This window comes from Hibiscus syriacus, unplaced genomic scaffold (assembly GCF_006381635.1).
Source record: "Hibiscus syriacus cultivar Baekdansim isolate YM2019G1 unplaced genomic scaffold, ASM638163v2 tig00116968_pilon, whole genome shotgun sequence".
Lineage (NCBI taxonomy): Eukaryota > Viridiplantae > Streptophyta > Magnoliopsida > Malvales > Malvaceae > Hibiscus > Hibiscus syriacus.
This window is the reverse complement of record NW_024063492.1, coordinates 216735-360913: the sequence shown is the minus strand read 5'-3', so window position 1 is coordinate 360913 and position 144179 is coordinate 216735. Positions and strand designations below refer to the sequence as shown.

Below are 144179 nucleotides of genomic sequence, written 5' to 3'. Positions count from 1 at the left end.
GTTTTCTCCTTAATAAAGATCACATCCATTAGTTGGCATCACAGACTTGGTCATCCATCAATGTCGACATTCAAGAAAATGATCTCCTCTTTTAAGCTGGATGTCATTAATTCTTTTCATTTTAATTTTCATTGTAATTCATGTCATTGCAATAAGAGTCATAAATTACCATTTTCTATATCTACTTTATCCACCTCCTCATATTGAAATTGTTTTACATATGTTTGGAATTCACCAGTTTATTCAGTTGACAATTTTAAATACTATATTATCTTTGTTGACCACTTCACCAAATATACATGGTTATATCCCCTAAAATGCAAATATGATGTTGTGATGTATTTACTAGTTTAAGGCCCTAGTGGAAATTTCTTCAACTGCACCATCAAAACACTTCACTCTAATAATGGAGGAGAATATCAAGATCTTTCTTCCCTCCTAACGATAAATGTCATTTCCCACTTCACTCCTCCTCATACCCTGAACATAATGGATTTTTCGAACGTCGACATTGTCATATTGTTGAAACTGCTCTTTTGCTTCTTTTTTTTCATGCCTCTATGTCTCTTTCTTATTGGTCTTTTGTAGTTAAAACAAATGTTTACCTCATAAATATTCTTTCTACACCTACATTCAACAATGAATCTCCATTCCTCAAACTATTTGGAACTATCCCTAATTACAATAAACTTCATTGTTTTGGTTGTTTATACTATCCTTGGCTTCATCCTTACACATCTCACAAACTTGAACCCCATTCAATGCCTTATCTCTTCTTTAGGTATTTCTCCACTCAAAGTGCTTATCTATGTCTAGACACGTCCATCAACCGCTTGTACACATCCCGTCATGTCCATTTATGGAATCCGTGTATCCCTTTGCTGCTTTTCATCACAATCTCCCTCGTGTCACCTTCTCCACCAACTTAAAATGGTGTATATGGCTTTACCTGTTACTTTAACTGTGTCTCCATCTCCATCACATTCTCAATCCCCCTCACCTACTATACCTCCTACGTCTACCCATCCATATGAGCAAGCCAACATACCAATTCTACAACCCAACACTGTCCCTTTCACATCTGCCTTTCCAAATAAACAAACCATCATTCTAACATTACAAGCTGCCACTGTACCTCCCACATCTACACCTACACCTGAACAAGTCATCATACCAGTCTAGAAACTCAACCTCAATACCAAACTTCACCATCCCACTTTTGAACCTACCACTATTACTCAAGCTTTAAAAGATCCCAAGTGGAGAAAGGCTATGTCTAAAGAATTTGATGTTCTCATTCATAATGGCACATGGGAACTTTTTCCATTTCTTCTTACTCAAAATCTAGTTGGATGTAAATGGATTTTTCGCACCAAATATTTACCAGATTGATCTGTTGAAAGGTGCAAAGTGCATCTAGTAGCTCAAAGGTTTTCATCAGTGTCCTGGGGTGGATTACAATGAAACATTTAGTCTAGTCGTCAAACCAACCATTATATGTCTGATTCTCAGTCTTGCGGTAAATCAAGGATGGTCCCTTCGCTAATTGGATATTAACAATGCATTCCTTCAGGGTACACTTATTGAAGACGTGTATATGGCTCAACCTCTAGGATTCGTTGACCATGATCATCCTTATCATGTATGCAAGATTCTCAAAGCCATCTACATACTCAAACAAGCTCCTCATGCATGGTATCATGAATTACGTCAATTTCTCCTCGTCTCTGGCTTTCATAACTCTACAACTGACACTTTACTATTCATACTCAACACTCATAGAATTATTATTATTTTCTTGTCTTTGTTGATGACATTATTGTCACTGGTAACACAAATCATGTTGTACATAATTTTCTTCAACAACTCTCTATACATTTCTCTCTAAAGGACCTTTGTGACTTACACTACTTTCTGGGTGTTGAAGTTTTGTCTCATGCTGACGGCTTGTTTCTCAGTCAGCGAAAATATATTGTTGATCTCCTTCAGAAGACTAATATGCTAAATGCCAAACCAATTTCCACCCCTCTTGCAACAACTCCACCTCTCACCTTGCATTCTGTTACTCTGTTGTCTGATCCCACAGAGTATAATACCACTATTGGGAGTCTTCAGTATATTTCCTTCACTCGCCCAGACATCGCTTACACAGTCCACAAACTGTCTCAGTTCATGCATAAACCAACGACGGAACATTGGACTGCCACCAAACATTTACTTCGCTATCTCTGTGGCAACTTGGATCATGACATCACACTTCCTCGTTCCTCATCTCTTACCCTTTATGCGTTCTCGAATTCTGATTGGGCTAGCAACAAGGATAATTTCACTTCCACAAGTGCTTATATTGTATATCTCGGTCACAATCTTATTTCCTGAAGTTTCAAGAAATAAAGAACTGTTGCTCGTTCCTCTACTGAAGCTGAGTATCGCTCTGTTGCAGCCACTACCGCCGAATTATGATGGATTTGTTCACCCCTCAATGAACTTGGCGTTCATATTCCAACTCAGCCAGTGGTCTAATGTGATAATGTTGGTGCAACAACTCTTTGTATTAATCACGTCTTTCACTCTCGCATGAATCATGTTGCCTTGGACTATCATTTTATCAAGGAATAAGTGCAAAATGGTATTTTTTTTCGCGTCTCCCATGTCTCATCGTCTGATCAACTTGCTGATTTTCTTCGTAAGTCGCTATCTCATCACCAAGTTACCAACAAGATTAGACTGACTCTACCTCTGTCCATCTTGCGGGGGCTTGATAAGAATACATTAGTGTTTATGTTTTATAAGGATTCTTTTGTTTAAAATTTTATATTTGTTGTAATATGTTTTCATGTACAAGGTTGTTACTTTTTGGTTGTAACATATCAATTTTCCAGCAGATTTGTTAAGCTGAACTTTGTATATAAATCCATGTAAATCAATGAAAATGCATCACTGAAAATATTCCAAAACTCAATCTCTTTATCTCCCTCCATACATTTGGTCCTCAATATTTATACATTCTATTAATTTAGTCATAATTTATTTCAATTTAATCTATTTAATTTCTTAATTAGATAGTGACATGTGTCAGTATGTGATTGAGTAGAAAATAGTTAGAGGAGAGAAAAGGAGACTAAACAGTTTGACGCTCTTAGGGGAATTTGAACCCAAACTAAAGGAAGCATTACAAGCGTCTAAGATCACTGGCCAAGCACCTTACTTTGTAATATTTTAAAACACTTTCTACAAAAATGAATTAAATTATACTTAAATTATCCACCAAGTAAATCAAACATTTGATTAAAGTTCAAACATTATATAATTATTGTTATCAATTTGATTTTTTTTTAATAAAAATAAGATTTTTTTTATTTTTAAACTAGATTTATTCTTTTATTTTTATAGTTTAATATATATACATATAATTAGTAAACCAAATAATTTCAATTTTTATTAAAATGAAGTGTTTGAACCCGATAATTCATTAATTTAAAAATATTTTATTTAATTTTCATTAAAAATAATTAAGTGGTCATGAATATTTAAAATGAATTTTAAAAAAATCTTTTTAAAGTAATTAATTATTAAGTTTAGTAAAAAATGTTTCAAAATTATATTAAGTAGAGTGTTTAGCCCAGTGGTCATGGGCGTTGATTTTGCTTCTCACAACCTGGGTTCAAATTCACTTAGGAGTCCTTTACTCTTTTAACTTATTTTCTACTCACTCATGTTGTGACAGGTGCCACCATAATTAGAAAATTAATTAATTAGTTAAAAATAATCCTAAGCACGTGGTGACATATGTCATATCCAATTGAGAGATTAAATATATTAAATTGAATTAAAATTATGACTAAATTAATAGAATGTATAAATATTGATGATCAAATAAATAATTATATTAATTTTTTTAATTGTCGCGTCATTTCATCAATTAAAAGTTAAGGGAGACTTAATTGAAATATTTAAATATTTAAATAATCTAATTAATTAAATTAAAACATCGGTGATCAAAATAAAAATAAATAATAGTTTAGTGGTCATCCGTGTAGATTATTTTTTTTGGTTATCTAAACCAATATTTGGGTTGTACGTACCTGTCCACTTTTTATTAGAAGGCCTTGATAATAATTAGGGTAACACCGATTTGAGAAAGCTTGAAACTCCCTAAAAAGGTACGAATGGTACCTTTCTTCCACAAGAGTTTACGTTATGGTGTTGGCGTACTCTATATTCATTTCCATCAGTTATAATAAGTTTGTTTCAAAAGAAATTATAATGATTTTAATGTAATCGGTTCTTTAAATAATTTCGGAAATGGTGTCATCCTGTGAAAAAAAAATCCCCTATTTTTTGCCCATATTACATCCCTTTTTTCTTGCATTCACGTGATTCTGAGCTTGCAGTCGACAGCTGCTCCCCTAGCTACTCCATACTTTTGTCACGTACCGCTTGCTCCTATTGCCATCTAGAGTACTCTTCTCTATCTCTCCCAAACAATTTGCCCTATCCGGTTCAGGAGAATGGGACGGAGTACTCAACCAAGCCTATTACATATGGAAAAGACATTGTGAAAAAAAGGTCAGAGAGTGGCGATAGAGAGCTAAAAAGAAATGCTGAAGAAGAAAAGACAAGCCCTTGTTCAAGGGTTGTTGTTAGTATTATGTAGTGTAGTTGTTTATGCAGAAGCTGCAAAGCTAAGGTCATCACCTGAGGCTGCTGCTCTTTTGGGTTTTCAGTCTAAAGCAGATATGAGAAACCATCTCGGGTTCTCTGAAAATGCAAGCTTTGGGTTTTGTGATTGGCAAGGAGTCACATGTTACCAGCAGAAAGTGGTACGTCTCATTTTAGAAGATCTAGATCTTGGTGGCGTTTTTGCTCCCAACACATTGTCCCAACTCGCCCAGCTCCGGGTTTTGAGTCTCCAAAACAACTCCCTCACAGGTCCCATTCCTGATCTTTCAGGCCTCCTCAACCTCAAAACCCTCTTCCTTGATCATAACTCCTTCAATGGCTCTTTCCCTCTTTCTCTTCTTTCCCTTCACAGAATAAGAACCCTTGATTTGTCCTACAATAATCTCACTGGCCCCATACCAACCTCGTTAGCTTCTCTAGACCCATTGTACTACCTAAGGTTGGACCTGAACCGGCTTAACGGAACAATTCCTCCATTGAACCAGTCTTCCCTTAAAACCTTTAACATTTCAGGGAACAATCTTACTGGTCCGATTCCTGTGACCCCAACGTTGTTACGGTTCCAGTTCTCTTGTTTTTCGTGGAATCCTGGTCTTTGTGGAAAGATTGTTCACAAAGAATGTCATCCAAGGCCCCACTTTTTTGGTCCCACATATGCAGTTGAGCCGCCGCCGCCTATGGTGGCTCTTGGTCAAAGTGCAGAAGAGCATGGAGTGGAGTTGGCTCAGCCTCAGTCAAGTTCAAAGGAGCGGAAAACCGCGGTTATTATAGGGTTCTCTACTGGGGTCTTTGTTCTTATTGGTTCCCTTGTTTGCTTTGTAATGGCAGTATGGAAGCCGACGGATAAAAAGCAATCAACGGTTACGGTTGAATCAGATGACGAGGCGGCTGCAGCACAAGCTGCGGCCGTGATTCAAATGGAGCAAGAAAATGAGCTAGAGGAGAAAGTGAAGAGAGTGCAAGGAATGCAAGTAGCCAAGAGTGGGAACTTGATATTCTGTGCGGGTGAGGCGCAGTTGTATTCGTTGGACCAACTGATGAGAGCGTCAGCTGAGTTACTGGGGAAGGGCACCATGGGGTCGACGTACAAGGCAGTGCTTGATAATCGTCTGGTGGTGACGGTTAAGAGGCTGGATGCTGGTAAATTAGCAGCCACAACCAAGGAAACGTTCGAGCAACACTTGGAATCAGTTGGCGGCTTAAGGCATCCCAATTTGGTTCCTCTCAGGGCGTATTTCCAGGCCAAACAAGAGAGGCTTCTTATATATGATTTTCAGCCCAATGGCAGTCTCTTCTCCCTCATTCATGGTAATAACTTCATGCTTTCTTTTTTTCTTCAATTGTTTGAATGATTTGCATGTTTCGGAGATAAGCATCGCTTCCACTCGGGCGGCAACCCAATCAGGGAATGGCACACGTGTTTTAATCTCAATTACCAATTCTCCTAATCACATGCCTTGGCCTTGTAGTAGCATAGGGACAATACTTTGGTCAGTTTAATTTGAGAGGTATCTATATTTTTTTATGAACGAGAATCTTGCTGCTGCGCATTCATGGGTAATTGATGTAATTTTGGTATCAAAATAATTTAATAATTAAACACATCCCCACCCCAATGGACTGACCTAAACTGAAGCACTGTAACATGTGCAGGATCGAAATCAACAAGGGCAAAGCCACTCCACTGGACGTCGTGCTTGAAAATAGCTGAGGACGTTGCACAAGGCCTCTCCTACATCCACCAAGCATGGAGGCTTGTCCATGGCAATCTCAAGTCCTCTAACGTCCTTCTTGGTCCCGACTTTGAGGCCTGTCTTTCCGACTACTGCCTGGCAGCCCTGGTCACTTCCTCACCGGACGAAGATCCTGATTCCACTGCATGTAAACCTCCGGAAACTCGCAATTCAAATCAGCAGGCAACATCAAAATCTGATGTTTTTGCATACGGGGTTCTGTTGTTAGAGCTTCTGACAGGGAAACCTCCTTCCCAGCATCCGTTTCTGTTTCCGGATGAGATGATGCCTTGGCTTAGGTCCTGCAGGGAAGACGACGTAGGGGATGATGAAAGGCTGGGGATGCTTCTAGAAGTGGCCATTGCTTGTAGTTTGAGCTCTCCCGAACAAAGGCCCACGATGTGGCAAGTTCTGAAGATGTTACAGGAGATTAAAGAAGCTGTATTAATGGAGGATGGTGATTTGGACCCACTTTCTGGATGTGTTAATTAAGTTATGATGTTACTAGCATGTAATTGTAGGACTATAGTATGCAATAAATGAAAGTAAACCAACATATTTTATACCGCGTGATAACAAAATGCAATTGCTGCTCTTTCCTACCTTTGGCCCTTCATTTCAGACGTTTATTAGAAATTTAGTAGATACAAGCCTTCCGAGGCATCATATCAAACCGGTTTCCAGGGAGAGACTTATAAAACTTTGCTAATATAACAATTGAAAATGCTACAGACTTTCATTCTTTTAACAAAACTAATAGTAAGTTTGCACACATGCTGAAGTTTATGAACCAAGAAATTACAAATTTAGGTTAAAAAAATGAAAATCTGAAAAAGGAAAAGACTATTAGACTGCAGCTTTCATACAAATTTCTACCATTATACTTATTTTTATTGCCATTGAAACCATCTCATGCTAATGTCTTCAACGTATTTGGCACGCTATTGGAAGCATAAACACTTCTTTACAAGATGCCGCGGATGTAGTAATCACAGAAAAAATTGGAAGATTATACAAACCTACACTATTGATATTCTAAAAAAATCAACTAAACCAACACGGCTCATGCAGGTTCCAACAGCCAGTTCCAATACACTGCACCAAGAAAAAAGATAAGGCTCAGGCACATTGGTACATGGAAAGTAAGGTTTTTCTAAGTGAATTATGTTCAATCAAGCAGACCATGGTTCTCTTAAGCTATTAGTCTCCCTAGGACATTTTGTTTGAGTTGGCTACCCTAGCAGATAAATTTGAGTTCATGTACTTAGTTCATCAATTTATTTTGTAAATTGTTCTTTTAGTACAGTCAAAACTCATTTTCTCAAGTTGAGATTTGCAAATCAGAAATGCTGCCATGTTTTTAGTCAAGAAGAAGTAATATGTCCTCAATGGCATAGAAATCACGATAACTAGAAGAAATTGTGACATGGGCATGAATAGCATATGATTGGAGGTTATACCAACATGAAAAATTCAAGATAGAAAATTTTACCTACTCTTTTCTAGGCTTCACCCTGCACCTCAGTTAGGAATATGCATAAAACCTAAGATTACTTTGGCCAAAGTAATATGGTGACCATCGAATATCAGACTCTATGTGTCAGAGCTTGAGAACGAGGCCTTGCCCTTATTAGTGTTTCATCACTGTGTCTGATCCATTCTGAAAGTCGCCATGGCTTCTGCCATTTCCATTTGAATTGTAGGAGCCATTGGTGATGGCTTCTTTTCCACCTCCACAGTTTGGCGTTGCCAGCATGTCCTATAGCTACCAACTTTTTTATTGGTAACTGCCCAAGCGTTACTGTCTGCATGAGCAGCAAATCCAACTTTCCTTAGCTAAGCATGAAAGCAGATTGCCGCACTATGATTCAAGTTGGAGAATGAAGTTACCTTTCGGATTTCGTGTTAGATTCCGGAATGCTGCTGATTCTCTGGCTGGACCATTAACAATACCTGGGCTATATTTCATCTGTTTCTGAGCTGGCACAGACATTGGAGATAATGAACCGTTCAAGTCATCAGCAACGTGCATGTTTCAATGAATTTGGAGAGTTACCCTGCTCATGGACACTTTTCTGTCAAAAAACCATGTGAAGCTTTACATAACATGCTCCCACCTCCTTTACATCACTAAACACCCATCTTTTTGTCCCCTTTCATTCTATGATTCTCACAAGCAAACTCTTTCAATCTCTCCCCTTTATAAATAAGAATCATTAACAAAGTCATTAACCTAATGACTCGGTTTCGCTAATCAGTACACTCGGTTTCTTTTAATATATTAATTTCAAGTACAGTTTTAACATGATCTAAGGTTTCATAGGAAAGTTATGATTCTTGAGAGCATAATTATTACAGTGAATACACTAAAGTCAACCTGAAAGCCAATAACCAAATCTAATTTTGTGTGTTTCCATTTTTTTTTCTTGTCCACCCCATCATAATTTCGTCTTGTACAATGAAACGCCAAAACTAATGTTAAAATGTTTGTGCTCTCTTGCTGTAAAACCCTTTGATGATGAAATTAAAAGCTTTTTTCCCCAAATGGGACAGAAACATGTGCAGGGTCCTAGGCCTTCATCATGCGCATGCCTTCCTTCAATTTCTGAAATTAGATTGTGGGGTAAGTTCAAAGTCTCCATTTGTCATAAATCACAATCAAATGCATTCATGGTTGCCTCTGCCAAAGTCATAACAAAGCAGACAGGGTGATGGCCATTCAATTTTCTTTCTTGTCTTTTCTACGGGTCCGTTTATGAAATTCGTCATTTTTATTTTGCGAAAATTTTATCTTTCTACTTTAATTTGTTAAAATTTAGTTGTCGTATTTTATAAAAATTAAAAAAATTAATTTTTTTTTGGATAAGTAGAGTTTTTATTTATCCAAAAGGAAGCAGCAAGCTGCTACAAAAAACAAGGCAAACAGCCTAAATCAATCCCTAATTTAAACATAACCTCCTATTTACATCATCTACCCTATTCATGGAACATCTATACAATTTAATTCTAACAGCCTCTCGAATCCTATTTACAACCACCTCAGTCGAACGAATCACGCCTCTAAAATGCCTGTGATTATGTTCCTCCCAAAGAAAGTAAACAAAACCAGTCCACGCCAGCTTAAGGATGTGAACAAGAAGGGACTTACCCTTCAGAGTCGAAGTCAACCAGCACAGGACCTCATCCCAGCTATTAAGCGCCAGAGGCTGGAGGTCACATTCTTGCAAAATAGCATTCCAAATCGCACTTGCGAACGAGCATTCGAAGAACAGATGGTTACGAGATTCCAAGTTACCAGAACACAATCCACAAACATTATCGTTTCATATGCCAAAACGGGTTAATCTATCCTTAGTTGACAATCTATCAAGAATCACCATCCATGCAATAATAGAGAATTTAGGGATATGAGATGGAAACCATATGAGCTTATGCCACTCAACTTTGTCTCTTCTAGCACGAATGCTATTCCAAATCCAGCAGCCTTTGATCTGTGGCCAGATAGCAACCGGGCTGAACAACCTCCTAGCCTCATCCCTCAACTTAAGCAGCTTATTCAGAATCCAGCTGAAATGAGGTTTTGAATCAACATTCCAATAATCCAAAGATTTAAAACAACAAACTTTTATCCATGCTATCCACAGAGAACCCTCATCTACCAAAATATTTTTGACCAGCATAAGACAGCAAGCTTTACTCCAATCTGATAGCTTCCTTAAACCCAATCCACCCTCAGATTTTAAGGCACAAATCTGGTTCCAGCTCACTCGAGCACCACGAGCTGGGATATCACATCCCTTCCAGAAAAACCGCATGCATAGTTTTTCAATATCACTAATAACACCCTTGGGCAAAACAATATGCCTACTCCAGTAACCAAAAATGTTGAACATAACTGATTTTACAAGCTGTAGTCTACCCCCAAAACTGAGCTTCCTACTAGCCCATTGATCAATCCTGTTTTTGATTCTAACAAGAAGAGCTGAGCAATATTTACTAGTAAGTTTATGAGTGACCAAAGGCACTCCCAAATATCTAACTGGAATCTGACCAATTTTAAAATTAGTAGCATATTGAATCTGCTCCAAAATATTCATAGGCAGGCCACAAGAAAAATGTTCAGATTTCATAGCATTAGTCTAAGGCCAGAAAGTTAATAAAATTTCTCTAAAATGCTAACAACCCCCAACACAGAATCCAATGACCCATGGAAAAATAAGAGCAAATCATCAGCGAAGCATAGATGGGTTCGGGAGGTTCTCTTGCACTTAGGGTGATATTTAAAAATGCCATTCTTAGCAGCCATATTCAATAAAGAAGAAAGGACATTCATCACAATCAAAAATAGGTATGGAGATAGAGGGTCTCTTTGCCTGACCCCCTAACACCCTCAAAGTACCCAACCAAGGTACCATTTAGAGCAATAGAGTACCTAGGGGTAGTAACACATGCTTTAATCCAACTACAAAAAATAGTAGGCAACCCCAAAACTTCAAGAACAACCAACAAAAAATCCCAGCAGATTGAGTCAAAAGCCTTTTGCAAATCTATTTTAATGGAGCACCTAGGAGAAAGGTTTTTCCTAGAGTACCCCCTAACAATTTCCTGGGCAAGCAAAGTATTATCAACAATATTTCTGCTTTTAACAAACGTTGATTGATTAAGTGAAATCATACTAGGAAAGTAGACGGCTAACCTAGTAACCAAAATCCTAGTGATAGTTTTATAGATCACTGAGTAACAGGAGATGGGCCTGAAGTCCTTAGCCATACAAGCATTTAAAGTTTTAGGTACCGAAACAATAGTGGTGGCATTAAAGGTAGGCAAAAGAGAGGCTGACTGGAAAAAATACCTTATAGCTGCAAGAAAGTCCTTGCTGACAATCTCCCAAGATACTTTGAAAAACCAAGAAGTAAAACCATCAGGACCAGGGCTTTTGTCCTTACCTTGCCTAAAGAGAGCTTCCTTAATCTCTTTATTAGTAACTCCACCAACAAGGGAATCAGCAGCTCCATCAGGTAAGGAAAATTCAGCAAATGTTTTAAACTCTCAACAGGACAGCCCTTGACTAATGGATCAGCAGTGCCAATAAGGTTCTTATAGAACTTAACAAGTTCAGCAGCCATATCATCAAAAGATTCATAAAACACCTCATTCTCATCTTTGATAATTCTAATAGTATTCCTCTTCTTATTTGCTTCAACTCGCTGGTGAAAAAAATATGGTGTTCAGGTCACCTTCTTGAAGCCAATGAACTTTAGCCTTTTGCTTGTAGAAATCAAATTCAGCAGCTTCTAAAACAATTAAATCTGCCTGGATTCTCTCCTCCTCCTCAAGTCTCCTTTGATCAACACTAGCAAGATTATGAAGCTGGATAGAATCAAGTTCTACTCTCTTTCCAGCCACCCTACCAGAAATATCAGAAAAGTGACTCCTATTAAACTCCCTCAACAAAGGCTTAAGCCTTTTCATTTTGTTGAATAGAACCTGCATAGCATTGCCAACGCTCTGTTCTTGCCATGAATCCTTTACAACTCTTAGAAATCCCTCATGAGCAGTCCAACAATTGAAAAACTTAAAAGGCTTAGGCCTATGGACTTAAGCACTTTTCTGAGTCCAAATGATCCCAGGGCAATGATCAGAGACTCCCTGTGCTTGAAATTCCATAGCAGAATCAGGAAATTCCAGCAGCCATTGAGAATTAATTAAAATTCTATCTAGCTTACGAGCCAGAAATGAGTCCCCATGTTTATTAGATCAAGTGTACAATGGACCAGAAAAAGGGTGGTCCAGTAATTCTAAATCCACCAAGCAGCTCTTAAAATCTTCCATATCAGGGGTACTATGCAATCCCAAATTTCCAAAGTCAGAACTCTCCTGGTCATTGGCAATGATATTGAAGTCCCCCCAATTATCCAAGAAGAATGACCAATGTCAGCTTCTAAAGTCTTCAGATGTTCCCATAGATCCCTTCTATCAAGACCACTATTACTGCCATAGACAGCAGTAATAACCAAACTATGACCAGCCACATCCCCTACAATTGATAGAGCTTGATCAGAACTCTTTAAAACAGTGAAGGGTAAGTCTTTTTTCCATAACACCCAGAGTCTACCCCGATCAGAAAAATCATAGTTAGTAGCACAATTCCATTCAACAGCCAAAGGAGCAATAATCTTAGAAAAAATAGCATTTCTAACCCTGGTTTCCATAAAGCATATCACATCAACTCTTAGCATCTCCAACCTCCTCATCACCTTACCTAACTTGAGACAATTATTTATCCCCTTAACATTCCAAAAACTAAATATCATTAATTAGAAATAGAAGGGCCACCTCTATTGACATCAACCTTATCCATATGATCATTCTTCTTAGCTTTGATTTCATTGAGGAGCATTGCAACCCCCAAAGAAGCAACCCGAGCCTTCCTAGGTCCATCAATAGCATCACCTCCAGCAATTACCTCCATTTTACTAGATGAACCAGTGTTATCTTTTTTCTTTCCCCTGGTCTTCTTTTTATGAATCAGGGAGTCTTACAGTGATGGAAACTCTCCACCACCACAGTTAGAACTTATCTCAGACCCTTTGGAAAAGGTTTTACCAGCATCCTCCAATAATTCCTCACTACCAGTGGTAATATTCTGATTTGAAGTCTCCACTACCATAACAACTGTATCACCCATCTTCGAGGTCTGAACATTTGGCATTGAATCTTGTAGATGGCCTTTAATACTATCCTGAGGGGCATGAACAGGTAGCTGCTCAGGAGTATCACCTTGAACTTCTTTACCAGGACAAAGAGATCGGTCAATAGCACATCCATTTCCCTCATGCAGTGAGTTAGAGCTATTTTCCTGGAGAGCATGAACAATTAAAATCTCAGCATTACCCACCAACAACTTAGCATCCTTTGATACCTCTTCACTAGGTATAATCTTCTGCATAACAGAGCCAGATGATCCAATAACCCCTCCTTAACAGAAGAACCAGAGATAATAGAAGCCTTCTTTTTCCTCCAAACAGTTTCCTTATTCTTCGAGGGGCCTTTCTTGACTTCAACACAATTACTAACAAGATGCCCAAAAGATCTACACTGCAAACAAAATTTAGGAAGCCATGGAACATAAACTCTGACTTTGACTATAGAATTATCCCTTAGAGCTACATGAATAACCTCAAGAATAACTTTCCCAGCTTCAACCTCAACACAAACTTTGGCGAATACGAGCCTCTCCTTAGAAGCAGTAATTGAATCCATGTAAAATGGAATCCCCACAGCACTGGCAATATAACTGAGGCCCAACCTAGAAAACAGTTCTAAAGGAACGTTGTAGAAATGCATCCAGGCAGGCATACGCTTAAGATCAAAATCAAGCTTCTTCAAATTCGGTTCCCACCTCCGAAGCACGAGGGGCTTATTTTGAATGTGCCAAGGGCCATTCTCAAGCACCCAATCTCTAAAATCCGAATTTGAAAATGAAAATACATAGAGATTATGCCCAGCCAAACTAACCTTAACTTTCGATGACTTCCCCCATAAAATCTCTATAATTCTCTACATGGATCCAAAGTTTGGAGCATCACCAATAAACTGCCCCACCACCGCGCGGTCCCATTCAGCAATACCCTCATTAGTTACGCCAGGAGGAGGTTTAACAGTAGGGATCCCCTCAAGAATTTCAGGAGCAAAAAAGTCTAGGGATTGTTCATTAGATCCGCAAAAGAGCTTTCGCCAATCCAACTCAAAGGACAAAGATTCCATGAAAATGAGAAACAAAGAAACAAAACCAGAAGAAATAAGAAGGAAACAACCGACGATCAGCACCGAGAAAGCAAATCTAAGAACCCATTAGACCTGCTATCGAGCACCCAGAGCAGTTCCATCTCCCCCAAAACTAAATGCTAAAATATAAAACATCAATTTAATACATACGAATATGAACAGAGTTTTTCACCACCGCTCACCCTTTTGGCAGCCGTTAAAAAAATTAATTATTGATAAACACATAAACTTAAACAGTTGATTTTTATTAATTTTTTATTTGTAGATAATAAAATTGATTCAGATGGGTTGATTTATTTTTTGCACTACCAATAATAATTTGTCCGAGTCATGATTTTTTTTCATTTTAAATTTATGTTTTTTATTTTTAAAATTTTCAAACCGCGACTCTAATTTACAAATTCTTGCTTTTTTTTTCTTCAACATTAATTTCGAGTTTTGATTTTTTTCTAATTTATTTTAATCATATGTGTTTGTAGTATCTCATAAACAAAATGAGATAATTATGATATTTGTCATCTTAATTTATCAGCTTTGTGATCTAATTAATTGATTAGACACAGAATTTAGTTTTGCATTCTGCATGGAATCTGCTGACCCCTCAGTTCACCTCTACATCATTCCTCTTCCAAAATCACCAGCCGCTGATAATCCCAACAGGCTCCATCTTGTTGAAAGAGACATGATGTATTTCGTGAAGCCGAATCGAGGCCATCCATTTCGTTGCATATCGTATGGGCTTTGATTTCCAGTGTAATGGGCTTGGGTATGAAAATCATACATGAGTATCTTTTCTGGATTTTGAACATAGATAATTTTCATGATAAAAATAAGAAAAAAAGGGTAGAGAAAGAGTCACGTTTATAAGAGACAAACGTTCGCAGTCGGCTTTAAAAAGACCAAACTCAACTCAAATCTCTGCATTCGACAGAGAAAGCTTGCTAGGCAAGACAGAGAGATCTTAAAATCTCAAGAACACCCCTAAAAAAACCTTCTTTCTTATAAACTCTTTAGGAAACGCTATGTCGGGTGGCATTGCACGTAGTCGTCTTGCGGAAGAACGTAAAACCTGGCGCAAAAATCATCCCCATGTAACAACATTCTTCTCCCCTTATAGTGTTTATATATATTTTTATTATATATTATTTACTTTTCGTTGCTGATTTGAAGGGTTTTGTGGCTAAGCCTGAGATAAAGCCAGACGGGTATGTTAATTTGATGATTTGGCATTGCATTATCCCCGGCAAAATAGGGGTCAGTCTTTACTTCTTTACACTGCCAAAGTATCCTTTTTTTTTAATCAAAGCTTGGACCTTTGAAAATTTTCTTTTGTTGGGTTTTGACGTTTTGTTCTATGTTTGCAAATCTGGGATCTATTTGTACTGGAATATGGCTGTTTATTAGTTAATCACTATGTTGAGATATTTAATTTGAGTAGAAGCTGTAAAGTCGTGTCTAAATAGTTTCTGCCTTGTTTCGTCTTAATTACAAACAAATTTGGCCTTTCTATTTTTGCTCTAATACTATTCACTTTGTTCATTTAATGTACATCTAGCACTGGAAGGCTTGACAATGCTTAGTTTCAGATACTGACGGCTTCATCTTAACTAAGAAAATATTTTATTCAATGAGAATTTACGTAGTCGCCTAAAAGTATTAAAATGTTATGCACTTATATGCTATATCATTATGTGCTATAGTTTCTTTAATATGCTTATATACGAGAAGATAGCATAACTGGGAAGATACAAGATAGCATAAGTTTATTAATGTTTTTCCATCTGTAATGTTCTTTTCCGATTTTCAGACTGACTGGGAAGGTGGCTACTATCCTCTTACTCTTATCTTCTGCGAGGACTACCCTAGCAGACCACCTACATGCAAGTTTCCAAATGGTTTCTTCCACCCTAATGTTTATGCTTCAGGAAATGTGTGTCTGTCTATCCTGAACGCGGTAAGTACTTTTTAGACCAACCTTTGATGTAAATTCATATTATTTTGCCAAAGTAAACCCTGTTTCTCTCCAAGGGGTGGAGACCATCCATTACGGTAAAGCAAATCCTAGTGGGCATTCAAGATTTTCTTGATCAACCCAATCCAAGCTCCCCTGCAAATCAAGATGTATGTCGGCTTTATGTACAGGTAAATAGCATTACCCTTTAATAATTTCTATTGATGTTAATAGTCTGTTATATGGTTTTATTTTCCTTGTACCGATATGCAATCTTGGCCAATACAGAACTCAAATGAATACCAGAAAAGAGTTCAACAGCAAGCCCGGAAATATCCGCAGACTCTCTAGTCATATGCTTGGTCAACAGAAATGGTGGAACTATTACATGTCATTTAGCTACTTGACCACATTTTGTTTAAAGCTCCTACAAGGACATGTGAAATTATAGTTGAGTAGCTGAGGTCGGTTGTCAAAGATGCTTTCGTTACCTATGATTTTCTCTACTTGCTATGCCATGATGGAACCAGAACACTAAATGTCATCTCTTTTTTCTCCCATGTTTAAAATGTATGCATTGCATGATTGAATTTGAATCAGGGCTTAAAATTTGATTACACTGTGAGGAGGATAAGGGTTTAAATGAAACTGATAAACAGAAGAAAGTCTCTGTCTTTGTTATGTTGATAATATATTTTCACCCTAAAATTTTATAAGATCATCCCTTAACATAAAATCCTACATTGATGTCTTTAACAAACCACTGCATCGAAACTAAAGTTCGGACAAGTGATTAACATGTCTATTATATGACTAGAGGGATTGATTAGTTGGTTTTGGTTTCGGATGATAAGTCCTTTGTGGATATGATGAGGAGAGCAAGGGAGGTGGATTTGGGGACTGTTGTTGTAGGGATTTGATGGCAAATGCTGATTTGTGGGTGCCTTGGATTGTGATGCAAAATTGGGAGGTTATGGATAAAATCTTGGTGGTGCCTAATAGGAGACTAGGAGTGAGGATGGTGGGTTGTTTTCGGTCTCGGTATTTGCAACTTTGCTGCTTGTTTGAATAAGAGAATTGTGGAATTTGCTCGATGTGGTTGCAAAGTGGGAATAGCCTCACATTTTCTCCGAATAATTTGATCTGGGATTAGTTTAAATATTTTGCACCCCTAACATGAAATCCTGCCTTCCTACACACTGTCATGGGTTTAAAATAATTGCCTGTTTCATAAACAACTCGGTACGTGTTTCCTGAACTTTGATCTGTGGATGGTTGCTGAGTAATTTTTTTATTTTATTTTAATTTATTTGTTTTGTTTATAGAAAGCTTCAAATTATCTAATGGCTTGTACAAGCAAAGCACATATCTGTTGTCACTTCATTGGAGATTCTCTAGGTTATTTAGATCAAATTTCTGTTGCCTTGCTATGTTGAAATACTATACCCGTTGTTTTTTACCCAGAACGAAGTAGTTTAATTACTTTTTTTTTTCTGGCTGATGGAAATGTTGGTGCAGTAACCTTAAGTTAAACTAGAAATATCAAGAATCCTTTAGTTTAGCCTCAAGTTTGGTTGGACAGGAGAAGATGAATAAGGAATACAACTATTTGAGGGTGATAATATGGCAATAATTAGGCGAATAATATGGCGAATAATATATAGAATACCGGGACATGCCTAAACATACTATTAGTTTGTCATTTCGAGTACACACTACCCATTATCTTCTTGTTTACGCCCATTAATATTCAGGTCATTGTGACTTGTTCTCTCTTTAACAAGGTGGACCAACCTTCCACCACAAGTCCAAAAAAAGAAAAGAACTCGACAAGATAAGGGGGAAAAGGAAGTATATCAGATATGTTTCTGTTGAACTGCAGCTGAAAAAGTTCGGTATTTAAATAGTCGACGGCTAAACATATATGAAAAGCATTCTGTTTAAGGGTGAAAGAATAAACAAAAACGAGTGAGGTGAAGCACATGATACTAACTTAACTATACAAGTTCTTTCCACGTATTTTATTAATTAAATAGTTGGCCAGTTTTGCTTGCATCTATACACGTACTTTAGATATTGAATTTTTTTAGTTATTCTGCCGTTAACTATCTAACAACGTTATGATGTGGATAAATTAAATTATTTTTTAATGATTAAATTTTAAATTAAAAAATGATTTAAAAATAAGATATAACTTTTTTCTTAAAGCCCTAATAGTTGATAAGGGAGAAGATGAGTGGGATGTTGAAGTGGATGATGATTATAGCGTAAATGGAGCGAGGATAACGACAATTGCAGCATCAATGGAGTGAGGAGGACGACTATTGAAGCATCCATGGAGTGAGGACGAAGACGACAGTTAATATTCATCAATGAGCTATTTGTTAATGCTTTTAGAGATTGTTTGGTTTTAAAAAATGCAATCAACGATTTTACTATCATTTCGTTTTATTTTACCTAGAAATAATAAGTTTCACAATATAGTTTTATATATTAAATTTCACATTTTTTTATCTATTTATTCAAATGTATAAATCTAAACACGAACTAAGTGACCTCAATGGTTGAAGAATTTGTTGTTATCTTTTTGAGGTCTCAAATTTAGTTTAAACATCGCATATGTTAGTGGTATAAACGATCATTATTAAATGTTTAAGAGTTATCATTGAACATACACTGCCTAATATTTATCCTAAATTTATGAAAAAATATATATAAATCTGAAAAGTTTTATATTAATTTTAAATAGCGATATTTATCTTTTAATTACAATAATTAAAAGGACAATTATAATATAGTAATTCTTCATGGTACAAAAGCATTTTATCTTTTGTTTTAATTATTTCAATTATCATTATTAAAGTTCAGTTTTCAGCCGTCAGTACGTGTTTTTAGCGGTTTTTTTAAAACGCCACTATATATTAAGATATCGCGGTGTTTATCTAAAATCACCGTTATATATATATAAAATAACGACGTTTTTTCTTAAACGACGCTAACCAATATATATTAAGATATAGCAGTGTTTGTCTAAAACACAGCTATATGTAAAAAAATAGCTAAATCCACCACTACAAATCTTTTTACTGTAGTGATTGAAACTTAAAGAACCAATGAAGAGGTTCCACTTCCACATGATGGATTAAGCACTCAGAAGTCAGAAAATATGGAAAATAATTACAGCGACACCAACTTTTTAAAATAAATGATAAATTAACAAAAATGCAATAATCGGATGATTAAGATTGAGATTTGACACCCAAAAAGGACATGGTTTGAAGCGTAGTAATTAAACCAGTTTGGTAATTCCACTACAAAAAGATTCCCAAACCGAAACCATCGATGATCTTTATTGCGTGGACGGAAAGTCACACTCACACTCATATCCCCATCCCCTTCTCTTTCTCAACTTAGATCCCACTTGGCTTGCCGAATTACTAACCCAATATTATATCCTGTCAACAAAACAAACCAAAATTATCCAGTTATTTCTGTTAAAAATATCACTGAAAACTGTTGGCACATATTCATATAGTAGTGTTGAGAGTAATGATAATTTAGATAGATTTTAGAACTCTAAGAGAGTTGGAACAGAGTGGTGACTTATGTATAAAGGTGTGGCTTTCTCTATGAGTACAAAATGCTTTATGAATACCATATGAAATTAACCATTAAGTAGGGTTTTTTCGGGCGAAGAATTTGTAAGTAGGTCAAATTAATTTATATGATATGCCGACCTGTTATGGATGATTGTTAAATAAAGAATTAAAAGCATGGTTGAAGTTGGAAAAAAAAAAAGGACAAATAAATAAAGGGTAAACATAGAAATAAGCAAGGAGGTTAGTTTGCTAGGAGTATAATCACGTCGGCTGCTCACATGCCTACGATTACAAGCCGATAACCGCGAGAAATCATACATAAAATTTGTAGGCTTTTTAGAAAGAGAAAAGGAATATTGGAGGTGATGGATTATATCGGCCCAATTTGGATTTATGTAAAGGTAGATAGATCCATTAACGTGGCGGCCGTGCCCAGTCGACAGACTAGCAGCCAAGCGGAAAACTTCTCTCTCTCTCTCTCTCTCTCTCTCTCTCTCTCTCTCTCTCCTATCATATATATATTTATTATACATCATACTTGTATATATTCAATATAGAATAGCTTTTGAAGTAAAGGGTATTCTTTGATTAAACGTAGCTAGAATCTGTTCCCTTCTTCTTCTTCTTCTTCTTATGGCTTACAAGTTTTAGTCTCCAGAACAAGTGGAAAAAAATAATTCCATTTAGTTTTAGGAATCTTTTGTGTGATGGAGTTGGGTGATTGTTGTTTAACTTCGAGTTCAACAAAGGGAGAGAAGCGAAAGCTGCGTAGGCAACAGCAGCAAGAGAAACCATTCAGAGGGATAAGGATGAGGAAGTGGGGGAAGTGGGTTGCTGAAATCAGAGAACCCAACAAGAGGTCTAGGATTTGGCTCGGTTCTTATACCTCCCCTATAGCCGCTGCTCGTGCTTACGACACCGCCGTTTTCTACTTGCGTGGCCCTTCCGCTAGGCTCAACTTCCCTGACCTCGTTTTACAAGAAGACGACCTCCGGGATATCTCCGCCGCTTCCATACGCAAGAAAGCAACCGAGGTGGGGGCTAAAGTCGACGCTTTGGAAACTTCGCTTCATCATGCTTCTGCTTCATCTTCGGAATCATCCATCCTTTCTCGAGTTTTCCGGAAACCTGATTTGAACAAGTACCCCGAAACTTCTGATGAGGATTGAACATTATAATATTTACCATAACCACTAAGCCTACAACTGTTTATAGTCGCCACTTGTTTTTCTTTCACTTTTGTCTTTTGATTCTCTCATGAAATAGAAAGTGCCCGAGGAATAGAATCAATAAGGAAAATGGATTGATTCTCTGTTTGATAAGGTTATGAATGTTTTGCTTTGGGAATACAAGTTTAGTTTATGACATGTTGAGTTCTTGATCAGCTGTGCTTTTTGTTTAGGTTATATATTACAGTCTAGTATTTAAATCAATTTATTTGCAGGGAAAATCAGAAAGAGATGATGGATCCGTGGTACACGAGATTGTTAGAGGATAGGTACGGAAAATAAAAACAAGGGCAATAGCCTACCAGTTTGTGTGTCCATATATTTTGTTTAGCTGCTAAAACCAAACAAAGTAGATAAGAAGATAAGGGTGAGACGTGAGATACAGTCATACAGAGGCATGAGAGAACCAAGTATAGTTAGTTACTTATGGCCTTGCTTGTGGTCACCAAAAAAAACACAGCCAAATAGATGAGCAGAGGAGGGAGGGTCATGTCACCGTCATCGATGGTGGTGGCTTTTACAAAAGGGTTTGTTTGTTGGAAGTTGAAAGGTGATGAAAGATAGGCGGTGAGTGGGGTTTTCTTTTTATATACTACTTGATTAGCTTTAGTTGATGCTTGCTTATTTAGGGTTTGATTAGTTTTTTAATCTTACTTTTGTTTGTTTGTTAAAAGCGTGTTAAAGGAAGGCAGTAATGGGACCTGGATTTTGATTTGTATTAATGAGGACCAAACATGTAACATGCTAAGCTGTTGGTTTGGACCACACCCTTCCATTTTTCTTTTCTTTAGATGGACGGTTGATTTTCTATATGTTCTGTAGCTATGAAAATCTGCCGCTGCCGCTCTTGTTTGTTCTAACTGTCATCTAATCATGATTTTTGACTTTGCAACGAGATAAGAAAGGATCCCGAACCCGACCCGAATAGGCCAGTCAAAGGAGGTCCTTGGTGGACTGAAATTTCAGGTTTTATATTTAATGATGCGTTGTTTTGATTGAGAGACGGTTGAATGCAAGTTATTCAAGGAGCCTCGAAATGTACCAATAGGAACAATAAATAAACAGGTTGTCTGACTGACCTCTCCTGCATATATTAATTTGTAGCATGTTGCTCTTGCGAATGGGAAGATGTCCTTCTTAAACTAAAAGGCAGGCAGTGCAAGAAGTAAACACGTGAAAGTAGCTAATCAGATTGTCATCCTCTTTCGCGCTGCCCATGAGTTAGCACAGTGGGTTGTCTCCTGTATCCACAATGTATTTCCAAAGCAATAGTGCACCACCAATCAAAAGTATTTCACACCTGTATCATATAATGCAATACTTTATCGTGCATACGGTGGTTTTCGCTTCAAAATTCAACCATATCTTTGCCCTTGGCATCAGAAAATAGTTTATTCAGCAAGTAAAATGCTATCCACGGAAAGAGATTTACATGTCATAACAATGACATTGCACGTTATAATATTGAAACTATTATCGATAAACAATATCGAAAAATAAATAATACTAAAATTTATGTAATAAATCTAACATGAAAAAATCACAGGTAGAGAAGAAAAAATTCACTAATACGAAGGAAGAAAGTACAAGAAGATTTTGGGGAAATAAAAACATGATATTTAATCCTTTACCTTTAGTATATAAAGTTATCTACTTTTAATCAAACTAAATTTTTATTTTCTCAATTAAATATTAATTAATTTATGTCTCTTTGAATTCGAGTCAAACTCTAATAAATCTCTACCGTGACGTGAATTCTGAAAGTGAAAATGTTTCAAGATAAAAACTCAAATTCGATGTGGCATCCAAAGTCAATAAAAAATAATTCTTCACTTCAACGAACAAGTTCTTCACTTTTTCCACAATACCCCTCCAAGGGGTAATCTTTAGTAATGAACATCGACCGAATCCAAATTTTTCCTAAGCTTGGATTTAGTCTTCGCATCGACATGGTTATCATAAGTGCCAACTTTGCTCAGAAATGTATTACCACGAGCAATATCATGCACAACTGAATGAGGATTTCATGCACAATCCCGATCATCAATGATAATTTTATCTTTGTAATACTTCAAATTCAGGGCTAGTAGTTTCAGGTTTACCCGAGAGGTATGTGGGCTTCGAGGATTTTATAATTGAAGTTGTTGGGATGAGTATTAGCTTAATTGAATGAGGATTGAGCCCAATTAACCATAAAAAGGGATTTTTGAATTGTAGAAAAATGAGAATGACCAAAATTGTAATTAACCCATTTTAAAAAAAATGAGAGATATTATATCTCATTTCGTCTTCTTCTCTTCACTTTCTTCATTCTCACTTCTTTTCTCCCTTCTCTTCTTCCTTCTCTTCCTCTCCAAGTGCATAGCTAAGGGTAAGTCCTTTGAGCCATTTCCTACTTCTTTTAAGCTTCATTTTCGTCCATAATTCTCCCAACAACATTGTTTTAAGGATTCAAGCTTTGGGTTTCTTATTTTTCTAGAGAAAGTGGAGTTTTATCATCCAACTTAGAGGAGAGTGTTGGGTGGTTAAAGGAGCTTCATTTCGGGATTCTAACACCAAGGTAGTGTATTTCTAATTTTTTGGAGTGTTAAGACTTTCATAAGCATGTAAAATTGCTAAGATTTGTGTATTTTTTCTTTTTAGGGTTTGTGCTTGATTTCACAATTAAATGACGTTTTAGATGTAAAACATGTGTTTTTATGCCACTTTATGACCCTAAGTAACCTTCAAAAGCTTTAGCACATGATTAGAAACCAAACTAAGACATTTGGGATGATTTTTGGGTGTTTTTCTAGCCTAAATAAGATATTTCTAGGTTCAAGTAAAGATACTAGATGAACAATATCAATAGTAATACTTCAAATTCAGGGCTAGTAGTTTCAGGTTTACCCGAGAGGTATGTGGGCTTCGAGGATTTCATAATTGAAGTTGTTGGGATGAGTATTAGCTTAACTAAATGAGGATTGAGCCCAATTAACCATAAAAAGGGATTTTTGAATTATAAAAAGATGAGAATGACCAAAATTGTAATTAAACCATTTTTAAAAAGATGAGAGATATTATATCTCATTTCGTCTTCTTCTCTTCACTTTCTCCCTTCTCCCTTCTTTTCTCCCTTCTCCCTTCTCCCTTCTCCCTTCTCCCTTCTCCCTTCTCTTCCTCTCCAAGTGCATAGCTAAGGGTAAGTCCTTTGAGCCATTTCATACTTCTTTTAAGCTTCATTTTCGTCCATAATTCTCCCAACAACATTGTTTTAAGGATTCAAGCTTTGGATTTCTTATTTTTCTAGAGAAAGTGGAGTTTTATCATCCAACTTAGAGGAGAGTGTTGGGTGGTTAAAGGAGCTTCATTTCGGGATTCTAACACCAAGGTAGTGTATTTCTAATCCTTTGGAGAGTTAAGACTTTCATAAGCATGTAAAATTGCTAAGATTTGTGTATTTATGCCTTTTAGGGTTTATGATTGATTTCACAATTAAATGACATTTTAGATGTAAAACATGTGTTTTTATGCCACTTTATGGCCCTAAGTAACCTTCAAAAGCTTTAGCACATGATTAGGAACCAAACTAAGACATTTGGGATGATTTTTGGGTGTTTTTCTAGCCTAAATAAGATATTTCTAGGTTCAAGTAGAGATACTAGATGAACAATATCAATATTGGATGAATTGGGACAAAATTTGGGGATTTCCAGTTGATAGTATCAATATTGCCCCTACAGTATCGATACTTAGGGTACATGGTATCGATTTTTATCTTGCCTATGACTTCAGTCATAACTGGCCACATTTTCAGCAACAGAAGTCATTTTGGTACCGATACTTATACGGTATCGATACTTGACCATAGGGTATCAATACTTTAAGTAGAGTATCGATACTACCCACTTTGGATGGTTAAATTTGTTTCTTTAAAGTTCATAAGAGCTAAGGATGATCTGTAATGGTGGAACTTAGTCTATAGGGACATAAATGACCAAAGATGTTTAAAAACACTCATAGGAGTGGGTTACAACCGAAGTAACCATACTAAGCGTGATATGTCCAAGTATCTTTAGTCGAGTACATATCAAATAGTTAAGAATGAGGATTGTTGTAGAGAATGTATTGACAAGCGGTACAATAAGTAATTTATATTCAGTAATAGCGGAAATCGTGTGCTTCAAGAATGTCAGTGAATTGAGAACATATGTTATCATTCCAATTTAAGGGGTTTTGAAGAAAAATACGATAAGAGCGATTAGAGTGTCGCTGCCCAGTAATAAACCCGAGTCAGTTATCAAGCTAATTAGTGTTTTAGACAACAAACACAATAATCATTGTAAAATCATGAAACACATAGAGACTTCTCTAGTGATAGAGGATGACTAAAACACCTTTAAGTATCGAATAACTGGAATAGAGTCGCTTAATAAACTAACATAAGTAAGAGACTAATAAACCCTTGCATAACATTTTAGGTAAGAGAATGAGCGAGAAAGCAGCTAGTGAAAGGGTGATCTCACTTTAGTGTGTCTAGCTATGCTAGAGTGTAGTCATGCTACCTTAGTTGCCCTAGTAGGACATTGTCAGTGTTATGCAGCTTTAGGCCCTTAATTATGCATGTATAGTTGCACTAATCCAGTAAAATATAATCCTTAAAGCTTAGCTTGATAGCTATGTGAGATCGAGCAAATACTTCAGTTGAATGGGAATTGTACCGATGTTATGTGACACTGGGTTCCCTCAGTTGAATAGTGTCTGATAGCTATGTGAGACCAGATAATAGCAGTGTTGCATTTAGATAATTCACAACAGAGTCAGTGTCACATTTAGATAATGAAAAATAGTTACAGTCAATGTGGGTAGAGCCCTAATAGAGGTATACTCACGGTGAGGACCTTAGAAGAGGATTAAGGGAAGCACGAGGCTCCTACTTCAGTGATAGAATATTTAAACATTGAGTAGGTGGTACTTGATTAAGATCATGCATGTACCTACTGCTTAGTACCATGTTTTTGACATGCTTATGTTTATTAGACTCATAATGATGCTTTAGATTAGCGATTATACTACTGGGCTTTGTAAGCTCATCGTTCAAATGTTTTTTGTTCGCATGTTATTAGCTTGAGCAATTCATGGAGCATCATCGCAACAGGACTTACAATATCTCCTTCAGAGTATTGTACTATAACTTTAGTGGGCATGTGTATTCATAGGACCCTTATTATTGTATTTGGATTTATAACTCAGTTTGTATTATTTTGGTTTTAAATTATTATTACTTTATTTTGGAAAAAAAGTTTGATTAATTTGAATCTTTGAGGAAAATTGAGATTTTGATGAAATTTAGATTTAATTTAAATTCATTTGAATTTGGAGTCGTCATCGACCTTTGGGTTAGATAGGTCGAATACCTAAAAAACATATTTTAAAACAATTTTAAGAAAAAAATATTTTTAAGACAAAAATTGGTCTGCTTTTACCAAAGATTCATTTTAAAAGGTTCGGGAGTATATTACGCATGGGGAAGGGTAAACAATCCCACATCGTCCAAAATTGGTACATAATCATTTATATGTTGTCGTTGTAGTGAAATTTGTAATTCAAGTCAAAAATTAAAGTATGATCATTTTTATTTAACTTTAATTGATTATTTCGAATCACAAAATTGCACAAAATGAACTTAATTTATTTCAAGTTCATTTTTCGTTCAAATATCGTTGAATTGCACTACTTCTTCAAGTCGTGTTTTTCACGTCCATTCTACGATAGAGTGTTCTTGAAAAATATGTGAGTAAAAATATTGAAATTGACTATTAAATGTAAGGATGTTTTATAACATAAAAAGGTTTTAACAAAAAATATATATAATAATAATAATATAAATATCAAAATATTTAGTATTAGTAAATGAAATAATACACACGGATATTTATTGTCTAAATTATTTAACAGGCAAATAGATATAATATGTGTATATATATTCGTAAAGGAATAAATAAAAAAGGTATAAAAACTATATTTATATATATACATAAAGAAATATATAAGGACTAAAATAAAACGGTAGGAAGGTATAGAGATTAAATGTGCAAATCAATGTTCTATACTATGAATTAAATCTGAAGTGCACATGGAAAACAGGGGTTAATCATGCAAATAAACCAATAAAGCCTAGACAATGACTAAAATAAATACATAATATAACGAAAGAGACCTAAAGAGAAAATAAATATTTTCTAACATGTAATAACACGGAGACCAAAATGGAATAAATCCATAGCATACAATATTAATTAGAGTAGTGACTAAAATATAATATAAACCAAGTAAAATTAGAAGCAAAAAATGTGAAAAGAAAAATTTATAATTAGTGACCAAAATGAAATCATACAAAACTTAAATGATCACAAAGGCTATTAACCCACGTGCTGAAATCTGTAAGACCTAACTTTCTAAACTAAGTCATTTTGCGCAAGGTATATAAATCTCTTTATGGATTATAAAACCCTAAAAATTCATTTGTCATTCGAATGCTTAAAAAATGGGGGTAAACTACTCCAATGGTCATTAATTTTTGGGTAAGTTTTTATTTTCACCATTGATGTTTCAAAAGTTACAAATCGATCATTAACGTTATCGTTTGTTTCAAATTGATCATTCGCCGTTAACAGGCGCGACGAAAAACACACATGGACTGTTAATAGCTGTTAACAGGCTTACCTGGATGGTATAATTACACAAACAATCTATTTTATTTATATATTATTTCAATTTGATCATAATTTTAATAAATTAAAATATATTTATTTTTAATTCTTATAAATAATGATATATTTTTATACAAAATAATTAAATCTTTAAGTCCAACGGGAAAATCAAAAATTTAAAATTAGTTATAAAAACAAATTATAACAAATAGGGTATTTTTAAACACCTTACTCTTTGCTATATCTTACCCTTTTGCTTTCAATAGTAAAATAAAAACAGATGGCAAGTAGCCAATCCTTTCCGAAGAACCAGCTTCAGTTCACCAACTCAGATACCCATCTAACATCAGGACCCGACCCTGTTGGTTGAAGACGGCCAAGAGAAATTTCCTTGCTCAGCTTTGCATACATACTTGCCCTTAAGTCTCTCACAGACTCCAATTTCTCCATCGCAAGTTCCTCTTTGAAAGCGTTGCATTCCCAGAAGTCACATTTTCCGAGGCTAAACTGAGTCAGTGTACGGGTCGGAGTTGAAGGAGAGCTGAAAAAGTCGGTGGAAGTGTGAAACCACAAGGAGAATCGATTTCAGATTCCATTTGCAGTCCCTGGGAATAGGTACAACTCATTTTGGCCTTACCAAGCTGCAGACTTCGCATAGAAGCACCAAGTTCATTCACCGAATTAAATGAGCCACTGGGTGACGTAGCAGGTGATTCAAAAGATGGGGATAAAGGAGGCAAAGTCAAAATAGAAGTTGGTGAAGAACCAAACTCCTGACGGTGGCGCATGAGAGAACCAACATGATCCAAAACACTTGAACCAGATCCATTTCCTATCGGGTTCTGCTGTGGCAACACCCGAAGTTGTTCCGGAGTGTGAGCAAAAAAGCAAACCATTCTTTTACAACTGGTTCCGCCCTTGTAAGGCTGAGTACGATAAAGAGCAGGGTGGAGCCAACACTCGAAAACACCGTGAGCGAACTCACAAGAATCACCTCTTTTACAGTTTCCTTTGCGAAAGTCGGGGCAAGTAGTTTCGGAGTAATGGAACTTCCTCGGGTCCCTTCTTCGGGCTTTCACCAGGGTGGGCGTATGGACACACGGTCCAGTCATGTGACCTTCCACGCGCGCACCTCCTCACCTTGAACTGGTACATCCGAAAATGTTGGCATGAAAATGCATCGACGGGTAAGTCTAAATCCTCACTCGTTGACTCCGACTTGTTGTCGTTTGACGGTAGATAATGGTGGATAGACGCGAGGTAATCGACGGGACAAGGACTATTAAGTGCATTGCTGCAGTAAAGTTGACTGATGGAAAGTTAGCCGAAGGTATTTCGATCGTACGATTTTAATTTATTAAAATTAGAATCAAATTGAAAGAATATATAAATAATATGAATTATTTGTGTAATTATATCATCTAGGTAAGCTTGTTAACAGTCCACGAGTGTTTTCTGTCACGTCTGTTAATGATGAGTAATTAATTTGTAACAAACGATAATGTTAGTGATTGATTTGTGACTTTCGAAACATTAGTGGTGAAAATAAAAACTTACCTAAACATTAGTGACCATTGGAGTACCAAAAAATGGGAGGGAATTTCCCAAAGTCTCGTTGGTTCCCTTCTCTTTTAAGAAATCAACGAGCTTCCGTCGTAAAAATCACTGTGAATTGGCACCGACCGTCATTTGACGGCTACGAAGAAGTGAAGGATGACCACTTATCAAAGTCAGTTCACGCCTTAATACGAATTTGGGCTCCATTTGGACTAAAACACTCCAAAAAATCGTAGATCTACGAAAGAGTTTCTCTTATTCTTCAACTCTGGTGACCTTTGAGCTTCTCGATGATCAACGTTGAAGATAAGTTCTCCACTTCTATTTCTTCTTTCTTTCTTTTTTGGCTTCTTGTTCCGACTTTTGTTCGGTTTTAGTTGTTTTTTTTTCTCCCTTATCAAAAATGGTTGCCCTATATTATAAAATGATGGTGGTTGCTCGTTTGGTGAGACTAGGGTGATAGAAGAGGGTAGATGGGGTTGTAATGATGGCTCCTCAGATTTTTCGGGGAGTGGGTTTGATTTGATTTTTTCTTTGAAACAGGGATATTTATGACGGTGGAACAGTGAAAGTGGTAGGTTTCATCGGCAATGAACAGTGGTAGCGGGAGCTTAAGGTTAGGGTTAGATTAAGTTAGGGTTTAGTTTAGGTTTGGGCTATTGGGCCGGTTTAGGTAGGTTTGTATTTGGGCTAGTTTGGTTTGATTGGATTTGGGTCAGGATTTGTAATTGGGCCTGAAAAAAGAAATTAATTATTAATATTTAATATAAAAAAATTAAAAAAAACGCCTAAAAACTCGAGACAAAAACCGGTGTCTCCAAAGAGCTCAGGATGAAAATGAACTGTTTAGCAAAAGCAACCATTTTCAAAGAGTGTATTGGCAAGTTTGTCAATGTCTGGATTCTATTGGCAGTGCATGGCTAGGTCCAAGGTCGGGAGGGAAAGGCCAGATCTGCGCCCGGCAACAAAATCCCAAAAGTTGAATCCTATATTTATTTGACTATAGACAGGATAGCTAAGGCAGTAGATAAGCTTACAAATGCAATACAGCAAATTTTGTTAGAGTTTTGGGATTACATTTTACATTTTGGAAGTTTCAGCTCTTCTCTATTTCAGGAATATGACGTTTCAAATCCATTTGGCTTTTTTCTTTCTTTCTTTCTTTCCCACTGAAGTTAACCTTATTTTTTCCCTCTAATATATGTTCAGACATATATATTTTAAGTGTATATTTATTCAAATATATAATGTCCAACAATGGTTTGATATTTATTTTGTAATATTATATACAAAAATATGCATGGTTTAATAACGTCTAGCAAGTTTGTTTCATAAAATTATGCTCAAACAAGCAAACAAAATTGGTTTAAAAAAAGCAAAAATTATTGTAGAAAGGGAGAGACTGACCAATGGCTCCGTGTCCTTTTATTACAACGGGTATCGAACCCTTGGATTGGATATATAATTGAAGCACGCATGTGTAGTTGGCGTCACACATGTTGAACCCTATCGATTGCACTCCAAACTTTCCTTTGTGACTGGTCAAAAAAAAAACCCAGTTCTTTTTCCAAACCTCATCATACAAAGTGGAACATGCATTTATTATTTACCACTATCTGTTTTATACGTGCAAGACATGATCCATAATTACTGCCAAAAGTTATCATTTCTCAATGATATTGGTCGATTATATATATATATAAGGTTTATTTTATCATTTATGTTTTAAATTTATAGTTACAAGCTAAAAGGGTGTTTATTAGAAACAATATATTTAATATTGCAATTAAAATAATTAATTATTTGAACGATTATTAATATTATAAAAATAGAGAGATTAAATTATATCATTAAAATATAATAAATAATATTAAATATTTAAAAATTATCTTAAAACATATATTATTTTATACTTACTCTATATTAATAAAAATTAATATGAAAAATGTATAAAACATTATTATCATGATATTTTAATATGAAATAAAATACATATGCAGTTGGATTTCTTTAACGTACTAGGAATTGCATGGTGCATGGCAGGTGCTAGACTCGAGAGATTTTGCCCAAGAATATATATTAAATGGGGTTTGAAGATTAGGGCATTGAATCTGGGAAAATGAGAGCAACAGTTCCCAAAGTAGGGTTGTTTTCGTGGAACACAAAATAGATGAGTAGGATTAATTTAGTTGGTTTGGTATATTCAACATTCTATGCCTGTGAAAGAGGACGGCCTTCACCCCTTTCTCTTTCTTTGTGTCTCCGTATCTTGCAAAGTGAAAGAAGAGAGTTACACTTTCAAGTTTTGGGGTTGGAGCAATCTTTTGATAAGAAAAAGTAGAGTTTGAGGAGGGGAGAAAAATCACAAAGGCCACCGAAAAGCAAGAGTGGCCAGGCCAACCCACACGTTCATACTCTATACCCTTCTCTTTTGTTTATTCCCCTATTTCAACACTTCCCCTGTCCTCTTTGTTTCTTTTAGTTTTTTTTTAACATGAGGTTAATCATAAGTCAACCTCACTTCATCATTTGGTCTTTGCTCTTCAAAGCACCACCTCATTTCCCACTCTTTTTTTTTGGGATTCCTTCCGATCTTCTATATAATTCACCATTCTCTCCATCATTCACTCCTTTACCATGGGAAACATGAAGGTGCACCAGCTGGCACGTGGATTCGGGGAGCACGAACCATCTCTCTCCCTTGGCTGTAAGCGCTTACGCCCTCTCGCTCCCAAGCTCCACCACCAGGCCTCCTCCCCTGATACAGTCTCCTCTTTCCACCTCAAGAGCTTCATTAGACCAGAAAGAGGCCCCAGAAAGCTTGTCCCCTGTGACCAGAAGCGCCATTCTCCTCAGGTACCCTCCTTTGTTAATTAATTGCCTCTACCTTCAGTCTCATCCTATCTTGTCTTACTTCACTATTGTCAACTTGGCTGTATGTGGCACTAACATCCCTTCCGTAGTTCGGTTTCCGTCTTACAGCCTTATTTGTCTTAGCCAATCTATAACTAAACCACCTTGTCAGTGACCTACGTCTGAGTAGGTAAAAATATATGTACAATTATGAAAATGGTACGATGATTCCTTTTTTTTTCAATTGCCAATGAGAGGAGAAGGATTTTTTTCTTTTAAGATGTGACATTATTTATGAGTTTAAGTTGTTAATGGAACTTAATCAAGCAAAGAATACTGGGATTTGGAAAGAAGTTTTATGAACCACAAACTTTGTCATGTAGGTGGAAACACATGCTGGAGGTACGCGGTGGAATCCAACGCAAGAACAGATAGGGATTCTGGAGATGCTGTATAGAGGTGGGATACGAACTCCAAATGCACAACAAATAGAGCAAATCACAGCGCAATTAGGAAAGTATGGGAAGATCGAAGGCAAAAACGTTTTCTACTGGTTTCAAAACCACAAAGAACGCGAGAGGCAAAAGCTGAAGCGCAGCAGCCTTGGCTTTACCCATTCTACCAGGAACTCAGCTCCCATAACTTTGGACACTAGGGTACTCCCCTTGGTTTAATTATAGAATGAGTATCTGGTTTAGTTTCCCCTGTAAACATTAGGTTTACCAAATAATCATGCTTTATCTTACAGGTGGAAATAATGGAAAGATCCGATGAGGATAGTCCATATAAGAGGATGTGCAAGAGTTGGTCATTTGAGTACTTGGAAGAAAACAGCGGAACGCCATGTAAAGAGGAGGAAAGCAGAGCCCTGGAGCTATTCCCATTGCACCCTGAAGGCAGATGAAAAGGCGTTTGAAAATAGGAAAAAGTTGGGAAAAAACTGCTAGAAAATCAAAACTCCGTTCCCATTATGACATTCTTTGAAAAAGATGATTAAATGTGGTAGCTTTTTCTTTCTTTTGTTTCGGGAAAGAAGAAAGACAAAGTTGTCTCTCCTTAACTCTTCTGCTTATTTATTCCCGACTTAAAAGCAAATCAGATTTATGTCACTCTTTATTCGATCTTTCTTCCAGCTGGTGAATTGGTTTTTGTTTCCTTTCTTTTTGGGCGTCACTTCGACTACTTGGGGAGAAACCGGTACTTTGCATCATTCATCCCCTTAAGCTAGCTCATACCTTCCCCCTTGAATATTTGGTTTTATTATTATAAAAAAAATGAGAAAGACAGAAGTAGATTGATGGTGTGTGTCCTTGAAAAATAAATCAAGATGCAGGATCAATAATCTTTATGATACTATTGCCTGGGCCTGGAAGGCTTCTGTAAAGTTGCTACTATATATCCATATCTATCTACTTCGCCACCGGCCAGTTAACTGATGTGTGTATTTGACTATTTATATAGGCATTTAAAATCAAAAGTTAATAATATTCGGTGGGAGTGGGACAGATATGAAATTCATGGCAGAAGAATATATTTTCAAATGGAGAGATGGGGGTTTCTCTCGGTAACCGAGAGTGAATCACTGATTACCATTCAAAAAAAGGCTGTGAACTCTGAAAGAAAAGTGGAATTCCTTTTCCAGCTTTGTCGCAAACAACTTGGTTTATAGGAAGAAGAGATGCTATATTATGCAAGTCAAATTCACTTTGAAGAAAATACCTCCGTATGCAAGCTGCTATCTCATGGACACGCCAAAATAATAGTATTTATACCCTCCGTTCATTTTAATGCAGAAAACATACTTATAGACTAATGTTTCTGGAAGACTTTTAATTTGGAGGCATGCATGACCATAGGATACACTTTGGAGTTATAAGACACTTCTATCTGTCACATGATATTTCAAAACAGGACATATTTGAGATATATAAAATCTGACATTGATAAAGAAAAGAAAATCATTTGTACTACTTTTACTAAACAGAGTAAGCATCTCCGCTACATTCTCCTCCGAGTATCAACAGCGTTCAAGATCTACAAGCCTACTTGTAATCAGCCTATCTCTTACTATAACTCTCTGAATAGTGAGGACAGGAAATAGCTCAGCTCTATCTTTCCAGAGAAATTGCTCATTCATGCTGAAAGGTAGTAGCTATTGGTCCTTGTGGTCTTATCGAAACAAAAAACTACATGAAAATTTTACTCAGAGTCCTAAAGACCTAACCAGGTACATTCATAATTTTATAGAAGAGTTTGATGCAAGCAACACTTCTACAGGTACCTCTACTAGCGGTGCCAATGAATGTTGGTCTCCACCCCCAGATGCAGGGCCGGCCCAGGACCTGTGCCACATGGGCCTGGGCACAGGGCATCATATTTAAGGGGGCATCATTCTAATATTTTGCCTTCCCAATTATTACCTCTTTTGCTTTTACCAGGACGACGACCATTTTGCTTGTAAAACTGAATCCGAGATTGAGTTGTTTTCAGTTTTCGATTGTTCGAGATCCTTCACACTATTCTCTGATTTACTTCGTGTTTGGATGCATTTCTGCTTTTCCGGTTCTCGCAGGTCAGCTTTCTATAATTTATGTAGTGAGACAAATTTCTTGAATCTACCTGGTTGATCTATCCAGTACTCTTCGAAATTCCCTCCTTTGTCTATTATATAATTCCCATTATTTATGGATTTTAAAGATATTATGGGTTTTTGTTGAATTGATTAGATAACTTATTGTATGACCGGGATTTTTTTTATCTGAGTTTTGTTTAAATCAAGGGTTTATTTTTAAATGTTCAATATGAATTTCCTGTTTGGTCTTACCGTCTTAGCATTGAATCGAAATTCCCTCCTTTGTCTATTTTTAAATGTTCAAGGAATCTGGAATGTGCCTCAATGTTTTTTTTACTTTGGGGCATGTTTGTCCAAAGAATCATGTTCACTTTGAAGATTTTGGAAATGGTATTAGTTTGTTCTTGCCTAATGGTTTTAAGTTAGCCATTTGGTTCGATCGGGTGGGGCTTAAACCGGTTCCTGTTTTTGGAAAACGAAATGCAGTAGTCTGTATGCCACTTGATTTTATTTTTTGAAATGAGTCTTGACTAGTGAGTGCAGAATTTTAACATGCAGCAAATTATAGTTGTAGAACCCAATTATTTTTCAACCAGCCGGTCCCAAAGATTAAAAGCAAATATAAAAGCGACGGGTTCATAAATAATTCAGACAAGTGTGAGGCCTGTGGGGAAGAATGTTTGCAAATGTTTGCAAGTGCTGGCTAATGTTTGAAAGTGCTTTCTGGATCTTGAATCATGAGATTGCATTTTCTGTTTTGCTAGCAGCCTAGCAGTAGATAGCTTTCCTGTTTAACTTATCTTCTTTTATTTTCGTACAATTCATTTTTTAGAGTGATTCATTTTGATTATTTTGATTTCATCATTAATTTTTCAGATCAGTTGATTGTGAGAAAGAACAAGTGAGAAAGAACAAGTCAACAACATAAATTTCGATCATCGGTCAGGTTGTATCTTTCCTTGGTAATATACATGTTTTATTGTTTACTTGCTACTATATTTGTTTTATTGATTACTTTTAAATATGTTACCTCGAAAACAACCATCGGGTGCTCAAAATAGAAAACGAAAAAAAATAAGAACAAGAAATAGATAATTCTTTACATGTGTCTTTAGATAGATTTATTGTTAGACCAGTTAAACCTTCTAATAATCCGATCTTCGAAGCACGATGACTCAAGATAGATTGAACGGATTAGCAATTCTAACAATCGAAAGTCAATTTTTACAAAGTCTTGATTATCGTAAAATAATAGAGGTTTTTGCTTCAAAAAATGCACGAATGCATCATTTTAGGTGATATTTGTAACATTGTAGGTTTTGGTTTGTATTAGCATTGATATTGTTTGACGATAATTTTTATTACATTTTTGTTTTAAAAAAAATTATATTTTGTCTATTATACGTTACAAGCATAGGGGCATAAAATTATTATTTCGCCCAGGACATTAAAATTCATTGGACCGGCTCTGCCCAGATGACAAGTTCAAAACAAATTTTGGTGCAAGTTTTGATTTGGCTACTAAATCCTCCACAACAGGAATTTTTGTCAGAAATTCAGAAGGGCTAATAATGGTTGCATGTTCTTATCCTAACTTTTATGTTGCGAATCCAGAAACTGCCTGTAACACCCCAATTTAGGGGCTAAATTTAAGAAATTATAAAGTGGTGGATTTAATTGGTATTTTTGGAAGGAATCGGGGATTAAATTGTAAGATTTCAAAGTTAGCAGACCGTTTAAGAAGTGTAAAGTTCAGTGACTAAACTTTTGGTTTAGCCAATTTCCTTTATGAGAGAATTTATAACCCCCCCCGTGCTGCAGAATGTATAATTTTCCAGTTTTTCTCTTCCGTTGACCCAAGTTCCAACTCCGATCTACTCGCCGTCCGACCTCCAAACGACGAGCCGAAACCACCATCGTGTTCGTTGTCAATCGAGGAACAAAACCCCTCAAACCTTTCGTCGTGAATCATCGCCGTTCGTCGTGAATTTCAGTCGGAAGTATCGTCGGTAATAACTCGGTTTTAGTTGGTTTTTCATCGATTCACGACAATCGGGTCATCCGTTTACGACACCTCCCGCACCATCGTGTTCGTTGCATCATTCCGAGTTTGTCGGTGTCATCCTTGGTCTCCGTCGACGGCGGCGCGTGAGGAGGTGAAGCGGTCAAAGTTTCCGATTCGTTGAAATCGAGCTCTCCGCCGTTCAAAATTGTGAACCGAGCTTTGTAAGTATCTCGAAATCGCTCAAAATAATTTTTAGAAATTTTTTCCGAGATTTTTTTGCACTGTTCACGCGCCCCCACGCCCCCACTGCGCGTGGGGAAGACAAAAGTGACCGGTTTGACCGGTTTTAGTGGATAGTTGACCGGTTTGACCGGTCACAACCTGACCCGACCCGTTTACCCGAACCGACCCATTTACCCGACCCGACCAGTTGACCCGACCCGACCTGTTGACCCGACCCGTTGACCCGTTGACCGTTGACCGGCGTTGACCAATGTTGACCAAAACTTTGACCGGCTTTGATCAGGCATTAAACGACCTTTGACTTCGACCGAGTATACCTATCCTGACATTTTCGACGTTCCAAATCTGATTCCGCTGTCCGTTTTTCGAAATTCGAACCCGAAGGCCTCGAAATTTCTGGTCAAACCCGTTGACTTTGATTTTGACCGAAAATTCCAAATTTTCGAAAAGTCATATTTTATGCTTTCGACGTCCTGAATCCGAATCCGAAGTCCGTTTCGCCAAATTCGAACCCGGTAAGCCGTCTTTCTGATTTATCCCCCGATCGATCCGCTTATCGTAATTAAGCTCCTTTTCTGATATAATTTCTGTTTATATGGATCCGAGGAAACATTGGAAGTTGAATTGAAGATCAAAGGTGTTCGAATGGAATTTTTATGGTCGATCAGTATTGCACGGAAATCGAGGTAATACTTTACTACCTCTTTATGCTTTATGGAACATGTTGATATTGGTAAATGCATGAATAAGATAATGTTGTCACTTTGTGGAGTTGAATAATTTATTCACTCGATATGAATGTGGTAGAAATTCTGTAACTGAATACGGATCGAATGACTAAGATAAGAGATTGATAATTGTTAGAATTAAATTACAAGTTTGTGATTGGTGATAAAGAAATCAGCTCTGGATTTGTAACTTATTTTATATCATCAAGGGTTAAATGTTAAAGATACTTGGATGAAAAATTATGAGAATACTCCGATATGGTAAATTACGAAATTACCCTTATATTGGAAAATGATAAGAATTGCCCTGGAAGTTGGTTAATAACTCTGAAAAGACATATTGAAATTATCTGGTTAAGAAATTACGAAAATGCCTTGAGAGATAAAATAGTCTGATTTGACCCTGAATGAGAAAGTACTTTGAGGATTTGTACTTAACTCGATTAAGTACGAATTTAATTGTTAAGATCCTGTCTTTGTACAGAAAAATTATAATATTCCTTTGTAAAATCTGAGAAGACACTTGACTCGAAAATATTCGAATTAGGAGTAAATACTTGAAGAGTAATTTATCGGAGGTATTCTGCTGACAGAATTGTTCGAAAGGACTGAAGTAAATGATAAGATTGAATTAAATAATAAGACCGGATGGAAGGAAATGATTGAAATATTCTAGAATTATAAAATGACCAAATTACCCCTGGAATGGAATGACTCAAGAATGTCACCAAGCTCAGGAATGAATGGATATACTCAAGCTTTGAAATGAATAGAAAAAAAATGTTAAGCACCAAAATGACCAAAATGCCCTTATGACCTAGAATAAGTAAATGTCTTGGATTAATTAAGAAATCCAAATAAACATGGATGTTGTGCTACCAGTAAAAGTTGTGGAACGCAACTTAAGTGATTAACCAACGTTAGTACTATATCATTACCTGAATGATAAGTATCACTTGAATGTTTGTTCATCTTCTCAAATTTGGATCGATGATAATTCTGGAAGTACTTGGCGCAGCTCAACTCTAGAGCGCATACAGTATTAATAAGTGGGTAGTCGTTAGTCAAATCAACCACGAATACCAGAATGACTTTATTATATTAATAGTTTGAAATGAATGAAGTACAACGTGTATTTGAAATTCAGAAACGTCTGAATTATTCTGGAAAACTTTAAAGTAATCGGGATAGACTTGCTTACCAAACGAACTAAGTAACATCAATGACTAAGGATTAAATAGGTGATTTTATGAGTTTGGAAACACTGTTGAACTTACATGATGAATTGTCATTATGGGTTATGAGCCATGGATCAAGTACGTCAGTATTTCCTGATATTGTTGAAACGTGGAAATGAAATAAAGACCGTTGGAAGATTTATTCAGTGATGATTATGGGGATGATCTATGGATCTGCACTATGGTATTAAAGAGTGAATACACTGGAAGGATAATGAATTGACTTGTTGACATGCATCAGTTTGAGAGTTGTGTAACTCGAGTTGTTTGATAATATGATCGATAGTCGTAGATTGTAAATGACTTGAATCTTCGATTCTATATTTCATCTAAAATCACTTCGGTCATGTTTGAAAAAAAAAACAAGTAACGCAGATGGAAAAGATTCTGAATATCCCATTTGGTTCAATTGGGCTGAAATCCTATGAATTTAAAGTATATTCATGAATACCCCTGATTGTTTGGGTAATGGAATCACTCGCAGTAAATCTGAATTTAGAATTATTATGTATAAAGGTTCCTGAACGTTTTCCTAAAGCACACGAAATATAGTGGGATTCTAATGTATCAACATTAATGTCTGGCTAGATCGGTTAGTAATCGATTCTCCTCAATAGAACCTTGTTCCAGGAATTCGATCAAATTTCATAAGTTTCATGTTATCCAAAATGATAACTACAATGGCCTCTGGAAATACTGGGATTCTCTAGTGTGTTCCCTACTTATTACTGAACTGTTTTATTGGTTTTAATATGTGGTACACCGAATTCATTGGTTATTGTTTTATTGATGCACCAATTTAATGTGACAATTTATGGAATATGGATGCTATCTAATTTTTGTTTTGAACTGGTATATGATTACCATGTTTTGGATTTATGGAATTTGTGTCACGGTGCAATTGAATTTTGGAATTGAATTACGATGGAATAGCTCTGATCAAGCTAACTGGGCCTAATGTGACTCTTGAGGGCCCCAAGATGTTTCATTAGGTCGGCTTTCCTTTGCTGTGTGCTTAGGGTAAGCTATATGGACTTATTGACTTGGGCTTAAGGATACAAGCTTCATAGCCTATCCTTAAGTCGGCTTTCTTTTTGCTATGTGCATAAAGTAAGCTATATGGAAAATAATTTTGGGAACTACTGATGGTGTACCAGAAAAGGGTTTAAACTATGATTTTCAAAAGTTAAACTCTTTTACGAAATTGTGAGATTTACTGGACTATGATTTGTACCTATTATGATTTATTATACTGTTGGAACACACTAGACATCCTATTCGATCTCCTGAAAATGTCATACTTTGAAAGGTTTCTTATGAACTGAGATTCATGGCTTCTACTCGATGAACTTCTAAGGGAATCCCAAATTATTCTGCAAGCTGGTATACATATGATTCAATAAGGAAATTATATGGCTTTCCATTTATCTACATGTCATGTAGCATCATATGGTAGTTCTGTATTACTGAGCTTTCCAAAGCTCACTCTATTACTCACCTTTTCAGGTTAAAACAATTGTACCAGTGCATCTATCGACTTCAGTAAGGGAGTTCTTCCGGCGTGGTTGCAGAGTATGGTACTTGTGATTAGGGGGCATGAAATTGTATTTTGATTTATATACGAGTTTGGAAATCTGTTTTATTTTTAAATAGTGATAAATGATTTTATAAGTTTACATGTTCTGATAAAAAGTTTTAAAATTTCCGCTATTTTTACGGTGGGTCGCTCCGGTGGCCCTAATGTGACTTCCCGAATCGGATCGGGCTACCCGCATCGGTCTGGGGTGTTACATTTAGTGGTATCAGAGCTATGGTTTGAGTCAAGATTTTTCAAGATAGACCGGCCGGTCGAATGTCAAAATATGTCTGGTCAATACATGCCCCTAGACTGCAATCGTACCTCTCTGAGCCGGAACTCCAGAGCTGAGTCCCTATCTGTAACGAGTAAACCAAAGTTTCTATTTGTTAAGGCTATACTTGTAAAAAAAAAAAAAACATCAGTAACATTTGTCTAAACGTTGTAAAGTACCTTACGATCCATGTGAGAGTTATTTATCTGAAAAAAATTCTGATTTGACTCCGGAAATGAAATTGGGATATGCTACTGCTCTATGAGCCTATTATCATGACAAATACTGAATTGATTACTCAAGGAAATGTTCGTTCGAATTTTTTTTTTTTTTTTTTTTGAAATGAGGGAGAGTTCTGATAAGAATGTATACTCAGCTGGTTAAGGATAAGTGGAGGAATTGTACTTTTGAAAAGCTATTAAGAGATTTGAAAGAACTGTTGGAAGTTTCATTTATGCAATTATGTAACATGGATGAATTTCGAGGACGAAATTCTTTTAAGGAGGGGAGAATTGTAACACCCCAATTTAGGGGCTAAATTTAAGAAATTATAAAGTGGTGGATTTAATTGGTATTTTTGGAAGGAATCGGGGATTAAATTGTAAGATTTCAAAGTTAGCAGACCGTTTTAAGAAGTGTAGGAAGTTCAGTGACTAAACTTTTGGTTTAGCCAATTTCCTTTATGAGAGAATTTATAACCCCCTCCCCGTGCTGCAGAATGTATAATTTTCCAGTTTTTCTCTTCCGTTGACCCAAGTTCCAACTCCGATCTACTCGCCGTCCGACCTCCAAACGACGAGCCGAAACCACCATCGTGTTCGTTGTCAATCGAGGAACAAAACCCCTCAAACCTTTCGTCGTGAATCATCGCCGTTCGTCGTGAATTTCAGTCGGAAGTATCGTCGGTAATAACTCGGTTTTAGTTGGTTTTTCATCGATTCACGACAATCGGGTCATCCGTTTACGACACCTCCCGCACCATCGTGTTCGTTGCATCATTCCGAGTTTGTCGGTGTCATCCTTGGTCTCCGTCGACGGCGGCGCGTGAGGAGGTGAAGCGGTCAAAGTTTCCGATTCGTTGAAATCGAGCTCTCCGCCGTTCAAAATTGTGAACCGAGCTTTGTAAGTATCTCGAAATCGCTCAAAATAATTTTTAGAAATTTTTCCGAGATTTTTGCACTGTTCACGCGCCCCCACGCGCCGCCACTGCGCGTGGGGAAGACAAAAGTGACCGGTTTGACCGGTTTTAGTGGATAGTTGACCGGTTTGACCGGTCACAACCTGACCCGACCCGTTTACCCGAACCGACCCATTTACCCGACCCGACCAGTTGACCCGACCCGACCTGTTGACCCGACCCGTTGACCGTTGACCGGCGTTGACCAATGTTGACCAAAACTTTGACCGGCTTTGATCAGGCATTAAACGACCTTTGACTTCGACCGAGTATACCTATCCTGACATTTTTCGACGTTCCAAATCTGATTCCGCTGTCCGTTTTTCGAAATTCGAACCCGAAGGCCTCGAAATTTCTGGTCAAACCCGTTGACTTTGATTTTGACCGAAAATTCCAAATTTTCGAAAAGTCATATTTTATGCTTTCGACGTCCTGAATCCGAATCCGAAGTCCGTTTCGCCAAATTCGAACCCGGTAAGCCGTCTTTCACTGATTTATCACCCGATCGATCCGCTTATCGTAATTAAGCTCCTTTTCTGATATAATTTCTGTTTATATGGATCCGAGGAAACATTGGAAGTTGAATTGAAGATCAAAGGTGTTCGAATGGAATTTTTATGGTCGATCAGTATTGCACGGAAATCGAGGTAATACTTTACTACCTCTTTATGCTTTATGGAACATGTTGATATTGGTAAATGCATGAATAAGATAATGTTGGTCACTTTTGTGGAGTTGAATAATTTATTCACTCGATATGAATGTGGTAGAAATTCTGTAACTGAATACGGATCGAATGACTAAGATAAGAGATTGATAATTGTTAGAATTAAATTACAAGTTTGTGATTGGTGATAAAGAAATCAGCTCTGGATTTGTAACTTATATTTTATATCATCAAGGGTTAAATGTTAAAGATACTTGGATGAAAAATTATGAGAATACTCCGATATGGTAAAATTACGAAATTACCCTTATATTGGAAAATGATAAGAATTGCCCTGGAAGTTGGTTAATAACTCTGAAAAGACATATTGAAATTATCTGGTTAAGAAATTACGAAAATGCCTTGAGAGATAAAATAGTCTGATTTGACCCTGAATGAGAAAGTACTTTGAGGATTTGTACTTAACTCGATTAAGTACGAATTTAATTGTTAAGATCCTGTCTTTGTACAGAAAAATTTATAATATTCCGTTTGTAAAATCTGAGAAGACACTTGACTCGAAAATATTCGAATTAGGAGTAAATACTTGAAGAGTAATTTATCGGAGGTATTCTGCTGACAGAATTGTTCGAAAGGACTGAAGTAAATGATAAGATTGAATTAAATAATAAGACCGGATGGAAGGAAATGATTGAAATATTCTAGAATTATAAAATGACCAAATTACCCCTGGAATGGAAATGACTCAAGAATGTCACCAAGCTCAGGAATGAATGGATATACTCAAGCTTTGAAATGAATAGAAAAAAAATGTTAAGCACCAAAATGACCAAAATGCCCTTATAACCTAGAATAAGTAAATGTCTTGGATTAATTAAGAAATCCAAATAAACATGGATGTTGTGCTACCAGTAAAAGTTGTGGAACGCAACTTAAGTGATTAACCAACGTTAGTACTATATCATTACCTGAATGATATAAGTATCACTTGAATGTTTGTTCATCTTCTCAAATTTGGATCGATGATAATTCTGGAAGTACTTGGCGCAGCTCAACTCTAGAGCGCATACAGTATTAATAAGTGGGTAGTCGTTAGTCAAATCAACCACGAATACCAGAATGACTTTATTATATTAATAAGTTGAAATGAAATGAAGTACAACGTGTATTTGAAATTCAGAAACGTCTGAATTATTCTGGAAAACTTTAAAGTAATCGGGATAGACTTGCTTACCAAACGAACTAAGTAACATCAATGACTAAGGATTAAATAGGTGATTTTATGAGTTTGGAAACACTGTTGAACTTACATGATGAATTGTCATTATGGGTTATGAGCCATGGATCAAGTACGTCAGTATTTCCTGATATTGTTGAAACGTGGAAATGAAATAAAGACCGTTGGAAGATTTATTCAGTGATGATTATGGGGATGATCTATGGATCTGCACTATGGTATTAAAGAGTGAATACACTGGAAGGATAATGAATTGACTTGTTGACATGCATCAGTTTGAGAGTTGTGTAACTCGAGTTGTTTGATAATATGATCGATAGTCGTAGATTGTAAATGACTTGAATCTTCGATTCTATATTTCATCTAAAATCACTTCGGTCATGTTTGAAAAAAAAACAAGTAACGCAGATGGAAAAGATTCTGAATATCCCATTTGGTTCAATTGGGCTGAAATCCTATGAATTTAAAGTATATTCATGAATACCCCTGATTGTTTGGGTAATGGAATCACTCGCAGTAAATCTGAATTTAGAATTATTATGTATAAAGGTTCCTGAACGTTTTCCTAAAGCACACGAAAATATAGTGGGATTCTAATGTATCAACATTAAATGTCTGGCTAGATCGGTTAGTAATCGATTCTCCTCAATAGAACCTTGTTCCAGGAATTCGATCAAATTTCATAAGTTTCATGTTATCCAAAATGATAACTACAATGGCCTCTGGAATACTGGGATTCTCTAGTGTGTTCCCTACTTATTACTGAACGTTTTATTGGTTTTAATATGTGGTACACCGAATTCATTGGTTATTGTTTTATTGATGCACCAATTTAATGTGACAATTTATGGAATATGGCTGCTATCTAATTTTTGTTTGAACTGGTATATGATTACCATGTTTTTGGATTTATGGAATTTGTGTCACGGTGCAATTGAATTTTGGAATTGAATTACGATGGAATAGCTCTGATCAAGCTAACTGGGCCTAATGTGACTCTTGAGGGCCCCAAGATGTTTCATTAGGTCGGCTTTCCTTTGCTGTGTGCTTAGGGTAAGCTATATGGACTTATTGACTTGGGCTTAAGGATACAAGCTTCATAGCCTATCCTTAAGTCGGCTTTCTTTTTGCTATGTGCATAAAGTAAGCTATATGGAAAATAATTTGGGAACTACTGATGGTGTACCAGAAAAGGGTTTAAACTATGATTTTCAAAAGTTAAACTCTTTACGAAATTGTGAGATTTACTGGACTATGATTTGTACCTATTATGATTTTATTATACTGTTGGAACACACTAGACATCCTATTCGATCTCCTGAAAATGTCATACTTTGAAAGGTTTCTTATGAACTGAGATTCATGGCTTCTACTCGATGAACTTCTAAGGGAATCCCAAATTATTCTGCAAGCTGGTATACATATGATTCAAATAAGGAAATTATATGGCTTTCCATTTATCAACATGTCATGTAGCATCATATGGTAGTTCTGTATTACTGAGCTTTCCAAAGCTCACTCTATTACTCACCTTTTCAGGTTAAAACAATTGTACCAGTGCATCTATCGACTTCAGTAAGGGAGTTCTTCCGGCGTGGTTGCAGAGTATGGTACTTGTGATTAGGGGGCATGAAATTGTATTTTGATTTATATACGAGTTTGGAAATCTGTTTTATTTTTAAATAGTGATAAATGATTTTATAAGTTTACATGTTCTGATAAAAAGTTTTAAAATTTCCGCTATTTTTACGGTGGGTCGCTCCGATGGCCCTAATGTGACTTCCCGAATCGGATCGGGCTACCCGCATCGGTCTGGGGTGTTACACTGCCGAAGCACTAGCCTGCGAGCAAGCTGTTTCCCTTTCAAGAGAACTAAGATTTTTTACAGTTATCATCGAAGGGGATGCCCTGGTGGTGATCAACAAAATATCACAGCCTTCAAATGGTAACTCGGAAATTAGAGCGATAGTTCAAAAATGTGCAAGCTATGGGTAGAGATTTCGAAACGTTGTCTTTTACCCATGTCCGTCGGAGTCAAAATGCTGCTGCCCATGTCCTCGCCAAGATTGGACGTTCTTTTCTAGTTCGTATGGTCTGGTTGGAAGTAGCTCCAGTTGAAGTTGAAGCATCAGTCGCTCGTGACCGTTGGTGGGTGGATCCACCGAACTAATTTTGAAGCTACGATAGTTTGATATCGGAGATTTCTTTGAATCTTTTCTCCGATTTATTTTTGTCTTTTCATCTGCATGCAATGTCTTATTTTGGTTCCAAAATTGGAGAGCTGAACCCAGATGAAGATTGTTGTTCACGCTCCTTGCTATTTTTTTGGGCAATTCATTTATCAAGGGGCAAACTCTAATATTTTAGGAGCCCAAATGAGCCAACAGACCCAATACTGATCAGACAATAAGTTAAGGTATAGAAAGACCTTGTTAAATGGACTGAGATAGAAGGTTGGCCTGTTTCTTAGGTCAGTAGTCCACCCGCTTTTGAGTATTTGACCAACTGTCTATTTTTAACTTTTTCTGCTGACTTAGGCAAACCTATTTTTGCGGCTTTCACCCTAATCCGTTGTATAAACACTTCGGAATGCAGCTAAAGCACAAACACCTCTCTTTTTAATTTTTTCATACAAAAAGAGCCCAACCCATTAAATAATAGGGAAAAAACACATTAAAAGCAATTGAGTTGGGGGATGTAACCGCTGCTTATTGACATTCCACGTGTCATCTAACCGCCCAATTATCACGCGGGGGCCTGATTTTGGCACTACAAGGAGACCGTTGATCTCTATACCATAGAAAGATCCGACGATAGACAGTAGCTTACCGAAACAAAGTAGGGTTTGTTCAAAACCTTCATGCCTATAAAAAAGACACAGTTGCTTCTTTACTGGGTGCGGCGCAGTTCGTTCTGCCCTCCCCGTTTTGTCACTTTTTAGAAAATCCAAAAAAGAGAGAAAATCTTGAACTCCTCTTTTGTTCGCCGTCGTCATCTATCGTTCCGTTCAACTCCGGATCTCTGACCATTTTATCCCCGTTTACGCCTCTCTCTCCTTTTCTATCCGAAATACCAGAAAAAATATTTAGTTTTAGAATATGTTTTAATTTTTTTCTCGATAGTTTTTGATTGAATAACAGGCGTAGAGGGGGGAAACTAAAAGAGAAGAAGAAAAAAGAGCGCGATCTAGAAGAGTTAGCGTTACGGGTTATTTTGATGGCACAGATTCAGGTTCAGTATCAGGCGCCGGTTTCCGGACCAAACGGCGTTGCCCCCGTAACTGGTGGTCCGCAGTTGATGCTGACATCGCTCTATGTCGGGGATCTTGATGTAACTGTTACTGATGAGCAGCTCTACCAAACGTTTAGCCAGGTGGCTCAGGTCGCTTCAGTAAGAGTCTGTCGGGACTTGGCAACTGGCCGGTCTCTCGGCTATGGCTATGTCAACTATAACAATCCTCGTGATGGTTAGATTTCTACTTAATTTTTTTAAAAATTAATTTTCTTTCAGTACTTTAATAATTGACCGCTGTTTGTCGGTTACATTGACTGTGAATTCTTTTGGAATGTGAATATGGATTATTGATTATTGTGAAATTTTGTTTATGGTGATTTGAAATTTTTTGAGATATAAATGTAAATGTAGATTTTATTGGAAGTACTTTAATTGGTATATAATTCAAGCTAGTTAACTGTTGATCCAATTTAACTGCAAAGTTTGAGTGTATTATAGCATCAATGTCATTTTCGTTGATAGTTAATTTTCAATGGTTTTTTTAAGTTTAGATATCGTCAATCCCTATGTTTTGCTTTTAAACTTCCATAATGTATTCTTTAGAATGAGAATGTAAAACATTTTGAAAAATAACGTCAGTCTCTATCTTTGCAAAATATTTGAAAAGCTTTTCAATTTCTATGTTTTGCTTTGAGACTTTTCTTAATGCATTCTTTAGATTTGCAAAATATTTGACACGGCTTTGCCCAATGTGCCTCCTATTATATTCCCAAGAGTGGATTGAAATTGTGTTGGAAGTTAACTTTAAAAAATGAGGCTATATTACTCATTTCTTTGAAGTCTTGTTTTAATCAATTATGATTTGGGAGAATGAATTCTTTCCGTTGAATTGTGCAGTTAATTAATGTTGCCTTTTTATTATTCTTGTCTACAGCGGCTAGGGCATTGGAGCTACTGAATTTCACTCCACTGAATAACAAGCCCATTCGCATCATGTATTCTCAGCGAGACCCTAGTCTTCGTAGGAGTGGTACTGCAAACATATTTATCAAGGTATTAATCTCTTTGAGGTCTTTCTTTATTTATCCCCCTTCCTCTCATGGCTATTTTTCCATCTGAAATCACAAATAGTAATTTGATTTGAATTTCTTAGGCCTTTCGTTTCCTTGTTCTTACCTGTTCAAAATCTGTCCACACGCACTCCATATTCATCCAATATATATGCAAAATATCCAATCTTAGACTTCCATCATTCTATTTGTTGTAATCATTCACACATGTAAACATATTTTCTTTATGTGATATAGTTGGCTTCCAAATTCCAATCTTACCTAATCCTTTGAGTTTTGTTTCGAATGCAGAACTTGGACAAGTCTATTGACCACAAAGCTTTACATGATACATTTTATTCATTTGGCAACATTCTTTCTTGCAAGATAGCTGCTGATGGTCTAGGGCAGTCTAAAGGCTATGGTTTTGTACAATTTGACAACGAAGAATCTGCCCAAAATGCAATTGATAAATTAAATGGCATGTTAATTAATGACAAGCAGGTCTATGTTGGACCTTTTCTTCGCAAGCATGAAAGAGGCAGTGCTTCGGATAAGACCAAATTCAATAATATTTATGTGAAAAATCTTTCTGAGTCTACAACAGATGAAGACATAAAAACAATTTTTGGTGAGTATGGCGAAATTACTAGTGCTGTAGTTATGAGGGATCCAGATGGGAAGTCAAAGGGTTTTGGATTTGTCAACTTTGAAAATGCTGATGATGCTGTTAAAGCTGTTGAAGCTCTTAATGGAAAGAAGGTTGATGAAAAAGAGATATATGTTGGAAAAGCCTTGAAAAAGTCTGAAAGAGAGAATGAGCGAAAGGCCCGATATGAGCAGACGTTAAAGGAAGCTGCTGATAAATTCAAAGGTTTGAATTTATACATTAAAAACTTAGATGATAGCGTTGGTGATGAAGCATTGAAGGAACTGTTTTCAGAGTTTGGTACCATTATTTCATGCAAGGTTTGTGAAATGATACTTGGTTGGGTAATTGTTGATAACTAATGTAATCTTGTTCTCTTGATATTAATGTTATTGCTTTTACCTCTTTGAAAATTTTGCAGGTTATGTGCGATCCTAGTGGAATTAGCAAGGGCTCAGGGTTTGTGGCCTTTTCAACCCCTGAAGAAGCATCTCGAGCTGTAAGTTTGAATTTGTTTTTCTTTGGGTGGTCATCTAGTTAGTAAATTTGTTATACATCTACAGCTTGCTGAGATGAATGGTAAAATGGTTGCTAGCAAACCACTTTATGTTGCACTTGCGCAAAGGAAAGAAGAGAGAAGAGCAAGGCTTCAGGTAATACTATAAGTATTTATTCGTTGGGCATCTAGTTCTTTTCTATCTTGATTATTGTTTTTCAGAGTTTCCTTTGATAGTGTATTGTTTGTAATTTAGTAAAAGGAAGTGTGCTGTGTACTTCTGAATTTCATGGGTTAATGTTCTTAATAATTTGGGATTCAAGTCCATTTCTTCTTTTTTCTTGGAGCATTCTTGCCAATTAATTTATGCATAGTTTGACATGTTTAGGTTATATGATCTTCTAAGGGTTCTCTCCAAATACATGAAAATCTTTGTAAACTTGAATATAAATCTCAAAATTGTATGATGATTAATGGGTTTTAACAGTTATGTGATTCATTGTATAATTCAATTAGTTTAATCCCATTTATATGTTTTGTTTTGTTCAGGCTCAGTTTTCTCAAATGAGGCCACTTGCTATGTCCCCTGTTACTCCTCGTCTTCCAATGTATCCTTCTGGTGCTCCGGGTCTTGGTCAACAGTTTTTATATGGACAAGCACCTCCAGCTATTACTCCCCCACAAGTAATATATATCTTTACTCTGCATCATCTTAATTTTACATGCTTTGCATGATTTTTTTTAGTCTTTCTCCCCCCTTGTAAGTACTTGTCTGTTTGGATGTTTGGAGGACTTGATTTTACTGGACTTCTGAGATATGAACATGATTGTTTCCTTATGTCATCTATTCCAGGCTGGTTTTGGCTATCAGCAACAGCTGGTTCCTGGAATGAGGCCTGGCGGCCCTCCTGTGCAAAATTTCTTTTTTCCCATGGTACAGCAAGGTCAGCAGGGGCAGCGACCAGGGGGGCGCCGGGGAGCAGGTCCGGTGCAACTGACTCAGCAACCTGTGCCGTTGATGCAACAGCAGGTAAGCTGTATGCATGTGTGTAGGAACCTGTTTTTTATGCTTATTCTAACTCATCCTCCTTGTTCCAGATGCTGCCCAGGGGATCTGTCTATCGTTACCCCCCAGGCCGTATGATGCCCGAAGTTCCAATATCAAATGTTCCTGGAGGAATGCTTTCTGCTCCATATGACATGGGTGGAATGCCATTGCGTGATGCTGGTGTTGGTGTTGGGCAGCCCATGCCGGTACCAGCATTGGCTACTGCTCTTGCAAATGCAACACCTGAACATCAAAGGACGGTAAGCCCATTTGTTGATTTCTTTTACAGTTTGCGTGTTTTTGTTGTTTATTTAGTTTGGTGATATTTATATTTTCATTGCAACTGATGACCAGATGCTTGGTGAAAGCTTATATCCCCTTGTGGAAAGGCTGGAGCGTGATTCTGCAGCCAAGATTACCGGCATGCTTCTGGAAATGGACCAAACAGAGGTTTTGCATCTTCTTGAATCACCAGAAGCTCTGAAGGCTAAGGTTGCCGAGGCCTTGGAGGTATTGCAGAATGTCGCTGCTCAGCAACAAGCCAACAGTCCAGCTGACAGATTGGCTTCACTATCGCTGAATGATAACCTGGTTCCTTGAGCCTAAAATGATTGGAATTTGGGTATAGGCATCCTGGCCAATACTTTGCTGGACCCTTTATCAACACTGGACTATATTTGTTTATCAGGGTTGAAGTTTGGAACTTTATATATAATGCTATGCTTTTGGATAGTGTTTTATTATTAATACAGTTGCTAGAACATGGTTTGTTTTTTGCATGGCTTCTCTAGTTTTTATTTACTGGGCTTGTTTATATCCGTAGTTTGTTTAATTTCATTGAACATTACTTTATATCAATTTATTTTGGTTCTCAATACATGTCTGAAATGCTTTTAAATATGTCAGGTTTAAGTAATACTTTTTTGTACAAGTCGCTGCTATAAAACACTGCCTGATGGAAAACCATAATCCCTAAATCCAAATTTATTAGTTAAAAGTATCAAACTTTTCCACATATTTTCATACAAGGGAAAGTATGAGTATTTATAGATAACATAACCGGTTAAGGGAAGGTAAAGGGTAGAATCAGAGAAGAGAAGAAGGGATTTTCGTCTGTAGAATCTGTTTTCCATCTAAGCAATATACATCAATACTGAAGAACAGAATTGAAATCACATTTTGAAAAACAGAGAGAGGTATGTTCGTGAAACCCTAATTTAAAATTATTTTAACTAACAAATTTGGATTTAGGGATTATGGTTTAACTTATAAGGGAAAGATACAAAATAATGGTTCGTTTATTGTTATAGTTTGAATGAAGGGAAAAATAAATGGGGTTAATAAAGCAAGTACAGTGTAACACAGATCCCTGTTCATAAAGAAGGTCAAAAGACATTGGTATCTTTAAATGTTGTACGTTTATTAATTTATTTAGTTATGGATAATTCAAACCATGCCCAGCTGGGCTCGTTAATTACACCAAGTCAGTTACTCCAATTATATATTAGTAGAAATTCTATTACTCCAATTATATATTAGTAGAAATTCTATCTTTGAAATGTCCAAATAATTGACATGTGTCAGCCTGTCCATACAAGAAGTAATGAGCAATACCTTGTAGAGATGCACATAGCCTGATTTAAATCTGATCCGGATCGGATAAAAATCGATCCGGTTTTTTTACTAAGCCAAAAAATCGATTTATAAAAAAATCGATTCGGATCATAATCGGTTTGGAAGGTCGAATGATGTAACCGGTGTAACCGGTTTCGGTTTGAAAAAAACTGATTTTTAAAAAAACCGGTTTTTAATCTAGTAAAAAATCCGGTCATCCAATTTTTTAAACCCCAGACCGGATTTTTTTCGGGATAAAAAATCAGTTTTTATCTGGTTTTTTTCAAACCGGTTTTTAATCCGGTAAAAAATCCAGTCGTCTAATTTTTTCCCAAACCGGTTATACTATCCGGTTTTAAAATATCCGATCCGGTTTAAAAAAACCCGGTTTTTTCCAAATCTGATTTCGGATATTTTTTTACGTAAAATTAAATATTCGAATTTTTTGTGAACCTCTAATACCTTATATAAAAGCATTTCACCATGCTCACAACGTTCATTATCTGGTGGATAATCATCTTCTAATGTCCCTTCATATGCATCCAAAATTTCAACTGCTTTTGCACCACTGACATTGAACAATAAAAAGGCATTTAGCATATGTATCTAAAGGATAAGGAATTAATAGCTTCATTCACTTGGAACTAGGCTATTAAAAGGACAGGAAAGCTATGGAAAAACCTCGACAACCGATCTTCCAATGCAATAATTCAATCAAATACCCAACATAGAATCATTTGATATTACCTGGGAAAAGATGGAAGAAAATATAACATAATCATCGCTCACAGATAACACCATTGGATAAAACAACAGAACTCTGCAGTTAACTAGATTATTGAAGGTACTGGTTAAGCATTGTTTGTAAAATGATAACTTGCAACAAAATTTTACAAATGGATGTGTCCTCAGAGTAGCAGGACATATCTTCTACATGCCCACTTACGTGTTGGGGGAAACCGGGTTATTTCCCATACGAGTAGTATAAAAATTGACCTAAAATGTTAAGATCAAAACGACCAAAGGTTGCACAACGGATAAACCCGTTAAACTATTGAATATTGAAACACAATGTAAAAATCGAACAAAAAACAATAAAGGATATAACATATCAAATTTACGAGGTTCGACGAGAATATCGTCTACTCATCGGGCACCACACCGGATGATAACTTCACTATCAACAAAATATTACAACAAATGAAATTCTTTAGAATTCTCAAAGTGAGATAATGAAGAAAACAAATGGAAGAGAGAACTTGTTTTTGGGATGATTTCTAATGAAATACTTAGACCTATTTATAGTTGAGTTTTAAGGACTAAACTTATAAATAACTTAATATTTTAGGGACCAAAGATGAAATTCCCATGTGCAAAGTTGGTTCCCTACCAAAGATGAATTTTCCAATAAGTTGGCCACCAAAGATGAATTTTCCAATAAGTTGAGCTAGCTCCAAATTCAACTATGCTACAAAGGCCAACAATATTCTAATGGAAGACTGCTTCACGACAGGGGAAAATACTTCATTGTTGTCGATTCCCTCCTTTTGAGCGTAGCCTTTAGCTACCAACCTTGCCTTGTAGCGAACATCTTTCTTGCTATGAGACCCATATTTCTTTGCAAATACCCACTTGCATCCAATTGCACTTTTACCTTTCGGTAATTGTGTCAGTTTCCAAGTGTTGTTCTTTTGGAGAGATTGTATTTCTTCACCCATGACACTTTTCAACTTATCACTTTCAAAGCTTTGTATTGCTTCTTGATAAGTGATGAGATATCATCATCAACAACTGAAAGAGCATAGACCACCATATCAACAAATCGAGCAGGTTTACAAATTTCTCTCATTGTCCTTGTAACTGCAAGTGGTTCTGGTGTCTCCAATGGTTCTTGGGTTTGAACCTTTTCATCTTCTGATTCTTCTATTAGAGTTGAAGAATCAGTTGCATCAACTTATGGGATCATCGTCTGTTGAAACTCCATTTGTTTTGGAGTATGCTCCACCTGCTGCGGAGTACTACTTGTCTGGACAGCTTCATTTGTTACCTTCTTTACTAGGGCATATTCATCAAATGTAACATCTCTGCTACAAATTATCTTCTTGGTGTCTAAACACCAAAGGCGGAATCCCTTCACTCCATGGGTGGTTCCCATAAAGAGAGCCTTCTTTGCTCTCGTATCAAGCTTGGATTCATTCACATGATAATAAGCAGTGGATCCAAATACATGTAAGGAATCATAATCAGTAGCAGGCTTTCTAGACCATAGCTCCAATGGTGTTTTTCCTCCTTTCGCTGATGATGGCAGACGATTGATGAGATGGCCAGCATATGTCACAGCCTCAGCCCAAAATATCTTACTTAACCCATCATTAGACAACATACATCGAACTTTCTCCAATAGTATTCGATTCATACGCTCTTCCACCCTATTCTGTTGTGGTGTATTTCTAACAATGAAGTGTTGAACAATACCATACTTATGGCAAACATCAAAGAATGGGTCACTTTTATATTCTCCTCCATTGTCCGTCCTAAGACGTTTGATCTTTCTAACAGTCTGGTTCTCGATCATATTTTTCCATTTAAGGAAAATTCGGAGCACTTCATCTTTAGACTTCATCGGATACACCCAAACTCTTATGGAAAAATCATCTACAAAAGTTACAAATAATAGTTTCCTCTCAAAGACGGTGTCTTTGAAGGACCCCATACATCTGAGTGAATATAATCCACAATACCTTTTGTATTATGTATAGTTGTGCCAAACTTCACTCTCTTCTGTTTTCACAGAACACAATGCTAGAAAAAGTTCAATTTGCAAGCCTTTGCACCTTTCAACAATCATTTCTTTGCCAGAATTTGCAAGGATTTCTCTCCAGTATGTCCCAACCGCATATGGCACAACTGGGTTGTGTTCAAATCATTACCTCCGGAAGCTACTGCAACTCCTCCAATAATTGTACTACCTTGGTAGTAATACAAATTATTTTTCCTGATGCCCTTCATCATCACAAGTGCGCCAGATGTGACTTTTAAAACTCCATCTCTTATAGTGACTACTGAGCCTTTAGATTCCAAGGCTCTCAACGAGATGAGATTTTTCTTCAAACTAGGCACGTATCGGACATCAGTCAGAACTCTGGTTGATCCATCTTGATTCTTCAATCGAATTGAACCTATCCCAACAGTTTTACAGGCATTGTCTTTGCCCATATAAACAACTCCTGTATTTAGTTCTACTAAATCGGATAACCACTCCCGATTAGGGGACATATGATAGGTACAACCCGAATCTAATATCCACTCATCTGAATAGAATGTTGTTGATGAAGCAACCAATGATATGTCAGAATCATTTGCATCATGCTCTGTAACACTTGCATCTGAAGCAACTTTTCCTTTCTTCTTCAGCTTCGGACAATCTTTTTTCCATTGGCCTTTCTCATGACAAAAGGCACATTCATCTTTTTCCAGTCTGGACTTCGACTTTGATCTCCCTCTCCTCTTTGGTTTTTGACTTTTCGAGCAACCTCTTGACACCATGGCCTCTGGTTCTTCATACTTGCTCTCCTTCTTGGTTTTCTTTCTGAGCTCATAACTATACAAAACAACAGTTACATCTTTAAGGGTAACATTATCCTTACCATGAAGTAACGTTGCCTCAAGGTGCTCAAATTCATCTGGAAGAGATGACAACAACATCAAATCCAAATCTTCATCTTTGAAGGTTTCACCCATGCCCAATAAGTCTGCCACTAACTCATTGAACGCAGTGATGTGTTCATTCATACTGGTGCCTGGTTGATAACCAAATCTGAACAATCTTTTCTTCATGTGGAGATGATTCTGAGAGCTTTTCATTAGGAATTTTTCCTCTAATGCTTTCCACATCTTACTTGCAGAAGTCTCGTTCTTGTAGCCATACTTCTACTCTCTTGAAAGACGAGATCAAATCGTGTTGCACGCCAAACGATTGATTGTTCTTCATTCTTTCTCCTCCATATCTACGGGGTTTTCTTCCTCAATGGCGATGTCTAGACCTTGTTGGAATAAAGCGTCTAACACCTCGCCTTGCCACATGCCAAAATGACCGGATCCATCGAACAACTCCACCGAGAAGTTTGCATTTGACATTACCCTCCTCACCAGTCCAGATGAAGAGCTTGATGTCTCAACTGATCTGTATTTTGACATTTTAATTCTAACGAACAATATTCAATAGTACGAACTGTATCTTTTCAGCAACAGGACCACGGGGACAACCTCAACCGAAGCTCTGATGCCAATTATTAGGGGAAACCGAGTTATTTCCCACACGAACGTAGTTTCAAAATTGACCTAAAATGTCAAGATCAAAACCACCAAATGTTGCACAATAGATAAACCCGTCAAACTATTGAATATTGAAACATAATGTAAAAATTGAATAAAAAACAATAAAGGAAAGAACACACCAAATTTACGAGGTTCGACGAGAATATCGTCTACTTCTCGGGCACCACACCGAATGATAACTTCACTATCAACAAAATATTATAACAAATGTAATTCTTTAGAATTCCAAAAGTGAGAGAATGAATAAATCAAATGGAATAGAAAACTTGTTTTTGGGATGATTTCTAATGAAATACTTAGGCCTATTTATAATTGAGTTTTAAGGACTAAACTTATAAATAACCTATTATTTTAGGGACCAAAGATGAAATTCCCATGTACAAAGTTGAACACCTACCAAATTATGAATTTTCCAACTTGCCAAAATTGACAATTTACAAGCAAACATAACATTACCTATATATAATATTAACACCTTTAACTCGAAATACACTCACCATACATTGCAGAAAAAGATTCAGATACCTTCAAAAGAACCCTGTATTTTCAACCTTTTTGGATGCTTAATAAAATCATATGAACCACATTATAAAAACATAACTTTTGTGATGTATAGAAATGTCTAGGTATCCTGTGTTGATTAAATTTGGGATCACGTCAGAGTATGATTCGTTTGGTTATGTTACTTTGCTTCTGCTAGCGGCAAATTTGGTGATCTTTGTTGATAATATTCCGCACCGGACCAATCTGTCTCTTTGTTGATTTAGTTACATTTCCATTACCATATACTACTGGTTGCAGGTTGAGAGACCGCTTGGCTTAATTAGTTAGTGCTTGTTGTTATCCCTATCGCTGCATTTGCTTGTAAATTCTGGTTTCTGTTTTACATCTGTGACGTCATAGAGTCCTATTATTTCTATTAGATATTAGATGTAGCTGCTTGCCTTTGATGTTCTCTGTTTGTGTTATTTGTTTCTTCTGTGTTTTTGGAAAGCATGCTTATACTTTTGATCCATGCATCGTTGAAGATTTCAAGCAATATTTCAATGACATTGCTAACTCTGGTGAATAAATTTATCTGCAACAATTGGTGTCCTGACGTATGAAGTGGAAAATGTCAGTATATGGCAACCTAATTTGTGCCTGACTTACACTTGGTGTTAGTAAATCTGGGAAGTTTGAAACTTATTTATAATATTTTGCTGTGTATTTTTATTACTAGGTGCTCTCTCTGAATCATGTTCAATGTCTGCTTGTCTTTCTATTGATTGCTTGAAATTTGTATTTTAATTTATTCAGGATTTCATAATAATTTACTCAGAAGTTCATACAAGGGCTAATGCAGGGTCAAAAGGGTACCATTGGTTCATTGCAGGAAACCTTAATAGACCATGGGTCTTCATCAAGTAATGCTGCAATATAACAGCAAGTATGCTGGAATAATATCCGAAATCCCATTGAAAGTAGATTGTCTGATTTTTGCTTTCGAATAATGACATTAATATTGGACATGGGAACCCTATTGCTCAAGAGCAGGAACTGGGTCGATGGAGCTTGGAAGAGTCTAGCTCAAATGGTGCACATAGTGAGTAAGCCAAAATGAGCAGAAAACAAACACATGGGTGGTCATCTTCCATAAGTGCTTCTGCAAGTGCTGGTCCACCGTTAGAAGAGCAGCAGTATGAACGAAACCCTCTTTTTGGCCAAAGTTCCAGTTCTAGTACAATTCCCCGGGATATCAACTTAAATGAGAGTTTAAAGGATAATGATGATGATAGTTGTCAAGTTATCGAACAGTCTAATCTATATAAGCCTGGTAGATCTGAAAATGAGCGGATGTCAACTATTTCTGGTCCCCAATCTTTCTAAATTCTTCTGGAAGTGATGAGTATATCGTGGGTGATAATGATACCAGACTCGGTAGCCCGTATGAGGGTCGTTGTTCTCCTTGCAAAAGAAAGGCTCTTGAAGGAAATGTTGGCCAGTCTTCATCGAGTGGAAGTTCTAACAACTTCCATCGTAGTGCATGCCATGGAGGTCCTTCTAGCTATAGTGTTGGAAGCAGTGTGAATATATTGCCCCTTCAGGACAGGTGCACCCTAGACTTGGATTGGATGTAAGGGGATCAGATTACGGAAGCATTCATGAACCAATTGTTTTACCAACAGCAGAGGGTGTTCACAAGAATTTTCGCCGTAGAATAAATCCTTCAAGTATGCAAGAACATGTTACTACCCCGATGTTTTCTACAGTTGATGCAGCGAGGCAGTCTTTTGTTTTGTCTTCTCAGCAGCCATCAAGACTTATTCCAACTGATCATTCTCTGGATTTAAGGTCTGCACCAGTGGCAGATAATGCAAGTGCACAAAACCCGAATGGCGCAAATCATGTTCCAAATTTGCCGCAAAATGTGCAACCATTTAGGCTGGATGGAGGTTCTGGTTCAAGAATTGGCGGTTCATCAAATTATAACTTATCTGGGGATAGAGATGCTGTACCATGTGAAGGGCATCAATCCAGAAGCATGGCTAGAAACTTATTTGAACGTCCTATGATTGTTTGTGCACCGAAGTTGAGAACTATGATTAGAAATCCAACAAATCGAGGCTTAGGCACTGTAAATACAAGTGCTCCTGGAAATGTTGCTTCTCCATATCACAGTGGCTCGAGTTCTGGTACCAATGCATCATCTGCTCCTTCATGGATTCCTCATCCCAACCCTTCATCCCAACAATACCCACGAAGATTGTCAGAACTTGTTCGTCGATCATTGATGTCTTCCAATGGTGCTGAACCTGGAGGCAATGCCAATCATTCTCGTCTTGCGTCAAGACTTCCTACTTCTACACAAGAGATGCTGCTTTCGTCTGGTGATGGTAATCAGGGCCACCATCGGCAATACCCTAGGCCACTGTCATGGTTGGGAAGACAAGATGCTAGTTTGGTTGGAATCCCCCATTCATTGCCAACTTTAGCTGCTGCAACTCAAGGAAGAAGCAGGCTTCTTGTGCCAGAGGTCTGCCCTGTTACTGAATTTTAATTTATTGTGTTAGTTTTTGCCGTTTCCTTAAAGTGGGAACCTCAAGTCGTATTTCCTTAACATTATTAGTATTTGATTTGCATCCATTCTAACTTTTGTGGAATAGCAAATAACTGTTATGGGTGAAGGAGAAACATTTTTTTTTCTTGCATGATAATGCAATGCTAATTGTGGAAAACATGTGTATGCTGTTGTTTTTTTCCCTAGTTGCTTTTGTTTGAAATAAATTCCATTGAGCATTGTTTCCAAATTGCTTTCACCAGCACAAGTACTATGAATCACTCGTTCATTTGTCACTTCAGTCATTTTGATCACACAAATGTTTACCTTGTAAAGTCTTTGTTTTAGCTGCGCTCAACATATTAACATTAAGTGATCTTCTATAAAATAAGGCCTCAACTGGATTTGACAGTTTGTTATGGTGCAGATTCGTCATGTCTTGGATCTCATGCGTAGGGGTGAGAACTTGCGTTTAGAGATAATGTTTCTGATACTTATGTAGTATGGTGTACTTCTCTCTTCACCTATTGAACTGTGGAAGCATGAAAAAAAAAACCCTTCTCCTTTTATTGTTCGTTGTCACCATAGTTAAGTAGTTAGCTATTCTTTAAATTTGAGCTGTTATGAGCAGAGATTGGCCATGTAATGTTGGAGAAGTGTTGCTTATGGATGGGAATTTACTTCTGACCTAACAGTGGCGTATACTTTCTAATACTGCTTGTATGTCAGGATGTTATGATCCTCAATCAATCTGTGTTTTTTTGCATAGCCGATATTCACGACCGGCATAGGGATACGTGGCTTGATGTCGATAACATGTCATATGAGGAAACATCTATCTACCTACATACCTACCTACCTACCTATACTTTCCAGGTTTGAAAATTCTCATCTTAGAATTATTTTGTGGGTAATAGGAGTTGTTGGCTCTTGAAGAGCGCATTGGTAATGTAAGCACAGGATTGACTGAAGAAACTATATTAAACCGTCTGAAGCAACGAAGTACTCTAGTACATCAAGAGCTCAGTTAGAGGCAGAACCATGTTGTATTTGTCAGGTAATGGATTTCCTCGTATGTGGTTTCTTTTCTGTTTCTATGAACCCCCTTAAATTATTGTTTACGAATATGCAGGAAGAATATAATGATGGAGAAAATCTTGGGACACTGGAATGTGGCCACAACTTCCATGCTGATTGCATTAAACAGTGGTTGATGCAAAAGAACTTGTGCCCCATTTGTAAAACAACTGGGCTTACTAAATGAGACAATGGGTTGTTTTAGGGCAATTAGTTCCTCCTCTCAAGTCGGAGAGGAAAAAAAAACCAATGTCGAAGTTTGTGGCTTTGCATCTGGAATTCGGTAAACTTGAAATGTTGCCATAATGCAGCCTTCAAGAGTCTTCACTCTGAGAAATCCATGGCAATTCAATCCAATTGTCAGAGGCATTAGTACCTCCAATTATGTCAAACAAAGCGATCTTCTGGGTGGATGACACATATTTGAAGCACTATTAGTTTTATGTATGAATCTTCAGCCCAATGGCGACATAGATTATTGATTATCTTTATATTTTTATGCCCTTTTGGTTTTCTCTCTTTTCAATATTTGGGTGGGGGAAAACAGAGGTTTGGTCTCGTTGGGAATCATTTTCTGTCAATTTCTCATTGGTTGTTCAGTGGAGCCTCGAGATCTAACCCTCGATTATGGAGGTTTGAAATGTCTAAAAATCAATGAGCTCATATTCTAGTTTGTTTCAGTCTGGTTGGTCATTTACTTGCACAAATTGGGGTAGGAGAAGTTTGTCAGAGAAGGTGATAATTTTAACACCAACCCTCAACTTGAAAAAGGTAATGCTTCGACATTAAAGCAGGGTTTGAAAGCAACCTCCACGATTAGCATAGCCTTACAAACAAGCTACAGCCCATACTCTTGATTGCGTTGTTAACCATCATAGCGTAGCTGACTTAAACAATATGTTTAGGTGTTGACGTCTCGATGCGGTGAGACTTATTCGAGGCTTGATCGGAGTTTCTTCTTTTATTACTCTATCAATACCTGAACCTGAACAGTTAGACCCGTAGGTCGGGCACATAAGATTCCATCTCATGACTTGTGAATATGATACCATTTGAGCCAAAGCCGAAAACCCTACTGGTTTCACTGGCAAAGATAGATGAACTTTGAACATGAGGCATGGTGAAGGTGAAAAGAATCTTGAAAATCCCATGGTTGACTGGTGACAGATCTGCTCGTTTTCTAACACGCAACTGACAATAATGGCCTCGGGAATTGCAGTATTGGGTAAGTCCCCCTTTTAATTAATGTTATTTTCAGTCTTTAGTTGGATAAGACAGTAAAAGTTGAACCTTGTCTCTTTGACTTTTACTTCTTTCCTACCTATTATTACCTTAATAACACCCGCGTCCCTCGAATATTTCACAATATCATTCCCATCCCTCAAAGTTTTAAGATTTACTTAAAATTTGTTTTTTATTGTTTAGAAATAGTATTATTTATTTTAAATTTTCTTAAATATCATTTTAATCGCTGTTTGTTTTTGCCGGTATTGTAAGTTCTATTTATTTAAAGGAATTTAAAAAAAAGGGAATATCTTTCATATAATTGCTTCATTTTAAAGGTTCAATTCTCTTTTGCATTTGTGAAGGGGTAAAACATAAATTTGTCATTTGTAAAATGTTGGATGCTATCAAATTAGGTGGAAGATTCGAAATAAATATAAAAAAGGGGGGCCCAAAAGAAAATAATAAAAATATTGGGCGGTGCGTTTTAATTAGGGCGGGAGATTAATCAAAATTTGATTATGCAATGTAACTTTGAGAATAAAAGCTAACGCTTCATACTCTGTTATTTCAGTAAACATTTTCAGACATATAAATTTATTTTTGAAAAAAAAGAACAAAATCAGAACAGAAAAAGACAGACAAATAAAGAAAATAAGGAAGGGAAAGGAAAAGGAAGAACCAAGTGGATCAGAAACGTTTTCTCCTTTTATGCTTGCGTTTCGATTATATTTAATTTCTTCTCCGGCTTATTTTCATGGCGGATCTGTACGGTGACGCGCCATATTCGAATCCGGATCCCGAAGAAATATCCACTTTCCTTAACCAACTCCTCCACAATCCTTCTACTTCGTCATCTTCATCTTCCCGCGTGCAATTCAAGGGCAAAAACATTCACCGTGTTCCGTCTCAAGTGCCAGGAATTCCGACGCTGGCATCTACCTCGGGTGTTGGGATGCCGATTCCGGTTGTGGATCGTTACCGGCTCGGAGGATTGGCTATTGGAGCCGAATCAGAGCCTCGAGTTAATTTCTCTAATCCTGAAAAATATTTTGGAACCAACGTTAAAGATAACGCCGACAATGCGTTATCTTCTGCCGGCGATTTCAGTTATGACAGCGAGGTAAAAGAATTTGAAATAATATTGTTAACGTTTCAAGTATCTTTTCCATTTGATAAAAAAAAGGGCGAAAGATTTAGATTTTTTTTTTCTCCAACTGGAAATCTTAGATTAAGATTACTATTTAATCTAGAAGGTTCCGGATGCATCGGAGGTTCCATCAAATCAAGAACGGCCACGGAGTTCATCGAAGAGAAGCAGAGCAGCCGAAGTTCATAATTTGTCAGAAAAGGTTTGACTTCTTAACATCTTTATATTTTCAATAGAAGAATCTATCTATAAGAAATTTGATGTATTTTTGTTTGGCAGAGGAGGAGGAGTCGGATTAATGAGAAAATGAAAGCTCTACAGAATCTAATCCCAAACTCTAACAAGGTATCTAAAATCTTCCATAATCATAGTAACCTTTTTTTCTTCTAGTAAATGATTTTTGTGTGTGTGATAGACGGATAAGGCTTCGATGCTTGACGAGGCGATCGAGTATTTAAAACAGCTTCAGCTTCAAGTGCAGGTGAGTATTCTCATACAATGTTCTCAACTTTTAGTGCTAATTATCTCGTGTTAGACTTTGTTGTGCATTACTCAAATACTACGACAACCCAGTAGAGCTGAGCTGCCCAATGTTTGTTTTTTAAAGACGGGAATTTTAAATAACTGTGCCTTTCCGGATTTAGAAACGGTAGGAGTTGTCCATATCAGCTACATCGATTCCCTTTAATTTTCTTCCATTACGTATTTATACTCAGAATTTGATAATGTTGTATTATGTTCTTAGCCTTATATCCTTAAATATTTGAATACTATAGAAAAGAACACAGGCCAACAGCAGACAGGGAACAAGCAAATCTATGGTAAAACATCATAAAAATTAAGTAATAGTAAAAAACAATGCGTTCTTTTATTTCTATTGAAAACGGAATCTTCCTAAAATCATTTGTATCCATTGTTGTCAAGGTCCGCGCCTTGCATCTTAACATTATTCAACAAATGCTCTTCAGATTCAGACCCTTTCAAGCCTGTCTCATTTGATCACGCGCACGCCTAGTGTGCATTTAAGCATGCTTTTTTTAAGGTATTAGGTATTACAAAAATCCATCTGATTGAATCTCTTTAATTTCTCTTATTTTCACCCTTTTTAATTTGATATACATTTTCTTGTAAGAAAAGAAAAATATCTGATGAAATGACTCCGACACAATGGCTGAACATTGTTGAATAGTGGCGGAGTCACAATTTGGTGAGGGTGGACACATGCCCATTTTAAAATATGAATTTTCTTCTATGAGTTACTTATTTTACTGATGGTGTCCATCCTGAAAATTTTGTACCCGTCCTAAAATCTGAGTTTTCTTCGATTAGTTACTTATTTTACGGACGATGTCTACCTTGAAATTTTATTTGTACTCATCCTATTTAAAAGTCTTATGTTGTTAATATATGTGCCCACCCTAACAATTTTTCTGGATCCGCCACTAGTTGAACGACAGTACTTAATGAAGAAGAGAAAGGCAATCAACGATAACAAGTAAACGGGGAGTATTAGGTTTTTTTTACTAACTTTAGAAATGAATTACAATGTATCTTCCTTTAGCCATAACAATAGGAGGCTTATATAGCCCATTATGCCTTGCTATCAAACTAACCAAAGTGTAATTACCTAATAATAAATATTAACTAATTCTATTAACATTCTAACATTAACCCTACTTCTTCAACCTTCTTGGTGTAAAGATGAACATTTGAGTTGGTTTTTGATAAAGAAATATGCTCTCTCTTCATTTATCATCCTGTCATTGAGAAACGAAAATGCGAATTTGAAAGTGTTATGCCTCCTTTCGTTCTACTTGAATTGAAAGTGCGATGTTTCCTATTGTTCTACTTTAGACGAGAATTAAAAGTGTTATGCCTCCATTTGTTCTACTTAAATCAAAAGTGTTATGTCTCCTTTCGTTCTACTTGTATCGAAAGTTCGATGTTTCCTTCCGTACTACTTTAGATGAGAATCAAAAGTGTTATGACTCCTTTCGTTCTACTTTAGACGACAATCGAAAATGTGAATCTTCCTTTCATTCTACTTTATTCACCTTATTTTTCTCTTTTTTATTCTTTCATTCGGAATTCCTTCCGGAATCAAAACATTTTTCTCTTGAAAACAACACAATTATGTTTCCAACAATTCAATTATGTTGTATCAGCACTCAATAACCAACTTATCATCAGGCCATCATCAACATGTAGCAGAAATATGAGTAGCAGAACATGTCATCTAAGAAGATTGAAGCAGTCGATTTAAACCAACAAAGAGTAAACTAAGAACAACTCTCATGAGAAAATCAACTTCCAGTTTCAAGACTATCCCAGATACAATAACCTCATTCAAACCTCAAACCACAGCAATTTTTCCATGATTCAACAAACTTAAAAACCATAGAGTAATGTGGAGTAAATCTAGATGCCTAACCAGAAACTGAAAACAAACACATACAACCGACTAGATCAGATCCAATTTGAAGAGAATCACCGTATCAATGACTCAACAGTCGAACTACAAACAGCAGACTAATCTAACACACAATGCAACAGCAACACCGACCTCAGCTTTAAAAAAGAAACAAAAAAAAACTTACAAAAGTCAAATCCATTGATAACCATCAGCAAAATAAGTAGCAAATTTTAAGAGATACTCATTCAGACATTTCATGGAGCAGCTTCTCCTCATTCAGATTGATAAACCTCGGTAAATTGAAAACAGTATACCACACCTCATTAGTAAACTCAAGTCCATACAAAGCAGATGATGAAGAACAGTGTAAACTTAGACTCCTTCAGTGTAAACCGAGACCAGTGAACATCAGTTGAAGAATATGACAGCCCAATGAAGTTTACATGCATCCATTGAGAAGGCGATGAGTTTAAGATAGCAGACAGTGTCTGAATCGATCAACGTTGAATTGAAAAATAAAAAAAACAACGGCGTTGACACAACCCGGTAAAAAAATGACGTCAAACAAAGATTTGTCTAAGACTTTCAGCCGGCAATATTGTTAATGGCACATCATCGTTGACCAAACCGTCACATGCCATGCCTTCAATTTGGATGGTTTTCGTTAAGTCCATTACCATTGTTACTAATTTGCTTCTATTTTAATAATATGACTTGATTGCTCCCTTTTTAGGTAGGACTTGTTTTAAAAACAGGGAGTGTTAGGGTACTCTCCCAGTTCACTTTGGTCACTATGAAGGTCCTTCACTATCAACTAACAAGTCTATAGGGTTGTAGGATACCTTCCTATAGCTAACATGACATGCTCGACTTTCTTGGTAGCCAGCCTATTGATTTTTTTTCGTTGCAAAAACTTTACTGTTTGGCTTGACAGCTATAGCATGACTAAACCATATGGTACTTGTACAAGTTTCCTGAAGCACTGAAGAAAAGTTTTGTTAAAGATCCTGCAATCTTGGCATTTAACAATATCATGACACTGTAAGTTTGAAAATGTCTACTAACCAGCCTGCATTTGGGATGAAAAGGGTGGTTAGGCATCAATGCGTTTAGTTTCATGCTTAGACTGTTTTGTTTCTCGTAATGGTCATGGACATGATCCAAAGAGAACGGGATTTTTTTTATATTTGTACTCTGTTATGATGATAAGATCATTTGTTTGATTTGTTGCACATGATAGCATTGGAAGTTTTTAAACACCCAGTGTAGATGAAATGATAAAATAGTGGACTTGTTTTTTAAATCTTTAGTTTCATTGCCGTTGCAGATGTTGTCAATGAGAAATGGATTGAGTTTGTACCCTATGCCCTTACCCGCAGCACCACAGCCAATGCAAATGCTTCCCACAGGCATGGGCTACGATGAGGGACATGGATTCTTTAATCCCAACATAGGAGCAGGCACATTTTCTTCAAATGAAGAAAGCACGATGAATACAGCTTTTAATCTATCTGGTCCATCCACCGTCTCACATCTGCCTGTTGTTCAACCTTCTGCGGCTAATATGTGTAATTTGGAAGCTTCAATTGGCTTTGAATCCTCTGCTGGGGCACGCTATGGTTCCTTCGCCCACTCATCATCTTCCAAGGTAAATTTAGCATTAACATGAAATGAATCGGTCGGAGAACTCTCTGAATTAATGCACGAATCATTTATTTATTTTCTTTCCTTTTTACGTGTGAAGGAAATATGCAAGGGAGGCAGGTCACAGCTGGAATTAGAGATGAATCATGCTGGGAATAGCTCTTCATCAGGTGTATCTTAGCCGAGCAGAAGCAGAGTGTATAATAAAACTGAGACCAAACTCTTCCTCTGGTTAAGACACAATAGAAACTATATAAGTTATATTGAAACTGATAACATTGCATACTTGTTCAGGTTATTTTATGTTATAAATTGTAACAGGTTGGCTGTAGGGGATTGATACCTCATTCCCCATTTTGCATAAAGTGGTGACTTTAATTGCTATTTCTCAGGATCTTTTCGAAGTTCAAACAATATGTTCTCTGTTCTGTTCCAGTGTTGAAAAATGATTCACATTGGGCTTTCCTCTTGGTAGAGGAAAATAACATTCATGTTGTGTTTTGCGAGTTAGTATGCTAATTTCGTAACCCTTTCATTACAGAAAATATTTGAATGAAAACAAACGCATAAACTTCTTTTGTTCTCGTGAGGAAGAAAGTGAAAAGTAAATAATTTTTTTTACCTCTTATGAATTTGAAATATTTACTTAAAATTAATTTTGATATTAATTAGTGTGTTTTTGGTTAAAGAATATTTAACCATATTACAATTACATAACAAACTCCAATATGCTTTCTTCTGTTTTGCGAGTTAGTCTGCTACCCTCGTCCTTGGCCCATTTTCGGCAAGCTCCGCAGAATAAAGATTTTTCTTTAGAGTTGCATTAATTTTCTTTCGTATGTCTGTTAGTAGATTCCCTTATTCACATAGTGGTGTTATTTATTGGTCTATTGATTTGAAGTTTCAGTCATCTGATACACAATATACTTTAATATATCGAAGAATGTGGTCCACTGAACATATAAAAATTGTGTTTTTGATTAGGTTGACAACACACACTCTATATATGCAGGAGTTTAAACCTGAGTTTTTAGGAAGACCAATACTTCTTTTGTGTGTTCTAAAAAAAGCATCAATTGGAGATGTTGTCTGCTCACATTTGCTCGGGTCGATACAGTCGTATGTATATGATCCACAGGTCCAGGTCCGTGTAAGTATGCACCAGATTTCACTTATAACTAACTATAAGGCATATAATTTTCCAATAGGCTTTACTTGGTGGCAAAACGTAGAGGTAGAGTTGATTGAATATGAAGACGTTGGTCCTTGCTCTCCATGACACATTTTAGCTGACCTTTAAAGACCGCTTACCATTGAAATTCGAGACGCCATAAATAAATAGTCGGTGCAGAAATTGTGCTCTTCAATAGCCTGCTCTCTAACAGAATCTGTTATTGCCTGACAACGTGGGGTTGTGTTTGTTTTTGTGGGATTAGGCCAGTGGAACGTTTGAACAATTTCCCAAGGCACTGTCGGTGGAGGACACATTTAAGCTAGCTGCAGCAGAGACCAACTGCTGGCTCTCGTCATGTTTAATACTAATAAAGCCTTGGCCACTACTTTCCATTGCAGTACATAGGGTGGTTATGTTGAATAACTCTGGGATCCCCCATAGGTGAGGCAGTTCCATTGCTGTTTGGTGACAAATCGTCTTCAAGCAATAATTGAAAGTCCAACCTGAAATATTTTTAATGATGTAATAATTTGAAAGACAGAAAATAGAGTTTTAGTTGATCAAATACTAATCATTGCCTTATTCTTTTGGCCCTTCCACTCTGCTGATCTATTTGTGGGCTGTAACTGGAGATTGGCCTCCTTTCTTGGTGCACAATAACGCATATGCCATAAATTCCCCACATAGCCACAGTTATTGGCTTTGTTTCGCATTGACTGCTATACCTAACAGCAAAGGTATTGAAATCATGAGACGAACGCGATTAGTGACAGTTGAGGATGACCCCAACATCGTGGTTTTAATTATTATGGAGTCGATGTGACCGTCGTCAGGGATGATTCGCTGTCGAGTGGGGAACCTGACGGACCCTTTAATCATCCTTTCGCTTGTACCATATGTACATAGCATTGTTTACTTTTGCATATCGGAAGGCTACATGAGCAAATCCAAATTGTGACTGCGAGGACCGACATCTCAACATCTCAAAGGGAAAAGCCGAGGATCGGCTAGCGCTTTTGGCATTTTATAAAGGGTAAACTACAGAGTTGGACGTTTAATTTTTTTTTCTTTTATAAATGAATGTCACTTGATTAAAAAAATTTAATTCGTAGACACTTTCGTTTCATTTTAATTAAAATATGATCACTTTCATTTCGTTTTAATTAAGATATGACCACTTATCATAAACGATGGGGTGTGCGGTGTAAGAGGGAATTAAGAAGAAAAACATATTAAAAAATGATAAATTACAAATTTATCCCTAAACTGCTTTAGATTAATAAAAAGTTTATAATTAAATTTTATCTAAAGTTCAAGGATTAAAACAAAAATTAAACCATGTTATTAACCACGTCATCAAATCGTTAAACCTTTAACGGCGTTTAGGGTAAGCAAACAGAATATGTCACATAGTTCCCCGTTTTAGTGAAAGCCCTGCGTGGTGAGTAGCTTGCCAAATGACTAATGATATGTAGCAAAATGATCCGAAGATTTCTCAATGTCAGATAGCTTAAAGGAAGTGAGCTACACTGAAGCCATGAATGACTTGGTTGTAAGAGTGGAGCAATGATCTATGAATATGATCGACCAGTTCCATAACACTTTAGATAACCGTAGGCTACCGGAGGAGCTTTTCCGTCCATCTGTATGCTCACAGCATACTTCTGCTTTTGGTATTTATTTGTGAAAGTTAGCGTGGTGGGCTCTTCTCTGATTGTCATTCCATGGGTTGTTTCTACAATCGCCTGGTAAACAGATTGCTCATCTCCTACTTTGGTCACAATCCTGGTGAAATTCTTTACATTTGAAGAGCTTGCACTAAACATTGCAACAAAAGATGGGTAGTTTAAGTCAGTTCCCTCTTGACTGCATTTCCATTGGCTTTGTCTTAGAATAGTTTTCATCTCGGTGTCATTGTAGCCTAGGCCACATAAAAAATCAACATAACCTTGCCAATCAATGTCATAGATGAGTCCGGGATCCATCCATGGCTTTATTTGGATTGATATGACCCGCCCCATAATCTAGAGGTGTTCCGGAATGTTTACTGGCTTGAATTGTCAAAGTTGTTCCATTGTTGTCAATGGTATATGCAGTGGTCATCAAGGCTGAATGGATAGCTGCCGGACTCCATTCAGGATGAACAGCTTTAAGCAAAACTGTCACTCCAGCAACATGAGGTGTTGAAAATAATGTGCCTGATAATAATGCGTAATCTGAAGCCAATTCATAGTTGCCGAATTGTTGAACTGGAATTGTTGGTGGGAATGCAGCCAACACATTGACCCCTGGAGCAATAATATCTGGCTTTAGAATGCTTGGGTTAATGGGGTCTGGCCCTCTCAAAGAAAAGTCAGCCACTTTTGGTGCTGGCTTTGTGCCGAAGCTTGTGCGCAATAATCTCATGATTTTTGCACTTGCATCATCAGTTGCTTCTGTAGTGTATTTTTTTATCATAGCACCAGAAGAAGGTGGTAAAATTTGGCTTGGGAGGCTGAGATAACCGATATCAGTAAGGGTCCAATCTGAGATAAGTATTCCTGCAGCTGCATTAACTCTAGCAAGCTCTTCCGCTTGCTCAAAAATGCCAGTACTGTCTTTGTTATCACAGAAGACCACCTTTCCAAAGACTTCAGTCTCATTCAGTGCTTTATATCTGCATACTTTTTTTGTTGGAATCACCTTTTCCATAGTACAAAGGTGTGTCTATAACTAAAACGCGATTTGGGAACTGATATATTCCTTCAAATGTTTGATTATTTCCTAAAGTCATCGTTGCAGTGAAACTTCGATCAAGTGTCCCAGTCCCAACAGTTGTAATTCATGGTGCTGCATTGCGTATAGTATTAGGTGCTCCATAATTCCCAGCAGCGCAAATGACAGCAATCCCCTTCTGTACCACTGAAAGAGAAGCAATGGCTATAACATCTTGAAAATAAGGTGTCTGCTTAAAACCTAGAGATAGTGACATGACGTCAACACCATCTGCAATTGCTTGGTCCATAGCAGCAAGAATATCACTTTCTACATTAAGTTCTCCAGTTGATACTTTGTACGTAGCAACATGTGCACTTGGTGCAATGCCACGGGCTACACCATTTGCATATCCGAATTGACTTGCACCTGCTACATGGTTACCTGCGGCTGTTGATGATGTGTGTGATCCATGTCCATCAAAGTCTCTTGGTGAATCGTCTGACGAGTCTGATTCACCAGCAGCCTGAGATCCTTTGAAAAATACTTGAGCACCAATGAGTTTTCTATTGCAGGGAAAAGGATTAATTGTACTAGTCTGGCACTTTCCCTTCCACCTCGTAGGAATCGGTGGCATTCCTTTTTCGTTGAAACTTTCACTCTCAGGCCAAACTACTGTATCAATCACTCCTATAATCACACCTTCACCGTACGATGATGCATTCCACAATCCAGAAGAATGCGTGAGCCCCATGAACTGAGGGGAGTGTGTGGTGAACAGTTTGCCTGATTTCTCCTCGTGTACGGCAGTATGAGCGGGAGATTTTTTGATTTCTGATACTTGCGATGGTGTCACTTTTTCAAGTGCATCTACTCGGCCTTGGTTAGATGACAAGGCGGGTAGTGGACGTGCCTGAAATTAAAGAGCCAACTAGTATCTGTCTACTGGTCATTAATCCTTACCATACGTCTAACATTGTTGTGGTGCATTATCGTCTTCCAAAAGTATCTATCTTGAAACCCAGGTCAAAATACCTTGTAGGTCCCTGTATTGTTCAAAAGTAATCAAACTGATACCTCTAGAAAAGACTAAAGAAATTTAGTCCCTATACTACTAGAAAGGGAACAAAAAGGGAAAATTGAAGACAATGTTATCTATTTCCACAAATACATGTAACAAGTTCCAAGTTACGTTTGATTATTTTTTAAAGTAATTACATAATACAAAAAAAACGTAAAATTCTAGTATATATATATATATATATATATATATATATATAAGAAGTACAACAACAAAAAACTAGGAAAATCTTCACAAAAAAAGTTCCACAAAAGTTATTAAAAATAATTAAAAAATCTATTTTTTAAAAGAATTTCCATCGCTTTCATCTTGTTTAGTTTTTAGAATATGATTCTTAATTTCTTTATATTATTTGAAATTATATAATTTTTAGAAATTTATATTAATGCTTTTTATTGGAAATTTTTTATTAAGTTTTTGGTTTTCTGGTAAAATTTTAAGAATTTTTAAGAAAGTTTCTGGACTCTTATTATATTTAATTTTTTTTCAAAATTTGAATTCGTTTTTATATATTATATAAATTTTTAAATTTTAAAAATCAGGATAGGTGTCATGTATTAATAGAAATAATTAATGCCATATTTACTTTTTTAAATTTTCTTACAAGTTACGAATAGTAAAGGGGCTAAATTATTTTTGTTTGTTTATAGAAGGTTCAATTCGCCCACTTTTGAATAAAGGGACCTCCCAGTCATCACATGTATCCCGTTACTTATAGGCTTTCTAAGAAGGAACCTATAGGAATAACATATGTTAAGCAGTTACAGCGTGGATAACGTATTTTCTGGGTTCTGTAGTAAATAGCCAGTCCGACAACAATGTTGTTAGAGATTGGTGTGAAGAAACACAGTCTTGTCGTTCGTTCTTTTTCCCTTCGGAAAGAAGAATCTTTCCACAAAGATTCTACTGCCAGTACGTTTAGTTGGGATGTATAAGGGATTTCGAAATTCCAATTCAAATTTGCTTCATCATACGGAAATGAATTAAGAAGCCGAATACATTATTTGTCCTCTAGAGGAACATTATATCCGCATGAATCTTCAAGATAAACAATCAAATGATTTATTGATCAGCAACTTTGCTAAGAATGTCGGTTAGGAATTCTGGACCACCACAGGGCTTGCAACAATGTGTCCATTTTGATCAACCCACTTCAGATAGCCGTAGGCTACCGGAGGAGATTTACCGTACGTTTGCACGCTCGCAACAAAGCTTTGCTTTTGGTATTTGCTTGTGAAGGTGAGGGTGGTCGGCTCTACTCTGAATGTCATCCCATAGCTTGTTTCCACAACAGCGTGGTAAACTGATTGCTCATCTCCCACGTTGGTCACCACTCTGTCAAAGTTCTTTACATTCGAAGAGCCTGTACTAAACATGGCTACAAAAGATGGGTAGTTTACGTCGGATCCCTCTTGACTGCAGTTCCATTGGCATTGTCTAAGAATATCTTTCATCTCGGTGTCATTGTAGCCTAGGCCGCATAAGAAATCAACGTAACCTTGCCAATCAATGTCATAGATGAGTCCGGGATCCATGGCTTTGTTTGGATTGATATGCCCCGCCCCATAATCTAGAGGTGTTCCGGGGAGGTTAGTGGTTTAGTCTGTCAAAGTAGTTCCATTGTTGTCAGTGGTATATGCAGTGGTCATCAAGGCTGATCGGATAGCTGCTGGGCTCCATTCAGGGTGAACAGCTTTAAGCAAAGCTGTCACTCCAGCAACATGAGGTGTTGACATTGATGGGCCTGATAATAATGCGTAATCTGAAGCCAAAAATAGTTGTCAAATTGTTGAATTGGAATTGTTGGCGGGAATGCAGCTAACACATGGACCCTTGGAGCAATAATATTTGGCTTTAGAATGTTTGGGTTAACGGGATCTGGTCCTCTCGAAGAAAAGTCAGCCACTTGTGGTGCAGGCTTTGTGCCGAAACTTGTGAGCACAAATCTCATGATTTTTACTCTTGCATCAGCTGATTCTGTAGCGTACTTTTTTATCAAAGCACCAGAAGAAAATGGTAAAATTAGGCTTGGGATGCTGAGTTCACCGGTATCATAAGGGATCTCATTTGAGATAAGTATTCCTGCGGCTGCACCATTTATTGCAAGCTCCTCCGCTTGCTCAGGAACGCTAATAGTGTTATCGTAATCACAGAGGACCACCTGTCCAAAGACTTCACTCTCATTCAATGCTCCAGTACGGCATATTGCTTTGTCAAAATCACTTTTGCCATAGTACAAAGATGCATCTAAAACTAAAACACGGTTTGGAAACTCTGACTTTCCTTCAAATGTTTGATTGTTTCCTAAAGTAACTGTTGCAGTGAAACTCCGATCAAGTGTTCCTGCGTCAACCGTAGTAATCCATGGTGCTGAATTGTGTGTAGTATTAGGTTCTCCATCATTCCCAGAGGCTTAGACAACAGCAACCCCCTTCTCTATTGCTGAAAGAGAAGCAATGGCTTTGACATCTTGGAAATAAGGTGTTTAATAAAAACCCAGAGATAGTGACATGATGTCGACTCCATCTGCAATTGCTTGATCCATAGCAGCAAGAACATCACTTTCCACAATAAATTCTCCGGATGATACTTTGTACATGGCAACATGTGCACTGGTGCAATCCCCCGTGCTACACCATTTACATATCCGAATTGACTTGCACCTGGTACATGGTTGCCCGCGGCTGTTGATGATGTGTGTGTTCCATGTCCCAAAAAGTCTCTCGGTGTATTGTCTGGCAAGCCTGATTCACCAGCAGCCTGAGATCCTTTGATAAGTACGTGCGCACCAATGAGTTTTCTATTGCAACGAAAAGGATTGATTGTACTATTATGACACTTGCCCTTCCACCTTGTAGGAATTGGTGGCATTCCTTTTTCGTTGAAAATTTTGCTCTCAGGCCAAACTCCTGAATCAATCATTCCTATAATCACACCTTCACCAAACGATGATGCATACCACTATCCAGAAGAATGCCTTAACCCCATGAACTGAGGGGAGTGTGGTGAACTCCCAGGTTTCTCTTCGTGCACGGCAATATGAGCAGGAGAATTCTTGATCTCCAATGCCTGAGATGAGGTCAGCCTAGCACTGAACCCATGGATGACATGGTTGTAAGAGTAAAGTAACATGTCTTTGTCATGAACGGGTTTTGACAACGATCGTAGGATGGCTCGGTGCCAAGTTTCATGGGTTAAAAAAGAAGGTTTAAGTGAATGGTCTAGGTGGACTATATATGTCTTGTATTCCTCGTCTTCTGACTTCACATTACTGATTCCTAGCAACAAAACCAGTAAAAAGGACAGACTAAAATGATGGTAGTTGCAGAAACTCATCTTTCTAGCCTTGCAGATGGGCTAAAAGCTAGGCTAGAAAGATCTACGTTTGATGCTTGTCTTATCACTCCCACTCACATACATATGTCAGAAACGAAACAAAAGACGACATGAATTGCATAACGTTAATTCCAACTTGGTTTTGGCTCAATGTTCAGTTTCTTTTACGTATTGATTTCCCCAAAGCTCTGCTCACTAATGTTTGCTTCAACCTTGTACGAGGCCGGTTGAATTTTTGTTTGCCTTTTCCGTCGTTATCTCAGATTTTGTTGGTTACGCTTATTAGTATCTCAAATATTTGTTCCTAGTCCTACGTCACTGAATGTAAAATGTACGTTGTATTTTCATTTTATCTCATTCAACTAGACTAAGGCATGAATATTCAACCCAGTAAACGTAAACACCAGTTTTTTTTTTTTTTACTACTTCCCGTCGATAGGTTAATTGTTCCAATTCAAATAGTTACACATACTTTTAGTGAAAAAAAGAAGAGAAGTTACAACTTCATAATCAAGAAAAATTGTTAGAAAAGACAAGATGGATTGCAGAGCGTTAAATCCAATCCAACTGGGTTTTGGCTCCACGTTCGATGTGCTGATTTCTCCAAAGTTTTGCTCATCAATGTTAGCTTCAACCTTGTATTGATAATGCCATGATTAACAAATGGTACCGGCCTTTTAATTGAAGTTCTTCGGCAATTTTTATGACCTGGTGGCTTTCGTCTTTTACCTCAATCAGAAATTCACTTCCATGTATAAATAAAAGCAGATCATCCATTTTGGTTGTTAAAGAAAAAATGGGGTTCCTTAATTGTTTTTGTCATCTGAAATGTATCCATTCCCTGCTTCTCATATCCCTTTTGTTCACTCTCTGTATTCATTCCTCATCCGCAAATACGTTTATTGTCCATATGGATAAGTCCTTGATGCCCAAAGTCTTTTCAAGTCACCACAGCTGGTACTCCTCCGTTGTTGATTCTCTGAAATCAACAAACAATCCTCAATCCTTACCATCCCTCATCTACTCTTATGATGGTGGAGCTCATGGTTTTAGTGCCGTTCTATCTGCGGATGAACTAGAAAAACTGAAAATGTCTCCAGGATTTCTCTCGGCTTATCCTGACCGGACTGTCACAGTCGATACAACTCATACCCCAGAATTCTTGTCTCTCCACACATACTCCGGGATATGGCCTGCTTCAAACTATGGTGAAGATGTCATCATTGGTGTTATTGACACTGGTGTTTGGCCGGAGAGTGAGAGCTTCAAAGATGATGGTATGAGTCCAGTTCCATCCAGGTGGAAAGGCAAATGCGAGGAAGGCCAGGAATTCAACTCCTCCATGTGTAACTCCAAGTTAATTGGAGCTAAGTATTTCAACAAGGGTGTGATTGCAGCACACCCTGGAATTAACATAAGCATGAATTCTGCTAGAGACACCGCTGGTCATGGAACACATACTTCCTCCACTGCAGGTGGGAATTATGTTGATGGAGTATCTTTTTTTGGTTATGCTGAAGGCACAGCAAGAGGTATTGCCCCACGGTCCAAGGTGGCAATGTACAAGGTCATATGGGATGAGGGGCGCTATGCGTCTGATGTTCTTGCAGGTATGGATGAGGCTATTCGTGATGGTGTCGATGTGATATCCATATCTATGGGGTTTGATGGAGTACCACTGTATGAGGATCCTATCGCAATTGCCTCATTTTCTGCCATGGAGAAAGGTGTGCTTGTCTCTTCATCAGCAGGGAATGAGGGGCCACATTTAGGGAATTTGCACAATGGAATCCCATGGGTCCTGACAGTAGCAGCTGGCACCATAGATCGTTCTTTTGCAGGAATTGTGTCTCTAGGAGACGGGAAAACCATCACTGGATGGACCTTGTTTCCAGCTACTGCTTTAGTTCAAAACCTTACATTGATTTACAACAAAACTTTATCAGCATGCAATTCAAGCGTATTGTTATCTAACGCAACAGTTGGGATCATCATATGCGACAATATCGGTTCTTTTTACAATCAAGTCAATGAAATCACGGTGTCAAGGGTGCAAGCAGCAATATTTATTTCAGATGAACCTGAACAATCCAGTATGCCCTGTCCTGGTGTTGTGATTAGCACCGAGGATGCAGCTTCTCTTATAAAATATGTTGTCGTGACCGTTTTTCGTCCGGGCACGAAATATTAAATTTTGGTGGGGAAATTAATGTTAATAAATAATTTTGAAAATAATTTGTGAGTCGCCATCGACCTTTTGGATCAGGTAGGTCAAATACCTAAAAATTATTTTTTTAAAAGAGTTTTAAGAAAACATCAATTAAAAAATGAACTGATCTGCGTTTTATAACCAAAAAATTTGTTCTTTTTAATAATAAAAAGGGGTTCGTGGTCGGTTACGTTTAGGGAAGGATTAGCACCCCTACAACGCCCAAAATTGGTACTTTTTAATTATAAATTGTCTCTAGTATTAAAAATTTAAAAATTCAAAAATATATTTAATTTATAATTCTATTATTTCAAAATTATAAAAAAATATTTTTTATTTAAAAATATCCGAAAAGAACTTCTAGGTACTTTAAGACAGCTCTTTTTCTTTGATATTGATAAATATTAATTTAAATAATATTGTTTAATTTTAAAATATCAGAATAGGACATCCAGTTGTATTAAGACTGTCCTTTTCTTCGATATTAAAAATAAATATTTAAAAGTTAATATTTATTATATATATTTATGAATATATAAAATATTTAACAATATAATAAAAGAATAATTCTATTAAAACAATATATTTAAAACAATAAAATAAATTAAAACATATAAAATAATGACTAAATTGCAATAAAAATAAAATTAAAAAAATCTAATTCATAACTAATCAAAACTATAGGGATTAAATATTATTATTTTTTTTATTTTTATTTATTTAGTGATTAAAATAAAATTATCTAAAATTCGGATATTAGATTCAAATAAATTAAAAATATAAGCTAGGGATTAAAATATTATTTATTAAAATTTTAAGGATTAAATCTGTTATTTATCCTAAATATATTATTTTAATAAAAAGGACTAAAATGAATAAATTTAAAATTCGAAGACTGAACTAAAAAATATTAAAAATTCAATTTAGTGACTAAAATGTAAAGTTTACAAATACTAAGGACTGCGGAAGGGATTTAACTATTTTGTAATTACGCGCATAGTCCTTCCCGAAACGACGTCGTTCGGGAAGGACTATAAATGTCCAATATCGGCTGGCCCGAAGGGCCAACCATTTCATTCCTCATTTCCTTCTCTCTCTCTAAACCGAGAGAGTTTCAAACTCTCTGCCTTCTCTCTAGGTTTCCCTCACCGGAGGGAAACCGGCAGCCTTAGGCCACCGTACTCCGCCGCCGGCCACCGCCGCCGGCCACCGTAACGGTGGTCGGAATTCACCAAAAACACCCCCAAATTGTAGATCTAAATGCCCTAAGACCGATTCCGGTCTTTGTTTTCTCTAAAAGACTCCTAATCGGAGTAAATCTAAACAAAACCGAAGGGTTCTACCTTCTTAAACGGCGGTTTGGCAACGTTTGGCTTCCGAGGGCTACAAAGGCTTCAAGGGTAAGTCTTCTTCTTCTCTTTTCCTTTGGTTTACTGCTGTGGTTGCTATTCGTTGTTTGTTGTATCCTCTGTTTTTTTTTCTGTTGTTGGCTGTCTCGGTTCCTTCTTTTTTTTGTTTCGCAGGTGGGTGGTGGCTTTTATAGCCACCACCGGTGCGGTCATCGGACTGGTCCGAAGAGGGGGCTTCGGTGAGTCACCGGACTACCAGTGGTGACTCACCCCGTAGCCTTAGCGTGGACGGCCGGCGTTGATCTTCTGGAAGCATCATTCGGGACGTGGCAGCGGCGGAGGCGGTGAGGGCTTCTGGAAGCAGCAGCGGCGGCGGTGGACGTGTCCCTAGGGTATAGATACCCTAGGGTTTCCTCTGGCAAATGATGGACCGTTGGATCAAACCAGATCCAACGGTTGAGATTGAAGATGGCGGCTGGCGGCTGGCTAGATTAGGGTTAGGGAACCCTAACTGGAAACCCAAATATTTAGGGTTTCCGGTTGGATTTGGACCGGTTTCAGTTGGTTTGTAACTGAGCCGGTTTAATTGTAACTGGTTTGTATTTAATATATTAATAATAAAAATAATAATAATAATATATAATAATATAATAATGATAATAATAATAATAATAATAATAATAATAATAATAATAATAATAATAATAATAATAATAATAATAATATGGATAAAAATTTAGTATCTTCAGCTGCCCCTCTTTGCTCATTCTTGTGTTAACAAGAATAGGGCAAAGATAAAAAGATAATAAAATTTTTATCCATTTGACTTTACTTTGATCATGATGGAGATATTGACTAAATTCTTCTTTTTCTCCAAATAAGTTCTTCTTATTATGAACTCTCTGCTGGGGATGATGATGACCTCCTTTCTGTGATAGAGTCATTCAAAAGGTTGAATAAACTCTTGATGAGTTCTTCTCATTATGAACTTTCTCTTCTTTCTTCAAATGATATCAAACAAAGGTTGAACAAGCTCTTCTCATTATGAACTTCTTCTTCCTTCTTCAGATGAGTTCTTCTCATTCATGAACTTTCTTTGGCCATGTTGATCCATCAAATGATGAATTTAAACAAAAAGTTGAACAAGTTCTTCTCATTATGAACTTCTTCTTCCTTCTTCAGATGAGTTCTTCTCATTATGAACTTTCTCTGGAAAATATGATCCACCAAATGATGGATTCAGGTAAAAGGTTGAACAAATTCTTCTCATTATGAACTTCTTCTTCCTTCTTCAGATGAGTTCTTCTCATTATGGACTTTTTCTGGAAAAGATGATCCACCAAATGATGGGTTCAGGTAAAAGGTTGAACAAATTCTTCTCATTATGAACTTCTTCTTCCTTCTTCAGATGAGTTCTTCTCATTATGAACTTTCTCTGGAAAAGATGATCCACCAAATGATGGATTCAAACAAAAGGTTGAACAAGTTCTTCTCATTATGAACTTCTTCTTCCTTCTTCAGATGAGTTCTTCTCATTATGAACTTTCTCTGGAAAAGATGATCCACCAAATGATGGGTTCAGGTAAAAGGTTGAACAAATTCTTCTCATTATGAACTTCTTCTTCCTTCTTCAGATGAGTTCTTCTCATTATGAACTTTCTCTGGAAAAGATGATCCACCAAATGATGGATTCAAACAAAAGGTTGAACAAGTTCTTCTCATTATGAACTCTTCTTCCTTCTTCAGATGAGTTCTTCTCATTATGAACTTTCTCTGGAAAAGATGATCCACCAAATGATGGGTTCAGGTAAAAGGTTGAACAAATTCTTCTCATTATGAACTTCTTCTTCCTTCTTCAGATGAGTTCTTCTCATTATGAACTTTCTCTGGAAAAGATGATCCACCAAATGATGGATTCAAACAAAAGGTTGAACAAATTCTTCTCATTATGAACTTCTTCTTCCTTCTTCAGATGAGTTCTTCTCATTATGAACTTTCTCTGGAAAAGATGATCCACCAAATGATGGGTTCAGGTAAAAGGTTGAACAAATTCTTCTCATTATGAACTTCTTCTTCCTTCTTCAGATGAGTTCTTCTCATTATGAACTTTCTCTGGAAATGTTGATCCATCAAGTGATGAATTCAAGCAAAAGGTTGAACAAATTCTTCTCATTATGAACTTCTTCTTCTTCTTCAGATGAGTTCTTCTCATTATGAACTTTCTCTGGTAATGATGATCCATCAAATGATGAATTTGAATCTTTTTAAAATCTTTGAAATTCCTGTTAAAAATTCAACAAGAATAAAATGAATGAAAATGCACCTATTTTTGTAAACACCTAAAATATGATGCATGAATGTTAAGTTATTTGATTTCAGATTGGTGAACTGAATATTTCTTCAGTTATAGAAACCCAATAAATCTTTCTTCTTCAAATTAGAGAATCTATCCTCTTTGACAAATGTAGAGGTAGATATAATGTCATAAAAATTTCTTGAGAATAAAACTCAATTGTGTAGGCTCTTGAAAAGCTTGCATTCAAGCAACATGTTGATTATGATAACAGCTCATCTGATTATGAAATGGCTTTTCAAGATGATTTCACAGATATCGATAATTCTTCTAATACCAAAAAATCTTGACTTCTGATCCTGATGAGGAGAATAAACTGTTATACTTGACAAAATGGGATTCTCAAAGGCTGAAGCTTCAATAGCCATGTAGAAATATGGTCCAAACTCATCAATTGTAAAATTGATAAATTTTATTTGTGCTGCTCAAATGACTAAGGCTGCTGATGCACTTCTTCGGATCAAATAACTCAAAGAACACTTCCAGAAGATGCTATGTTCTGTCCCATCAGATCAGATAACTTAAAGAACACTTCCAGAAGATGCTATGTTCTGTCCAACCAGATCAGATAACTCAAAGAACACTTCCAGAAGATGCTATGTTCTGTCCAACCAGATCAGATAACTCAAAGAACACTTCCAGAAGATGCTATGTTCTGTTCAACCAGATCAGATAATTCAAAGAACACTTCCAGAAGATGCTATGTTCTGTCCAATCAGATCAGATAACTCAAAGAACACTTCCAGAAGATGCTATGTTCTGTCCAATCAGATCAGATAACTCAAAGAACACTTCCAGAAGATGCTATGTTCTGTCCAACCAGATCAGATAACTCAAAGAACACTTCCAGAAGATGCTATGTTCTGTTCAACCAGATCAGATAACTCAAAGAACACTTCCAGAAGATGCTATGTTCTGTCCAATCAGATCAGATAACTCAAAGAACACTTCCAGAAGATGCTATTGAGCACATATAAAAGGTTGAATTGTTTATAAACATGTTCAGGAAGTGCCGAATTGACAGAAAGGGTCTGTAAGGCTTCTGAAGCCTATGACAATGAGCCACCTTCAAGTGTCCAAAAGTATGTTCTTGATGAGTACTGAAAATGGAATCTAGTATAGGTTAGAAGGAGTAAAGTTACTCCACTTGAACCTGATGAGGTGGAAATGCTTCTAGGTTTCCTTAAAAACCATATACAAGGATCTGTATAGAAACATGTTTCCCATTGATATCAATGTCTTGTTTCTTTTTGTTGGAATCAATGCTTCAAAGGTTGACTTTTATTGTCTTAGTATATTTTTTCAAACAGATGTGCAAGAACTGAATGGTGATCGGTTGGAATAATTGATGAGTATTTGGCGGATTCGACCTTGTTGTCGGTATCACCACTTGTAACAATCTTGATGTTCATGACTTTAAGCTAGTGATGATTTGCCTATTTTGTATTCCATGTATTTAAAAGTATTAACATAAAGTGATATTCAGAAATCTTTAATTTATCTCAAAATTATGTTAATTCAATAGAAAAGAATAAATTGAATTTCCAAAAATAAATTAAATCTCAAATAAATTGAACTTGAAATAGATAAAATTGTATTCAAAGTTCTGGCAAACATAATAATAATAAAAATTCAAATGTCTCAACAAATTATGAGCATAAGTATTTCTAAATTAATCCAGTTGATACAACTTAGAGTAATGATGTAAGCCTTTGTCTGGAAGATCTCAATCGTTGTCAAAATGCTTGTAGATGTGAATCTTCTTCCAAACCATCAAATCTTAAGAGAGTTCAATTGCCAGATGCCTAATATCAATCTGCATTTGAGCCGCCTTTTCAGGTTTTCAACTCAAATCCTTCCTTTGGTTACAAGATGCCCTTTGCGGGTTTTCACCTTGACCCCTTTTTTCTTTTTCTTCTTTTTTTTTTTTTTTTTTTCAAGCATAATATTTCTTGACAGAATCCGAGTTTATTGGATTTTTCAGAATTTTTCCATCCATTTCTGCCAAGATCAACGCTCCTCCGGAAAAGGCCTTTTTCACAACGTATGGTCCTTCCCAATTAGGCATCCATTTCCCACGGAAATCTTTATGTATAGGCAAGATCTTTTTTAGTACTAGATCACCCTCTTGGAATTCTCTTGGATGTACTTTTTTGTCATGAGACTTCATCATCCGTTTCTGATACATCTGTCCATGGCAAATAGCTTTCAATCTTTTCTCCTCAATAAGGTTCAATTGATCAAATCTAGCTTGGATCCATTCAGATTCATCCAATTTTATTTCTCTCAATATTCGAAGCGATGGAATCTCAACTTCAATTGGTAAGACTGCTTCCATTCCGTAGACTAAAGAAAACGGTGTTGCCCCAGTAGATGTTCGAACAGTAGTTCGGTATGCATATAGAGCAAAAGGTAACTTCTCGTGCCAATCTTTGTAGGTTTCAGTAGTCTTTGTAATGATTCTCTTGATGTTTTTATTTGCTGCTTCAACTGCCCCATTCATCTTTGGACGATATGCTACTGAATTTGCATGTTTGATCTTAAACTGTGCACAAAGTTTGGTCATCATTTTGTTGTTCAGGTTCAGAGCATTATCTGTAATGATCCTTTCTGGTAGACCATACCGGCAAACTATCTCTTTCTTTATGAACTTGCAGACTGTGGATCTCTTAATATTGGTATATGAAGCAGCTTCAACCCATTTAGTAAAATAATCAATTGCCACAAGGATGAAGCAATGTCCATTTGATGCTTTTGGTGTGATTGCCCCAATGACATCTATTCCCCACATAGAAAATGGCCAGGGTGCTGTCATTACATGTAAAGGAGATGGGGGTACATGAATCTTGTCTGCATATATCTGGCATTTATGACATTTCCTTGCATAATCAATGCAATCTGTGTACATGGTAGCCCAATAGTATCCATATCTCATTATTTTTCTGGCCATGGAAAGACCATTTGCATGTGTTCCACATATTCCACTGTGTACTTCTTCAATGACGTTTCGAGCTTCGCTGGTATTTAAACATCTCAATAGCATTTGATCACTGCTTCTTCTATACATAATCTCTCCATCAAGAAAATATCCAGCAGCCATTCTTCTCAAGGTTCTTTTATCAATTTCTGATGCATTTGGTGGATAACTTTGATTTTTGATATATTGCAGAATATCATGATACCATGGTTTACCATCTACCTCTTCTTCCACACTATAACAATGTGCAGGAATTTCATATACTTGCATCTTGATTGGCATCATATCAACTTTCTTAGTTGCTTGAAACATTGCAGCTAATGTAGCCAAAGCGTCTGCCATTTGATTTTCTTCCCGAGGGAGATAATTGAAGGTAACTCTCTCAAATTCTTTCACTAATTCGAGTGTAAAATTTCGGTATTCCAATAATTTGGGATCTTTCGTTTCCCATTCTCCTCGTAATTGATACACCACTAACGATGAATCTCCATATATCTTGAGAAATTTGATTTTTCTTTCTATAGCTGCTTTTAACCCCATGACACAAGCTTCATATTCCGCCATATTATGGTACAAAAGAACTCCAGTCTGCTTGTAAAGGGATAATAAACATTTTCTGGAGAAATCAACACTGCCCCGATTCCTCGTCCCAAAGCATTAGATGCTCCATCAAAATAAAGCTTCCAAGTTGCAAATTCATCATTTATTCTGACTTCTTCATTCATGGATATGCACAACAAATCTTCATCGGGAAAATTGAAGTTCAAAGGCTGATAATCGTTTGATACACGACTGGCGAGAAAATCAGCTATGACACTTCCTTTTATCGCTTTTTGGTTGACATAGATAATATCAAACTCAGATAATAACATCTGCCATCTAGCCATTCTGCCTGTCAAAGCTGGTGATTCCATTAAGAATTTTAAAGGATCAAGTTTTGATATCAACCAAGTAGTATGGTATAACATATATTGTCTGAGTCTTCGAGTAGTCCACACCAAAGCACAACATAATTTTTGTATTGGTGGATATCGAACTTCACAATCAGTAAATTTCTTGCTCAGATAATAAATAGCTTTTTCTTTCCTTCCTGATTCATCATGCTGTCCTAGTACACATCCCATCGAATTTTCGAAGACCGTCAAATAGAGAATTAATGGTCTATCAGGCATCGGTGATACTAAAATGGGGGCATTGGATAAATATTTCTTAATAATATCCAAAGTTTCCTGACATTCTTCATTCCAGACTTCAGGATTATTCTTTTGAAGTAATTTGAACACTGGATCACATTTGTCAGTCAATTGAGAAATGAACCGAGATATATAATTTAATCTTCCCAAAAAGCCTCGAACTTCTTTTTTTGTATTGGGTGGTGGAAGATCTTGAATTGCTTTTACTTTATCTGGATCAATCTCGATTCCTTTTTTGCTGACCACAAATCCCAAAAGTTTTCCGGAAGTTACCCCAAAAGTGCATTTAGCAGGGTTAAGCTTTAATTGATATCTCCTCAACCTCTGGAAAAGCTTTCTCAGATTTTGAATATGTTCTTCTTCAGTTCGGGATTTGGCAATCATGTCATCTACATATACTTCAATTTCTTTGTGCATCATGTCATGAAACAAAGTTACCATAGCTCTTTGATATGTTGCCCCTGCATTTTTCAATCCAAATGGCATCACTTTATAACAGAATGTGCCCCACATGGTTATAAATGTCGTTTTTTCCATGTCTTCAGGATTCATTTTTATCTGATTATATCCTGAAAATCCATCCATAAATGAAAACCATGCATGCCCTGCAGTATTGTCCACCAATGTGTCTATGTGGGGTAATGGAAAACTATCTTTTGGACTAGCTTTGTTGAGATCTCTGTAATCCACGCACATTCGAACTTTTCCATTTTTCTTTGGTACGGGAACAATGTTGGCTACCCATTCTGGGTATTTAGATGCCTGTAGGAAACCTGCATTGATTTGTTTCATCACTTCTTCTTTGATTTGTAACAACATTTCTGGCCTCATTCTTCTGAGCTTTTGTTGGACTGGTTTATATTCTGGATTGATTGGAAGCTTATGTATCACTATATCTGTGCTCAAACCAGGCATATCTTGATAAGACCAGGCAAATATATCTTTGAACTCTTGAAGGAGATTTATCAATTCTTGTTTTATCTGGATTGTCAGAGTGGTACCAATTTTCACCTCTTTTATTTCTTCATCTGTTCCCAAATTCACAGTCTCAACCTCTTCCTTGTGGGGTAGAATTTGTTTGTCTTCTTTTTCTACCAATCTTAATAATTCAGTAGGAATATCACATTCCAGTTCATCTTCACAACCATTGATTTCTTCCAGACATATAGGCTGCTCTAAATTTATCACTGGATTAAATTTAGGAATACACATGCTATTAACACTGTGACACCTGCAAATTTAAGTCGGAACATTTCCGAAAGAATATAGTAAATTTATGAAAATAAATGTAAAAATGTAAGAAAATGTAAAGAATGATTGCCATAATGAAATTTTAAAGAAAATTTCTTATATTTAACATAATTTCCTTTACAAAATAACAAAAAGTTTTCATATTTTTTGAGCTAAACATAAAGATTAGTTCTGAATATTACTCTGCATTAATATTAAAAACTATAGGAAGATCTTCAGCGGTCCAGTTGGTGAGTGTTTCTCCAGGAAGACATGGTCGAATCCTATCCAAGTACTTGCCAGTCTTGTTGTCATTCATGATCATGTTGATAAATAATCCATTCATAGCTTCTTCAACTATGTCTCGATCTTTTGTCAACTTCTCTTCTTTAAAGGCTTCAACAAGCTGCTGTTCCACATTAATTGTTCCCCCTGATCTGAATATGGTTTTCAACTGTGGGAAAGACATGTGTTTCCAAAGGATTTCTCCTCCTTTCAATTTTGCCTTTCTGTCTTCACATCTTCTTTCATCTCTTTGTTCTTCTGCTGAAAATTGGGCTTAAATCCTAGCCCAAAACGGTCTTTTTTCATCTTTATACTGATAGGAATTGAAATCCCTTGAAGATTCTTTCCTAGACCTCTCCCAGCTTTAGCTCCGATGCCTAAAGTTTGTTGTACCGTCATCTTGGTGCAATCAGACAATCTGGGATATGGAATTTTCCTTCCTTCTGCAACAAAAGTTGTATTTACAAATTCAAGAGCTCGGAAAGAGCATTCAAGAGCCTCATCATTGGTGTCGATATATGGAACATCGCTTGTTACAGACGCAATGATTTCTTCTTCAGCACTGACGCATATTAGTTGTCCATCAACAACAAATTTCAATTTCTGATGTAATGAAGAAGGAACGGCTCCTGCTGAATGAATCCATGGCCTCCCTAATAGACAATTATATGTGGGGTGGATGTCCATCACCACAAAGTCAATATTGTACACGACTGGGCCAATTAACAACGGTATTTCCATTTTCCCAAGCACTTCTTTTTGGGTACCATCAAAGGCTCGTACCACATTCTGGTAACTCTTCATGTGTGATTGATCCAGAGGCATTCTTTGAAGTGTAACTAGAGGCATCAAATTGAGGGCAGACCCATTGTCAATCAATACTCCTGGCAACACATGACCATGACAATGTGTCGTGATGTTTAAAGCTTTTACTGACCCCATTCCGCCTTCTGGTATTTCATCATCTGTGAAGGTTATGTAATTGTCGGCGGCTATATGTCCCACAATTCTGTCAAGTTTATTGAGGGATATATCTTCGGGGATAAATGTCTGATTGAGGATTTTCATCAAAGCATTCCTATGCGCTTCTGAATTCATCAAAAGATCAAGAATAGAAATTCTCGCCTGTTGTTTGTGTAGTTGTTCAACCACACTATACTCACTATGTTTCAAAAACTTCAAAAATTCTTGAGCTTGCTTTTCTGTCACAGGCTCATTGAATGCTGGAAGGGATTCATCTTAAAATACCTTCTGAGGTATTGCCACAGCTTTTCCTTTTGCTTTCACTTGTTCTGAAGCATTGGATGTTTCGGGAGAGTAACATCTCCCACTTCTTGTAAAGAAACCGACCTCGCTCACTGCTTCAGATGCCGATGTTGTACTCAGACTTTGTTTTTTCTCTTCTGTTTTTTCTAGAGAAACAGATCCTCCTACCATTGAAACATTGGTAGTATAATTCCAAGGTACCCTGCGGGTATCTTTGTATGGAAATGGTAGAGGAGTGGTAATAACTACTTTTGGCCTTATTGGTGCCGGAATCACCGTGGATGATTTCACATTAATGATCACAGGATCATTTATTCTTTGATTTGGTTTAGAATCCTCTGATGAGCAAACATCATTTCTTTTTTCCCGGGTTCTTCTTCAAAGAATTCTATTTCTCTATTGTTCATCAATTTTTGCACCAAGTTTCTAAACTCAGGACATAGTTGGATTTTATGCCCTTTCTCCTGATGATATTCACAATAATTCTTGCCTTCATTCTGCTTTGGCCTGAATTGTTGTGGAATTATACCGGCTAAAGAAAGCTGTTGAAATATCCAAACAAATGGAGATTTAATTTCAGAAATGTCAGTCTTTGCTTTCTTTCTGTTCTCTTCCTGAATTGCATTCACGTTTTTATCTCCATGATTTGGCAATGGATGACTTGATGCGGATGGTGTATTGAATTCCAACTTCCCAGTGTTGATCAAATTTTGAACCACCCTTTTGAAAGCTAGACAGTTTTCAATAGAATGTCCTGTAATTCCTTCATGGTAAATACAGTGTGCCTTTGTATCATACCAAGGAGGGAATGGTGGTTGCATGGGAACCAAAGGATAGGGCCTTATAACATCTGCTTTTAACAGCGAATCATAGATCTCTGCATATGGTACTGGTAAAGGTGTAAAAGACAACCTTTCATTTTCTTTTCGAGATCCTCTGGACTCTGCTCGATTAGTGTTTATTTCCTCTTTCTTAACCCTTGGCTGGGTTATTGTAACACTTTTCGATGAATCTTTGCTATAAGAATTGGCATTGTTGACCTCATTCTCCTTTTTCCGGTACGTAGGTCTTTTGGAACTAGACCCATCATTTGATTCAATCTTGCCACTTTTCAAGACATTTTCAATTAATTCTCCAGAAATGACCAAATCTGCAAAATTTCTGGTCGCATTCCCCATTAGATGGTTTAAATAAGGAGCCTTCAATGTATGGACAAACATTACTGTGGCCTCTTTTTCTGACAAAGGTGGTTGAACTTGGGCCGCAGTGTCACGCCATCTCTGGGCATACTGTCTGAATGTTTCATTATTCTTTTTCTCCAAGTTTTGGAGAGTCCATCTATCAGGGACCATGTCTGTCACATGGCGGTATTGCTCTAAAAATGCTTTAGCCAAATCTTTCCAGGATCTAATGTTGGCTTTGGTCAATTGAGTATACCATTTTAAAGCCGGTCCTGTCAAACTATCCTGGAAGCAGTGAATTAACAATTTCTCGTCCTTCACATATCCTGCCATTCTTCGACAAAACATAGTGATATGAGATGAAGGACATGTAGTACCATTATATTTATCAAATTCGGGAACTTTGAACTTGATAGGGAGGATTAGGTCTGGAACCAAACTTAACTCACTAGCATCAAATCCATAGAATGATTCAGTTATTTCCACGGATTTCATTCGTTCTTCTAAGCTCTTGATCTGTCTGGTCAGTTCTTCATTTGCTTTTTGTTTCTCATTTAGCTCATTTAAATCTGGGATCAAATGCTCAGTATTAAGATCCCCTACTTTCACATCTGATATAAGCGGATTTTTGCTTGAAGATGCAGGATCCACTTGTTGATCTTCATGTGATTTGACTTCTTGTAATGCAGATGTACGAGCATTGATTTGTATAGGGGTAGTACCAGAGTGATAAATTGATTCTGGTGGAAAACCTAGAGGATACATAGGATCTTGATCAAAAGATACAGGATTTTCCTGCATTTTTCCACTGATAGCCTGCCTTTTAAACATGTCCTCTATCTTCTTCATCATACTGTCTTGTGAATTTGCAATGCTGGCTTCAATTTTTTCCAACTTCATTCTCATTTCTTCTTGTTCTTTATGATGCTGTTCCTCAATACGCTGTATTTTATCCTCCATAATTCTCTTAATGGCTTGTCTAGTACCGTAGTGATGTAGTATTTCTCTTTTGGCCAGAGTAACTGCGATTGAAAAATCTTTTAATATTATTTTTTCAAATTTTTAATTAATGAATTTTAACTTAATAAATAAAATAATAATTCATAGCGGAAATTATGGAATGAATGATGAATGTATGCAAAAATGCATGTATGAAAAAAACATTGATCCCAAAAAGTTAACTGTCATAGAACAACTTTCATCGGCATACAAAAGTTTCTTTATAATAGTTCAGAACTACAAATAAGGCATAGCTTTCCTATTAAGCTCTATAATTTCCTTCATTAACCATGACACCTTCTTTCCACACTTAGAAACTGGATCAACTTGATGCTCAATTATTTCGGCTTCAACAGCTAGTTCCCCAACATATCTGGCAACCTCGCTCATTTGTACCATGGCCTCGAACACCATATTGCTTCTTTCTTCACTTCTTTCGACATAGAACTCAGTTGACTTTTGCCATCGTTCAGTTGTTCCTTCAAGAGTTTGCTCTAACTCAGTGATTCTGACTTGACAATTGTGCAGAATTTTTTCAAGATCTCTAATGCGTCTTCGCAGTGAAGCATTTTCCTCATTACTTTCTTTGAGATCATTAGGTCCTAGACGAACCTTTTCTTGGAACAATGATTCTTCAAGTTGCAAGATGTAAGCATTAAACTCTGAGTTTTTGTTTCTAGACTGATCCAGATCCTCTTCAAGTTTTGTTCGTGCTTCTTGCGTTCTTTGATTAAGCTTCTGGATTTGAACATCTTTGTTTCTGCATCTTTGCATCCAATTGCTAGCCACCTCCTGCTCTACCTCAAGTCTGGTGTTGAAATTTTTCTTTTCCAACTCCCATTTTTCTTTTTCAATATTGGATTCTTCCATCTTTTGGCCTCTGACTTCAAGTTCAGCAATCAACTGGTTCATTTCAGATTCAAATCCCTTGAACATGCTATTTTTCTCGCCTTCAAATTTAACAAAGATGTCATTCTTCATCTCTTCTAAATCTTTGACTCGATCCTTTTCTCTTTGCATTTCATTCATGATCTCGCGGTGTTCAGCCTTGTTTTTTATAATTCGCTCTCGTCTGTCGACCTCAAAATCTTCCATTTTTTGCTTTCCTTTTTCCAGGCTTTTGAGTAGACAGCTATTCTTTCCTTTTAAATCTTCGACTCGTCTTTTCTCGATATTCAATTCTCTAGTCATCTGTACCGTCAATTGGCCGGGTCCTGATGCCTTTCGAGATTTATATAACTCCTGGTAATCTTTCTGTAAGGCTCTGTATTCATCCTCACCTTTTTCTTTATCTTTTCTCAACATTGCACATTGTGACGAATGAAAGTCAATGTCAACCCCCAACATAGCTTTATCTTGTCTCATTTGCTCTAATTCTTTCGACCATCCATCTCTTTCTGCTTCAAACTCAGCTCTCAGGATTTCAATCTCTGATGGAACCACCTTGATGCGATCATCCATAGAAATATCCTCATTTTGATCTGGTAGAGGAATATTTTCATTTTTCCTGACAAATCTCCATTCTTCATAATCAGGAGTTAGCATTTCTTTTGCTGCTTTAGCTCGGATACAAAAAGTTGTTTTCCAAGCTGTAACGGCTTCCATGATGTTTCTTTTATAATTTTTGCTGTGGAATGCAAACTCAGATGACTGTAGTCCAGCAGTGACAGGTACAAATTGACGACCTTCATACTGCCTTATAACCAGCAGTGGTGCATATCCAATTCCTCCCCATAATCCGAGCAGCATTATCCAGTTGTAATCACCACACCTGTAAAGGAATTCCCTTTGTATTTGCCACGGGGCTCGCCAAACAATGTCATTGCTTTGTAGATTTCTAAAGGCATTAATCCACATATCCTTCTTAATTTCTTTCGGCCATTCCTGCTCTAGAAATTCTTTTAATGGGGAGTAATCCGTATTGAAGCGTCGGTATGAAACCTTTTCCGTTCTCCAGAAATGACTACGGATCCAAACATATAACAACTGGGTACACCCTGAGAATCGTCCACCTCCTAGCCTTCTGCAAGCATTTAACGATCTGAAGGTCTCTGCTAGGATGGCAGAAACAGGATTAATCTTCTTCGATAACTGTTCAAACAAGTCTACCACTGCAGCTTCAATATATCCCAATACTTTTGGGAAGATGACCATACCATATATACCCATAGCAAATAAATCGAATCGTACTTTAATATCTGGATGGCTCTGAATAAGTTCTCTAATGTTGGTCCAAGCAATGCCTTCGCTTTCGCCTTTTTGTTTTGTACGGGCCGCTACCCATTCTTCTCGTACCCCGGCAATCTTTGCTAATTTAACTCGGAAGGGTTGAGTTTAATTGACTTTGAATAGATTCGATTCTCCAAAGCCCCTTCGATATGTAACAAAGTTGTGTATTCTTCAATAGTAGGGACCAAGTCCTCCTTATTGAAAGTGAAGCAATTGTACCCTGGATTCCAGAATTGAACTAGGGCTCGGAGTAATTCATCATCAACTTCTACATAGAGCAGATATGGGATATCTCCGTAAGTCTGATAAAACTGCAATTTTTTGTTTGAATCCCAACTTTCCCAAATGCTTCGCAAATCTTGCATATCATTTCTTTTTAATGAAACTGGAGCATAACTGGCCAAGTCAGATACATAATCATCTGGCAGACTATCTCCTTCTTGTCTTTGTAAATCTTCAGCCCACTGTCTTACTTCTGAGTTTAGAATTACTTGACTTGAACCCTTTTTATCCATGGATGAAGGTTTTCCAATGAGACTATTAACACAAGGATCAATGTCTTTTATCCTGTATGATGCTATGCAAACAGAAAAATAAAGAACACACAAAAAGAAAATAAGTTAGTTTAAAGGATAATAACATTTATTTAATTTAAACATGCTTTTCTAAATAATTTAAATAAACATGTAAAATAAATTAACAGGAAAGACATAATTCATTTCTCCTGTGTGTACACCTATTTTGGACAAAATTTCGGCATGACTTCTGATTGGAAGAGTTTCTAAGGTTTTTTATATGCAGGGTTTCAGAACTAGGAGTAAAGGTACCCGAATTGTCCTTGTTAGTGCCCCCTTGGGTTGCTAACCCTCAATCCTAGTCCATTACAGACTAAAGTGGATCGAGTTCAATTCGAGGGGATACATTTCTCTATGCCTGACACGGAGAATAAATTCTCACGAAGACAGAGAGCATATGAACCCCGAAAGTTACTTGCTAGGTCTGACACGGAGAATAAATTCTCACGAAGACGTTGCTTTCACTTTCACTTAAAAGGGACAACTCAATTATAGAGCTTTATGTAATGCAATGCAAGTGTTGTGTGAGGAGAAATGTTAAACTTTTGACATAAAAATAAATACTGAAATAAAATACTTGCAAATAAAACATATAAATATTATAAAATAAAAATAAAAAAATTTGAAAAGAAAGAATTAAAAATTAAATATATAAATTTTTAATTTTTAACTAATAGAGACAATTTATAATTAATTTTTAAAAGTTTGACCGGTTTCCCCAGCAGAGTCGCCAAGCTGTCGTGACCGTTTTTCGTCCGGGCACGAAATATTAAATTTTGGTGGGGAAATTAATGTTAATAAATAATTTTGAAAATAATTTGTGAGTCGCCATCGACCTTTTGGATCAGGTAGGTCAAATACCTAAAATTATTTTTTAAAAGAGTTTTAAGAAAACATCAATTAAAAAATGAACTGATCTGCGTTTTATAACCAAAAATTTGTTCTTTTTAATAAAAAGGGGTTCGTGGTCGGTTACGTTTAGGGAAGGATTAGCACCCCTACAACGCCCAAAATTGGTACTTTTTAATTATAAATTGTCTCTAGTATTAAAAATTTAAAAATTCAAAAATATATTTAATTTATAATTCTATTATTTCAAAATTATAAAAAAATATTTTTTATTTAAAAATATCCGAAAAGAACTTCTAGGTACTTTAAGACAGCTCTTTTTCTTTGATATTGATAAATATTAATTTAAATAATATTGTTTAATTTTAAAATATCAGAATAGGACATCCAGTTGTATTAAGACTGTCCTTTTCTTCGATATTAAAAATAAATATTTAAAAGTTAATATTTATTATATATATTTATGAATATATATCAAAATATTTAACAATATAATAAAAGAATAATTCTATTAAAACAATATATTTAAAAACAATAAAATAAATTAAAACATATAAAATAAATGACTAAATTGCAATAAAAATAAAATTAAAAAAAATCTAATTCATAACTAATCAAAACTATAGGGATTAAATATTATTATTTTTTTTTATTTTTATTTATTTAGTGATTAAAATAAAATTATCTAAAATTCGGATATTAGATTCAAATAAATTAAAATATAAGCTAGGGATTAAAATATTATTTATTAAAATTTTAAGGATTAAATCTGTTATTTATCCTAAATATATTATTTTAATAAAAAGGACTAAAATGAATAAATTTAAAATTCGAAGACTGAACTAAAAAATATTAAAATTCAATTTAGTGACTAAAATGTAAAGTTTACAAATACTAAGGACTGCGGAAGGGATTTAACTATTTTGTAATTACGCGCATAGTCCTTCCCGAAACGACGTCGTTCGGGAAGGACTATAAATGTCCAATATCGGCTGGCCCGAAGGGCCAACCATTTCATTCCTCATTTCCTTCTCTCTCTCTAAACCGAGAGAGTTTCAAACTCTCTGCCTTCTCTCTAGGTTCCCTCACCGGAGGGAAACCGGCAGCCTTAGGCCACCGTACTCCGCCGCCGGCCACCGCCGCCGGCCACCGTAACGGTGGTCGGAATTCACCAAAAACACCCCCAAATTGTAGATCTAAATGCCCTAAGACCGATTCCGGTCTTTGTTTTCTCTAAAAGACTCCTAATCGGAGTAAATCTAAACAAAACCGAAGGGTTCTACCTTCTTAAACGGCGGTTTGGCAACGTTTGGCTTCCGAGGGCTACAAAGGCTTCAAGGGTAAGTCTTCTTCTTCTCTTTTCCTTTGGTTTACTGCTGTGGTTGCTATTCGTTGTTTGTTGTATCCTCTGTTTTTTTTTCTGTTGTTGGCTGTCTCGGTTCCTTCTTTTTTGTTTCGCAGGTGGGTGGTGGCTTTTATAGCCACCACCGGTGCGGTCATCGGACTGGTCCGAAGAGGGGGCTTCGGTGAGTCACCGGACTACCAGTGGTGACTCACCCCGTAGCCTTAGCGTGGACGGCCGGCGTTGATCTTCTGGAAGCATCATTCGGGACGTGGCAGCGGCGGAGGCGGTGAGGGCTTCTGGAAGCAGCAGCGGCGGCGGTGGACGTGTCCCTAGGTATAGATACCCTAGGGTTTCCTCTGGCAAATGATGGACCGTTGGATCAAACCAGATCCAACGGTTGAGATTGAAGATGGCGGCTGGCGGCTGGCTAGATTAGGGTTAGGGAACCCTAACTGGAAACCCAAATATTTAGGGTTTCCGGTTGGATTTGGACCGGTTTCAGTTGGTTTGTAACTGAGCCGGTTTAATTGTAACTGGTTTGTATTTAATATATTTAATAATAATAATAATAATAATAATATATAATAATATTAATAATGATAATATAATAATAATAATAATAATAATAATAATAATAATAATAATAATAATAATAATAATAATAATAATAATAATAATAATAATAATATGGATAAAAATTTAGTATCTTCATATGTCACAAGCAATAAAGATCCTAAAGCTAGCATTAAGTTTCAGCAGACCATTCTAGGAACAATGCCTGCTCCAGCCGTGGCCTCTTACACTTCGAGAGGTCCATCACCAAGCTATCCTGGCGTCTTAAAACCAGATATAATGGCACCCGGTTCTCTTGTCTTGGCGGCTTATATTCCCAACAGTTATGCAGCTTCAATAGGGAATTATATATTCTTATCTAGTAACTTCGCAATGCTCTCTGGAACATCCATGGCGTGTCCGCATGCTTCTGGTATAGTCGCACTCTTAAAAGGTGCACACCCTGAGTGGAGTGCAGCGGCTATAAGGTCTGCCTTGGTGACCACTGCAAATCCATTAGACAACACTATGAAACCAATCAGGGACAATGGTGATGTTAGTTTGTCTTTTGCTTCACCGTTAGCAATGGGAGCAGGCCAAATTGATCCAAATCAAGCACTGGATCCGGGTTTGATCTACGATGCAACCCCACTAGACTACGTGAATCTTTTGTGCACCATGAACTTCACCCAGAAACAAATCATGACCATCACAAGATCCAAGAGCTACGATTGTTCGAATCCATCTGCTGATCTGAATTACCCGTCTTTTATTGCTTTATGCGATCCCAATGTGTCAAAAGCTACATTCAAAGTATTTAGCAGGACAGTGACGAATGTGGGACAAGGTTCTGCAACTTACAAGGTTAAGATAGTGCAGCCTGAGGGTTCAACCATCACTGTTTCGCCAAAGGTATTGGTCTTCGGAAAAACATATGAGAAGCAAACCTTTAGTGTAACTATAAATTGCAGCAGTAACAATAACGGGAAAGTTCCATTTGGTGAAGTTGTTTGGATTGAAGAAAATGGAAAACACAAAGTTAGGAGCCCTGTTGTGGTGTCACCTGTACCTGCTGTAACTTACTAGGGAGGATCGCTAGAGGCTGGAACTTGTTAAGATCTACATCTAAGTAGAATAATATAAATAAAAATTATTTATTTAAAAGTCCCAGTCAAAAATGTTTTTATGGATCATTACGATAATATAAATAAAAATAAAAATAACAAAAGGTGGTAAGTTAGTTTCACAATATTTGTCTTGGTTTTCATGGCATATTCCGAAATATTCATTTACTCTAAATAAAATATTTATTAAAGCTGAAGTTCAACGTAATTTCTTTCAAAGTAATTTAGAAAATGAAAATCACCTTTTAATAGTTTAGAAACTTTTTTAGTTAAAATTTATACTTAACATTTTATTTTACTATCATTTCAATATCGAATCACCAATAACTATAAAAATACCTATTTTTAATTTTTATGTATATAGCTATTAAGATTACAAATATTACTTTGAAGTAGTACTTCCCTTTTACATTTACATAAATATTTAAGTAAAATAACTAATATAATTAAGGGAAATTCTATTGCGCACATCACACACCACTAAAGCGACATACCGAAACACACCACTAAAGCTAAGTTACACGTTTTGTAATTAAATTATCACATTTATTTCGTTTTAGTATTTAAATTTTAATTTCTTTTTAAAATCATTAACAATAATACTTATGTGATATAACATGTCATTTTTTTATTTTTTAATTACCACATCACATTTTTCATTATTCATGAGTATTTTTAATTAATTTTATTCAACCAATTAGGTGGTGACACATACGAGGATAAAAATGTAAATATTATTCTTGATCATAGTATGAATTGAACGAAACAAATCACTCAACCATTAATCTAAGCTAGCAATTTAATAAGATTTCATCACATTTTGTACTTAGCTTATATAATGGTATCACCACAAAATCAATATTTTTCGATGATTATAAGATTCAAAGATGAGACACTTTAAATTAATCACCGAAAGCTTGGTCACTCAACTACAGTGTGACTGAACTTAATACTTACTTATTCATTATTAAATTAAAAGACTAATTTTTTATATAATATCATTTTTAAATTATCTATTTAATTCTAATAATTTAGGGTAAATTATACTTTTAGTATCCAACTATCACTTTGGTTTCGTAAAATATTATTTAAAATTAAATATATAATTTAAAAATATTATTATTTTAAATAAATAATTAATAGTATTCCAAATAAATAAATAATATGATTTTAAAATAATTTCATAATATTATAAATATAATTTTTTATAATAATTTAATATAAAATTTATAAACATTTAAATAATTATTAAATTAATTATTTTTTATTTACAAATAAAGTGAAAATGTATTCTTTAACTTAATAATGATATAAAAATTATTATATTATTAAGTTTAATATAATAAAAATATATTTGTGTTATAATTGAATGACTAAGCTTTCGATCATTCCTTTAAAGTGTTATCACTAAAGAAATGTGTTGAAACACACCACAAACAAATTTATCCTTATTATATAAATATTAAAAAATATAAAGATTTCTTTAAGATTAACTATTTATTAAAATTAATTTTACTTTTAATAGAATTATAATTACACTCTTACAAGCTCCTTTTGACAATAATATATTTTTAGAAAGAATCAGTAAAGCTACTCTGGAACTTGCAAACTCTCTTCCTCCTCCCTTCCTCTTTCTTATTATCCATGTACCCCTTCATAGCTAAACTCTTCTATCCCACCATCGAATCCCGCCCCAACTTCCTTCAACAGAATCCATCCATCAAACCCTTCCTTCAACAAATTTGGCTGCATATACAGTTTTCTATGCATGTTCCAAGGCTGAAGAATTTGTAGGAGATTATGTAGGTTTGCCTTTTGATGACGATGGCAAAGATCCTCATGTTGTCTCAATTGTTTAAACTTCGATGAAAAACAGCAGATTTTTGGTAACTTTGTTTATCTGCACTTTTGTTTTCACCAGAAGCTTAGAGTAGCTAAGTACAATGGAGTATGACAACAAGAACATATCGAAAACCTTTTTCCTTTTCCTTCTTGCCATTCCGAATGCAAGTCCCTTACGACCGAGTCTTCGATGATACACCGATAGCTAGTCTTGCCTTGATGGAAACCAGTGTTGCCCTTACAACCATTGTCATCTGTTCTCATCTTCAAGGCCCATAAATTAAAGAATGAACTTCTTATCAACCGACTTCTTTGATCACAATTGATCACAGAATTCTCATATTAGTCTGGCTAGATGATGATGGTGCTTTTTGTTTAACAACAGTGCTAGATGGTGCAGCATATGATTTTTTGGCGAAGTAAGGTGATCGCAGGTGGCGACTGACGATGATGACCTGTTCTAAATTTATATAAATTAAAAATTTTAATTTTAAACAAATTAAATTACTTAAATTAATTATTATTTTTAAGGAAAAATCATAATTTAATTATAGTTCTATTAAAATTAAAATTAATTTTAATAAATAATTAATTCTAAATAAATTCTTATACCTTTTAATATTTATATAATAAAAACAAATTTACTTGTAGTGTGTTTCGGTACTTCACTTTAATGGTACGTTGCAGTGCGGTGTACGATGTGAGCTGTAGACTCGTCCCAATATTATAACTATGATTTCCAAATCTGAAAACTTTTATATTTAAAATTTCACAACATAATGCAACAATTATTGAAAATATTTTTAAATTTTTTAATAATTATGTCATTCTTTTTATTACTATCACAAATATTAATGTTAATTTAACTTTTTCGACTAATTTTTTTTTTTCATCTCATCGTTAAACCTCACCCCAAAAACTTCCCCAAATCCCTTTATGAGCTTATAGAATTAATAACAATTAGTCTTCAGAAAATATCGATTGCCAAATTTCGATTCTTTATCATGGCTGCTGATCATACCAAACTCTTTTGCCTTTGGCTTTCTTTCATCTCATTTGTCTATACTGAGCTAGCATATTGATAATAATATCGTCCACATGGACCTATCAGCCATGGCCACAGCCTTATCAGGGCAACTAAGCTGGTACTCAGCCATCCTTGCATCTTTATTAGACAACTTCAGAACTAAAAAACCAACATAACAATCCCCTCTTCTAAGCTTATCTATAGCTATCAGAACGTTATTCAAAAGCTCTAGTGCTAGTCTCACACCGCAGAGCACGAGGCCTTGCAGTATTAGCAATAAAAGATATATTGAAAATGTATCAGATAGTATTTCAAGAACTGTATCAACTATACAAGAGGGCTAACAATTTAAGGAGCTAGAGATAGTATTTCAAGTACTGCACATATTTGGGAAATGCTCTCATTTCATGGAAGTCTAAGAAGCAGGCCACAGTCAGTCGCTCCTCTTGTGAAGTGGAATATCGTGACATGGCTTATGTCACTTGCGAGTTGGTTTGGTTGGTCTCATTGTTGTCTTCCTTCAACATTTCCATTCCTCATGTGAAGTTGTTTTATGATAATCAAGCTGCCCTACATCTTGCTACCAACCAAGTTTTTCATGAACGCACGAAGCACATAGAGCTTGATTGTCATTTTGTCCGCGACAAGGTTAAGGATGGTTTCTTGAAGTCGCTGCACGTTCGAACTTTAAACCAGCTAGCTGATGTATTTACGAAGACGCTCAGGCTACCTATGTATAAAATGTTTATGGACAAGTTGGGACTCCTCAACATCCACGCAGTCCCATCTTGAGGGGGTATTAGTATATGCGAATGTAACTGCTTTCAGTTAAGTTGGTTTTTCCAGCTTTGGTATATGCTTTCAAAAACTTTAGCAGAGGAAACATATTGTAAAAGAATTTAGTGATGTTTGATATAACACCTTAAAACATATTGTAAAAGAATTAAAGATGTTTGATGTATCCACACAGTATAAAACTATTTGGTAATAAATGGAGCCTGCGCACGTTAAGTCTGAGCTGTGAATGGAATAGCAGAAAATATTAAAACTGTGCAATGATATAATTTTAGGTGCCAAAGTTGTTGCCCAGCTGCATTAACTTGAGAGAGAAATAAAATCAGTTTCTGTATAAGGTGCCTACAGTTAACATATTGATGCTATTAGCTCTGCGTCTTTAACTTTGTATGCATTATCAAACTATGTGATTTTCAGGGAGAGGTGAAGATGTAGTGCATATAATCAGATATTGAATCATTACAAATTATAATGGTTTATGTGGTAGAATGCAATTCCTAGAGATACGTGCAAATTAATAAATATTATAAAATAGATTTATTATTCTTAAAAACTTGGAGCAGAGGTTGTCATCTTTTTAGGTTTATTATTAGAATAGCTTCAAATGGAGGTTGTTGCTGTAATTTTAGGTAGTGTTTGTTTTCACTGTTTAAGGTCTTCAAAACTCTTATGTCTGCGTCACGCAGACCACGCGCAGACATTGGACTTCGCAGACCGTTTGTTTTTTAGAAGACAGAAGCTCTTCTAATGTCTGCGCGTCCTCTTCTTGGCGCAGACGTGAACTTATGTATTCAAAGCTCTTCTAACCTCTTCAAATAACCATTTTTACTATTAATTTTTTAAAAATTATAAATTATCATTAAATGTAATGAATTATTACAAAATAGTCACTATAATGTTGTAATAAATTATAAAAGTTCGATAATATAATAATTATTTTATAGTATTTAGATAAATTTATTAATAATTTTATAATCTTTTAATAAATTTAATAATTATTTTATAATTTTTTAAACTTTATTGGCGAAAATGATCATTTGTATATAACTCAACGATATTTAATATACTTTATTTGAAAAAATATATTAAACTTAGTAAAAAATATTATACAATTAAACTTAATAAACTTTTTTTATATATAAAAACTTAGAAAATCACGGGAACATACAATTATTAGCATTAAAGACAAAATAAATGTTTTAATAAAAAAATATTCACACTATTGAAAAATCTGATTCTTATCATTTAATTCTGGTAAAGTACGAAAGTCCTTTTATATAGAATAAAAAATAAATAATAAATAATATATTTTTTCTAAATAGAAAAATACTAATTGATGTATATTATATGGAGTATATATTATATATTTTTTTGATGTTACTAGAATCGGATTGTACCACTCGAATAAATTCAGATGATTTAAATGATATTATAAAATCGAGTATTGATATATTTGTGAATCGATAATAATTGAGAATTAAAATATAATTTTTTTAACAATTACTTAAACCGAAACAAACAGATTGAATTAAAATCAAATTGATTTCATTATCGATTGATTTAATAATAATTTTTAAAATGATATATAATATTAAACCCAAAATCTAATAGTTCGAAGATGTAATAATTTATAATAATAAAATTCTTATAATATTTATTTAATATATTTTTTTCAAATAAAGTACATTAGATATTGTTGAGTTATATACAAATGATCATTTTCGTCAATAAAGTTTTAAAAATGATAAAATACTTATTAAATTTATTAAAAGGTTATAAAATTATTAATAAATTTATCTAAATACTATAAAATAATTATTATATTATCGAACTTTTATAATTTATTACAACATTATAGTGATTATTTTGTAACAATTCATTAAATTTAATGACATTTTATAATTTTTAAAAAATTAATAGAAAAAAATGGTTATTTGAATATAATTTAAAAAATCAGTTTATTTATATTCCAGTTTATTTTAGCAGTCTACATATGTTAAAAAACAAACAGTTTTCTTCTTGCAGACTGTAGACTTTTGGTCCACCTCTTCTGCTGTAGATGCCTGCAGATGTGGTCCGCAGACTGCAGACTTTTTACCTCTGCAAAAATAAACACCACCTTAGTGTTTCTAAAGTTTGCTTGGGAACTAGAAATTAGATGCCCCTTGTTGCAGGTATCCCAAAGATTATGTTTACCGTGTGGGATGAGCTGCTACGGCTTGTTGGAAGAGGAGGATTAACTTTGACCATTATTACCGAGATGAGTATGAAGTGGTTATCGACTTAAATATGATTGTCGAGGGCTGCTGGCACTTGAATACCAGTGCAGAATTGTTTCCTATAAATCTTAAAGAATACAAACTTTAGAAATGTTTCCTATAAATCCTATAACCCTGTTAAAATTCATTGTAAGCTGAAATCCAAGTTGCTCCTAGATAAACTAATGTGTGAAACAATGGAAGAACACCCTTTATAATTCAATACTATGTCAAGATGTCTCAGAGATGTTGTAAATGAGCCTAATTATATCTCAAATTTGATGCATAAATAGAATTATTGTTGTATATTATGATGGGAAAAAACTGCATATGTTGATAGAGAAAAGTTAATCATGTACCTCTTTTACCATTTGATTTTGCTGCACATATTTTGGAACTAATTAGCACATTTCCTTTTGCAGGTTGCTAATTTACATTCCCCAATTGAATACTTGAAGTTAGATGGAATATTAATCAACTGAAGTTGTAGATTAATGTTCAAATTTACCACTTGAAGAATGTTTTTATTTATTTATTTTAGTGAACAATGTTTTTTTTATTGAAAGAGAAACAACCAAAACTAAATTCTAATGAACAATGTTAAACTACATTACATTTAATTTTAATGTTTATAAACTTTAATTATTTTGTTGGTAAGTATTTTTTTCATATAATTTGTGTCGTAACTAAATTTTAAGTTTGTTGTTAATTAGATACTTGATATTAAATTTAGATAATTAGAGAATAAAATAATAGATGCAAAATTAATTAATCATAGCGGCGTTTGAAAAATATGCCACTAGAAGCACACTCTTTTGCGGCGTTTTGTGAAGGAAACACCACCAATGACGTATAAATTTGTGGTATTTTCACCACAAACGTCGCTATATATCATAACATATAGCGGCGTTTGCGAAAATAAACGACACTATAATCAAGGTAATTGGCGGCGTTTTTTCTCAAAACGTCGCTATAGAGCTTGACTTTATGTGCCATTTATTTCTAAAACGATGCTATAAATTTTTAATCTTTTGCAACGTTTTTTGTTCACAAACGCCGCTATCGGTTGTGGCGTTTACTTAGACGAGGTTTTTTGCGGTGCTAGTGCTGGGAAAGTTTTTAGTGGCACTTATAAACGTATCTATAAGGCTAAAAAATGCCACTAAAACCTATTTTGTTATAGTGATAAGATTGAGATTAAAAATGGGGAATGAGAAGATGTTCGCACAAAAAAAATGAGTTAATCTCAGCTCTCTATATTCACTCATCCAACGATTCTAAATCTGTGTAAAACTAAAAAGTTTAATCCTAATTAAAATATAATGAATATATTTAAAGCCTTCGAAATCGCATATTAATATTTAACTTCATATGTTTCGAAAAAATGGAAAAGGAAACAAAAAATATTCACTTTGGACCTTCACCCTTATCTTCTAAATTGGCCTACTCCGTAAGAAACACAACAGCAAGGGGTCTTTCTAAAAAACTAAAAGAAATACGGCGCCAATAGCAAAATAAAATAAATATTGAGGCCAAGCTAGAATAAAAAGAATATTCTCCATCCCCGCGCGTCCACGCCACTGGCCTCTCTCTATATGACAGAAATTCTCGTCTCCCAATTCTCTCTACAGGGAAAAAAAACTCAACCTCCCAAAAATGGCTTTCCCTCAGCAACAGTTTCAACAACAGCAGCAACAATCCAGAAGTTTCAGGTAAGCCCCCAAAAGAAAGAAAAAAAGTTCGATCTTTTAATTACTAAAAAATCAATTTTGATGTTCTGCTAAAGAGCAAATAAAACCCTAAGAAGTTGTTTGAAGCTGTTTCTTTCCAATATGTTTGGCCTCAGGAACTTGTACGCAATCGACACTCAGATTTCGCCTCCACTTCCTTTATTACAATACGCCTAATTTACAAGATTCGTCTCAGCATCCTCCGTATATCCCTCCTTGTAAGTCCTGTTAAAAACTTGTTTTCTTTATTTTATTTTTAATCGATGAATTATATGGAGATAAGTTAAAAACTCAACGTCTTTAGCTAGGTGAACTTACAGCATTGTTTTCTCTTTCCTTTTACTTTTAATCAATTTGGACCTTTGTTGTTTAATGTCTCTGGGATTCAGTTTCATTATTTGAAAACGACCTTATAACAACTGGGTATGTTGGTTTCGTTTATTTACTTATTTATTCATTCATTGCTTTTATTGGTTCAATTCATGTTGTTGGGTTTGCTCCCAATCCGATTCCGGTGGCAGACGGGAGTGATGGAGGAGCTGAGATGCAATGGAACAATGGGGGTGAACCAAAAAGGAAGAAACCAAAGGAACAAGACTTTTTGGAGAACAACTCACAGATATCTTCTGTTGACTTTTTTCAAGCGCGGTCAGTCTCGACAGGGTTAGGTTTGTCACTTGATAATAATAAAAATCGGATGGCTTCTTCTGGTGATTCAGCTTTTTTGTCATTCATTGGTGATGACATAGATAATGAGTTGCAGCGACAGGATTCAGAGTTTGATAGGTTCCTCAAAGTGCAGGTCTGTCTTTGGCATCTTTTTTGGATGTACTTAATTGAAAATAAACATGTTTCATTAGCTTCCATTATTGCTGGAAGGTTTGAATTATTATTTCAGGACGTAATTTACACCATATGTGGATAGATAATTAGATATGGATTTTACAATCACTTAATTCTTGTACATCATCACGCCTTTATGCTAAAATTTTTCTTTTAATGTTTGTTTCGCATTTTTCTTGTAGTTTCTTGATGTGGTTAATGATTCTTCGCACTGAATAAGGAGTCATTTCATATTTATGCATTTGATTATGATAGTAGTTACCTAACTGCATGGTGGTTTTGAGGATGACTTGAGCATTTGCATGTCAGTGATATGCTCATTATATTTTCCCTTCAACATTTAACATGTACTATTGAACTTTTGTGATAGAAATGTTCTTCCCCATACTATTGTCATAATTTTTTTTAGAAGTGATAGAAATGGAAATATGTCTTAAACTGTCTGTATTTTCACATTGTCACTAATTATGGATTTCTTCATTATGTGCTTTGTTTTGCAGTTGTTTTATCAAAATAAACTATGTTATTTATAGAAATGAAGGTAATTATATCTGTGTTAGATAGTCAACGAAATGTTTTTTTCCCTTTTCGGAAACATTACCAACTTCATTTCATCAACTTTGATGAACCTATCATGCTCAGTTATTCTATAATATGTGGATTTTTCTGTTCTCCTCACTTGAATTAAATCTTAGTTGAAGATTTATATGGATCATTCTCCCTTTTTCCCCTCTCTATTTTACAAGGTTCTGATGTTAGTTGTGTGTAGTATTAGTTAATGGTTGTAAGTGAAGGCAGTGAGAGGTTCATGGTGATGAAACCTACTTTTAGTTTTTTTGGCATCATATTCTTTTCTCAATATAGATATATACATATATAGTCTTTAGTCAACTAGAAGTTCCAACTTTTACTTTTTGGCAAAGTACTTCTAATCTGATCTTCTTTGATTAGGGTGACCGGTTACGACAATCTGTATTAGAGAAGGTTCAGGCTAACCATCTTCAGACAATTTCACTTGTGGAAGAGAGAGTTTTTCAGAAACTTCGTGAAAAAGAAGCAGAAGTGGAGAATATAAACAGAAAAAACATGAAACTTGAAGAGCGAATGGAGCAATTGACCATGGAAGCAGATGCCTGGCAGCAACGTGCTAAATACAATGAGAACATGATTACTGCTCTCAAGTTTAATCTTCAGCAAGTTCATGCACAAAGTAGAGATAGTAAGGAAGGCAGTGGTGATAGTGAGGTTGATGATACAGCTTCATGTTGCAATGGCCGAGCCATTGATTTCCACCTGCTATGCAAGGAGAATAGCAACAAGGAGTTGATGACTTGTAAAGTTTGTGCAGTGAATGAAGCCTGTATGCTCTTGCTACCTTGTAAGCATCTCTGCCTATGTAAAAGTTGTGAAAGTAAGCTTAGTTTTTGCCCCCTATGTCAGTCATCTAAGTTTATTGGTATGGAGGTCTTCATGTAATGATATATGTATCAAAGCTTTAATATGATACTAAAGTTATATCCAGTATTCTTGTGAAATTGGTGGTTGCTATTTGTTTGTTAGTTAGCTGTTCAAAGGCTCTTTTCAACATCTGTTTTAAAAGAATTGTCTTGCATTGCATTTTAAGAATTCAGGTGTTGAATCAGTGTTTGTTGTTACTCTCTTATTCTTTATTCTGTTCTACGTAGTTTTATGTTTGCCTTGCATATGCTACCTGTTTTATGTATTTACAGAAGCAGTTTGTTTGTTTGGGAGACCATGATATGTGATCTATGAGAATGTTATTGAAGTGGGGTTTCTGTAAAATGATTTGAGATGTTTTAGAACATGGCGATATATACATATTTAAGGTTTGTGAAGCCTGTCTCGTAGATGGTCATATAGAAGCTGAAACATGCAGTGCAGGAGTAGAGAAAGTGTAGGTTGAGGTAAGTCCCAGGCTTGTACACAATGCTTCAAGGATAGTGAGGAAAGGTTTCTCATGTATTTGGTTATATAGAAGGATGGCTATACTTGCTTTTAGTTGGGGTTAAATTTATATAACTACAATGATACTCGGAGGTGGTTGACGGCTTTAATGATGAAGGAATCTCGTTTCTTTATGACTTGGTTGATTCGTGATAGGCGAGAAAGAAAATGCCGACGAAGCTGGGTTCTGGTTTATAGATTGTAGTTGTAGTAGGAGAGGTAAAAAAGTAATTGAGGCATGGGTCCATAGTTGTCCAGAAGCAGTACCAATTCCAAAAGCCATGGGTCCCATGGTTTGGGGAATGAACCATTGTGGCTTAATGGTTTTCAATTGTTTATTCCTTCTCTGTTGCGGTGATGTTAGTGTCTGAAGTGTCACGCATCCTATTTATGATTTCAATTGGGGGTGATGGCAGTTATACATGCCTCTGTTGTTGGGCTTTTATAACTGAATGAGAATTGGTTGTTAGGCAGTTACTTGGGTCATTACTGCTGCTCTTGAAGCCTTTATATAGTGTGACATTTGTGTCATTTGGACTTACGGATTGTGATAATCTTCAATAATAAAATCATTATTCTTCTCTTTATTTCCTGCAAGCTTCTGTGCTATTGTTCTTTCGTTGGTTACTTCTGTTAGTCATCTTCTTCACAGAGTGCTATCTAAGAGTTTTTCAGTGAATCAAACATGGTATCAGAGTTATTTCCGGCATTTCCGTCAACAGAGGCATGTATAACTACTTTATCAGGGGGGTGTCTCCTTGGGCTTCGAATAAAAAAAATCCCATTTTATTTGTAGGAAGGCAGACTATAGTCTGCTGTTTTGCACGACCCTACAATTCCCATCTTCCCTTTCTTTGGAAACGTTCCTTGTTTGATCTCTGTATGCTAATGTAAAAGGGGAAACTAGAGGCGAGTACTTAACTCGAAAAATCAATTTTTTTTAATTTCAAGTTATTCGAGTCAACTCGAATTATCAATTCAGTTTTCGAGTTTGAGTGAAATCAAAATTTTAAAATTTTGAGTTACTCGAAAAATTGACCAAGTATTTTGACAGTTTTACAATTTAGTTCCCGATTTCATTATTCATTCAATTTCTCCTTCATTTTAGGTTCATTTTTTACCAAATTTGAATCACATGCTCCTAAACCGTCGTAGAATATGTATGTATTTTCAATTCCTATTTTTATAACAAATTTTCTATTTTTCAATTTAGTCCCTCAAGTTTTCATAATTTCCTTATTTTTTCAAGTCATGCTTTAGTTTAAGTCCTTTTTTTTAACCAAATTTGAACCACACGTTGTTATACCACAATAGAATACCTATTTAACTTCGATTCTTACTTTTTCGCTAAAAATATGTTTTTCTTATTTAATCTCTTAACTTTGCATTATACTCAAATTGGTGTTTTGATTACAATTGTTTGCAAATTCTTTCTTCGCATCAATTCATTGGCTCCTTTATACTCTCATCGATATTTTACTCTCAAAATATTTTCTTTAAAATATAATATTATGAATATATTTCATAATTTTATATTGCATTTGATATATTAAATAATGTTATAATGTGAAAAGAATTTAAAATATATAGAAACTCAAATAACTCAATTCGAATTTCTTAAACTCGATTCGACTCGAAAAAATTTCAAGTTAAGTTTGAGTTGTAAAATACGGTGCGTCAACTCGAATAACTCGAAATTTGTTTACTCGACTCGTCTCAATCAAACGCTCAACCCTAGGGAAAACAATTAACATCAACGATACTGAGTCTATGTTTGAAACTCAGGCATTAGTGACATGGGCCTGTAATCCAGGTTTTAAGAATGGGTAGCCTTCGGCTCTTCACTGTTTCGAGGAATATGGACTGCTCCCTCTGTTGGGCTTTACTCTGTGAGAACCCCTCAATCCAATTAAGCCTAGAATCAAACTGGATCTGACTCATATTTCATTAATTTAATAAGTATTATAAAGGGGATTTCATTAAAACACAAACTTCTCTTCTTCCTTTGACAGTTGTTGCTCGACTATTATTACGTTAGCACCATCATCATTTCTTATTTCAGAATAAATACTATGAGGTTTGTTTTTTCATTCTACTTGAATATAATCTGACCCCATGTGACAGCTTCTTAGTTTGCAGAAAATCAGAAAATTTTGAAGGCAACCGGGATCAAAAAGTGATAGCGCAAGGCCCATGCACAATGCACACATTATGAAGAAAATGGGGTGAGTGCTCCACTAATATTTTTTTAATTAATCACTAGTATCTAATCTATTGACCGACTAATTCAGATTAGGTACTACAGAGGCAAGGGCGACCCTCCCAACCTAGTTTTGCTCCATTCGCAAATACCAAGATTCGAACTGCTAACCTTTATCAAGGAACTTAATGTCTCATCCCACTAGACCAACTAGTTGTTGGTTGCTCACTTTGTACAAATCTATAAGGACACAAGTTTCAATTGTTTGGATCTAGAATTGAAAAATAAAGGTAGGGGTGAAAGAAAAAGAAAGTGCTTCTTTTAAATAAATAAAAAAATCTTTAATGTGGGGATGAAAGGTTGATAAACTTTTATCTAACCATGCCTTGGAAAGTGATGACAAATAAGAAAATGAATGTGGCTGCCTCATGATTATAAACTATCCATTATTGCAGCTATTATGATTTCATCTTCCCCTTACAACACCCCCACCCCCAACGCCGACCACCCCAACCGCTATCCCCAGTTGATTTCAGTCTTGTCATTGCCCTCCCCCTCCCCCCAACTCAATTTATATCCCTTTCAAGTTTCAAATTAATGAATTTCCGGTTCAATCATCCAACATCCTTCCCCATAAAGTTATCTTCTTTTGCCTTGGAGACAGAGTTAAGATCAAACGTTGAAAGGGATTAATTTTTTTTATAAGGAAAGAACAAGGTTCAATAAAAATATTTATATATAAAAACTAGGAAGATAAAGATCTCATTTAATTAACATTTAAGTTAAAAAAAGACCTAAAACATTATTACATCAAAAAATTTAGAAGGATAACATTCTTTCCCTCCTCCTCAATAGTCCAGTCCCTGTTTGTCTCAACTTTTTAACCATCTCTAATAGTAATAAAGATCGATTAACATACATTAATACAGCTGATTTAATATTTATAGTATTTTACTCATTGTGAATATTATATATAGGTATATCAGAAGGTGTACACGTGTGAATATTATAAATAAATCGGGAGCGGGGGGGGGGCGGGGGGGGAGTCCAATGTGATATTGGACCGTCATCTTGAAACTAAAAATGCATGTGTGATACCAACAGCGTCAGCCTTGGGTTCTCCATAAAGAGTTGAGATTTGGTCTCTGCTTGAGGGGTCCCAGATGTAAAATGGAATATTGTTTTTGCATAGTTTTAAGTGTTGTCTTTCCTCGTTTCTCTTAAAATATTCTGCATTGTTTTCGTATCATGTGCAAACTCACCTCCCCATGTTATAATCAGTTTTGTTTATTACTCTATCGTTTCCTCCTCTAGTATTATTTAGCAGTTCATGCAAAAACTATCAATGGAAAAGATGAAGTTTCTCATTTTCAAAAAAGAAGATGAAGTTCTCCTGCTAAAAAATCCCGTTATAAGTATATATTAGCTCCACCATTCAAAGCCCTACTTCCATTAAAAGGTTGCAAATATCGTATTATAATCCTACGTATATCATACGGGAATGGGCTTCTTGGTTCCTTACATGAATTGGAAAAAAGAAAAATCAGTGTCGCATCCCCATCTCAATAGGTTGTTGGCTTCACTTTTGGCAACAGTGGTCCTATATAGAAATTCACGACCTTGTTCCTGCTCTCTTCATTGGAGGAATTCTATTCATAATGATCCTTTTTTAGTTTCCTTAATCTCATGCGCGGGGTCACTAGCCCTTGAGTTTGCATTTTCTAATAATGACTAGCAATATGTAAAGACCTTAAACCGGGTCTACTGGGAAATGGAGTTGCATCATTTTCATCCATGGACGGTCATTTTCGAGGAATGAACCAAGGCCAGGGGTGACTTGCAAGCTTTTTGGTGGACATAATTGGCCTGGTTTAGTGGATAATTAGGTGGCAATGATATTCGTAAAAGCACAAATAATATATAGAGAAAAAGGTTGAGGGAAATGATTCGAGGGATAACTGCATTTCCCAGAGCATGTATTATATCGATCAAATTAGAATTTCGATGAGGGCAGGAATCTAGAACTTGCCAAGTTTTATATATCCTAAATTATAGGCAGTTGAACATAAAAGAAATTATGACTTTTAAGTATATGGTTTTGGCAAAGAGCAAAATAGGAAGTACTGAGGTGGGACTTTGATATATACTGCTAAATTATATACGTAAGAAATGATGGGGGGACCCAGGATTTGGGTTATATCAACACAAAGAATCCCTTGGATTGAGGAGGATGAATAGCAGCCTTGAATCGTGGGACCTTTGTTTTTTAAATCACCTTTTTCCCCTTTAACGTTCATCAGCCACAGTATAAAAAGAAGAGCAGAGGAAGAAGAGAAAAAAGAATGTGATGTGCATGTGATCCAACAGCCTTTATGTTCCCCTCTCTATCCGATCCCATATCCACTAAAATCCCACCATTCCCCTTCCAACTCCCTTTTTGACATTCGGTTGCTAACTACTTTTTTGGTTATAAATCATGTTTAGCTCATAAAACATAGCATATATCACATGTATATGTTAATGATGTTTTGCTTTTCGGACATGCAAGGTCGGCCATGTTTTCATCATGCACTGATTAAAAGCAATTGGCTTTGTTTCATTAGTGGATTTCAGAGGCCACCACTCAAGACCTTATCACGTCTTCTTTCTTTTCTGTGGAGTTCTTTTGCAATTCTGATCTTCATGTTCATTTGTACGTAGAATATACTTGCACATATCCATTGTCCTTTGTACATGGCAAAGTTTCACACTTTTTATAGTAGGGAATATCTTTTTGCCTTTTTTTCTGGTAGAAGAAGTTGAATTTTCATGTCTTTAACAAAGGAATGAAGAAAAAGAAAAGGGAAAGGAGAAGATAATGGAGGAAAGATGTCTCTTCTTGTTCTCTCCTTTTAATGTAACCCTCATAAAGTGTTTTTTGTTTAAAATGAGCTTTTCTTTTTAGTGATGAGAAATTCCCATGCAAGTCTAAAATTTCGAAATGAAAACCCTCTCTTTTGGACCCCTAAAGGGGGCATTAGTCGTGAAAGAAGCTGCTTTTGTCTTTAGACTACTTTTGCATGGGAACCTAATAAGCCCTCCATCAGTCTAAGAGCTTTCGTAAACAGATTCCTTTTATATCAATCCATGAAAATTACCATCACTTTCTCAGTTTTCACCTCAACCTTTGGTCACTGTCACGGTACATTTTGGATTCCACAAATGCCATTTGAAATGCATTCAACAACATGATCAAATGAACATTAAAGCTTCCAAAAATATAAATACTTATCTTTGGAAAGAACTCAAGATAGTTACGTTGTTTGGCGAGTTCTTGCTTTGTGGGAAAATGGAAACCACGATGGACCACCATAAGCACTCGATTTTTTTTTAAAAAAGGTAAACTAACTCAATTAATATTATCGGTTTTCAAAACAATAAAATTCTATGAAATAAATTTTGCATTTATCTTTAAAATAATTCACCTAATACAAGATATGCTTAATTTAAACCAAATATATTAATAAAATAATTTTAAAAAACTATGATCGAACTGTTCATTCAGTATAGAAATAACCAAGTTAATGAAAGATCTAGTTCTCTTTCTTCTTCCTCGTAAATTTGGTATCCCAGTAAAAGAATCAAGTTGTTGGCCACGCTTGTATAGTACACAAGTGGGATTTGAAGTTGAAATAAGCTAAGTTTCTAAAAAATTGTGAACCTAATTACCGAGTTATCCTCTCTGACTCATCAATTTGATTAAAAATATAAATGAATGAACCCAATAGGTTAAACGAGAACAGCACGCTGTTCATATGTGCATCCAATTGTCATGGGACTAGACTTTTGTTACGCGATTCGTGCGGTACTTAGATGATTTTCAAATCGAAATGGCGCCTAAGTCAGTCTTAACTATATCTGTAACATCCTCAATACCGGGTTAGTGACTAAATTGTAAGGTTTCAAAATTTGGTGATTTAAATTAGAATAATTGAGTGGTTTAAAGACTTATATGAGAAATGAGGTATAAGATCAAATTGAAAAGAATGAGGAATGAAAGGATAGTATGGTCATTTGTAAAGAAAAGAAAAATATAATAATAATATATGGTATATATAGATACACGTGGAAGGAAGGAAACAAAGTTTAGAGGTTTCCAGAGTTCCCTTCTTTTTCTTCTTCTTCTTCACGTGTGAAGCCAAGCAAAGGTGAGTTTTCTCTTAAGCTGATTATGTGCTGAAATTTAAGTTTAGTTTTGATTATTAGATGCTAAGTAAGAATAAGGAAAGATTAATTTGCTTTAAAACAACAAAATGAAGAGTTTATGAGGATTTAAAGATTTGAAGTTTTTGAATGAAATATCGAAATAAAGTTTATATTGAGAATTGGAAGTTGAATTTGACTTGTCATCAAGTTAATTAAGGGATAGGAAGTGTTAGAATAGGAATTTGAACATGTTGCAAAACTAGTATAATTTTTGCAATTACATAGGAATGACTAGATTTGAAGTTAAAAAAGTGATTAGGGAATAGAAATAAGTTTAAGTATGTGTATTAAAGTTAGGAGTATTAAAGGAAGTGAAATAGGAAGGTTTAAGCTAAAATAAGGTGATTTTCGAGCTCAAAATGGGATTTCTGGGCTAGGGGAATCGGTACCCATTCAAGGGGAATCGATTTCCCCTCAAACGAATATGAATTTCCAGAATGCTAGAGGGGAATCAATACCCCAGGGGGGGAACCGATTCCCCCATAATGAAAAAAAAGAAGAAGAAAGAAGAGAGACTAAACTATTAATCCCTTAAATTGGCAGGCTATTAGAGGTTAATTTCAAGACTTAGGCATCTGATAATCATCTTGAAAATTATGCTTATGTAGATACTGAACGTGACTTTGCTTCAAAGTAATCGAAGGGTTAGAATTGATTCAATTCAAACAAGGCTAAGGTGAGTGCATGTGCATAACATGATATGTTAGTATATCAGTTTTAGACTTGCGATAAGTCTAGATTTAATATCTTGATACATGATTCATTCAATATTATTAATATGATATGAATTCATACCATATACATTATGGGATATACTATGCAGATTGTGGTAAGTCTATTTTCCAGATTAGAGCTTATATATGAATGAGTTACGAGATATCTTATTAGGTATATGAATGGTGTGTGTTGGTTTGTTATGGTTATATGTATGAATGAGCATATGTATTGACATGTTACAGTATATATATATATGAGTTGTGTAAATAGGTAGATAAATGTGTTAAATATGTGAAATAGTTAAAATGATCAATATGATTTCATAAGAATATGAAATAAGAAGTATGAAAAGGACATAAGAAAGAATATGAAATATATAGAATATGAATATGAAATCATATGAGGGGTGACATGAATTATATGAAAAAAAATAAACTACGTGATTACAAATATATGAAAATATGCTAGTGTGATGGGACCTAGGAACTAGTATACGTGATATATATACATTTATATAAGTTATTGGATGAAAAATGAACAAGAGATAAAAGAGATGAAGGATAATACTATAGGAGTATGATAAAAACATAAATGATGACATGTATGTATGTATGTATGTAATGGTTATATGAAAAGGTATAGGTAATAAGATGATCATATGAACATGTGATAAAGAGCTATAGAAAAAGAAAAATGTGATATAATGTATGAATATGTAATAAGGTAAAAGACAATGCCATGATATGAGTTATGAGAACTGTAAGTATAGTTGGTATGCCAAGAGTCGAAGAACTACCTATGTCTTTCGAGACATATGGACAGTATACCTATGTTCTAAGGAACATATGGATAGTTTACCTAGGTTCTTCGGGACCTATGGACAGTTACCGAGGATCTTTATGACCTATGGATAGTTACCGAGGATCTTTATGACCTCTGGATAGTTACCGAGGATCTTTATGACCTCTGGATAGTTACCGAGGATCTTTATGACCTCTGGATAGTTACCGAGGATCTTTATGACCTCTGGATAGGTCCTTCGGAACATTCATTGAGCTGTGGTGACAGAATACGTATGCACAACCTCATAATACTCGTATACCTTGGGTTCTCAATAGTATATATGGGCTTAAATAAGACATAACGAGGATGTATATAATTGTATCTTAATATGGTATTATTATGATTTATATTGGCTCATATGTGGTATAATACATGATGGTATGATAGTATAATTGTGTTTGGATAGTAGACGACCTGTTTATATTTTAGTAATTCTTTATTATGTAATTATGCCTCACTAAGTCTATGACTTAGCGTGTAAGAGTTTTTACACGTAGGTTTCGAAGAGCAAGAGAATCAAGAATAGGAATTTGCAGATCAACCTATCTCTACTCAGCGATCAGATCAGAAGTAAAGTCACAGTAGGTATTTTGTTGTATGTAGTGTGTTGGCATGTAAGAAAAGTGGTAGTTACAAATGCTCTGATTAGTTTTGTCTTGTTTTGGTTAACTCGTGTACAGTGACAATGTTATTTTAATAAAAGCTTTAAATTTCATTGGTTTTCGTTAAAAGTTAAAAGTTAGAAAAGTCAATGTGACACCTCAGACTTGTATCCGGGTCGGATACGGGATGAGGGTGTTACATTTAATGGTATCAGAGCTATGGTTTAGTCGATTCTCGGCATGAACCGGAGTCCAGAGTGTCTTAAAAAGTGTTCATGCCAACATAGTAGTAAGAACTTCTGATCTGATATGAGTAATGAGTATGTTGTTTAGCTGATAGAAATATTTGGTTATCTCTTATTAGATGTCAGGATAAGATAGCTCTCGGGGTGAAGCGAGAGATGATATATTAGCTGAAAGTAGTAATTCACCTGCCCTGGCCAGGCAAGGTGAAGGACAGGCACCCTTTGGAGTGCCTGTACAAGATCAAAATGTATTCTTCAGGACGTTGGGCACTATTTTGACACGTTTCCAAACTCCTGCATCCTCAACGCAGAGGATTAATATAGCCAAATAGTTAAAGGGATTAGGAGCTCCAGAGTTTAAAGGTGAAGCCGAAGAAGGTCCTGTTGTTGCGGACCTTTGGCTTAATGATGTAAAGATCATGTTAGAGGGACTCCACTGCTCTGATATGGAGAAACTAGATGGGATGGTCTCTTTGCTCCGTGGGCAAGCGAGAATCTGGTGGACGAATGTTATTCATAGGATGCCAAATGATCAGAAAACATGGTATTTGTTTTTAGAAGAGTTTAAGCACAAGTATATAGGAGATCAGTTCATCAGGGAAATGAAGCAAGAATTCTTGAATTTGAAACAGCTGAATTGCACTGTGTATGAATATGAGTATGAATTCAATAAGTTAAGTCGATTCGCGGCCGAATTGATTCGGACAGAGAAAGAAGCATGTGAGTGGTTTGTTGAAGGACTACGACCAAGGCTAAAAGAGATGTTGATTGTTTTGAACTTGTCCTCGTTTCAGGAAGTAGTAAATCATGCTAAAGCTCTAGAAAGAGCTCAGAATGAGCAGTTTAGGGATCAAAAAGCTCAATCTTCCAAAAGAACGGGGGCTTCATCGAGCTCTGTACCACCCAAGAGAGGTAGAGATTCTGGGTTCCAATACCAAGTAAGGTCTGAATCAGTGGTATCCTCTGCTAGAGGATCAAATCAGATGAGAGCTAAACAGACTCAATTAGGAAAGTCTGGTGATGGAAGAGCACAACAGAGACACTGTCAGATTTGTGAGAGATATCATGGTGAGGCATGTAGAGTTGAATCTGGAGCCTGTTTTCGATGTGGGGAAATAGGACATTTCATGAGAGATTGTCCATTGGGGACAGGAAAGCCTGTGCAGTCGGAGCGATCTGCTTCGATATCCTAGAGAGGACGGGGTAGAGGTAGAGGAAGAAGTCAGACAGAATTTTCTACTCAACAGGAAATGCGCTCTACGGCTAGAGTATATAATCTCAATATCAGTGAAGACAATGAGGATCCAGAGATAATAGCAGGTATCTTCTATTGTACAGTAAATGCTTTATGATATTAGTTGATATGAGCTTGTATAACCATATAAGAGTAGAGAATGGGTAAGAGAATTGAGAATTTAGTTAGAAGTCATTTTTTTAGAAATAGTGTAGTGAAAATTCCATTAAGGTACAGTGCTAAAGTAAACAAGATATGTTAGAAGTATTACATTCGAATTCAGGGAATTTAATTCTCTGTTAATCTAATGGAGATATTTCTCAAGGGATAAGTAAGGAGATAGTGATTTATAAAGGAGTATATATATAGGGAATTAAATGAAAAAGGGGTGTAAAGTGTGAATTATAAGTTGATAGGGGGTAAGGAAATAGTAGATAATGTTATGAAAAGATTGATTGATTTCATAAAGTATACGTTTAATAACATTTGAAGAGGTTTAGGGTTATGTTCTGAGTTATAGAATGATGGAATAAGAGATTGGGTATGGTTATAAGGTAATTAGAAATGGATTGGGTTCTTTGGGAATTGAAAGCAAATCATTCATTACAAATTGCAATGGGATAAAGTAGAGAAAGGAGCATGAGAACATTGAAAGATATGTTCTTATCGATATGTGCAATGGAAATTCGAGGACGAATTTTCTTAAAAGGAGGAGAGATTTGTAACATCCTCAATACCGGGTTAGTGACTAAATTGTAAGGTTTCAAAATTTGGTGATTTAAATTAGAATAATTGAGTGGTTTAAAGACTTATATGAGAAATGAGGTGTAAGATCAAATTGAAAAGAATGAGGAATGAAAGGATAGTATGATCATTTGTAAAGAAAAGAAAAATATAATAATAATATATGGTATATATAGATACACGTGGAAGGAAGGAAACAAAGTTTAGAGGTTTCCAGAGTTCCCTTCTTTTTCTTCTTCTTCTTCATGTGTGAAGCCAAGCAAAGGTGAGTTTTCTCTTGAGCTGATTATGTGCTGAAATTTAAGTTTAGTTTTGATTATTAGATGCTAAGTAAGAATAAGGAAATATTAATTTGCTTTAAAACAACAAAATGAAGAGTTTATGAGGATTTAAAGATTTGAAGTTTTTGAATGAAATATCGAAATAAAGTTTATATTGAGAATTGGAAGTTGAATTTGACTTGTCATCAAGTTAATTAAGTGATAGGAAGTGTTAGAATAGGAATTTGAACATGTTGCAAACCTAGTATAATTTTTGCAATTACATAGGAATGACTAGATTTAAAGTTAAAGAAGTGATTAGGGAATAGAAATAAGTTTAAGTATGTGTATTAAAGTTAGGAGTATTAAAGGAAGTGAAATAGGAAGGTTTAAGCTAAAATAAGGTGATTTTCGAGCTCAAAATGGGATTTATGGGCTAGGGGAATCGGTACCCATTCAAGGGGAATCGATTCCCCCTCAAATGAATATGAATTTCCAGAATGCTAGAGGGGAATCGATACCCCAGGGGGGGAACCGATTCCCCCATAATGAAAAAAAAAGAAGAAAGAAGAGAGACTAAACTATTAATCCCTTAAATTGGTAGGCTATTAGAGGTTAATTTCAAGACTTAGGCATCTGATAATCATCTTGAAAATTATGCTTATGTAGATACTGAACGTGACTTTGCTTCAAAGTAATCGAAGGGTTAGAATTGATTCAATTCAAACAAGGCTAAGGTGAGTGCATGTGCATAACATGATTATGTTAGTATATTCAGTTTTAGACTTGCGATAAGTCTAGATTTAATATCTTGATACATGATTCATTCAATATTATTAAATATGATATGAATTCATACCATATACATTATGGGATATACTATGCAGATTGTGGTAAGTCTATTTTCCAGATTAGAGCTTATATATGAATGAGTTACGAGATATCTATATTAGGTATATGAAGGGTGTGTGCTGTGTTTGTTATGGTTTATATGTATGAATGAGCATATGTATTGACATGTTACAGTATATATATATTATATGAGTTGTGTAAATAGGTAGATAAATGTGTTAAATATGTGAAATAGTTAAAATGATCAATATGATTTCATAAGAATATGAAATAAGAAGTATGAAAAGGACATAAGAAAGAATATGAAATATATAGAATATGAATATGAAATCATATGAGGGGTGACATGAATTATATGAAAAAAAAATAAACTACGTGATTACAAATATATGAAAATATGCTAGTGTGATGGGACCTAGGAACTAGTATACGTGATATATATACATTTATATAAGTTATTGGATGAAAAATGAACAAGAGATAAAAGAGATGAAGGATAATACTATAGGAGTATGATAAAAACATAAATGATGACATGTATGTATGTATGTATGTATGTATGTATGTATGTATGTATGTATGTATGTATGTATGTATGTATGTATGTATGTATGTATGTATGTATGTATGTATGTATGTATGTATGTATATATGTATATATGTATGTATGTATGTATGTATGTATGTATGTATTTATGTAATGGTTATATGAAAAGGTATAGGTAATAAGATGATCATATGAACATGTGATAAAGAGCTATAGAAAAAGAAAAATGTGATATGATGTATGAATATGTAATAAGGTAAAAGACAATGCCATGATATGAGTTATGAGAACTGTAAGTATAGTTGGTATGCCAAGAGTCGAAGAACTACCTATGTCTTTTGAGACATATGGACAGTATACCTATGTTCTAAGGAACATATAAATAGTTTACCTAGGTTCTTCGGGACCTATGGACAGTTACCGAGGATCTTTATGACCTCTGGATAGTTACCGAGGATCTTTATGACATCTGGATAGTTACCGAGGATCTTTATGACCTTTGGATAGTTACCGAGGATCTTTATGACCTCTGGATAGTTACCGAGGATCTTTATGACCTCTGGATAGGTCCTTCGGAACATTCATTGAGCTGTGGTGACAGAATACGTGTGCACAACCTCATAATACTCGTATACCTTGGGTTCTCAATAGTGTATATGGGCTTAAATAAGACATAACGATGATGTATATAATTGTATTTTAATATGGTATTATTATGATTTATATTGACTCATATGTGGTATAATACATGATGGTATGATAGTATAATTGTGTTTGGATAGTAGACGACCTGTTTATATTTTAGTAATTCTTTATTATGTAATTATGCCTCACTAAGTCTATGACTTAGCGTGTAAGTGTTTTTACACGTAGGTTTCGAAGAGCATGAGAATCAAGAATAGGAATTTGCAGATCAACCTATCTCTACTCAGCGATCAGATCAGAAGTAAAGTCACAGTAGGTATTTTGTTGTATGTAGTGTGTTGGCATGTAAGAAAAGTGGTAGTTACAAATGCTCTGATTAGTTTTTTCTTGTTTTGGTTAACTCGTGTACAGTGAAAATGTTATTTTAATAAAAGCTTTAAATTTCATTGGTTTTCGTTAAAAGTTTAAAGTTAGAAAAGTCAATGTGACACCTCAGACTTGTATCCGGGTCGGATACGGGTTGAGGGTGTTACAACATCCTTGTGAGTCTCCGGCTCACTAAGCGACGAACAAATCCATTAGGCTTAGTCATCAATGCGGAAGCAAAACACCACTAGGGCTAATCCAAACCTCCAAGATTGAATGGATCTCATAAGCACGAGCACTGTGGGGACTTCCTAAGTCACCACGACTTGAATCACTTTAGAACTTCGAAAGAACTCATAATAAAACCACTCTTAAGGCCATCTCAGCCCTCACGTTCGGCAACACAAGCCACAAAGGCTTCAACGCAAAGAGGAACAAGTTGACAAGGCTAGAAAGCTAGAAACAAATGAGCTAAAAGAGAAAGTAAGAGTAAATATCTGAGTTTATTACTCTGAAGGAATGGAATTGATGAAATGATTACAAATGAGGGGAGGAACTCTCTATTTATAGTTGAGGCCCTCAAGATCCGACGGTCTAGATCAAAATACATCGATGACTTAGATTGAATCCTACCTTATCAAGAACTCTATATTTATGGTATTTGAATTCAAATACAACATTATCCCTAATTAAGTATTTATCCCCTTAATTATTACATAACATTATCCTTTATGGAACCTTCCAAGGAACGGGCTAAGTCTGATGGTTCTGGGCAAGCCTAATACTCCATACGATTCTCCTACAGAAATCAGCGCATATATGTCTAGGTTTGAATCCACGAGCCTTGACAAAATTGCTCCCATCGAACATGTAACACCATCGTCGCTTCTCTCGGACGCCTCGGACTTGATCCTTCACGGACTCGTAAGCATTCTCCAAGAACTGGCCAACTCATCATGCCCAACAAGCCATAGTTTGTGCACATAGAACCCCTTTTGTGAACATTTGTATCAATTTCCATGGATCTAAAATTATATTCCATGACATTCTCCCCTACTTGATTTAGCGACGCCCTCGTCACTAGGTGAGAACACTTGGTCTTAATCACCTTGGACGCTCTAACAAAACACATCAGCTTGGTTGCATTGGTTAACACTGCCATGTCTTATGACAATCTAACACATTGTGACATACATCTCGAGTGTAGGAAATCCATCCTACCCATTTGTATTCACCCAAACAAGGATACTTTTGATCCATTGGCAAAGACTTGGATACTCTGACAACATACAACACGATAACTTAGATTCGTCAGTAACACTCATTTGTCCCTAAGAACTCTGAAAGTCTCAGATGTTCCTTCTAGCCTTTGATAATTCAACAAAAAAATGGTTAGGTCCTCGACCTACACTCATCAACAATGGCAAATCAAACTCAACAAAACATTTTTATCCTTAAGTTTGGTGCTTCTACTCATATCAGCACTTCATTCTTTAAAGTCCGGTGTGACTTCGACCCTCTTACATGGGTGGCAACCTCTCGCCCATCATGTCCCTCGAAGGCTTAGACTCCATCAAACACTTCTCGGTTGTTTCTTCGATGGTTGTCCCCAAAACAATATTCCTCTCACTCAAAACATCACCAATAAACTGAATGGTCATCATGCTCTTAGTCTCTCCCCTACTATCTCAAAACAAAGGAACAATACATTGTTGTCGAGAGTCTAAAATGCACATGACATCGATAAACGGAAAGACAAAAGCCTTTAAACAATCAAGGAAACCCAACCCGATGACAAAACCGAAGTCATCCAATGGGATAACCCTAAAGTCCTCCTTATTACTCCAGTCACCAACTTATAACTCTATCTTCATTGCCACTCCAATAATTAGAACCTCTTCATAATTGATAATCTTTATCGCCCCCTTTGATTGCTCAGCTTTCAAACCGAGATTTTCGGTAACATTCTACAACATGAATAGATCAGTTGCCCCTGTGTCTACTAAGGCAACTCTCGATTATCCCGCAACGTTGATGTTAACATACATCAACCCATTCTGCTCTCGGCTTCCACTTCTCATGGCAGAACTCAAAATCATTGAGTCAAGTCTTACAACCTCTTTGACCCTATCTTCACCCATGTCCTTGGGTAACTTGATCGTGGGGTTGCCCATCTTCTCGGACCACTCAGCTTTATCCAAGAAAGCTTGCAACTCTTATGGCCCCTTACTTCAGTGACCCTCTGTTTACTCATTTATTTCCATATGCTTAAGGCACACACCACCTTTACTTGAGCCAACTTCACACATGTCTTCTCCAGACTTGTGACCAACACTTGAACGATCACTGCTCAAATATTCACTATTCGAACAAACTCCACTCGAACAAGTATCACTCGAAGAGCCTTGCTCCTCATCATTAGACCGTCTTTCATCTCATATTCTTTTTCCACTACCCATGACTTTCAACATCAGCTTGGACGTATTATTGACTCTAAATTCTATGATGGAATCGACGGCTATCAATACTTTAGATAATTCATTGATTCCCCTTTTCTTTATCTCTGTATTTACCCATGGCTTCAATATATCCGTGAAGATGAAGAATGCATATTCTTGAGTCAATTTTGGGACTTTGAGCATGAGTTCCTTGAACTAACTCGCATACTCTTTCAACATCCCATCATGGCTAAGACTTATCATTTTAGACCATGCCTCAGTCTCGGCATGCACTAGGCTCAACTGCTCTTCAAATGACCCAGGCTCTTTTGGCCTTTCCCAACTCTAGCTTCCATAGCAACGATTACCTCCTCAACATCCTTGGCAAGCTCCTTGGCGATATTGGGTTTGGGCAACCCATTCTGCTTCAGGCTTTGACTAATCTTGGCAAAAGTAAACATCATTGAACCAAGCTTGGCAGACTCACTACTATCGGCCTTGTTCCTTCTCTTGGACTATTTGATTCGGTTTTGACATTCACACACCATGTGTAGACCTTTACACAGGAAACACTCCAATTGCTCATACTTATTTACCATCGACTTTTCTACTTGGTCTTTAGCTTTCGCACCGAGCTTTACTTCATCTGTGCAATCACGCACTTTGTGTGGTCCCCCATATTGGAAACACTTCAATGGGTTTTGCTTATTTACCCTCGGCTTCTCTATTTCGCCACTTGCATTGGCGCCGAGCTTTACTTTATTTGGGTAACTCTTGGCCTTATGTGGTCCCTGACATGGGAAACACTTCAATGGATCTCGTTTATTTACCCTCGACTTTCTTGCGCCACTTGCATTCGTACCGAGCCTTGCTTCTAGCTTGACTACTTCGATACCCATAGTCATACCATCTTTAGCTACTTCCCTTTCTGACTTGTCTTCTCTTTTGACAATAGCAGTAAGGTAACTCTTCTCGGGACATCCTCTTATCAAGTGAGGACCATCACAGAAGTAGCATTTAATTGACTTGATACTCTCCTTGTTTTTTGACACGGACTTGGCCTTGCCATGATTCCCCGATGGCTTTATTCGACCATGATCAGTCGATGCCACTTCCTGACTACTCGAAGAGTTTTCTTCTCCATCTATTCAATATCCCTTGTCATGGTCTCCCCCATTTTCACCACTATCTTCAGCATGAGCCTAGACGACTCATCTTTCATTGGCTTGACTCTCGCAACCTCACACCTTGACTAGGCTACAGTTCCATCTTCTGAACAACTCTGGGCGTCATCTTGCTCATTGGCAGACATCGCCCCTAGTCTAAGCCCTTCAACGAAGGTCTTGAGCACACCATCATCACTCGGTGCTTCTTTGCACATGAGTAGCTCATTCTTGAGCTCATCTATCTCTTCTCTCAAGGTCATCACCTCGACCCTGAGCGCATTACTCATCTCTATCGACGTCCAATCGTTGAGACTTTATTGTGCTACGTCCTTAAACCCTTCTATCATAGAATCTAGTTGTTCAAGACAGAACTCCATAACTTTTTGGACCTCCTTGGCTTCATCGATTAAGCTTTCAAGGTTCTTGATCCTCATCTCCAACGATCATGAGATAACTCCCACACTTTGTTTCCTTAACTCAATCCCACCACTGTGGCTCTCCACGCCATTCTCTGTAGGAACAACTCATATTTGTTGTGTCGTCTCGATCCATTTCCACAAAACTTGTCTAAAACACTCGTTGAATCCACAACAACTTCCTTTAACACGTTATGATGCTTCTTGTCACAAAATAAGCTCGGATCACTTTTGAATCCACAACACCTACACTTTGACTTGTTCTGATACCACTTGTCACGGGCTAGACTTTTATTAGTCGATTCGTGCGACACTTAGATGATTTTCAAGTCGAAATAGTGTTTAAGCTAGCCTTAATCATGTCATTGTGAGTCTCTAGATCACGAAGCGACGAACAAACCCGTTAGGGTTAGGCAACAATGCGAAAACAAAACATCACTGGGGCAAATCCAAGCCTCCAAGGTTGAATGAATCTCATAAGCATGAACACTGTGGGGACTTCCTAAGTCACCATGACTTGAACCACTTTGGAACTTCAAAAGAACTCGAAAATGAATCATTCTCAAGGCTATCTCAGCCCTCACGTTTAGTAACACAAGCCACAAAGGCTTCAACGCAAAGAGGAACAAGCCGACAAGGCTAGAAAGCTAGAAATAAATGAGCTTAGAGAGAAAATAAGAGTAAATGTATGAGTTTATTACTCTGAAGGAATGGAATTGATGGAATGATTACAAATGAGGGGAGGGGTTCTCTATTTATAGTTGAGGCTCTCAAGATCTGACAGTCTAGATCAAAATACATCGACGACTTAGATTGAATCATACCTTATCAAGAACTCAATCTCTAAGGCATTTGAATTCAAATACAACATTATTCCTAATTAAGTATTTATCCCCTTAATTATTAGATAATATTGTCCTTTATGAAACCTTCCAAGGAACGAACCAGGTTTAATGGTTCTGGGCAAGTCCAACACTCCGTACGATTCTCCTACAGAAATCAGCGCACACATGTCTTTAGTCCGAATCCACATGCCTTGACAAAATTTCTCCCATCGAACATGTAACACCCTTGTTGATTCTCTCGAACGCCTCAGACTTGATCCTTTACGGACTCGTAAGTATTCTCTAAGAACTTGACCAACTCATCATGCCCAACAAACCGAAGTATGTGCACATAAAACCCCTCTCGTGAATGTTTGTGCCAATGTCTATATATCTAAAAGTTTAGTCCTTACACAATATAGAGAGAGAGGAGGCAGGGCAAACCCAGCAGGCAGATCGAGTAGCTATCTTGGTGTGGTCTAGACTCTAGAAGGAAAGAGATGCCAATCGTTGTTCCGTATCCTGTTTGCTCTCCATTTATATCTCTTTGCCATTTCCCGTGAAACCCCCTCAAAAAAAAAAAAAAAACTCTTCCTTCCCTACTTTTCAATCCCTGCCTTCGCCTATTTTGACCATTGTACATGTTTTGAGTTCAATTTTTTTTACAGATTTGCTAATAACAATAACAGATAGTGCTATACTTGTTCCAGTTAAATATATAGCATTAATTAATTTGAATGTGCAAATTGGCATATGGGGTTTGTCTTATATGTCTCTCCCTCTCTCTCTCTCCGTCGCTTCTGCTGAGGAAAAGAGACAGTGAAAGAGACAAAAGAGTGTACAAGAAGAGACAGAAGAAAGAACCGTGTAGCTTGTCCTTGTCGTATAGAATACAGATTTTGATTCTTTTCCTTTTCTTCAGTTTTATAAATAGAAAAACAAGTGTTAGAAGAAGAAGATCAAATATAATAATACGCCCTATCCCTCTAAGCTTTATTTATCCCAAAACCTAGCCATCAGCCATTTTCCCCCATAAAATAACAAGAGTTATATCAGTAGGGTTTTAACGTATTCGCTCTGTGTTTTAATCTGTCTCTCCTTGAAATTCCCATATTCATTCAAACCCACTTTTTAAATATCGTAAACCTACTGTATTATACATATATTATTGCAGTATTTTGGGAAGTGAATCGGCGGTGGTCATGTGAGAGAGAGAGAGAGAGAGAGACAGGTGGGGTCAGGAGTGTGGTGGGTTTCACTTTCACTGCGTTTTGGAAATTAGAATCGAATCTTCTTGGCTCCTTAAACAGTTTGGGAATAGGGTATGTGTGTGTGTGTGTGTGAGAGAGAGAGAGAGAGAGATTTTGGCAGTGATAATGGTGGGCTCGGTAGGATCTGTGTCTAAGTTGCTGACAACTTGTTTTGAAGAGAAGAAAGTGAAAAAGATGAGCTTTTCCTCTCTAGATTTCCACATACTATTGATTTCATGGGACCCTACTCCCACACTCGTATATGATGAATGTCTTAATGCAAACAAATTTTGATTTCATTCCCAGTTTTCACCTTCTTTTACATCATCATTTATTCAAAAAAAATCTTTCCTTCTGTTCCTTGTCCCAAAACACTATTCATTTTCATCGATGGGAGAGAGGACCCATTTTCTTTTACATCTCACGTTCCAGAGTTCCCCACCATGAATTAATTACATGATTAGGTTAATCAAAGGAGACACTTCTTTTACTTAATTTTGATCTTATGATGGTATGCAAACTTTAAAGGATAAGGTTACTGTAGCAGAGAGACCGAGGTCTGCAAACAATTTCCAGAAACGCGTATGAAAGATGAAGAGTGGTGGTATTTTATGATATCTAAGAAATGAACAAAACAGGAATCACGACAATGGCTACAACATGCAAAGAATTTCATCAACATTACAAATTGATTATCGGGACTCGAAGCTCACATTGATTCTTCCTGCCATCGTTCTGGCTAAATCTTTTTTGTTTAATTTCTTGTTCGTATATTTACTTTATTTATTTTTTATTAGAAACTGTTACGGAGGAGGTAGCAAACAAAACAACCACCCCAAAAAAGGGATAAAAATCTAGTCTATATAGTACGGGATTTACTTTGCACCGACTAATTATGGTCTTTAGAAAGTAAATTTTAGAAATAAATAAATAAAAATCCATAAAAATTATTGAAAAGGGCTTTACTTTCTAAATGTGGTTCAAATTTGTTAAAATATGTTGTTATGGTTTTATACATATTATATAATTTGAAATTTGTATTTAATTTTTTATTTTTTAAATTTTCACTTTTGCTTTCAAATTAAAAAAATACAGATATTAAGTTAGGATTAACCGGAGGGAAAATCTCCTTTACTGAGAGTGGAAAGTACACTCTTCTTCCACAAAGGAAATGTAAAGAGGGCGGTGGAGGTATGGCAGATTTTTACTTTGTTTTTCCAATTATGAGAATCATTGGCATTATCAGTTGAGTATCTATGTGAAATAATTAGAAATCATTTTTTTTTTCACTTTGAACCATTGGATGCCCCAGATGTTGTTACTTTCCTTCACCCTTCACTGAATCCATTCCTCACTTTTATAGGATCCCTCACTCTCCACTCGTTGCTGATATGGTTTTCATGCAATCTTTGTTTTGATGGAGTAAAATCCTAGACCACCCTTTTCCTTTATATATTAATTATCCTTTCCATTTCTGAAATAACCATCCAGCTCAGTTGGTAGAGCACAAGGTTCTTAACCTTGAGGTCGTGGGATCGAGTATCATGGAGGACATTTCATAATTTGGAGGTCTCTTACGGAAGCTGCTCTCAACCTAATGTTAGGGGCAGCCTACTATCTTACCTCCCCCTTACCCCATTACATATGGGAACAAGGGACAGCCTATAATCCTTTCCATTTCTGCTTTTTTCCCTATGGTATAAACTAAGTATATTTTATCATTCCAGGATACTGAATGTCTCTAAGCATGCTGTTTCCAAATGTAAGCATATAAACAAATATTTATTGGAAGATTACAAGGAAGAAAAGGAAAGCTGTGATGTCTTCAGTTATTCGATGAAAACTTTTAGAGCCAATAATTCAATCTCCTGAAAGAAACATCAGCAAAGAAAGTTGGTCCGGCTCAACGGGAAGAAACATCAGCCTGGCTACAGTTTATACAGTTGTGAGTTAATTAGTCAGCAAAAGTAATAAAAAAATAGTAGCTGGCTAGCGGCTACATCCAGAGGGCATGTTTACCTTTACATGTTGAAGTTTGGAATATTAGGACAGCAAAGAAGAGAAACAAAAGAGCAATGCTAGAGAGCCCTATATGGCTATATCGTATAGGAAAATCATGGGATTCTAAATACGACCGTGTCTTTTGCTTTGTTTTGTTGATAAAACAGCGAAAGCTAAGCAACAAAATGGAAAAGAGGACCCTCGTTTTGACATGAAGTGAAACCACCTTTCCCTTGACCATATTACCCAATGCGAAAGACACCAAAAGACGATGCTTCTGGGCTATTGAGGACCTGTTGACTATTTCATGATACGGTTATATTTCTATTTACTGCGTTAAAGGGAAGGGTTTCATTGTCAATTCCCAAAGACGCACTGCAACCAGCCATCCTCCCTGTGCCTGATTTTAAGAGAGGAGGAGGGTCACGGGTTTGTCTTGGAAGGCGCTTATTTAACTGTCCTAGACAGACATAAGACACATATTCTCGCTCACACCATAACCGAGGAGGGAAACAAAAAATATATATACTAATACTCACCCCCAAAAACAACACACATTAAATATTGCAAAGAAAAGAATTAATACAGCCAAAAAGCAACAGCCGCTTCTTTACAGTAACCCCTTTTCCCAAACATTTTATCCCACCCAAGGATCTACCCTTCCAATATCTGATCTGACCTGATCGTCTTCTCCAAAACCCCTACTATCTCCCTCTAAACATCTCTCTCCTTGCTTTTCCTTCTCTTTCACTACTTTTTTTTCATCTTTCCATGGCTTTGATGCTTGATAATTGTGAAGGGATATTACTATCCCTCGACTCTCATAAATCAGTGCCGGCACCCTTCCTCACCAAAACCTACCAACTAGTCGATGATCCCACCACGACCACATAGTTTCATGGGGTGAAGATGATACCACTTTTGTTGTTTGGAGACCTCCTGAGTTTGCTCGTGATCTCCTTCCCAATTACTTCAAGCACAACAATTTCTCTAGCTTTGTCAGACAGCTCAATACTTATGTATAAAAGCTCAATCTTTATCTCTTTTTATTGTTTCTAAAATCTTTGGCTTTTCAGTTATTTTACTGATCTGGGTTTTGTTTTTATTACTATTTTGTTAATGAAAACTAGGGTTTTAGGAAGATTGTACCGGACAGATGGGAGTTTGCCAACGAGTTCTTTAAGAAAGGTGAAAAACACTTGCTCTGTGAGATCCATAGAAGAAAGACTGCGCAACCGCAAGTGGGGATAAACCATCATCACCACCACCCGCCACATTCTCAATTGCTTAATGCCCCGAGTTTCTTTCCATTTCCTACCCGAGTCAGCATTTCTCCACCAGACTCAGATGAACAAGCCAATGGTGTGACTCGCCACCTGTTTCTTCACCAGGAGGGGACATTGTAATCTCAGTTGTTGGTGTCGGTGGGGTTGGAGGCTATAACAGCTGCTCGGTCACAGCTTTATCAGAGGACAATGAGAAGCTGAGAAAAAGAAACAGTGTGCTAGTGTCTGAACTTGCCCATATGAAAAAGCTCTATAGTGATATTATCTATTGTTCAAAACCATGTTAAGCCCGTCACTCCTAGCAATTCATATCCCCTTCCATGCTTCTTTATGGCCCTCCTTCATCCTTTCCTCCTCCGGTCATTAATACCACCAATAATAGTTCATTATTGCAAAAGCCTTCGAATCATCATCTTGGCCATTATTATCCAAATAGTACCTTGTCCCGAATGCAGGTTTTGAACTCTACAACTGCTACCTCACAAAGTTCCTTGACGATTCTTGAAGAAGCATGTAGCAACAGTTGCAAAACCAAGCTCTTTGGTGTACCCTTACAGTCCAAGAAGAGGGTGCACCCGGAGTATGGTGCAACTAACACGGAGACTACCAAAGCACGTCTGGTGTTGGAAAAAGATGATTTACGGCTGAACCTTATGCCTCCTGCATGTTAGTTTCATATAACCATTCAAGAATATTCTAGCTTCCATTTTTCAACTTTTTTTTTAGTTTTTTTCTATATTAATTGTCTTTGTTTATCTCTTAGAGTCTGATGATATTGTTGAAGGATATTTTGCGTGTGTAGGGGTGCTTGTGACGGTGTATATAAATTTAATGTGGGTAATATGTTGTTCCCCACTACCTAGCCACATAAATGCAGGAGGGTTTTGGTTAGAGTGAAGTTGAAAGTTCAAAACCTCAACACCAATCTTTTCTCTTTGATGTTTATTCAGTTTTCCATTGGTGCAATTTATTATTGCTCATACTCTTTTTCTTCTCCCTTTATTCATGATTCTGATGTCTGTATGTTCCAGTTACATATGTGCTTGCATTAATGCAGGAGAGAGATGGACAGTGTCCTCGTAACTTTCTTTTCAGTTCCAAGAGAAGAAAAGAAAACTGAGAGCCTGTGTAAATCTGGCTATAGCTGCATCATTGCCAACTTCTCAAGCGCTTTCTCTGGTTACTCCATTAATGACTGATACGTACAACCATGCTTTTGGTACCATTTACTAAAAAAATGAGGTGGGGGTAAAAAATGCAACTGACATGGTCTCGCATCAGTGTAATTATGATTAGTATTATCATTAATATCGTATCTATTATTGTCAAAAAAGAAGGTCATCATATCGTTCCATGATGTTCATAATCATAATCAGCTCCATTATCATTTCTAGTTGTCCATCTGAACTGTCAGTCAATCGAAGAAAATAAAGAAAGAAAACCCCGAATTACAGAGTATTAAATTGAGAATCAGATAGGAGCCAGAGAGAGAGAGAGAGAATTCCAAAAGGGTTAGTAATTCGATGACAGCGAAATAATAGAGAAAACGCATATAAATGCTGGTTTGAAATGTTTCAATCAAGGTTTCTATACTTCTTCTGAGGACCAGAAAACCTTAGCCGTTTCCTACTTTATGTATCTGATCAACGTCTCCAAAATCCATCTTGGGTCTCTCTTTCTTTTCACTAATTCCAATTTTTCTTTCCACTTCTTATACACCAGAAAAGCCATAGAAAATATCAGAGAGGAACACATAGAGTTATAGACCTTAAGATATAACCCTAAACTGGTAGCTAAACAATGAAACCCTTCTTCTCTTTAATGTCTTCTAGTTGTTGTCTCTTTGTCCAAAATCCCAATACAAATAAAATTTTCACGCATTGTTTGACTAAGCATATTAAATTTTTTATATTTATAATTAGGATCTCCAATTTTTATATTATAATTTGGACCCTTAATATTTATAATTCATAAAAAATTTTGTTTTGACTCTATTTTCATTTCTCTTATTAATTCATTCAATTTTAAATTAAATTTAACCACTTTTGATATTTATAATTAGGGCTCCTAATTTTATAGTTTCACAAAATGTTTAATTTTCGACCCTCTTTTTCCGGTTCTCTTATTTATTCATTCAATTTGAATTAAATATAATCATTTTTTCTCTTTTTCAAATCTTACTCTTCAATTTATCAAATATTCTTTAATTTTTAGTCTTTTCAATAAATCTATTTTAGATTTATTCTCTTACAGTTCTTTTATTTATATTATTCAAAGTCAAGCTATGTATCATATATGTATTCAATCTTTTTTAGATTTATTCTCTTTTAGTTGTATTAAGGTGTTTCTTAATAAAATAATAAAAATATATTTCTCAAAATTCAATTATTTTTCTAGATTATTTATGTAATATTAATTAATTGTTCAAAGTAATGAAATTTACTTTCATTTTATAAAAGTATATATTTTTTAGTTTTGCATCATCTTCAAAACAAATCTACGCGGATGCACAAAATTATATTATTATCTTAAAGTAGGCAGTGTAAAACCCAGTCTATTGAGCAAGCACCCACACATTCAAAGAGAGAAACAGTGAAGAGAAATGGAAAAGCTGACTACTTGGGGCTAGTAAAGATAAAATCCCTTGTTCCTGAAGGAGTACCAGTTATGAGTCTTGGCAGTGGCTAAAATTTTGAAAATCTGCAAAGGTTTTCATATTAGTGTTCCATCTTAATAGACTGTGTTCGTTTATCATAATCCTGCTTGATACTAAACAATTATTCTCTGAACTCTTTTAAAAGTGTGCTTCAATAATAGTTTCATGCTCATGATCAACAAACAAAAGAATCTAGTATAAGTGGAGATTTATATTTTTATTCCCCAAACCTCAGTTTCATTCTCCATCTTCTATTTGTTGTGCCTTTTTTTTTGGATAATTAGAATTTTATTACCCAAGAGCAAAACCTGCTACAAAATAATCAGTGTTCAAAGAACATCAGGACAAACTACATACAAAAGAATCAAAATTAAACTATGTCCCAATGCTTGCAAAGATGTGTATTAACATTATCAACACTATTAAGAGGTCTACCACTAAGTTGAGATCCAACAATGTCCTTGATGGCTCTAAGAAGATCTGGTGCATTTCTAGATCGGTTTGGAACATACGCTTGTTTCTTTCTTCCCAAAGAATAAATCAAAGCATTTAGAGCAATCTTCATTATGGCAGTAAGTAAAGATTTTCCTTTCCAAGTAGAGGAACCCACGTGATAAAGATTTCCCAAGAGCAAGCTCTAAATTGAAGGCCAGAAAGGTAGAAGATCGAATTCCACAAGAAATCAACCATGGGACAGTGAAGGAATAAGTGGTCTCTACTTTCCAATGGATCATCACAAAACATGCAATGGCTATCATTGATAAGCCCCATACGAAGAAGTCTATATTTAGTAGGAAGACGATCAAGAAAAGCCATCCAAGTGATCAAACTATGTTTGGAATATGGAAAGGAAACCAGATAATTTTCTGCCAAGGAACAAGGGGATGTCTTACCTGAATAGAGTCCCATATACTCTCACTGACTTAGCTCTATAAGACAGAATGGAGAATGCCTCAGGCCTTAGTTTGAAAATTCTCTTTAGACTCTAGCTGGCAGAAGGGCGAATTTCAGCATTCCAGAAGTCGTTTTCTTTAAGGACATAACTTTTAATCCAGGCCACCCAAAGAGAGCCTTCACCTGCAAGAATTTTTTTTGATAAGAGAGCATACAAGCTCTATTCCATGTTTTTAGGTCCTTAATACCGAGCCCTCCCTCCGATTTAAGGCAGCAGATATTATGCCAGCTTACACGTTCTCCAGAAGCAGATCTGTCTGATCTTTTCTAGAAAAAATGGGAACATAATTGTTCGAACTTCTTAAGGGCAGAGAGAGGCAAACACTATATGAAAAATGACTTTTAGCGACGTTTTTTAGTCCTATAGCGACGTTTTAAGCGTCGCTAAAAGCACTTGCGGCGATAGGAAAAACGCCGCAAGAAGCGCTGGCAATACCAGCGCCGCTAAAGTTAGCGGTGTTTGAGAACAAAAAACGCCGCAATAGGTCAAGATCTATAGCGGCGTTTTTGGAACAAATGCCGCAATAGGTCGATATCTATAGCGGCGTTTTTGAACAAACGCCGTATAAAGTTGATATTTATAACGGCATTTTTGGAATAAACGTCGCAAAAAGTCAGATCTATAGAGGCGTTTTTAGATACAAACGCCGCAAAAGGTCATATCTATAGCGACGTTTTTGGATACAAACGCCGCTAATTACCTTTCTTAGCTAAGATTAATTGATTTTGCATAATTCATTTCTGCTATACATCACCTAAATTTAATATCATGTAACTTTATCTAATTAACAACAATCTTACATTTTAATTAATACAAGCAGAAAAATACTTGACAACAAAATAAATTAACATTATACATTAAAATTAAATGTAATGTAGTTGACATTGCTCTATAGAATTTAGTCTAGGTTCTTTCTTTTTCAATTAAAAAAAATATTTTTCACTAAAATTTAGTTTCATTGCTCCTTCATGTAGCATACACATCCACCCACGCATTTCACAAGACACGACAAAAGAATTCCTTTTACCAACAATAGGTTTTACCACTTTGTTTGGTTATGACCCACTATGTGAATGGCTTTGCCACGCCAATCAAGATCCCACCATCCATCCACTTTGCCATCGTAATGGAATAAAATAATGGTAAAATTCGCTGCAAGAACTGAAAATAACAAAATTAGGCAAACAGTGTGCAGTTCATCAATGTTGAAAGTCAACAGGACAAGATGCAATACCTTTCGCACAACACCATCAACACTTTCTTTTGTTTAATACAAACTGGCATTGCCGGCAAGTTCTTATTTGTGGTAACATTGACCTGCAATTGGATATCCATCCAATGGCATCAAATATTGTAAACAATCTTATTTTTTTCAACAATAACAAAATTTTCAGAACAATCGTCATTACTTATTCATGAAAGAAAGAAACTAAGGCAAACAGTGAAAAAGAAAAAAGAAAGTGGCTAAAGGCAAACAGTGAAAAAGAAAAAAAGAAAGTGGCTAATATTCATATCTTAGTATAAAAGTTTATGTTAGCAAACAAGAATATTTGAATCTCACCTCAGATCGTGAATTCTTGACCATAGCTTTAGTTCCAAATCTGAACGAGGTTGCATAATGCCATGAGGTAAATCTGTTAATATTCTGGAAGGCAATTCATTATCCTAGCCACAAACATGATACACAACTTAGATGACAATGAGGAAATGTATAAAAACAATGCAAATCCAGTATTAACATGCTTACCTCTACTGTTTCAAAAGGGTGCAATTTGGTTTCAATCTAGCAGTAAAAGAAAGCAAAAGGTTAAATTTTTTCTTCTTGATTAACCAGACACCTTAATTATCACAATAATAATGTCGGCATGAAATTGCATGTATCTCCTTACAATAAATCAAAACCAGTGAAAAATAGAGAACAATGAGAGTTTTTATACCTCTGTCTCGTAGTATTGATATTTTGTGGTTCTATGCACAATGTACAACATGACTGTAAAAATAACTCCATAAATGGAATGTTGAATCAAAATAGAGTAAAAACTCTAATTGATCGGAAAAAAAAAACTCTTTAGAATAATCTCACAAAATTGCAAAAGGGAAGAACTCTTAAGAAAGCTTTCAAATGCTTATAATTAAGCTTTGATTGTTGGATGATAAAACTCAAATACAAGTAGGGTATTTATAGGTTACAAGAAACAATCTAAACCACTCATTAAAATAAACACTAAATAATCTAAACCATTGAAATTAAAACATGAGAAAAATACTTAATTTTCACCTAACTAATTGATGTAAGCAATGACATCAAAACTAAATTGATGTAGCAATGACATCAAATAATTTAGGTGTGAACATATAGGCTAATATTGAATTTTCAACACTCCCCCTCAATGTTAGCCTCCATTCTTTGAATCACGCCATGCTGACGACGGAAATGTTCAAACTTTCCAACACTCAAGCTTTTTGTAAACAAGTCAGCAATTTGCTCATCTGTCTTGATTTGCCTCATCTCAATCTCTTCTTGCAAAACTTTTCCCTAACAAAGTGGTAATGTACTTCCACATGTTTAGTTCTTGCATGAAAGACAGGATTCTCCGCTAGCCGAATTGCCGATGGTTGTCACAATACAACGGAATTGCATAATCTACTGGTTGATGTAGATTATTCATCAACTGTATCAACCATGTACTCTCTGAGCTGCCATTGCTGCTGCTCGATACTCAGCTTCAGTGGTTGACAATGATACCGTTGGTTGTCTTTTGCTACACCAAGAAATTGTTCCGGAGCCAAGCTTAAACACATACCCAGTTGTTGATCTCCTGGTGTCATGATCTCCTGCATAATCAGCATCACAATAACCAACTAACTTGCAGTCTTCACCTTTCTTGTACAAAAGACCATAGTCAATTGTATTCTTCACATATCTCAGTATTCGTCGAACTGCTTCCAAATGAGGCTTCTTTGGATTTTGCATATACCGACTCATCACACCAACTGCATAAGAAATGTCAGGTCGGGTCAAGGTTAAGTAGATCAGACTACCTACCAATTGTCGATACATTGTTGCATCTTCCAAATCTTTTCCTTCATGTGCACACATTTTGATATTTGGTTCCATTGGCGTTGAAGTTGACTTGCATTCGAGCATTCCAAACCTCTTCAGCAAATCTTTAGCATATTTCTGTTGACATAGAAATATTCCTTCGTGTGTACGATCAACCTCTAGACCAAGGAAGTGCTTAAGTTGTCCAAGTTCCTTCATCTGGAAACGAACTGATAAATTCTCCTTCTTCTGAAGAATTTCTGCCTCATCATCACCGGTTATGATTAAGTCATCCACGTACACTAGCACGATAGCTAGCTTACCTTCATTGGCTTTGACAAACAAGCTAGAATCTGCAGGTGTTACTGAATAACCACTTTTCGTTAGAAATTCAGCAATCTTACCATACCACGCCCTAGGTGCTTGTTTCAATCCGTAGAGTGCTTTTCGCAGCTTACACACATATTCAGGATGATCTTGACTCTGAAAACCCATTGGTTGGGTCATGTAGATCTCTCGATCTAGCTCTCCATGAAGAAAAGCATTCTTACATCCATCTGCCACAAGTTCCAGTCTTTGTTGGCTGCAAGTGCAAGTAAGACTCGTACGGTTGTAAGTTTCGCCACTGGACTAAAGTTTCATCATAGTCTAATCCATATGTTGAGAGAAACCACGAGCTACCAATCGCGCTTGTACTCTCGATTGACCCATCTGGACGGCGCTTATCTTGTAAACCATTTGCAAGTTCACATCTTTTTATCTTTGGTACAATATCCCAAGTTTGATTTTGCTGAAGTGCATCGATCTCTTCTTTCATAGCTGTCATCCACTGAGAACTCTTCGATGCTTCTTCGAACGTCTCAGGCTCCGTTGCTTCTTCAATTATGGCTGCATGGCATATTTGGATTGGCCTTCGTATTCTTGTTGACCTACGGAGTTGAGATTGTGGAATTGATTCTTCGTTTCACTAGGCCCACCTTCTTCGTTTGGTGTTGATACACGCCAGTTTGCCACGGATTCTGAGTCACTCTTTGTTCGACATCATCGCCATTTGGATCTTCTGATTCTCATGAACTTGTTTGAAGTTGAACATCATGTCCCCCATCTTTTATTGTAGTTGTCTCCAAATTCTCTCGAATCTGGCAACACCTCCTTCTCTGAGGACCACCAAGAAGATGCTTCATCAAATACCACATTTCGTGACGTGTAGATCACAATATTTCCACCCTTTCTCTGGCTGTCATATCCCACAAAGATACATCTAACAGCTTTCTTGTCAAATTTGCTCCGTAAATGATCAGGAACAAACATAACATACACAACCAAATACTCGAAAGTAGCTAACTGTAGGTTTTATGTTCCATAGTTTCTCAAAGGGTGAAACAAATCCTAACCTTGGGTGAGGAAGTCTGTTGATCACAAAGGCTGCAGTCCTCATTGCTTCAGCCCAAAACCTTCAGATACGTTCTTTGCATGTAGCATACTTCGACAAATTTCTACAAGATGCCAGTTTTTTTCTTTCCGCTACACCATTATGTGGCGTGTTGGCACAAGTGTGCTGATGACGTATTCGATTCCTTAGGTATGAGAGAACTCGTTTGATCTATATTCTCCTCCGTTGTCGTGCGCAAGCAGCATATCTTCTTCCCACTTCTCTTTCAGCTGGTCTCTGAACTCTTTAAACTTTGAGAAAGTATCAGATTTTTCTTTCATAAAGAAAACCCACACATACCTGGAGAAGTCATCAATGAATGTTACCATGTACCGCATACCGCTAATTGACTGTTGCTTAACCGGTCCGAACACATCAGAGTGAACCAACTCAAAGGTTCTTTTGCTTTAAATTTCGACTCGTCATATGGTAATTGTGTGCTTTACCATACTGGCATCCCGCACAGACCGTGTCTGTTCTCACGTCTAGTGAGGAAGCCCCTTAAGCATCGACTTTTCACCATCACACTTAGCTTGGAATAGCTAACGTGACCTAACCGCAAATTTTTCTTCTTCCTGGACATGGTAAACATCTTGGAGTTGCACCTGGTTAGTATTATATCGAGGAGAACTATTGTCTTACCGATGTGAGTTATCGGTAACCTTGAGTTGTCAGCTGTTACCACCACACGACCTCCTTGTACTCAGACAGGTTTTGTAACTTCTGTTTGTCACCCGTCATATGATTTGAGCAGCCAGAATCTACGATCCAATCATTCTTGTAGTCAATCCGTTCTGGTGTGTTACCGTGAGAGCTAATTCTTCTTCCTCCGTAGCAAATAACGCTTCAGCACCAACCATCTTCACTATTCTCCTTCGAACAAGAAGTAGCAGTATTACTTTCAACAGGCTTTTCTTGGTCAAACAGTTCTTTGCCATGTGGCCCAACTTCCCACAATTGTAACACTTGCCATCGAACTTTCACTATACCGCGATTCTTGGAAGCTCCCCCTGAATGAGGGCCTCCATTTCCTTGGTAATTTTTCACCTTGTCACCATCCTTTTTAGATCCATTGCCAGTATACCGCTGAAAGTGCCTCTGCTTTTGCTGGTGTAGACGCGTTCCTCTTCACCCTTCAGCGAGATCCTCCCATTTGCTTGGCCATGGCTTCTTGACCTGCAAGCAAATTTTCGAACTCAACAAGCGATGGTTGTGTCGGCCATCCCTGTACAGCAGCAACAAACCCTCGATATTCGGGTCTCAAACCATGAACAATTATTCTTTTTATCCTGGCTTCCCCAATAGCAGCAACAAACCCTCGATATTCGTTCCTCTTTGAAAAGAGTGTAACAAAAGTGTCCCATGCTTCCTTTGGTGTTTTAGCATCCGAATGTGCTCTAATATATTTCTTCTTCATTGTGGTCTTTAAAGCAAACATTGCTTTGCCTGCTTTAATTTTCCACTTTCGTAAGATTCATTGGCATCTTCTGTCGCCGGTTGTGTAACTTCACCACCACCGACAACCTCCCAAAGGTCTTGACCTGTATGACTCCATACATGTTGCCCACGTGTTGTAGTTTTTGTTGTTGAGCTTCTTGATTCCTCCAACTACTTGAAGATCACCCATCTTAACGGCAAGGCTTTGACTACACGAACAAGCTTGAGTAACAAACGTGCAGAGTACTAAATTACTCTAAACACAAAGAAGCCACAAGGTTTGTAATAACCTCGACAAACTCAAGAAATATTTTCTGAGTGGAAGATCAGTTAAAAACTGCAGCACAGAGCATACTCAGAATTTCAAGAGATCTTTAAAACGTGGCTCGGATACCAATTGTAGAATCAAAATAGAGTAAAAACTCTAATTGATCGAGAAAAAAACTCTCTTTAGAATAATCTCACAAAATTGCTAAAGGGAAGAACTCTTAAGAAAGCTTTCAAATGCTTATAATTAAGCTTTGATTGTTGGATGATAAAACTCAAATACAAGTAGGGTATTTATAGGTTACAAGAAACAATCTAACCACTCATTAAAATAAACACTAAATAATCTAAACCATAAAATTAAAACATGAGAAAAATACTTTTTCACCTAACTAAATTGATGTAAGCAATGACATCAAAACTAAATTGATGTAAGCAATGACATCAAATTAATTTAGGTGTGAACATATAGGCTAATATTGAATTTTCAACATTTCACCATTGATGAATCGCTTGTTTCCACATTTGTTGCATGGAGATGGAGCGCTAAGTTTCTTTCCTTTTCCTTGGAGATGAATCACCATGTCGTCGCCCACATATATTCCTGCAGGAATTAGTCTTAAACATCCAAATGTATGTATATATATATATTGATGGTAACCATGTATGTTATGTCGATCCAAAATGATTCATTTCTTATAGTTTAGGCGAAGAATCATAGGTTGTTATGGTTATCTGGCTTTTAGAAATCTGAAAAGCATTATGTTAAAAAAATTGTCCCTAATGTTTGTACATTGATGCATTTCTGATTTAACATAAGTTCAGTCTCCTTCCTAGTTCTATATGGGATCTTCTACGGAGGAATATCTCTGTCTTGATTCTGCATAGGATCCTCTACGGAGGGCATAATCCTCGTCCTAATTCTGCATAGAATCCTCTATGGAGGGCAATCCTCGTCTTAATTTTGCATGGAACTATGTTCCTCGTCCTGATTTTGTATATGGGATTATGTTTCCCGATCTGATTCAAATTCTATTTGGGATCCTCTTCGAGAGGTAGATCTCCATCATGATTTCTGCATTCTGACTTGTGTACCTCTTCAGAGGGTAACGTCCCACCCTGTATTCTGATGTATTCAGAAGGTAAAATTGTGTGTTATGGATGTTGCATTCTGATGTATAAACCCTAATGTTACTATTTGTGTTGTTATATATATATTTTTATATATATTTACTGTATAGTATACACGAGCTTTTAGTTCACTCTGTTTCTGCTTTTCTTTTTCTAGATTATTCGGTTACAAGACCAGTTTGAATATTAGAGGTGGTTTAATTCTTATTGTGTGAAGTTAATTATTTATTTTCAACCTCTTTATCTATAGCATGATTTATAATTAGTAAATGTTTTTAAAAGGATTTATAAATAGATTTCGCTCGTAAAATGTTTCTGTGATAAACGAGACTATCTTGATTCAGTTGTAACTCTTAAGCCGGGTCTAGAGGGTTACATAAAAATAGTTGTTAGATAATATATATGACTTTGATATACTATATAGACCATCAGAAATCATGTTAAGAGATTGTTAATTGTCTAGAGAATGTAACTTTTCAAAGGCTTTGAAGAACTCTGAAATTTTCCTTTGGAATTTTTTCCCGAAAGTTTCAACGGTCGATGGATAAGAGTGAGCGAGAGTATTGCCTTTGAAGAGGATATGGAGTAAGTACAAATTAAGTATATTGATTAAATAGAAAGAACGAGAAACAAACCATGGTGATCGTATAGACCCCCCATTCTTTGACAATATATGTGGTCGCCTGCTCGAGATGCCTATACGGCTGTGCCATATCTAAAATATATTATTTTATGTGATACTTTTGTTTAACTGGTGCTTTTAGCATTAAACTCAAGATGAATTTATCGTAGTTGTGGGTAGAAGAAGTAACAATGCCAATGGAATTTGATTCTTTTGAAAGTAGGTGGAGTGCCAATTTAGTCAAATTATCCTTCTTCGATTATGCTAAACTAGCATCCAATGTGGATGCTCGATACGATTATTGTTAGATAAAAGTAAAAGTAAAAATAATGTATACACCGAATTTTAATTCAAAACTCAAAAAAAAAAAATTAGGTTAACGGTTACTCTTGTCTCTATAGTAGACTTATCATTTTTGTCCATATGATATTTTCACATCAATTTAGTCTTTGAAATGTTAAATTATATCATTGTTTAAAATATTTGTCATTGCTTAGATTTAGGGTTTAGGGTTTATAACATCCCAAACTATAGACTAGTAGTTTCGGGTTTACCCGATAGATAAGTGGACCTTGTGGAATTAATAATTCAATCATTGGGCTTAATTGGGTTGAAATTAGGCCCAATTAACCATAAAAAAGGATTTTTGGATAGTAAAACAAAAGAGGAATGATCAAAATATGCAATTTCACCCTTTAAGAGATGAAGACTTTTATATCTATTTCATCTCATTCTTCTCTTCATTTCTTCCTTCTTTCTCATTTCCTTCTCCCATTTTCTCTCCAAGTTTCCATAACAAAAGTAAGTTCTTGAGCCCCTTTCTTGCTTCAATTTCATTCCTTTTCCTTGCAGCAACATCATTTTAATGAACCAAAACCTTGGGTTCTTGCTAGCTAAAGAGAAGGTGGTTTTTCATCCAAATCATAGAGAGAGTGAGTTTGGCTAAGCAATGAGTTTCATTTCGGGATCCTAAAATTAAAGTAATGTATTTTTAATCCTTTACGGTGTTAAGGATTTCTTAAACATGATAATTTGCTAGGATTTGAGTATTTGAGCTTTTAGGATTTCAAGCTTAATTTAAGCCATAGATGATGAATTTGATGTGAAGCATGCATTTTTTTGACACTTTTAACCTTAAAAACTCCCTAGAGTTTCAGCGGACGATTAGAAACCAATCTATGGCCTTTAGAGTGATTTTAGGTGTTTTCTCGAGCCTAAATAAATCATTTATGGTTTTGAATATTGTTATTGGGATGAATACTATCAATATTGGTTGAATTTAGGCAAAAATTAGGGATTTTATTTGGGAGTATCGATACTGTTGTGGAGAGTATCGATACTGCCCCTATAGTATCGATACTTAAGGTGTACAGTATCGATACTCGGCTATTTTTTAGGACATCGAAGCTATTCTTTTATTGATACTCATAGGGATATAGATATTTGACCCTACGGTATCGATAATGCAAGTAGAGTATCGATACTACACACTTTGGATTGTTACAGAGGATGTGCCTATGAACAGTATGACGAGATAACCAGATTATGAAAGAGCGAAGTTGCGTATAGCAAGAATGTCAGTGATGGTGAACGTACAGTTGTTCCTCCAATTCGAGGGTGAATTGAAGAAAAGAGTAGTAAGAGCGATTAGGCAGTCGGTATCCAATATTAAACCCGAGCCAGTTATTGAGCCAATATTAAACCCGAGCCAGTTATTGAGCCAACTAGTGTTGCATACAACTAACAATCGACATTCCTTAGAAAATGTTCATCATTTTTCTTAATAAATAATAATTATTCATCACCTCAAATCAACATAAAATATACAATAGTTCATCTTTTCCTTTCTAATATGTGAGTAATGCATTCTACCACATCACTGGTTAAAACATCAAGAATGTCTAAAAGTATAGGGTAAATTACAAATTTATAATTGAATTTTACTCTTTTTTTTACTCATTGTACTTTAAATCTATTCAATTTTTATTGAACTTAATACATTGGATTTTTTGTCACTCAGGCGTTAAATAGTTAACGACGTAAAATGGACTGATATATAAATGCAAACGACGTCGTTTTAGTGAATTTTTTTTAGAGGGTGTTGTTTTTAATGTTGTTAACTATAAATGAAGCGTTCAGTGATAAAATTTGTAATTTGCCCAAAAATATAAGTTTAGCACAAGGGTTATTTTTTCCATGCAGTTCATCTTTCTTTTCTAATGTGTGACTAGTTTATTTTAACCAACATCACTGATTGAACATCAGAAAACATCTTAAAATATAAATTTCGATAACTTTTATCTCGGGTTTAAGGTGATTATAAGATAATAAAAGCATATAGTTAAAAGAAAAAAAAATAGAACCAATAAATGGGAACAAAAGAGGAACAAGATGGGGATATGCAGACCTAAAAGTAGAGTGGATCATGGAAATCAGAAGGAAAAGAAAATTGAGGATTTCACTTCAGCTGTTGTATGTTTGACCAAACTGCCTGTAACAAGAAGCAGCCAACACAT

General features: G+C 36.1%; 7 protein-coding genes, 1 long non-coding RNA gene and 6 pseudogenes across 10 annotated transcripts; 10 read left to right on the top strand and 4 right to left on the bottom strand.

Moving 5' to 3' along the window:
• Positions 1–526: 526 nt before the first annotated feature.
• Positions 527–8211, bottom strand: LOC120191382. The gene is made up of 3 exons (XR_005522693.1): positions 7930–8211; positions 1151–1156; positions 527–539 (listed from the first exon to the last, which is right to left on the bottom strand). It is a non-coding gene; the product is annotated as an uncharacterized LOC120191382 (long non-coding RNA).
• LOC120191380 (probable inactive receptor kinase At5g67200) lies at positions 4588–6960 on the top strand. Its single transcript, XM_039194341.1, has 2 exons — positions 4588–5991; positions 6337–6960. Exons 1-2 carry the CDS (start codon positions 4602–4604, stop codon positions 6906–6908), a joined length of 1962 nt encoding a protein of 653 aa, XP_039050272.1. The 5' UTR covers positions 4588–4601; the 3' UTR covers positions 6909–6960.
• Positions 8212–15193: 6982 nt separating the features above from the next.
• On the top strand, positions 15194–16737 carry LOC120191415 (SUMO-conjugating enzyme SCE1-like). The gene is made up of 4 exons (XM_039194364.1): positions 15194–15295; positions 15375–15458; positions 16012–16158; positions 16233–16737. Exons 1-4 carry the CDS (start codon positions 15227–15229, stop codon positions 16365–16367), a joined length of 435 nt encoding a protein of 144 aa, XP_039050295.1. The 5' UTR covers positions 15194–15226; the 3' UTR covers positions 16368–16737.
• A 3566-nt stretch (positions 16738–20303) lies between these two features.
• LOC120191379 (ethylene-responsive transcription factor RAP2-1-like) lies at positions 20304–21101 on the top strand. Its single transcript, XM_039194340.1, has one exon. It carries the CDS (start codon positions 20462–20464, stop codon positions 20921–20923), a length of 462 nt encoding a protein of 153 aa, XP_039050271.1. The 5' UTR covers positions 20304–20461; the 3' UTR covers positions 20924–21101.
• A 6873-nt stretch (positions 21102–27974) lies between these two features.
• On the bottom strand, positions 27975–29439 carry LOC120191399 (annotated as a pseudogene).
• A 2374-nt stretch (positions 29440–31813) lies between these two features.
• On the top strand, positions 31814–33011 carry LOC120191386 (WUSCHEL-related homeobox 4-like). Of its 2 annotated transcripts, XM_039194345.1 has the most exons (4): positions 31814–32088; positions 32126–32129; positions 32467–32741; positions 32834–33011. In XM_039194345.1, exons 1-4 carry the CDS (start codon positions 31870–31872, stop codon positions 32987–32989), a joined length of 654 nt encoding a protein of 217 aa, XP_039050276.1. In that variant the 5' UTR covers positions 31814–31869; the 3' UTR covers positions 32990–33011. The 2 variants fall into 2 exon arrangements, with proteins under 2 accessions (XP_039050276.1, XP_039050277.1); XM_039194346.1 differs by lacking the exon at positions 32126–32129 and having other exon boundaries at positions 31816–32088; positions 32469–32741.
• Positions 33012–47018: 14007 nt separating this feature from the next.
• Positions 47019–51073, top strand: LOC120191442 (polyadenylate-binding protein 2-like). Its single transcript, XM_039194395.1, has 9 exons — positions 47019–47268; positions 47971–48089; positions 48398–49054; positions 49156–49233; positions 49298–49387; positions 49780–49914; positions 50084–50260; positions 50329–50538; positions 50633–51073. Exons 1-9 carry the CDS (start codon positions 47019–47021, stop codon positions 50876–50878), a joined length of 1962 nt encoding a protein of 653 aa, XP_039050326.1. The 3' UTR covers positions 50879–51073.
• Positions 51074–57569: 6496 nt separating this feature from the next.
• LOC120191369 lies at positions 57570–60774 on the top strand (annotated as a pseudogene).
• A 1391-nt stretch (positions 60775–62165) lies between these two features.
• On the top strand, positions 62166–67147 carry LOC120191370 (transcription factor PIF3-like). 2 transcript variants are annotated; one of them, XM_039194329.1, is made up of 6 exons: positions 62166–62694; positions 62825–62923; positions 63001–63066; positions 63137–63202; positions 66462–66782; positions 66879–67147. In XM_039194329.1, the coding sequence occupies exons 1-6, from the start codon at positions 62329–62331 to the stop codon at positions 66957–66959; spliced, it is 999 nt and encodes a 332-aa protein (XP_039050260.1). In that variant the 5' UTR covers positions 62166–62328; the 3' UTR covers positions 66960–67147. The 2 variants fall into 2 exon arrangements, with proteins under 2 accessions (XP_039050260.1, XP_039050261.1); XM_039194330.1 differs by having other exon boundaries at positions 62167–62694; positions 62828–62923; positions 66879–67140.
• Positions 67148–69523: 2376 nt separating this feature from the next.
• On the bottom strand, positions 69524–71636 carry LOC120191398 (annotated as a pseudogene).
• A 1128-nt stretch (positions 71637–72764) lies between these two features.
• LOC120191420 lies at positions 72765–75085 on the bottom strand (annotated as a pseudogene).
• A 774-nt stretch (positions 75086–75859) lies between these two features.
• On the top strand, positions 75860–96741 carry LOC120191397 (subtilisin-like protease SBT3). The gene is made up of 3 exons (XM_039194352.1): positions 75860–77215; positions 83379–83386; positions 95826–96741. The coding sequence occupies exons 1-3, from the start codon at positions 75860–75862 to the stop codon at positions 96739–96741; spliced, it is 2280 nt and encodes a 759-aa protein (XP_039050283.1).
• Positions 96742–104282: 7541 nt separating this feature from the next.
• Positions 104283–106833, top strand: LOC120191421 (annotated as a pseudogene).
• A 22585-nt stretch (positions 106834–129418) lies between these two features.
• On the top strand, positions 129419–131027 carry LOC120191385 (annotated as a pseudogene).
• Positions 131028–144179: the final 13152 nt, after the last annotated feature.

Excerpts from the sequence above, each read along its gene's own strand:
- LOC120191397 (XM_039194352.1), top strand. The coding sequence starts at position 75,860 with ATGGGGTTCCTTAATTGTTTTTGTCATCTGAAATGTATCCATTCCCTG.
- LOC120191370 (XM_039194329.1), top strand. The coding sequence starts at position 62,329 with ATGGCGGATCTGTACGGTGACGCGCCATATTCGAATCCGGATCCCGAA. Across the intron at positions 63,067-63,136 it reads TAATCCCAAACTCTAACAAG|ACGGATAAGGCTTCGATGCT; the intron begins GTATCTAAAATC and ends TGTGTGTGATAG. Across the intron at positions 63,203-66,461 it reads AGCTTCAGCTTCAAGTGCAG|ATGTTGTCAATGAGAAATGG; the intron begins GTGAGTATTCTC and ends TTGCCGTTGCAG.
- LOC120191386 (XM_039194345.1), top strand. The coding sequence starts at position 31,870 with ATGGGAAACATGAAGGTGCACCAGCTGGCACGTGGATTCGGGGAGCAC. Across the intron at positions 32,742-32,833 it reads CCATAACTTTGGACACTAGG|GTGGAAATAATGGAAAGATC; the intron begins GTACTCCCCTTG and ends TTTATCTTACAG.
- LOC120191442 (XM_039194395.1), top strand. The coding sequence starts at position 47,019 with ATGGCACAGATTCAGGTTCAGTATCAGGCGCCGGTTTCCGGACCAAAC. Across the intron at positions 49,388-49,779 it reads AGAGAAGAGCAAGGCTTCAG|GCTCAGTTTTCTCAAATGAG; the intron begins GTAATACTATAA and ends TGTTTTGTTCAG. Across the intron at positions 50,539-50,632 it reads CACCTGAACATCAAAGGACG|ATGCTTGGTGAAAGCTTATA; the intron begins GTAAGCCCATTT and ends ACTGATGACCAG.
- LOC120191379 (XM_039194340.1), top strand. The coding sequence starts at position 20,462 with ATGGAGTTGGGTGATTGTTGTTTAACTTCGAGTTCAACAAAGGGAGAG.
- LOC120191415 (XM_039194364.1), top strand. The coding sequence starts at position 15,227 with ATGTCGGGTGGCATTGCACGTAGTCGTCTTGCGGAAGAACGTAAAACC. Across the intron at positions 15,296-15,374 it reads GGCGCAAAAATCATCCCCAT|GGTTTTGTGGCTAAGCCTGA; the intron begins GTAACAACATTC and ends GCTGATTTGAAG. Across the intron at positions 16,159-16,232 it reads GTCTGTCTATCCTGAACGCG|GGGTGGAGACCATCCATTAC; the intron begins GTAAGTACTTTT and ends TTTCTCTCCAAG.
- LOC120191380 (XM_039194341.1), top strand. The coding sequence starts at position 4,602 with ATGCTGAAGAAGAAAAGACAAGCCCTTGTTCAAGGGTTGTTGTTAGTA. Across the intron at positions 5,992-6,336 it reads TCTCTTCTCCCTCATTCATG|GATCGAAATCAACAAGGGCA; the intron begins GTAATAACTTCA and ends TAACATGTGCAG.